Source organism: Salvelinus fontinalis, chromosome 21 (assembly GCF_029448725.1).
Source record: "Salvelinus fontinalis isolate EN_2023a chromosome 21, ASM2944872v1, whole genome shotgun sequence".
In the NCBI taxonomy this organism is placed as follows: Eukaryota; Metazoa; Chordata; class Actinopteri; order Salmoniformes; family Salmonidae; genus Salvelinus; species Salvelinus fontinalis.
In genome coordinates this window covers 41,529,033-41,646,363 of record NC_074685.1, presented here as the reverse complement: position 1 = coordinate 41,646,363, position 117,331 = coordinate 41,529,033, and the positions used below count along the sequence as shown (strand labels likewise).

Below are 117,331 nucleotides of genomic sequence, written 5' to 3'. Positions count from 1 at the left end.
ATACTAACCGCACTAACTGTACTATTTGTGATGTAAATTGAGTATGTAGTTTTCTTATTGTTCATAGTGTAACGACCCTGGGTTTATAAGCGCGGAAATCGACTCTGCCGCACGAGCATGCTTTTGCGGCACCGTCGATAGCGCGCCGGACCTCGGGCTAGAAGGTCGAGGGTTCGAGACCTGCTCCCTGCTTGTTTCATTACAATTGTATGGATATAGTTAGTATGCCAGAAGTTCCAGGATGTCGTACTAAATTCGCTAAAATATTAAATATACGGGGCCTCCCGGGTGGCGCAGTGGTCTAGAGCACTGCAGCGCAGTGCTAGCTGCGCCACCAGAGTCTCTGGGTTCGCGCCCAGGCTCTGTCGCAGCCGGCCGCGACCGGGAGGTCCATGGGACGATGCACAATTGGCTTAGCGTCGTCCGGGTTAGGGAGGGTTTGGCCGGTAGGGATATCCTTGTCTCATCGCGCTCCAGCGACTCCTGTGGCGGGCCGGGCGCAGTGCGCGCTAACCGAGGGGGACGGGTGCACGGTGTTTCCTCCGACACATTGGTGCGGCTGGCTTCCGGGTTGGAGGCGCGCTGTGTTAAGAAGCAGTGTGGCTTGGTTGGGTTGTGCTTCGGAGGACGCATGGCTTTCGACCTTCGTCTCAAGATAGTAATTACTAGCGATTGGATACCACGAAAATTGGGGAGAAAAGGGGATACATTTTTTTTTTTAATAAATAAATATATATATATAAAAGAATATTAAATATACAAGCAGTGGACACTATTTCTGTGCTTTTATGGCCCATAATACAATTCTTCCAGAAATGGGCGTGGCTTCACTCCTTTTTGAGATTTCAAGAAAATGGCGGAAAATATGTCGCCGCAGTCCGACGAGAGCGGATACAATTACATTGCTTTAACTAATTATGACAAATGTTAAGAAAATGTTGAGCAATGTAATAAAGTAATGACTGTTCAAATAAGTAACACGTTATGTTGGCTGACAATTTGTTAGCTACACTATCCTTACAAATCGCAGCATAGCATTACAGCAGTAATGTACCGGTATGTTAGTTAGCTAACGTTAGTTGGCTACTATTACAGCGAACTTGCCAGTATATTAACTATATGTCATTCGTAACTTAGCCGTTTTGCGTTCTCAATGGTCATTCAACACCAGGCATTGAATATGGCCGTGTCAGTAAACGTCGGCAAAAAAGCATAATTAAATTGTTAAAATGGTCAGAGTGAGGTTCTCTCCTTTGTGTCTGGATGTAGCTAGCCAGTTATCTTGGGTGCTTGACTGCGGTTGAAGTCAGAACGCTCTGATAAACCCTACTCCTCGGCCAGGAGGGCGGCATATCGGCCGGGACCGAACATTGAGATGTTATGGACGCAGACCCATTCTAATTTTGTTGACCGCGCTGACGCGGGAGTGAAGTTCTAGCAAATGTATCTGACAAGAGAGTTACAATTGGATAGACCGAAGTAATGAAACTGGGGCATATTTGCAGAAAGTCAGTAATGGTGACAAACCTGTTCGATGTAACTTTATTTCAGGTTTAATGACAATATCCAGCAGTTTCTGTAGACGGTCGTTCTCCTCCTTTGTACGGACAAATTCTTCCTGGTACTGTGCTATCGTTTGTTCAACTACCTCGAATATCTCGGACCCCTTTTCCCCCCCAATCTTTGCCTAAAATGACATACCCAAATCTAACTGCCTGTAGTTCAGGACCTGAAGCAAGGATATGCATATTCATGATACCATTTGAAAGGAAACACTTTGAAGTTTGTGGAAATGTGAAATTAATGTAGGAGAATATAACCCATTAGATCTGGTAAAAGATAATACAAACAACAAAAAACATGCGTTTTCTTTATCATCTTTGAAATGGAAGAGAAAGGCCATAATATAATATTGCAGTTTAGGCAAAATTTAGATTTGCCACTAGATGGCAGCAGTGTGTGCAAAGTTTCAGATTGATCCAGTGAAGATGGATACTACACAGTATTTTGTATCAGGTCTGCCCAAATGTGCCAAATTGGTCAATTGATACATTTTCAAGTACATAGCTATAGAGAACATACAAAAATTATATGGTAATACAACATTTAAGTTTAAACACTCCCAGGAATATCATACATGATGGATCATTAGCTTATACACTAACTTTCACACATCTAGATGGCCGGGCGGGGTGGGTGTGGAGCCAGAGACAGCAGGGGTTCAAACTGTAGAATCCAGTTCTTACATTTGAATATAAAAATAGATTTTATCAAACAAAACTATGCTACATTTTATCTCTGGGACCCTCAGGATGACAAATCAGAGCAAGATTACTGAATGTAAGTACATTATTTACCTTCATAGGTGAATGTATCAAACCAGTTGCCGTGATAAAAGTTTGCTGTTGTGCACTCTCCTCAAACAAGAGCATGGTATTTTTTCACTGTAATAGCTACTGCAAATTGGACAGTGCAGTTAGATTAACAAGAATTTAAGCTTTCTGCCCATATAAGACATGTCTATGTCCTGGAACGTTTGCTATTACTTACAACGTCATTCTAGTCACATTAGCGCACATTAGCATCAACCGTCCCGGTATAGGGACACCGATCCCGTAGAGGTTTTTAAGCTGGTTTCTAGTGACATTTATTTGGACATATTCATAACAAATGAGCTAATGAGGCGTGATTTCCCTGGCATAGAAAATGTGCTCTATTGTCAGGACATTCAAAGAAGTTAGCCATCACATCTAGCACAATCTTTTCAAACTGAAGCTGGAAAGATTGCAAACTAGCTGCACTTCCTTTCGTTTTACCTTTTTTCAATTGACATTTCTTTGTATATATCCATAAAAATGATGCCAGCTGATTCATGATGTCGACCGGCTGAGAAACGCTGCCTGCCTGCCTTGTCCCGACACGTTCATTACTACGGGACAGCAGGAGATCGAATTTGAATATTGAAACAATGTTGCAAATGTCAGAGACAGACAAGGTTTATACAAATCTCCGCTGTTGAAAACTAAATGTTTGTGTAACAGTATAGCTTCCGTCCCTCTCCTCGCCCAAACCTGGGCTCGAACCAGGGACCCTCTGCACACATCAACAACTGACACCCACAAAGCATTGTTACCCATCGTGCCACAAAAGCCGCGGCCCCTGCAAGGGGAACAACTACTTCAAGGTCTCAGAGCAAGTGACGTCACCGATTGAAACGCTATTAGCGCGCACCACCGCTAACTAGCTAGCCATTTCACATCGGTTACATTAGTCTAAAAGAAATGTGAGAATGTCAAGATGCTTTTTATAGTGGAGATCAAGTTTATAAAGTGCCTGGCTGGGTTGATGAGACAGTGGATTGCGCAATCAGATGGAACAGAGTAAATTTGGCATTTTAACGTCATAGTTTTAGCTGGTGATAATTTGTGGAATAGACACCGGCTGGAATGTTTTAACAAATCAGCATTCAGGATTAGACCCACCCGTTGTATAATTAAGCAATAAGGCACGAGGGTGTGTGGTATATGGCCAATATACCACGGCTAAGGGCTGTTCTTGGCACGACGCAACGCGAGGTGCCTTATTGCTACTTTAAACTGGTTACCAACCTAATTAGAGCAGTAAAAATAAATGCTTTGTCATACCCGTGGTATACGGTCTGATATACCACGGCTGTCAGCCAATCAGCATTCAGGGCTCGAACCACCCATTATAAACTGGGTTAGAGCCCTTAATGCTGATTGGCTGACAGCCGTGGTATATCAGACCGTATACCATGGGTATGGAAAAACGTGTATTTTTACTGCTCTAATTACGTTGGTAACCAGTTTATAACAGCAATAAGGTGTTTGTGTTATATTGCCAATACACCACGGCTAAGGGCTGTGTCCAGGCATTCCGCGATGCGTCACGCCAAGAACAGCCTTTAGCCGAGGTATATTGGCCATATACCACACCCCCCCGTGCCTTATTGCTTAATTATCTTTGGAAAAATGTGTCAAAAAGGTATTTTACGTATGTCTTTAGTATTTTACAGATCGAAAAATGGAAAAAAGTATTTATCCACAATCTTCTCTGGACAAGTCTGGTCCAGGGGCCTCATTTATGTTGCGAACACACAAAATATGCCCCAAACATGCATGGACCAGTTTTCTCGCAGTTGGCATTCATGAAAACTTTACTTTGACGTGAGAATGTGCTTATCCTAGCGCAAACTTTAGACCATGCGTGTGCACAGTTTCTAGTGGTTGAAGTCTTGCATTGCATGAAGGCAAAAGTAGTCTAGTAGTAGCCTTGTGCAAATGGGGAATATATACTGAACAAAAATCTAAAACGCAAAGATTTTACTGAGTTGCAGTTCATAAGGAAATCAGTCAATTTAAATAAATTAGTCTGTATCTGTTGTGACCACCATTTGCCTCATGCAGTGTGACATCTTCTTCGCATAGAGTTGATCAGGCTGTTGATTGTGGCCTGTGGAATGTTGTCCCACTCCTTGTCAATGGCTGTGCAAAATTGCTGGATATTGGCGAGAACTGGAACACGCTGTCATACACATCAATCCAGAGCATCCCAAACAATTTTGCTCTGCCCTATGGGGCTCCCAATCACGGCCGGTTGTGATACAGCCTGGAATCAAACCAGAGTCTGTAGTGACGCCTCTAGCACTGAGATGCAGTGCCTTAGACCACTGCGCCACTCGAGAGCCCAAACATGAGGTGATGGCAGCGGATGAATGGCACGACAATGGGCCTCAGGATCTTGCCACGTTATCTCTGTTCATTCAAATTGCCATCGATAAAATGGAATTGTGTTCATTGTCCGTAGGTTATGACTGCCCATACCATAACCCCATTGCCACCATGGAACATTCTGTTTGCAATGACATCAGCAAACCGCTTGCCCACACAACGCCATAAACACTGTCTGCCATCTGCCCAGTACAGGTGAAACCGGGATTCATCTGTGAAGAGCACATTTCTCCAGCGTGCCAGCCACCATAGAAGGTGAGCATTTGCTCACTGAAGTCGGTGCTTCTTGAAAATGTCTGTGATCTTTTATTTCAGCTCATGAAACACAGGACCAACACTTTACTTGTTGCATTTATATTTTTGTTCAGTATAGAAATAGGCAATTTCCTATTATTTATTTAATTTCCATGATCATTGCAGAATAAAATCCTCACCTTTTCTGACTGTGATGGTTTCATAGGACACTCGCGAAATAGCTTATATGCCTACAACAAGTTAGGATAGGCTAGCATTCGTCCCATCTAATTTAATTGGACCGATTTCACAGTAGTAAATAGATAAGCTATTTCAAGCAACCTATTTTGCCCTATGCGATTTAATCTGAAGTGCAATTTAACGGTGGAACATACGGTTCACCCTTTTCCATTGACGTTTGTAGGCTACGTCTGAATACTGTAATGTCCAATTTCTTGCGCAGACAATATTTCATTTATAAACATAATACATATCATAACCAGTGCAGAATAAATTCCTCACACTTTTCTGGCCATGATAACTTCATGTTCCCGAAGTAGCCATTCAACAAATTACCATGCGCATCTCTCATTTAATTGGGCCTATTAGATAGGATATTATAATTTCAAGTTAACACGGCGCGCGGTTTATAAAATGCAGGTGAACAGACAGTTGATATTTTGCATTGGAGTGTGTAGGCTACCACTGTAAGTATACATACTGTGGTTTATTTTTTGTTTCAGAATTCGTGGGCAGTGCAGAATAATTAGGTTCCAGAAAAGGTGAATGCAAAACATAATTGCATTCAATCTGTTTACTGGTCCACAAAAATTTGCAATTGTTTTTGTCTTTCAGAAACGGTCAGATAGGCCTACAGCAAATGTCACTGCAAAATATAAATAAAGATTCTGCCAACATCTCCAAAGACATTTGATCAATTGTCTTGGCCTAATTCCAACACCTCCAAAGTATAAAGCGAATAAGGGTGTTATTGTCACCATAAAAGGTTTATGATGGGCTAGTTCGCGGGCGCACGTATTACTATAGGTCAGATTTATAGCGCGAAACATGCGTATGTAGGGCTATGGCACGCGCCAAGTTTATACATATCAATATTTTTGTGGATGTGCAGTTTTTTCAGAAATGCGCATGCAGATATATATGTGTTCAAATTTTGCAACGGTTATAAATGAGGTCCCTGGAGTGTCTTAACAAAATTAAACCAAAATATTTAGGCAGACTTCATCCAGTGTCCAGAAAAATTGATTTGTGCTATACCACACATGTGCATATCAATCAAATGTATTTATAAAGCCCTTTTTACATCAGCCAATGTCACAAAGTGCTATACAGAAACCCAGCCTAAAACCCCAAACAGCAAGCAATACAGATGTAGAAGCACGGTGGCTCGGAAAAACACCCTAGAAAGGCAGGCACATAGGAAGAAACCAAATAATAACAATCACAGTGGTTGAAGAGGGTGCAACAGGTCAGCACCTCAGGAGTAAATGTCAGTTGGCTTTTCATAGTCGAGCATTCAGAGGTCGAGACAGCAGGTGCGGTAGAGAGAGTCGAAAACAGCAGGTCTGGGACAAGGTAGCACATCCGGTGAACAGGTCAGGGTTCCATAGCCGCAGGCAGAACAGTTGAAACTGGAGCAGCAGCACAGCCAGGTGGACTGGGGACAGCAAGGAGACATTAGGCCAGGTAGTCCTGAGGCATGGTCCCAGGGCTCAGCTCCTCCGGGAGGGGAGGGAGAGAGAATTAGAGGGAGCATACTTAAAATCACACAGGACACCGGATAAGACAGGAGAAATACTCCAGACATAAGATTGACCCTAGCCCCCCGACACAAACTATTGCAGCATAAATACTGGAGGCTGAGACAGTAGGGGTCGGGAGACATTGTGGCCTCGTCCGATGATCCCCCAGGACAGGGCGAACCAGGCAGAATATAAACCCATCCACTTTGTCAAAGCACAGTCAGTCCCCACACCATTAGGGGATATCTTCAAACCACCAACGTACTACCCTGAGACAAGGCTGAGTATAGCCCACAAAGATTCAACTTCACAACCCTGGGCCAGACTACACTCAATCATAGGACCTACTGAAGAGATGAGTCTTCAATAAAGACTTAAAGGTTGAGACTGAGTCTGCGTCTCTCACATGGATAGGCAGACCGTTCCATAAAAATTAAGCTAGGAGAAAGCCCTGCCTCCAGCTGTTTGCTTAGAAATTATAGGGACAATAAGGAGGCCTGCGTCTTGTGACCGTGACGTACGTGTAGGTATGTACGGCAGGACCAAATCAGAGAGATAGGTAGGATCAAGCCCATGTAACGCTCTGTAGGTTAGCAGTAAAACCTTGAACTCGGCCCTAACCTTTACAGGAAGCCAGTGTAGAGAGGCTAGTCAAGATTCTAGCAGCCGTGTTTAGCACTAACTGAAGTTTATTTTGTGCTTTATCCGGGTACCCAGAAAGTAGAGCATTGCAGTAGTCTAATCTATAAGTGACAAAAAAAGTTAGATTTTTCAATGTCACGAAGATGGAAAAAAGCTGTTCTTGAAATATGTTCGTCAAAAGAGAGATCAGGGTCCAGAGTAATGTCGAGATCCTTCACAGTTTTATTTGAGAACAGAAGATCTCTTTGTTTCTTGGGACATAGAACGAGCATCTCTGTTTTGTCCGAGTTTAAAAGTAAAACATTTGCCGCCATCCACTTATGTATGAAACACAGGCTTCCAGGGAGGGCAATTTTGAGGCTTCACCATGTTTCATTGAAATGTACAGCTGTGTATCGTCTGAATAGCAGTGTACCCTAGAGTCAGGTGTGTTAGCTGAGGCAAAAGTATGTCAGCAATCAGGCCGCAGAGGACTGGAGTTTCCCATCCGTGAACCAGTGCATGGTGCTGTGGTTCTCAAACCTCTCATCTGTGACCTCCAGATATTTCACAACTTTGTTGTAGCCCTGAACTAGCTCACCTTATTCACCTCATGTAACGCTTGATGATTATGCTGCGTTCATAACCAAGTGTGAATTTACCACACTTCTCCCACATCTAACGTCACCTACTAACGAAATGACCTCGACAACAGCATATTTAGCAGTTAAATGTAACAAAACATTGTTTTTATAAATAATCTGTTAATTTATTGTTCGAACACTATAATTTGTTAACAAGCATGATAGCTGTACTTTTAGTTTATGGTTTATGCTGCTTGTTGGCCATTTAGCCAATCTGCATTTCTCAACGAGGTGAAAGCAGGTGAATGCATCAACTGGTATTTACGACTTCACAACTGGTAAATTCCCACCTCCCACTTGGTTACAAACGCAGCATTAGTTGACAAGTTGAATCAGGTATGCTAACTCAAATACATGGATCGGCTGGGGGAGGTTTGAGAACCGCTGGATAGAGGATGATCTTTATCAAGTTGTCATAGCCCCCCAGCAGTCTGTCAACTCAGTCAAGTGCCTATTTCCAAATTGATCTCCCTTTTCCCTTGTGGATATTGGATAATAACCAAGATAGTAAATATCCAGTCCCCCTTTCCCATGCTGGCTTCTTGGAATTGTAGGCATATTGCTCTTCAGTGCAGGGGTTGAATTTAGACGGGCAAAAGTCTCTTCATGAGCCATTCGAATATGTTAGATGTGGGCCTCCTGAGTGGCGCAGCGGTTTAAGGCACCGCATCACAGAGCTAGAAGCATTACTACAGACCCGGGTTCATTTCCGGGCGGTGTCACAACTGGCCATGGCCGGGAATCCCATAGGATGGCACACAATTAGTCCAGCGTCGTTCGGGTTAGGGAAGGGTTTGGCCGGTGGGGCTCATCGTGCCATAGCGACTCCTTGTGGCGGGCCAGGTGCCTGCCGGCTGACCCCCGTCGCCAGTTGAATGGTGTTTCCTCCGATACATTGGTGTGGGTGGCTTCTGGGTTAAGCTGGCGGGTGTTAAGAAGCGCGGTTAGGCGGGTCATGTTTCGGAGGATGTCAACTGACGACCGGGGTCAGCAATGAATTGCAGCGATGAGACGATTGAAATTGGGAGGGATAAAAAATATATTTTTTGCTGGTATATTCAGAGCCTCCGGAAAGTATTCAGACCCCTTGACCCTTTTCCAAATGTTGTTACATTACAGCCTTAATCAGTTACAGGATTCAATAAAAAAAACAATCCGTAGCAATCTATATTCAGAGCCTCCGGAAAGTATTCAGACACACTTTGCCCATTATGGCAAAGTGAAAACAGGTTCGTACATTTTTGCTAATGTATTAACAATAAAAAACAGAACCTTATTCACATAAGTATTCAGACCCTTTGCTATGAGACTGAATTGAGCTCAGGTGCGTCTTGTTTCCATTGATCATCCTTGAGATGTTTCTACAACTTGATTGTAGTCCACCTGTGGTAAATACAATATATTGGACATGATTTGGAAAGGCACACAACTGTCTATATAAGGTCCCACAGTTGACAGTGCATGTCAGAGCAAACACCAAACCATGAGGTCAAAGGAATTGTCCATAGAGCTTCGAGACAGGATTGTGTCAAGGCACAGCTCTGGGGAAGGGTACCAAAAAATGTCTCCAGCATTGAAGGTCCCCAAGAGCACAGTGGCCTCCATCATTCTTAAATGGAAGAAGTTTGGAACCAAGGCTTTTCCTAGAGCTGGCTGCCCGGCCAAACTGATCAATCAGGGGAGAAGAGTCTTGGTCAGGGAGGTGACCAAGAACCTGATGGTCACTCTGACAGAGCTCTAGAGTTCCTCTGTGGAGATGGGAGAACCTTCCAGAAGGACAACCATCTCTGCAGAACTTCACCAATCAGGCTTTTATGGTAGAGTCACCAGACAGAAGCCCCTCCTCAGTAAAAGGCACATCACAGGCCGCTTGGAGTTTGTCAAAAGGCACCTAGACTCTCAGACCATCAGAAACAAGATTCTCCGGTCTGATGAAACCAAGATTGAACTCTTTGGCCTGAATTCCAAGCAGCTGGAGGAAACCTGGCACCATTCCTACAGTGAAGCATGGTGGTGGCAGCATCATGCTGTGGGGATGTTTTTCAGCGGCAGGGACTGAGAGACAAGTCAGGATCAAGGGAAAGATGAAAGGAGCAAAGTACAGAGAGATCCTTGATGAAAACCTGCTCCAGAGCACCTTCCAACAGCACAATGACCCTAAGCACACAGCCAAGACATTTCAGGAGTGGCTTCAGGACAAGTCTCTGAATGTCCTTGAGTGGCCCAGCCAGAGCCCGGACTTGAACCCGATCGAGCATCTCTGGAGAGACCTGAAAATAGCTGTGCAGCAACGCTCCCCATCCAACCTGACAGAGCTTGAGAGGATCAGCAGAGAAGAATGGGAGAACCAAATACAGGTGTGCCAAGCTTATAAAATCATACCCAAGAAGACTCAAGGCTGTAATCACTACCAAAGGTGCTTCAACAAAGTACCGAGTAAAGGGTCGGAATATTTATGTAAATGTGATATTTCTATTTTTTTAATCTTTAAATTAGCAAACATTTCTAAAAACCTGTTTCGCTTTGTCATTATGGGGTATTGTGTGTAGATTGAGGGAATAAAACAATTTCATCCATTTTTTAATAAGGCTGTAACCTAACAAAATGTGGAAAAAGTCAAGAGGTCTCAATTCTTTCCGAAGGCATTGTAGGTAGCTTATTAAGTTGTGCATGAAACATTACAAATATGACTGTATTCATTGAATCATGAAACACATGCTCATGACAGACGAGAAAGAATAGACCAGGTAGAAACTCTTCTGAATGTAAACAGACATTTATTCTGTGATACCTTCTAGAAAATTACAACCTCTAGGCGCTAAGTACAAAAATGTATAACATACAGTGGGTACATTTTTAGACCACAAGAACAATACGTGTAGAACTATAAATGAAAAAGTAATGTGCAGATTTCAACACCAACACCCAGAATCAGATGGGTCCATGCATGCAGGATTTTTTCTGAGCTATCAGATTATGCCTAATGATGGGTACTGGGCAGTGACTCCTGTTGCTCAGAAATCTACTAACTGATCTCTGTTTGACATGTGGGCTTCTTACAATGTTCCGCTAGTTAAAAAACAAATTCAGTCTCATCTTATTCAACCAAGAGCAGTATACTGAGGCATATCTCCTCACAGATTGTATCTACAATGTCTCTCTCAGTCCTCAATGATGCGGTTTTCCCCCACAAAGCAATTTCATTTATTCCCACTGATGCCTTCATTAGGACTCCTTTGTAGTGAAGCATTTGCCACAACCATAACACCTACACGGTTTTTACTTTTAGTATGGCACTTTTTGTGGGCCTTTAAATTACTTGCTGATGTAAAGCCTTTTTTGCATAAAGGACATATAAGGTTTCTCTCCTGTGTGAGTCCTTGTGTGAACTGTCAGACCAGAATGACTACTAAAACATTTATCACAAAGACTGCAATTATATGGTTTTTCACCTGTATGGGTCCTCATGTGCACTTTAAGATGAGGGCCATTGCTAAAAGACCTGCCACATACACTACAGCTATGCGGTTTCTCCCCTGTGTGAATCCTCATATGCATACCCATATGGGCACTGAGTAAATCCGTTGCCACAGTCAGGACAGTGATACGGTTTCTCCCCTGTGTGACATCTGATGTGTTTTTTCAGATTAGATTTACAGCTGACACATTTCTCACAATCACGGCACTGATAAGGTTCCTCACCTGTGTGGGTCCTGATGTGTACTTTCAGATTAGCTGCACTGTTGGAATATTTACCACAAAAGGGGCATGGAAGTAGATTCCGTCTATGGCACCTCATATGCATTTTCAGTTTACTACTCATAGTAAAACATTAACTACAAACATCACAAGAAAACCTAGCGTCAATATGAGTTTGGAGGTGATCTTGCATACTCTCCGTGGAATCAACTTTTTTTCACACACACCACTATCGTCTGCGTCCTTCGCATGCATTTTCATATGACAAACTAGAGAACCCATGGAGTTAGCTACAGAACAGTCTAGATTAACTGTAGCGAGGGTCTGGGAGTCACTGGTTGGTTCTAATAATCTGTAGTCCTCTCCATCAGATTCTGTGATCTGTTCATTTGAGGAGCTGGGAAAATGTGAGTTCCAACTTGAAACCTGACCATAGTGACTTTTCACAAAGGCAGAAGAGAATATGAACTCTTCCTCCAGCCATTGAAGCTGCTCTTCCACTTGACTGGTCCTGAGTTCTTCCTGTTCCTCTTTTACCTCCTGCCCCAGATTGGGGCTCCATTCCTTCTCACAGTGTTGCTGCTCAGGGGGAACCTCTTCCTTAGAGACAATGAGCTGCTGGATGTCTGGAGAGAAGAAAAAAAGAGGATGAACCCACAAATGCTCGATTTAGGCCTAGGCCTGTACTAGCCCAATGATGGACCAAAGGAGCCTACCTAACCTTACTCCGTATAGTCTTATGATTATTTGGATCCCCATTATCTTTTGCAGAAGCATCAGCAAGTCTTCCTGGGGTCCACAAAACATCCCTTCATATTACATCAAAATCAATTTACAAGGCCTCCGGAGTGGCACAGCGGTCTAAGGCATTGCATCGCCGTGCTAGAGGCGCCACTACAGATCCGGGTTTGATCCCGGGCTGTGTTGCAGCCGTCCGTGACCGTGAGACCCATGAGGGGTCGCACAATTGGCCCAGCGTTGTCCGGGTTAGGGGAGGGTTTGGCCGGCTGGGATGTCATTGTCCCATGCACTCTAGCGACTCCGTGTGGCGGCCGGGCGCATGCACGCTGACTTCAGTCGCCAGCTGTACAGTGTTCCCTCCGACACATTGGTGCAGCTGGCTTCCGGGTTAAGCGGGCAGTGTGTCAAGAAGCAGTGCGGCTTGGCGGGGTTGTGTTTTTGAGGACGCACCTTCACTTCTCCCGAGTCCGTACGGGAGTTGTAGCGATGGGACAAGACTGTAACTACCGATTGGATATCACAAAAAAAGGGGTTAACATTACAAAGAAAAAATATATGCACTTACTGTACACTGTTTAACAACACATTTGTGGCGTCCTTCTTCCGTTTACACACAGATGATCAGACACAGATAGCTAATTAGCAGAACGTTGACTGTCTTCCACCTGTTTTCCGTAAACAAGCATTGTCACATGGGAATATGGCCGGGTGGGAAATCTAATCCTAAAAGGTGTGTAGTAATTTAACCGTGATTTATTTTTTTAAATTCACGCTGATATGAAATATACTGTACATTCCTTATGTTTTCACAACTGTACCGCAAGCAATGTGTGTTAATGTTTAGAGCAAGTGTCGAGGCTCTTAACAAAACTCCCCCGGCCATAAGATACTATCACAGAGTTTCTAAACATACAGTGGTGCTTAAAGGATGTCACCCTGCTTGCTTAGCGGGTACCACTTCCTCCCTATTCGGCACATACCTGGCTTGACCACTGGACCTCTGCTTCACAGAGTACCACATACTCCCTCAAGCGTCTCTACCGGTCGTGCCACTCAAAAGCTAGCCATTGAGTACATTTCACACATCGTCATGTGCTACATTCACCCTTCAAATGTAATAAACAGCGATCCCACCGTTGAGCTGAGCGCAACTATCATCCCGGGTCACGACACCACTGTACTGTCCACCAAACACACTGTGCTGTCTTTGATACTATCGCCAATAGGCGCTAAGGGTAGTTAGGGCTTGTACTATAAAATTCCTCTTTAGCAAGGAATTAGGCTATATAACAGTTTATAGACATTGATCTGGGCCCGGTTTCCCAAAGGCATTTTAAGGATAAATGTATCGTTAGAACCATTGGTCTGTTGCGCTGGGACAGGTTTCCCAAAGGCATCTTAAGGCTAAATTCATCGTTAGAACCCTATCAATTTGCCTATAAACTGGTGTAATTCCTTTCTAGAGGAATTTTCGAGTGGCGCTTTCAGGAAAACAGGATTATTGACAGAAAATGACAGTTAAAGCGACAAACCTGCTCGGTGTACCTTAATTTCAGGTTGAATTACGATATCCAACCGTTTCTGTAGACGGTCGTTCTCCTCCTTTGTACGGGAACATTCTTCCTGGTACTGTGCTATCGTTTGTTCAACTGCCCCGAATATCTCCTCAGCAGCCGCTGTTAATCGCTGGTTGAGAAACACTCTGAACAACTGTATTTTAGACATGTTCAGGGAATGCAAATTTAGTTTGCTAGTTACCTGAATTACGAGCTTGCTAGCACTGAGCTATATATGAACGGACCCTGGTTGCTAGCACTGGAACAAAAAAAACAGCGTCTCGTTAAGCAACACTAAAAAGGCGAATCGCAACCAATTGACAGGTGCATACACCGCCGCCTACTGTACTGGAATGTGAGGCCGGTCATGCCATATCTATACTGCTATATTCTCTTAACTAACCTTAATCCCGAAAAACCTCACTACTCCCGTCACCCCCACGTAAAATACAGCCCACTTCCCATTCACTTCCGGGTCACGGAATTTAAGGCATTTTCTGAGTAGAGCGTTGTAGGAATTGTGTTGTGAATGCATAGTTTATGCACTAGTCAAGATACACAAGTATAGTTTTGTAGTGTTCAGTAGGAAAACAGTAGTAATCAGGTAAGTACAGTATTTTTACTACTTGATGTTGGTAGTAAATAAGTAGTCAAAACACTACAGCTTTACTACACAGGCTTATCAGTAGTAATCAGGTAGTTTTTACTACTTGTTTGCAGTGGTGTAAAGTACTTAAGTAAAAATACTTTAAAGTAAGTCGTTTTTTGGGGTAATTGTACTTTACTATTTATATTTTTGACAACTTGTACTTTTACTTCACTACATTCCTAAAGAAAATAATGTACTTTTTATTCTATACATTTTCAAATCAAATTTTATTTGTCACACACATGGTTAGAACCCTTTTCCCTGACACCCAAAAGTACTCATTAAATGGACCCTTTATTGTCCATCACGACTGGTCTGCGGACGTAATCGCCCGATGTGGTCTCAACAGGCTATTCCGTTACGATGTCGCCGAAGAACTATCTGCTAGCCCCAGCCCTCTAGCTTTCTGAATGCCGTGTCCACCACTCTCCTAGCGTAGTAGTGACTACCGAACGGCCCCTGACTTACCTATTGCTGTTCATTGGACCCTTTGATCACTCGGCTACACAGCTGATGCCCCCTGGACTGTTTCAATAACACGGTACATCATTTTGTTTATCTGTTGGCCCCAGCCTCGAACTCAGGCCCTGTATGTACCTAACTGACCCGCTCTTCATCGCCATTTACCCGTTGTTGTCTTAGCTCTCCCGATCAACACCTGTGATTGCTTCTCAACTGGCCTATCTGGTTAAATAAAGGTGAAATAAAACAATTTAAATAAAAACATGTTTAACGCTTAGCAGGACAGGGAAATGGTCCAATTCACACACTTGTCAAGAGAACATCCCTGGTCATCCTTACTGTTGATCTGGTGGACTAAAGACACAAGCGTCGTTTTTAAATTATGTTGGAGTGTTGGAGTGTGCGCCTATCTATCCGTAAAAAAAAATGGTGCTGTCTGGTTTGCTTAAGGAATTTGCAATGATTTATACTTTTACTTTTGATGCTTAAGTATACTTTAACAATTACATTTATTTTTGATACTTAAGTATATTTAAAACCAAATAGTTTTTGACTTTTACTCAAGTAGTATATTACTAGGTGACTTTCAGTTTTACTTGAGTAAAAGTACAGGTACCTTCATAGAAATGACTCAAGTATGACAATTGGGTACTTTTTCCACCACTGCTTGTTTGTATAGTGCATAAGTACAGGCAGACTACATTACATTACAGGCAGACTACACCAGCTTTTCAGCTCGTGGCTGCACTTCCTGTGTTTGTGAACACAGAAGAAGACAACAGGAGTAGGGTTGAATGGTGGGAACCCGGGGCCTGTTGCACAAAACTAGGATAAGGGATTAAGCCAGGATATCTTGGTGATCCTGGCTCAATTGATCCGTAATCCGGTTGCACTAAAGATGGATAGGGGGCAGGAGGATATGTTATGGTATAAATTACCATGGAGATTTATTCTGTGGAGCTAGCCTGCTCCAGACCAGGCTAAATTCCAGGATCTATTTAATCTCATCCCTAATGTCAGTCAGCAGTCACCACAAATGGAAACCAATAGTTATTTCACTGCTCACTATACATTGTTATCACATAACTAGACCCACTGTCATTATTTAAACGTTTGTGATCAATAATTTCAATGATTTTGGATAATAATTTTTAGATGATGTTGCTATCATTAGATAATTTACAGTTTCCCATAGACTATAAGGCTATATATAAAATGATAGAATATTAGGGCCACAGAGGGGAAAAAAACACAAGTAATAATATTGTAACCAGTTGTTTTAAAGGAGGACAGTTAAAATGACAGATGTGGGGCATTTCGTGAAATTGTACTTCAGTATGGTTTCATAAACAAAGACATGCTGATGTGCCAGAATATTAAGTATCACATTGTCATAAGTATCAAAACTGTAAAAACAATGTAGTTTTTCTGCAGAAAGAACCAGCCTCATAAATGTATGACTTTATCCTTTTTCTTCAGTGTGGCCCTAGTACTCTGTCATATAAACAAATACACATTCCATATGAATATAAAAACACAATGTGTAACATTATGTTCCTTTATTGAATAAGGACAAAACAAAGCAGGTAAACCGTCAGCTCCTTTCGAAACTGAAGTCACAGTGACTCTACAAGATGGAAAGCACAGAATCCAAGCATATTATACAAAATGATACATACACATTCAAAGGTCTGTATATAACACACCCTGCATGTCTGCACACTAAAATAAATGCAGGACAAATCCATACACATCAACTGAACAGACAAATGAATGGATGCCACAATGATGCCAAAATGATGCCAAAATGAATTTTGCCACAACATTGCTGATCACACAGTCAGCATTGCAGACCATCTGAAATCATAAGATGAGGAATATTACACCAATCAATGCACATCACTGGCAATGCAGAGTGTTCGTCAATGGACAATATCAAAAAGTTATGTTCACCTGAACATTAATGCTGTGAAAGGATTTCCTATTCACAAAATCGGCCTCATGGGCACCTGAGGGGGCTTTTATCCTTATGTGTGTGCAGTCCACTGCACCAATGACATTGGGGAAACCTGTCACACAAAGTAATGAGTATCCTACTATGTGTTAACAGTTGTCCTGTAATTTGTAGATCCTCTTACCTGCAATCCTATAGAACTCCTCTTTGATGTCACAGAGTCTTCTGTGGCCAGGGAAGGAGATGAAGACATCTGCTAATGCTTTGATAGCCAGACACACACTCCTTATTGTGCGGCAAATTGTGGCCTTGTTCAGCTGTTCTGCATCCCCCACTGAGTACAGGAAGGCTCCACTAGCAAAAAAGCGCAAGGCCACACAAACCATTTGCTCCACACTCAGTGCATGGCTCCGTGCAGTGCGGTGCTTAATCCTGGGACCCAGTAGTCTGCATAGATACCTGATGCCATCTGCAGAAAACCTGTATCTTTCATTTAGATGGTCATCAGGGAAGGCCAGTGGGTCCAACCGGTCCCTGAAGACCCTTTCTCGCCTGAAGGCTCTCCTCAGCACAAGTGCTTCTTCATCCACCACATCTCGCACGAATGGGCATGCCATTGTCAGAGCAGAAAGGAACACACAATTTTGGGCCTTCATGTAGGCTAGTGGCCACACCTGGTGCTGGGGGGGTGGGCAAAAGAGGGCGATGCCTTATAACGATGACTTGGTTGTACTGATTGCTGGGAAAATAAAAAAAACCTTAGAAAGATGCCACCGTCCTGTGTGCTCACAATAAGAGCTCATATGTCATGGCTCACTTGACTTTACGAGAATATACCTAATTTTTATTTTGAGCTGTGTCATCTTCTTGGAGCTGGGGGAGGAAAGAAAAATAATGATTAATACATTTGTGTTACAGTTAGCATACAGTGTACATTGAAGGCATATCTCACCTCCCTCTCAAGTTTTTTTATTTCAAGGTCCAGTTTCCTAATTGTCCTCTTTTTTATTTCGGACTCCAGTGCAAGATTTTCCATCTTTTTCTTCTTGTACTGAATGTCTATGTCTGCCAGTTCTATTTGGTGCCGGAGGTGGTTGCCATACAACTTTCTGATAGCTTGTGAGCTCTGTGAACACAATACAATTAGCGCAGCTGGAATTTGGCAGGATGTGGTGTCATTTTATTAATACGCACTATGTTGCCAGGCTGGTTTTCCCACTGTATAGCATCTGGGTCCTGTAAAAGAAATTAGATTTTTTGATTTTGATGAGGACTCCTCACCATTGTAGAGTAAATAGTACTTTCACAGTCTTAACATGATACCTCATGCCTTCTGGAATCCAGAGAGATGGTCTCCTCCTCATCATCGTCTCCATCATGTGCTGTTGCTGCTGCACTGGGGCCTTCACCCTATCACATTTAATCGGATTCATATTGAAGCTAGTAGACAAGACATGCCAGGCCTACAGTATGCCTTTGATGGAGTACTCACTGGATCAGCATCGTCTGGTGCTTGTGCTGGTGGCTCTAACAGGAACACAGTGCTGCCAGACACTGCAAGGCAATAGGTAAATCAAAGTCAGACAGTCCAAATTGATTCAATATGAATGTGGTTGTATCCCATGTAGAGATGGAAGGACATACCTTGAATGAAGCGGGTGGCATCTTGGGAGGAACCTATGCTCGTCTCTTTCCCCCCAGGGATCCCCTCTAAGACGGGCCTGCCTTTATTTAGCTCCAAGGCCATGTCCTCTGCTGGGGTAAGGTCAGCCTTTGGTGACCCACCACCCGTGCCTTGTCTGTGGGTATTCTTTTTCACTGCTAAAACAGTACAGACAATGTGTGAGCAGGCACCTTCTGGGTACAATATATGCTTGTGCTTTGTTAAATATTAGTCAGGGACCATACCATTCTGCAGAATGTTCTTGTATTTGATTTTGACCTGCTGCCATGTCCGTTTTGGCCCGTTCGTGTTTAATCTACACACACACACACACACACACACACACACATTTAATGGAGTCACACTGCAAAAAATTACTTGGTATTTTTGTCTTGTTTTCAGTAAAAATATCAAAAAATTTATCATAGCTTTATACAGTGTGATGGAGTTACTTTACACAATTTCACTCATATCTGCAGTGCATTTCAATTAAAAATTTAACCGTTTCATAATTACAGTACAACTGCATTTTTGGAGATGTGAATTAAATATTTGAATTGTAATTGTGATGTTTCAGCGGAGCGGTGACTGTGTAATTGTGCACTACTTACGCATTCAGGCGGTCTGCAATACTTTGCCACGCTTTTTCTCTTTGCTTTATCACTGTGGCGGTGTTGCCTTTCTTCTTAATTATATCTTTTACCTCCTCGTATGCCTCCATGAGGATTTGTGCTTCCGACGGGGAAAAGTACGCGGCTCTAGTTGCCATGGTAAATCAGTTAATCTGTGATCTGTGGCGGGGTCTATTTGAGTGAGCCGTGAGCGCGCACCTATCCAGGATTGGTTTCACCTGGTTTAATGAATCCGTGTCTGCTCATCCTGGCTTGGTCTTTGTGCAACCAATTAAGCCTGGACGCACATGTTTTGGCTTCATTGAGCTCAGCTGAGTCATTTATCCCGGATGTCTTAATTCTACTTTTGTGCAACAGGCCCCCGGTTACCGAGATTGACACGGGATTTAGCACCCAAAACAACTCCCTTTTCCCGGGGATAAATAACTGCGAGAAACTGGTAAATTATAATAAATAATTTATGTGAACAGCATGGCATGAATTGGAACTATTAAATGATATGCAATGTCTAAATCTGGCTTCTCTACAGCCTCTGCATGATGAATCAAACGGTGGGGGCAGACAGCACATTGCATTATAAAGTGTAGTTCACAATGCATATAGACGTAGGCCTACATTTGCTGCAGTATAGCCTAAGCTACAGTAATATAAAGACCGAATGCGCGTCTCATTTACCCATCTCCATCTGGCTTTCAAGGGGGTCAACTTGTTTATTCATTTAAAGATAATAATTTTTTACATTGCAGCTGCAAAGTTTTAAAACGCCTATCACTCAAATATTGTTGCTTTAAATCAGTGGACATGCGAGCACTCTCACAGTCTCTCTCTCTCTCTCCAACTCCCTTGAAATTGCATCCAAAATACGATTGCGTAATGCGCAAGAGACAGAGGCTATAAGTTAAACGCTTATTATGTATAACCCGTCATTAATTAGCTAAATGTAAGGCTAATACTGCATTGAATGCATTTCCTGAAAAGGGTAGGCTAGGACATCTATATACAGTGCATTCGGAAAGTATTCAGACCCCTTGACTTGTTCCACATTTATTTTACATTGCAGCCTTATTCTAAAACGTATTAAATCGTTTTTTCCCCTCATCAATCTACACACAATACCCAATAGTGACAAAGCAAAAACAGTTTTTTGAAATTTTTGCAAATTTATTTTAAAATTAACAGATATCACATTTGCACAAGTATTCAGACCCTTTACTCAGTACTTGTTGAAGCACCTTCGGCAGCAATTACAGCCTCGAGTCTTCTTGACCTAGTTTTGTCCCATGGAATAAATGTTGTAGATCTTAATGTTTTTCCTCATAATCCTGGACTATCGGACCACCATTTTATTACGTTTGCAATCGCAACAAATAATCTGCTCAGACCCCAACCAAGGAGCATCAAAAGTCGTGCTATAAATTCTCAGACAACACAAAGATTCCTTGATGCCCTTCCAGACTCCTTCTGCCTACCCGAGGACAAAAATCAGTTAACCACCTAACTGAGGAACTCAATTTAACCTTGCGCAATACCCTAGATGCAGTTGCACCCCTAAAACCTAAAAACATTTGTCATAAGAAACTAGCTGCCTGGTATACAGAAAATACCCGAGCTCTGAAGCAAGCTTCCAGAAAATTGGAACGGAAATGGCTCCACACCAAACTGGAAGTCTTCCGACTAGCTTGGAAAGACAGTACCGTGCAGTATCGAAGAGCCCTCACTGCTGCTCGATCATCCTACTTTTCCAACTTAATTGAGGAAAATAAGAACAATTAAAAAATTATTTTTGATACTGTCGCAAATCTAACTAAAAAGCAGCATTCCCCAAGTGAGGATGGCTTTCACTTCAGCAGTAATAAATTCATGAACTTCTTTGAGGAAAAGATCATGATCATTAGAAAGCAAATTACGGACTCCTCTTTAAATCTGCGTATTCCTCCAAAGCTCAGCTGTCCTGAGTCTGCACAACTCTGCCAGGACCTAGGATCAAGAGAGACACTTAAGTGTTTTAGTACTATATCTCTTGACACAATGATGAAAATAATCATGGCCTCTAAACCTTCAAGCTGCATACTGGACCCTATTCCAACTAAACTACTTAAAGAGCTGCTTCATGTGCTTGGCCCTCCTATGTTGAACATAATAAACGGCTCTCTATCCACCGGATGTGTACCAAACTCACTAAAAGTGGCAGTAATAAAGCCTCTCTTGAAAAAGCCAAACCTTGACCCAGAAAATATAAAAAACTATCGGCCTATATCGAATCTTCCATTCCTCTCAAAAAAAAATGAAAAAAATGAAAAAGCAACTCACTGCCTTCCTGAAGACAAACAATGTATACGAAATGCTTCAGTCTGGTTTTAGACCCCATCATAGCACTGAGACTGCACTTGTGAAGGTAGTAAATTACCTTTTAATGGCGTCATACCGAGGCTCTGCATCTGTCCTCGTGCTCCTAGACCTTAGTGCTGCCTTTGATACCATCGATCACCACATTCTTTTGGAGAGATTGGAAACCCAAATTGGTCTACACGGACAAGTTCTGGCCTGGTTTAGAGCTTATCTGTCGGAAAGATATCAGTTTGTCTCTGTGAATGGTTTGTCCTCTGACAAATCAACTGTACATTTCGGTGTTCCTCAAGGTTCCGTTTTAGGACCACTATTGTTTTCACTATATATTTTACCTCTTGGGGATGTCATTCGAAAACATAATGTTAACTTTCACTGCTATGCGGATGACACACAGCTGTACATTTCAATGAAACATGGTGAAGCCCCAAAATTGCCCTCATTAGAAGCCTGTGTTTAAGACATAAGGAAGTGGATGGCTGAAAACGTTCTACTTTTAAACTCGGACAAAACAGAGATGCTTGTTCTAGGTCCCAAGAAACAAAAAGATCTTCTGTTGAATCTGACAATTAATCTTGATGGTTGTAGTCGTCTCAAATAAAACTGTGAAGGACCTTGGCGTTACTCTGGACCCTGATCTCTCTTTTGACGAACATATCAAGACTGTTTCAAGGACAGCTTTTTCCCATCTACGTAACAGTGCAAAAATCTGAAACTTTCTGTCCAAAAATGATGCAGAAAAATTAATCCATGCTTTTGTTACTTCTAGGTTAGACTACTGCAATGCTCTACTTTCAGGCTACCCGGATAAAGCACAAAATAAACTTCAGTTAGTGCTAAATACGGCTGCTAGAATCCTGACTAGAACCCCAAAATTTGATCATATTACTCCAGTGCTAGCCTCCCTACACTAGCTTCCTGTTAAGGCAAGGGCTGATTTCAAGGTTTTACTGCTAACCTACAAAGCATTACATGGGCTTGCTCCTACCTATCTTTCCGATTTGGTCCCAATTTGGTCCTACACATACACTACGGTCACAAGACGCAGGCCTCCTAATTTGTCCCTAGAATTTCTAAGCAAAGCTGGAGGCAGGGCTTTCTCCTATAGATCTCAATTTTTATGGAATGGTCTGCCTACCCATGTGAGAGACGCAGACTCGGTCTCAACCTTTAAGTCTTTACTGAAGACTCATCTCTTCAGTGGGTCATATGATTGAGTGTAGTCTGGCCCAGGAGTGTGAAGGTGAACGGAAAGGCTCTGGAGCAACGAACCGTCCTTGCTGTTTCTGCCTGGCCGGTTCCCCTCTCTCCACTGAGATTCTCTGCCTCTAACCCTATTACAGGGGCTGAGTCACTGGCTTACTGGTGCTCTGTCATGCCGTCCCTAGGAGGGGTGCGTCACTTGAGTGGGTTGAGTCACTGACGTGATCTTCCTGTCTGGGTTGGCGCCCCCCCCCCCCTTGGGTTGTGGCGCGGCGGAGATCTTTGTGGGCTATACTCGGCCTTGTCTCAAGATGGTAAGTTGGTGGTTGAAGATATCCCTCTAGTGGTGTGGGGGCTGTGCTTTGGCAAAGTGGTTGGGGTTATTTCCTTCCTGTTTGGCCCTGTCCGGGGGTATCATCGGATGGGGCCACAGTGTATCTTGACCCCTCCTGTCTCAGCCTCCAGTATTTATGCTGCAGTAGTTTGTGTCGCGGAGCTAGGGTCAGTTTGTTATATCTGGAGTACTTCTCCTGTCTTATCCGGTGTCCTGTGTGAATTTAAGTATGCTCTCTCTAATTCTCTCTTTCTCTCTTTCTTTCTCTCGGAGGACCTGAGCCCTAGGACCATGCCTCAGGACTACCTGGCCTGATGACTCCTTGCTGTCCCCAGTCCACCTGGCCGTGCTGCTGCTCCAGTTTCAACTGTTCTGCCTGCGGCTATGGAACCCTGACCTGTTCACCGGACGTGCTACATGTCCCAGACCTGCTGTTTTCAACTCTCTAGAGACCGCAAGAGCGGTAGAGATACTCTTAATGATCGGCTATGAAAAGCCAACACGTACCTTGTTTAATATCCTCTATATAACTGTCTGCTCCCCAATTTGTTCCCTGTGTCAGCATTAATGTCTTTATGTGTTCATGTCCAGATGCTGTCCTGTCCTGTTCCTATTAAATGTTCACTCCCTGTACCTGCTTATCGTCTCTACCAGCGTCGATCCTTACAGAATGCTGACAGCACGAAAAGAAGCATCAGGGAGTTTTTGTTTTTGTTTTGGTTGGTGACATCGGGTCCAGGTGTGCTTCAGCTAGCTCTACGGGCTTCCACGCTTTAGCTGGCTCAAGAGGTCTTCTTGCCTCGGTGGGCTCATCAGGCGCCCACCCCACGTCATGCTTCAGCCGGCCCATCAAGCTCCGACGCCTCAGCCGGCTCGTCGGGCTTTCACACCTGTGCCGGTTCGTCAGGCTCCCACGCCTCAGCGGGATCGTCAGGCTTTCACACCTGTGCCGGTTCATCAGGCTCCCACGCCTCACCCGGCTCGTCGGGCTTCTACGCCCCCAGCCGGCTTGTCCAGCGCCCTTGCCTCAGCCGGCCCACCAGGCTCGCCTAGGTGGGATGCCGGGTGGTGCCCCTAGAGGGGGGGGTACTGTCACGCCTGCTCCCGCTCTCCCTCTCTGGCGCTCGAGGCGCCAGGCTGCCCTTCATTATGCACACCTGTCACCATCATTATGCGCAGCTGCGCAATATTGGACTCACCTGGACTCCATTACCTTGTTGATTACCCCCTCTATAACTGTCTGCTCCCCCGTTTGTTCCCTGTGTCAGCATTAATGTTGTTATTTGTTCATGTCCAGACGCTGTCCTGTCCTGTTCCATGTTCGTTGCTATTAAATGTTCACTCCGTGTACCTGCTTCTCGTCTCTACCAGTGTCAATCCTTACAGTAGGCCGCATGTGCTGCACCAGAATCGCATGTTCTCTTCTGTTTTATCATGGTTTGAACGAATTCCAGTCCATATAGTACAATACAGTATAGTAATACAGTTTAAACTCCAAAAATGTGCCTACTGGAGCTAGTTTCATTTATTTACCCAATAAAGCATATAGCTAGCTACATCTATGGGCTTTTCTGTTTTGCGTAATGTGCAGTAGCCTATGAATGAATCATATATGTATTGGACAATAATTTGAGCTTTTTTGGGCTTGGGCTCATTAAATGTTGATAATGTAGGGCTCATAAAATGTATACTGTATAATATATGACTCATCAGGCTCAGGTAGCATCAGGTTTGAATTTTCATGCTGATCAGAGCTTTAAATCAAATCCAGACATACAGTAAGTCATAATTATGTTTGTTTAATTTGGAATAAGCTTTTATTTTAATATTTACCACTGTAGCAGTACAACAAACTATCATGGTCCAAACACACATCCTCAGATCCTCAAAAAGTTCTACAGCTGCACCATCGATAGCATCCTTACCGGTTACATCACTGTCTGGTCTGGCAACTGCTTGGCATCCGACCGTAAGGTGCTACAGAGGTTAGTGCGTACAGCCCAGTACATCCCTGGGGCCAAGCTTCCTGCCATCCAGGACCTATATACTAGGTGGTGTCAGAGGAAGACCCCCAAAAAAAGACTCCAGTCACCCATCATAGACTTTTCTCTCTGCTATCACACGGCAAGCGGTACCGGAGCGCTAAGTCTGGGTCCAAAAGGCTCCTTATCAGCTTCTACCCCAAAGCCATAAGACTGCTGAACAATTAATCAAATGACCACCCGGACTATTTTCATTGACCCCCCCCTTTGTTTTTACGCTGCTGCTACTTGCTGTTTATTATCTATGCATAGTCACTTTACCCCTACCTACACGTACAAATTACCTCAACTAACCTGTATCCCCGCACATTGACTCAGTACCGGTACCCCCTGTATATAGCCTCATTAATGTTATTTTATTGTGTTACTTTATCAATTTTCTTTTATTTAGTAAATATTTTCTTAAAACTGCATTTCACATTAAGGTCTACACCTGTTGTATTCAGCGCATGTGACAAATACAATTTGATTTGAATTGCATTTTAAATAAATAGGAGAATGGTTCAATTAGCATAATTGAAAGACCCCCTCCCAAAGTTTTACTATGTTGCATTTAGGTAACTCGTAACATTCAGGGGGTCTGTTACATCCCTGGTCCCCCGTAATTCACACTCTGATCCAAATCGAGTGATGATGATTGGAGGACAATATTTGCGGGCTCTGTTAATTTAGGGCTACCTGCTTCATCATGGGCTACCTTTATGACATCACAAATAGGTTTTTATGGAGGCACACAGGAGAGGCTACTTTGATCCCTCATCAGTCGTCACTGTCTTGCATCCTTTATTAGGCTAATAAATTAGTCATAATAAGTCAAACTAGTAGGAACTCAAGATGCTAGAGTCATGAATAAATACACAATAAATAAGCTAAACAGTTCATATGCCTATTTCTTATTGCAGTTTTACAGTGACTTTGACATCACAGACAAAAGCTTTGTCTACATATATTCGAGGTTACATCATAGCTTTCTCTTCTGTATCTTCTTCCTCACACAAAGCCAAGGGTTTTACCTAGCCGTCTGCAGCGCGGCAAAAAGTTATTTGAAAAAGTTTTGATTGAGATTGTTTACTAGAAAAAATATTATGAAAACAGTCAGATCCACAATTTTATATAAAAAACGCTTACATGTCGGGTTATGTCGAATTATATGACTTAATTTTAATTAAAGAGATCAGTAAATGAGTAGGGTAGCAGGTAGCCTAGCGGTTAGAGCACTGGGCCCTTGAGCAAACCACTTGCTCCAGGGTTGCTGTGTAACGGTGTTCCTCCCCCTCTTCATGCGAAGAGGAGGAGTAGTGATTCGACCAACATGCAGCGGGTTGTGAATACATAATGATACTTTATTAACAAGACGAAACTAAACACACGAAGAACACTTGATAATTTTACAAAACAACAAAAAGAAATAGACAGACCTAAACGAGAGTACTTACATAAAACACGAAGCACGTAGGAACAGGTACAGACTATACCAAACGAACGAACAAACGCTACAGTCCCGTGTGGTGCGCAGACACAGACACGGACGACAATCACCCACAAACAAACAGTGAGAACACCCTACCTTAATATGACTCTCAATTAGAGGAAAACGCAAAACACCTGCCTCTAATTAAGAGCCATACCAGGCAACCCAAAACCAACATAGAAACAGAAAACATAGACTGCCCACCCAAAACTCACGCCCTGACCATCACACACATACAAAACAACAGAAAACAGGTCAGGAACGTGACATGCTGTTGTTAATGGCAGACCCTGGCCATTAAAGGCTCCCAAGTGGCGCAGCGGTCTAAGGCATTACATCTCAGTGCTAGAGGCGTCACACACAACCGGCCGTGACCGGGAGTCTCATAGGGCGGCGCACAATTGACCCAGCGTCGTTCGGGTTAGGGAAGGTTTTGGCCGGGGTAGGCTGACATTGTAAAATAAGAATTTGTTCTTCATACCTCTTGAAGCTAGGGGGCAGAATTTTTATGTTTGGAAAAAATAACGTTCCCAATGTAAGCTGCCTATTTCTCAGGCCCAGATGCTAGAATATGCATATAATTGACCGATTAGGATAGAAAACACTCTAAAGTTTCCAAAATTGTCAAAAATATTGTCTGTGAGTATAACAGAACTGATTTTGCAGGCGAAAACCTGAGGAAATCCAACCCGGAAGTGCCTCTTATTTTGAAAAATCCCTGTTCCATTGCCTGCCGTTCCTCCATTTAAAGGGATATCAACCAGATTCCTTTTCCAATGACTTCCACAGGGTGTGAACAGTCTTTAGACATAGTTTCAAGCTTTTATTCTGAAAAACTAGCGAGATTTATCAAAACGCGTCAGTGGATAGCTGAATGTTCTTCGATTAGTTAATGTGCGCGAAAGTTGTAGCTTGACATTTTCTTTATCTCTTTTATTGAATAGTTTACCGTCCGGTTGAAATATTATTTATTATTTATGTTAAAAACAACCTGAGGATTGATTATTAAAACGTTTGACATGTTTCTACGAACTTTACGGATACTATTTGGAATTTTCATCTGCCCTTCATGACCGCTCGAGCCTGTTGATTTCTAAACATAACGCACCAACCAAATGGAGGTTTTTGGTATAAAAAAGGAACATTTATTGTGTAACTGGGAGTCTCGTGAGTGCAAACATCCGAAGATCATCAAAGGTAAGCGATTAATTTTATTGCTTTTCTGACTTTCGTGACCAATCTACATTGCTGCTAGCTGTTCGTAATGTTTTGTCTAGTGATCGATAAACTCACAAACGCTTGGATTGCTTTCGCTGTAAAGCGTATTTTCAAAATCTGACACGATAGGTGGATTAACAACAAGCTAAGCTGTGTTTTGGTTTATTGCACTTGTGATTTCATGAAAATAAATATATTTTGTAATTTTTTTTAAATTTGGCGCTCTGCAATTCAGCAGCTGTTTACGAAAATGATCCCGTTACAAGGATCTGTGCGCCAAGAGGTTGTTCTTAACTGACTTGCCTAGTTAAAAAAAGGTTAAATAAATAAATGATCCCACTCTCTGAGGGTGTATCACGGAGAGTTGGGATATGCAAATAACACATTTCCAATTAGTAAGTAATTACATTTCAGAGATCTCAAGTTCTACTATTTAACCACTAGGCGACAACATGTCTCTACCTGACACAGAGACCTGAGCTCCCAGCCATCCAAGACATTCATGCCAGGTGGTGTCTGAGAAAGGCCTGAAAAGGACTCCAGCCACCTGAGCCATGGACTGTTCCCTCTGCTCCCGTCCAGCAGGTGGTACTGGAGCATAGGGTTGAGGACCAACAGGCTCCAAAAGAGCTTATTTTCTCAGGCCATAAGACTGTTTAATAGCATAAAACTTGAATAGCTGACTACCCCTGCCCTCTCTCTCTTCCACAGACTATCCACACTGACTACCTGCACGGACTCTATGCCCATCCTCAGGTCTCTACCACTTAGCCACATACACCTACACTGACACTCTTCACATTCACGTATACACACATACCAATATACACACACTCATGCACCCATGCTCACACACTCCCCACTGACACCTCACACATACACTCACACTCAATCATTACCATGCACGTACCACATATGCTGCTGCCATAATTGCTTGATTGATTATAGGGATTCATATTACCATCCGATGCTGCTACATTGTTTGTCACGATTATTATTATCCTTCAGTATTTATCCTGCTACCAGCCACTTTAACCTTTTACTGCAGTGAGCTAAATCAGGGTCACACAAAGTGTTTATTGGTAGTCTTCAACAAATCTACCTTGAAACAAAAGTATACACCTCACACATGGTTATGGGCTTAAATAAAGAAGATATCTGTACCATGTCAGATATGGAGTTGAAATGTATTACATTTTGAGTTTGCATCCCAATATTACACTTTATATACATCACAAAAGTCTGAAATATAACAAAAATGTTTGATGTAGAAACACCAGATTTTCTCCAGTTAAAACAAAATAAAGTTCTATTAAATATGAAATTATGAAAAAAAATGAATAACATTCCACCCATCAGGCCACTAAGTCATTTGACTGCAGGAAAGGGCTACCCCTTGTTTACACATACATTCCCTACCTCAGTCACTCCAGTACCCCTGCACATTGTAACAATGGTATTGGCACTGCACTCACCTGTATACAGTATACCTTAACTGCACTCAACTGTATACAGCATACTTTAACTGCACTCACCTGTATACAGTATAATTTAACTGCATTCTCCTGTATACAGTATACCTTAACTGCATTCTCCTGTATAGTATACCTTAACTCCTTTCACCTGTATATAGTATACTTTAACTCCAGTCACCTGTATATAGTATACTTTAACTCCATTCACCTGTATATAGTATACTTTAACTCCATTCACCTGTATATAGTATACTTTAACTCCATTTACCTGTATATAGTATACTTTAACTGCACTTACCTGTATATAGTATACTTTAACTGCATTCTCCTGTTTCTTTTCTTTTTTTTCTCCTCTAGCAGTTCACGTGTTTTATTTCACATCTATATTTCTAATCTATTATTGTGCATTGTTGGGAAAGAGCTCATAAGTTAAGCATTTCACTGTACGGTGTTACACCTGCTGTATCCTGTGCATGTGACATTAAAATTTTAAACTAAAACTGAGTGGCGACACTCACTGATAATTCAGATGCTTTCCTCAATTGTCTTAGATCAGGCTGCATGTAACTGGTTTAAAAATCACTAGATAGAACTCAATGTGTATCTACTGATGGTATTAAATCAGGTTTCCTGGATATTATGAAAGGTGTCCCGCAGGGGTTGATTCTGGGTCCTGTACTTTTTACTGTTTACATAGGCTAGGCTACTGGGGTGGCAGGTAGCCTAGTGGTTAGAGCGTTGCTGGATCGAATCCCCGAGCTGACAAGGTACAAATCTGTCGTTCTGCCCTTGAACAAGGCAGTTAACCCACTGTTCCCCGGTAGGCCGTCATTGTAAATAAGAATTTGTTCTTAACTGACTTGCCTAGTTAAATTAAAAAATAATAAAAAATAACAATATCGACTTGTTTGTAAAATGTTGTAACTTGCTGGTATGCCGATGATACTGTTGTGTATGCTATTGACCCCACAGTTGACCAGGCTCTATCTGAACTTATATTACAGAAAAACTTTTTTGACCTGAAATTAGTATAGAATGCAGGTAAAATGAAGTATGTTTTTTGCGCTCTAGAGCGCATAAAAATAACTCTGATTTAAGCATATGTACTTTGGACGGTGTCCATATTGATCAAGTTCCTAGGCAACAATTTTAGTACTCATCACTGCATTCTCTACCAGAAAGTTGGTTGGCTCGCTTTGACGTCACGTAGGTTGATAGATTGCTATGTTTTCATTCATAAAGCCCTTTTACAAAAAGTCTCACTGTACCAAACATCAAAATTTAGACATACAAGTTACCACACCTGGGCTCAGTGAGGTGAACTCTGGAAATTCCTTTGGTCTCTAGTCTACTGAGTTAGGTATATCACCTTTTCTTACACCTTATTTGTGGAACAATGTTGTGGTGTCTCTAAGGCAATTCAGAAAGCTGATTGAGGACCTTATTACTGTTTATGAATATGTTTTGTTTTTTATGATTGCGTTTTTCTTTGTGCTTGCATTTTGTATTTATAGTGAACAAAAATATAACATGCAACGACTTGAAATATTTTACTGAGTTACAGTTAATATAAGGAAATCAGTCAATTCAAATGCCCTAATCTATAGATTTCACATGACTGGGCAGGGGTGCAGCAATGGGTGGGTCTGGGAGGGCATAGGCCCACCCACTTGGCAGCCAACCACTGGATAGCCAAGAATGAGTTTTCCCCACAAAAGGGCTTTATTACAGACAGAAATACTCCTCATCCGCCCCACCTCAGACGATCCCAGTGAAAAAGCCAGATGGGGAGGTCCTGGCCTGGCGTGGTTACACGTGATCTGTGGTTGTGAGGCCGGTTGGATGTACTGCCAAATTCTCTAAAATAACATTTGAGGCAGTTTATGATAGAGAAATAAACATTACATTATCTGAAAACAGCTCTGGTAGACATTACTGCAGTCAGCATGTCAATTGCACTCTCCCTCAAAATTTGAGACATCTGTGTCATTGTGTTGTGTGACAAATCTGCACATTTTTAAGTGGCCTTTTATTGGCCCCAGCACAAAGTGCATCTGTGTAATGGTCATGCTGTTTAGCTTCTTGATAGTCCACACCTGTCAGGTGCATGGATTATCTTGGCAAAGGAGAAATATGAACAAAGGAGTGATATAAACAAATTTGTGCACAACATTTGAGAGAAATAAGCTTTTTGTGTGTATGGAAAATGACTGGGATTTTTAATTTCAGATCATGAAACGTGACCAAATGTTGTCTTTATATTTTTGTTCAGTGTGTATTTTCTGTAATTTGTGTAATTCATGGCTTATCTGTAAAAGAGACCTTGGTCTCAGTATGACTCCCTGATAAAATAAAGGTTAAATAAAACTACCACCCACAGATTTCAAGTGTTGTGTTTACGTCATTGTAATGCTGTGACCTAACAAAGAAATCACCACAGATAAAGGGGAGAGGGCTCTTATTCTTCATTTGTTTAATGTAGGGGGGAAAAATGTGTATATATATATATATATAAGCTATAGAAATGCATGTATTAATGTCTACATTTGTTTTGGCCATGTTTATTATTTTACAGACATCTTAATGCATACTTTTAAATGACATTATGTGAGCTAAACATAAAAATACAAAATAATAAAAACATTTTCCTTAAAATATAATTTTTTAAAGTTATAATGTTACATAAAAATACTTAAATACAGGTAATTTTGTTCTTGAAACATTGAATTGTAATACTGTAGAATTCCATTCATTCCTATGGAGCAGGAGATTCCAAACTTTTTCAATTGGGGTCCCCCTTCTAGCATCCCCCTTCCAACCCCTCGAGCCTGCCCCACAGTTTGGGAACCACTGCTAAGGAGGACTGCTTCTTCTTGGGAGTGCCAATATGGCCAACCGGTGGCTTCAAAGCCTCTCATTGGCCAGTACATTGCATGTGCAATCCAAGGTTTATTGACATGTTCATGTGCTAGTTCTAGGATACTATTTTGTGAAACTGCCAGTTGAGGACTTGTGAGGGGTCTTTCTCAAACTAGACGCTCTAATGTACCTTTTAAAATTATAGACTTGGATTAGCTAACACAATGTGGCATTGGAACACAGGAGTGATGGTTGCTGATAATGGGCCTCTATACACATATGTAGATATTCCAAAAATAATCTGCCGTTTCCAGCTACAATAGTCATTTACAACATTAACAATGTCTACACTGTATTTCTGATCAATTTGATAATATTTTAATGGACCAAAGAATGCTTTTCTTTCATAAACAAGGACATTTCTAAGTGACCCCAAACTTTTGAACGTTAGTGTATATGTAACCGATGTGAAATGGCTAGCTAGTTAGCTGTGGTGCGCACTAATAGCGTTTCAATCGGTGACGTCACTCGCTTTGAGACCTTGAAGTAGTGGTTCCCCTTGCTCTGCAAGGGCCGCGGCCTTTGTGGAGCGATGGGTAACGATGCTTCGTGGGTGATGTGTTGTTGATGTGTGCAGAGGGTCCCTGGTTCATGCCCGGGGCGAGGGGACGGACGTAAGGATAAACTGTTACATATATATATAATTTATAAATCCAAAAATGGATGTAGCAACTACAGATTACCCCTTTAAATCTATTAAAAGTGTGCAAGTCTGAGCATGTGTCTATTAGGCCTATGGATGTTTTTTTTTATCAGCATGAATTAGATTGAGCAATAAAAGCCCCACTTTTATTACATAGACTTTGATCCACACTATGCAGCTGTTGCAAGAGTGCATTTTTCACTGGCTGTCCACTGGTTTCAAAAACAATGATTGATAGGAAGCTTAAACTTCTTTAATTCAACCATTATTGGGTTCAAATAAACATTTAGATTTGTGAACAGCCATCCACAACAACCACATTTTGTAAGGCGCAAATAGCTAAATGAAAGAGCAGCAGTGTTTTTTTAAATGTATTTTTTATTTTTATAATTTTACCTTTATTTAACCAGGTAGGCAAGTTGAGAACAAGTTCTCATTTACAATTGCGACCTGGCCAAGATAAAGCAAAGCAGTTCGACACATACAACAACACAGAGTTACACATGGAATAAAACAAACATACAGTCAATAATACAGTAGAAAAATAAGTCTATATACAATGTGAGCAAATGAGGTGAGATAAGGGAGGTAAAGGCAAAAAAAAGGCTGTGGTGGCAAAGTAAATACAATATAGCAAGTAAAACACTGGAATGGTAGATTTGCAGTTGAAGAATGTGCAAAGTAGAAATAAAAATAACGGGGTGCAAAGGAGCAAAATAAATAAATACAGTAGGGGAAGAGGTAGTTGTTTGGGCTAAATTATAGATGGGCTATGTACAGGTGCAGTAATCTGTGAGCTGCTCTGACAGCTGGTGCTTAAAGCTAGTGAGGGAGATAAGTGTTTCCAGTTTCAGAGATTTTTGTAGTTCGTTCCAGTCATTGGCAGCAGAAAACTGGAAGGAGAGGCGGCCAAAAGAGGAATTGGCTTTGGGGGTGACCAGAGAGATATACCTGCTGGAGCGCGTGCTAAAGGTGGGTGCTCACATCAATGCCTATGTAGATATCAATAATAAGCATCGCCATAGACTACACCACTGGTGTCATCCTTACCTCCAAGCATTTATTCAAATTGGATAATCATTGGATATCGACTGCAGTCGCACCGTTTGAAGACATAGTTTACAAAAGCCTATTCCTACTCTTTTCCCGCGAACCAGTAAACACATTTGGTGTGTCATCATAGTGGTCTCTGACTTGTGGTCAGACTCGCTCAAGTGCAGTGGTGTAAAGTACTTAAGTAAAAATACTCTTAAGTACTACTAAAGCCATTTTTTGGTGTATCTCTACTTTACTTTACTCTTTATATTTTTGACAACCTTAACTTTTACTTCGTTACATTCCTTAAGAAAATAATGTACTTTTTACTCCTTACATTTTCCCTGACACTTAATATAAGACATTTGAAATCATTTATTCTTTACTTTTGATACTTAAGCACATTTAAAACCAACTACTTTTAGACTTTTATTCAAGTAATATTTTACATTTTCTACCACTGCTCAGGTGGAACAAACTTAAATTTGCTTATTTTTTCAATGCTGATTTGAATTTCATTGAAAAAACAGGGAAGTGTCAAATATATTTTTTTCACAAATATCCTTTCCGAATTTAAAAGTCAACCTCGAAGTAATCATCTAGTTTTTCAAAAGTATCTGTAATCTGATTACAATATTTCTGCTGGTAATGTAACGGATTACAGTTATAGTTTTTTGTAATCCCTTACATGTAATCCCCCAACCCTGGTAGTTATACACATGCCACGTTCAACTAGTTAGCAAATCGAACATTTTGGAGTTTCCTAGATCCGACTTGACCTGAATGTGGCACATATAAATCATTGAAAACAACCCGATTAGCGTGCATATAATTAGCTATTCTAGCCCAATGAGGACATTTACAGTAGGCAGTAGTTAGCTAGCATGTGCAGTATAGATACATAAATTACAAATACATTTTTTATAATAAAAACGTGAAATTGGCAGCAGACCATAATATTACAATGTCAATTACCTTATAAAGGCATGATCTGTGCTTTTACACTTTAGATTGATGATCATTTTGTTCAGGTGTAGTTTATGAGGGGTAAATATGAGGAACATTGATTCAAATAAGTTATTATTATTATTGGAGGAAGAAGGCTAGTCCGAAATTGACAATCACCCAAAGACAACTGACACTACAAAGAATCAGTCACAGATGCACAAGTTTCATTAGACCACCAACTCTCCACAAAGGTGGTGGCTACATTTTTTATTTATTTTTATGTTTGGCAAACATTTTATCATCTGTCAAATGCCAGGTTATAGACCATAGAAATACAGTTTTTATATATTTTTTTATCTTATCTTCACAGGACATCGCACCTTGGCGCCGAACTGACGCTTTTAAACATGGCAGTTTGAGCATGCGCTGTGGAGCTTTGTTACTAGCTAGCTACTGTAAAAATGGCGTTAAGCAAAACCTTTGGGCAGAAACCGATTAAATTTCAGTTAGAGCAAGATGGAGACTTTTACATGGTTGGATCAGAGGTATGTATGAGCTGTATGATAACGGGAATATTTAGCTGGCAACACAGCGTACTGGCAGCCAGCATTTTGGCCATCATCAGCCTGTGCCATTGCATTGTTGTGTCTGTTCTGAAAGCTAACGTTAGCAGCTAGCTAGCTAGAGCTCAAACTAGCTAACATCCCGCTTTGCAGAATGAACAATGTCTAGCTAACTAACGTTAGTTCTCTACCACGGTCAATATTGCATGCAGTTAGTGTAGCCTATGAGAATGCTGTGTATTGTAGTAGAAAGCACAAAATCAACTGAGCGCAACATTGACCCATTCAATGGACAAACTCCTTTCTACCAAGCTAACGTTAGGTATTGTTGTGACCGTCTGGAGTTCTGCGCTGGGTGGTTCTCTCCCAACATTGTTCATTTAACAACTACAAACAGCTACTCTCTGCCCATATTATAGTCAAACACTATTGGAAATAGGAATCATAGGCAGAAACAAGATCTAGCTAACTAAAGTAGACAACTGTATACATAGCAACTAACAAGCCTACTCAACTCCACGATGTACAATCGTAAATCGTTGAGTTCCGTCAACTAACTTACGTGCTCAGTTACTACTTGGCTACATGACGTGTAAGGGCTTCGGGTTGTTTCTGGACTGTCTGAGCCCTATACTCTACTAGTAATCACAGAATAGCTGACTCTCTTCCTTGCTCTCAGGTTGGAAACTACCTGCGTATGTTCAGGGGCTCCCTGTATAAAAGGTACCCATCACTCTCGAGGAGGTTAGCCTCAGTAGAGGAGAGGAAGAAAATTGTAGCATCATCGCACGGTGAGTGACACGCTCTTGTCAGAAATAGCTATTTTATTGTTATTCGCACAGACGGCAAGTAACGTTAGCATCATTTTTTTTGTCACGTTTCACAAACAGGTGTAGACTAACTACTCACTTATTTGACATTTTTTAACAATGCAGAGTTAAAGATAAAAAATAGAAATAGTGACACGAGGAATAATTACACGGTAAATAACAATAACGAGTAAAAATAACATGGCTATATACAGGGAGTACCAGTACCGAGTCGATGTGCAGGGGTAGTAGGTCATTTATGTTGCCATGTACATCTAGGTAGGGATAAAGTGTGTATTAACACAACACATGGTTACATAACTTTTAGCCACAAGTGTGACTCTGCTGAAGGCCTCCGAATGTGAAGAGATTTTCGAGGGGAACGATGAGAAGTACAAAGCTGTTTCCATCAGCACAGAACCACCGGCCTACCTCAGGTGATGCCTCCTTGTTATCTGCATTTACATATTTTACATTTTAGTCATTTAGCAGACACTCTTATCCAGAGCAACTGACACTAGTGAGTGGATATATTTTCATACTTTACATACTGCTCCCCCGTTGGAATTGAATCCACAACCCTGGTGTTGCAAGTACCATGCTCTACCAACTGAGCTGGACGGGATGAATTTTTGTATTTATTTAACTAGGCAAGTCAGTTAAGAACAACATATTTACAATGATGGCCTAGGTACAGTGGGTTGTTGTTCAGGGGCAGAATGACAGATTTTTACCTTGTCAGCTCGGGGATTTGATCTAGCAACCTACTGGCCCAACGCTTTAACCACTAGGCTACCTGCCACCCCAATTGCATAAGAGTCCTGCATAACATCTAGTGCATGACAATATTGACTACCAAATCTTGGGAGTATGTATGCAAAATGTGCCTTTTCAAGCTATCTACAGGCACCTTGGCGTGTGAACAAACCGAAATGGGTTTCATTGGTCACAGTATTGCATTTTCAAAAGTCCCTACTTCTCTGTCCATCTCAGGGAGCAGAAGGGGAAGAGGAACAGCCAGTGGGTTCCCACGCTGCCCAACAGCTCCCACCACCTGGATGCTGTTCCCTGCTCCACCACCATCAACCGCAACCGCATGGGCCGCGACAAGAAGAGGACCTTCCCCCTGTGGTGAGGAAAGCCCACCCACATTGGCCAGTGTTTGTGGATGTATTCATTTAAATACAGCCACAAATAAACCTTGATTGCTTGATTGCTTGTGTGCCATTTATATAGGCGTGCCCTTTATTTTTTATAATCTTTACGTTTTTCACATTTTAAAATCACATATATATATATATATATATATATATATATATATATATATATATATACACACTTTACAAAAATACAGTCCAACTTTCACATCAATAAATTTGAGTTCATAATTACGTAACATCATTTTAAGATGTGTCCATTTCTTTTTTTTTAGTTCTGTTTTGATTAAAAAATAGTTAGAACAAAAAGTTGTTTTATAGTCTTAATGCATCTTGTCTTCCAAATTGAGAAACATTGCTGCATTTTTCAGGCCAGGCTAGGCTGACTCTTGTGGAACTGTCTTTCTACTCTTTTTCTCATTGACCACTGCAATGTACTTTCTACATTTCCCTTGTGAAAATAAGCCTTCAGGAAAGTCCCGATATGTCCACACGAGATGATGAATCTCAGATCTGCTTGCTCAACGGCTCTCATCTGTGAATGGATGACTGCATAGCCGTGATCATTATGGGGAACCTTCAGAGTGTGGGAAAATGTAAGGGATGGTTCAGTCGCACTCTATATCAACCTCCTGCTCTCAAGCTATTTGGGGTTCAGGAGATGCAGTCTGAGACAGAGGTCATCTAGGGTCACTGGGACTCCTCTGGTTTTTACATTCCGTAGAGTTGCTCATTCATCATCAGCTGCTTTTCCGATGGTCTTCCAGAAAGCAACCACTATCTCCTGTCCTGACATGACCGTCTATGAAAACATCCCTCCCTCTCTCCCCTTTCCCACAGCCCACTTGTCTAGATCACACAAGCATTTCATTGTGTGACTGGAACTTATCAAAACACATCTGTTTATACAGGGGCGCTTTTTGCTGACCTTGAAAGATGGAGGCTTTTAAGTGCCGTTGCCATGTTTTCAACAGGCAGGGTCTCTGACCGTAGTTCTTGTTTTCATGTTGGAATTGCAAGGCAGCCATCTTTGTTTAGTTGCTGTTTGCGTTTGTAACTACGGTTTAGATAATAAATAGAGATACATACTCAATTATGTTAGGGTCTTGTTTATCTGATGGTAGAAAAGTTAGTTTTGTAATAGGACATCCTTAACTTGTGAAATGTAGGCCTGAATAACAAAATTATTTGAACAAACAAAGAGTGATGCAAACTAGGTGAATAAACAGTGATGACTTTTCACCTTGTATAGCCTAAGTTGCTAAGGCAACAGGGTGGGATAATAAACAACACTTGTTTACTTCGGAGGTCTACCACTTCTGTGGGTTTTGAATCATTTTTAAAAGAATGTAGACCTAGTATCACTTTCCCAGCTAGGTTGTCAACAGTTGACACAGTCTCCAAAAGGCCTATACAATGCTAGAAATCACATCTTTTTTTTTTCAAGGCCTTGAAAACACAACGTAAGCATGTCTGGCTCAAAGCATTGTTCCTTTTGCTGTGGTTTTGGTGAGACCCATCTTGTGGCTTCTCCCCTTTCTCTGGCACAGATGTGATCTGTTTAACAGTGCATGTTGTGCACTCTGAATGTTAGTGTTGATGGACATCTAGACTGGTAAATACCCTACAAATCAGTAGAGCAGACAGATCCCTGAATCTTTCAGTCCACCCAATTTGGCAGGACAATAGAATTTGCCATTGTTGAATTAAGCAATAAGGCACGAGGGTGTAAGGCACGAGGGTGTATGACCAATATACCATGGCTAAGGGCTGTTCTTACGCATGACGCAAAGCGGCGTGCCTGGACACAGCCGTGGTATATTGGCCATATACCACAAACCTCTGAGGTGCCTTATTAATATTATAATCTGGTTACCAACGTAATTAGAGCAGTAAAAATACATGTTTTGTCATACTCGTGGTATACGGTCTGATATACCACGGCTGTCAGCCAAACAGAATTCAGGGCTTGAACCACTCAGTTTATAATTTTATTAGGATCCACATTTGCAGAAGTCATGAAGTCTGCTAATATTCCTGGGGTCCAACACAGAACTTAAAAGACTTCTCTAGAATGCGTAGACTACTACCCTGGCCAATTCTTTGTGTGGAGCCAACTCTTCTATTTTTGTCATGCCATACATATGGTTAACATGACAAATGAACAAACACAGAAAGGAGTTGGCTAATGTTCAAACAGACTAGACCACCAGGCTAGTAGAATGCTGACAGAGAGACAAAGAATTCCCATGTGATAAGCATCAATTCATCATTCCCAATGGTGTATCAAATATGGCCACCGGTGTACAATGACGTTGATTGGATTCATCTTTTGCTAGCAATGACCTGCTGGAAGTGAGTAAAGGCTAAATTGGCGGTAGATTTTAGAGCCTGCTATTCACGATAAATGTCTTTAATGGGGTCTCCAATGACTGTTGAATGCCAACAAATGTCGTACTATCGTTTCGTAGATTGTAGTTTAATCTAACACCTTGTCTTTTTCCCTCTACAAAGCTTTGACGACCACGACCCGGCGGTGATCCACGAGAACGCGTCTCAGGCCGAGGTGCTGGTTCCCATCCGTCTGGACATGGAGATTGATGGGCAGAAGCTCAGAGATGCGTTCACCTGGAACATGAACGGTACTGCTCCACTCTCCATCTGCCGGGAGGAAGACTGCTTTAGAGCAACAAAGTCTAGTTAAGGGTGTTATTCTGAAAACAACCTAAAAGGCTGTAGAATCGTTGCCTGTGACAGAACCGGCCTCAAAAGAAAGCAACACTTTGCTTTATCTTGGCCAGGTCGCAGTTGCAAATGAGAACTTGTTCTCAACTAGCCTACCTGGTTAAATAAAGATAAAATAAAATAAAAACACTGAATGCATCTCATTAATCTAAAGTGGCTTACGATAGAAATGGGAGAAAGACGTTAATGAGAGAAGCGTTACTTGACATACAGACTAGATCTATGAGAGAATCTAGTACGTACTGGTATTCAAGAAAGAGAGGAAGTTCCTGAGAATGGATTAAAAGGGAAACATGTAGCTCTCGTAGTCAATAAATTGTATATTGACAACGAAATGATTCGAGACACAAAGGCTATTCTAAAAATTACACCGTTCTCAGAGGAGTCGAATAATGGAACACCAAATACTAGCCATGGTAGGGATTGTAATAATTTTAAAGAATTGATAGAAAAGCAATTACAATTAAGTAATTGTTAAATAAACTACAACTACACTATACCATTCAAGATGGGGAATGTAGTAAAATAATTATTGAACTTTCTATTTATAGTATTTTATAAATGGATAAGACGAATTGGAACACAAGTACTCAACATGGTGGAGATAAGCATAGCAAACAAAATACATAAGACACAGTATGTGTGGATGGAAGGTGTGGTGTGTGTTTTTGTGTTTGGAAAAGTGTGGCATTAAGTGAGTAAGAAAGGAAACGGTTGTGTATCCCAGAACCAATGTATGTCTGTGAGCAGGGGTTGCGAGAGAGAACTTTACATTTTGTGCAGATGAGGGATATACATTTTTAAATAAATTATACATCTATACATCTATTTATTTTCCTATCATGATGGAACGGTCCCCAAGCCTATACCCTAGACACCCACCTGAGAGACTCATCACTAAAGAGAAGTCTATCTGTTTTATGGGCTTACTGTAAGTTGCCTATATGCAGCCAAAACAGAAAGAGGAATGTGGACAGAGACATAATAGAGGTAGCACAGCCCCCTCAAGATTCTGAGTCTGCCTGGCAGGGTTGGTCCTACAAAGCCAGAGCCCCCTGATGGACGAGCATAATATACAAGGAAATTCTCAAAGCTGCTAATAAGAACCTTGATGACCTTGTCCCTAGCCAGTGGGTATTCCACCCAGGTAGTGGCAGTGCTGGCAGCACTAGCTGCAGTAACCCATGGGGAGGGGGTCACACTCGGACAATCAGAGAGGGAGCAAATTATTGTGGCCCTGGCGGTACAAAATAATCAAAAGGTCTGACTGCTCAGAGATACTTGGGAAAATGGCCACAACGGGTGGGGGGTGTATGTGTGTGTGTGTCAGGTGAAGGGGGTGTATCTGATGTCCATCACCTAGGACTTGACATTGGTTAATCAAATCTCCCCATTCTTGCCAATTTTGCTCAATCTTGCTTGCATGCTTTCTCAAACAGCTGTAACTGTATATGCATTCGTAAATCAAGTCCTTTCTTGAGTTGGGCTCTGGGATGTAACAACTGTTGAGCATCTGAGCTTATGGTTGATTGTGGGGAAAAGGGGTTGTGTGTGTATCCCACATCTGTTGCTACGGGGTAAGGATTTTAGTGACAATATAGGATGAATCACAATAATTGTTTGCTAAAATAATTGCTTGACAAAAATGTAATGCAATGGTTATAGGTAACAATACTTTGCGTGAACTGTCGATATTATTACGCATATTAATTGTTAATGATGGAAAATAAGATATGCAAGATTTTTGAATATATGTATATACACTACTGTTCAAAAGTTTGGGGTCACTTAGAAATGTCCTTGTTTTTTTAAAGAAAAGTACATTTTATCCATTAAAATAACATAAAATTGATCAGAAATACAGTGTAGAGATTGTTAATGTTGTAAATGACTATTGTAGTTGGAAACAGCTGGTTTTTAATGGAATATCTATCTACATAGGCCCATTATCAGCAACCGTCAGTCCTGTGTTCCAATGGCACTTTGTGTTAGCTAATCCAAGTTGATCATTTTAAAAGGCTAATTGATCATTAGAAAACCCCTTTGCAATTATGTTAGCACAGCTAAAAACTGTTGTGCTGATTTTAAAGAAGCAATAATACTGCCCTTTAGACTAGTTGAGTATCTGGAGCATCAGCATTTGGGTTCGATTACAGGCTTAAAATGGCCAGAAACAAAGAACTACTTCTGAAACTCGTCAGTCTATTCTTGTTCTGAGAAATGAAGGCTATTCCATGTGAGAAATTGCCAAGAAACTGAGGATCTCGTACTACTCCCTTCACAGAACAGCGCAAACTGGCTCTAACCAGAATAGAAAGAGGAGTGAGAGGCCGCGGTGCACAACTGAGCAAGAGGACAAGTACATTAGTGTCTAATTTGAGAAACAGATGCCTCACAAGTCCTCAACTGGCAGCTTCATTAAATAGTACCCGCAAAACACCAGTCTCAACATCAACAGTGAAGAGGTGACTGGCCTTCTATGCAGAGTTGCAAAGAAAAAGCCATATCTCGGACTGGCCAATAAAAAGATTAAGATGGGCAAAAGAACAGACACTGGACAGAGGAACTCTGCCTAGAACACCAGCATCCCTGAGTCGCCTATTCACTGTTGACGTTGAGACAATAACATTGATGGAAGCTGAAATATTAAAGCTGGGGCTTCCTTCCTATCCTTGTGAACCCTTTGTTTTATGTACACTGATCTGAAGATGCATGAACATACACATAGGAAGCCTCTTCATAGAGTATTGAGATTCACACCTGCACTCTCCAAATGTAGATGAGGAAGCCTCTTTAGACTATTGAGACTCACCCCTTCAGAGTATTGAGACTCACCCCTTCATTCTTCCACCTTCCTCTCCCGCTCCTCCAGAGAAGCTGATGACCCCGGAGATGTTTGCAGAGATCCTGTGTGACGACCTGGACCTGAACCCACTGGCCTTCGTCCCGGCCATTGCCTCAGCCATTCGCCAGCAGATAGAGTCCTACCCCACAGACAGCATCCTGGACGAGCAAACTGACCAGAGGGTCATCATCAAGGTGGGTACACACACACAAGGGACTTTATAAAATCAGTTGTATATTTTTTTTACATTTACATTTACATTTAAGTCATTTAGCAGACGCTCTTATCCAGAGCGACTTACAAGTACATACATTCATACTTTTTTTTGCCTGATTCTGTTTTTTTTCCTCCAGATTTTCACTCTCAAAATCACACAAGTTTGTTTTAGTCCACAACAGTGCTTAAACCACTTCACAAGACCACTTTTGATGTCTAGGAAAAATATGATATAGTTTACATTTTGGGTTTAGTTACCCTTTAATGCCAGTGCCACCAGCCAGAGACCGTTGTTTGGTTAGCAGTGTTTCTGTAGCGTTCATGTAATTGCAGAGTTTGGGAAAACAAATTTGCACTGGATTTATGCAAATAATCATGATATCACTCTTCGAGCCCGAACGATGGAATATTTTTTTTTTTTTAAATCACAGATTTTAGGGAAGCTGATACGGATTTTATGGCAGCAAAAGTCACGATTAGTGACTATCTGCCGTTTAAAAAATAAATGTTAAAAATGAGAGGTGGAGAAAAGCATTAAACATTTTTTACACATTGTGCTCCAAAGGATTAACAGATACTCTGATTTCTTAACTAAATATTTTAATTACAATTTATTTTAGAACATTTTATTTGTGGTTTACAGGATATCCACCTCTAAATACGATAGTGAAACATGTTTTGTTTACCTTCTTAGGTACAACTTAAAGATGTGTATCTATGGCAGTGGATAAGAAGTATGCAAAAGTGTTTGTTCTAAACCACCACAAGGGGTGGCTGGATGAATTAATTAAAATTTGTCTCAAGTCAATCTGAAACTGCACTGTTCACAAATAAGCATTGAAATGCAGTAACATGCCATTCGTAACTAGGTGTCAGCATTTGTCTTGAGTAGATTTACTAGTGTTTACAACAGTCAAAAGTAACACACTTTATGGCAACCTAGCAGTGAGAGTACGTTAGATCAAGCGCAAGCTAGCTGTTCATTATGACAGTGTTTCCTTACAGAAACCATATGTACATTACACCGTAATTCAATACAAAAGCTATTGGCTATAGAGTTAAACTGCAAATGTCATGCACTGATGACTGAAAACGTTTATGCAGGCAAATGCTTGCCGTACTGGTTTTACTCACGCATTCTAATTTAGCTAGCTCACTAATGTTAGCTACTTATCTCATCATGAATGCAAGCACATGGCCTGAATTATAGCTCTGCACCAACTGTCTTGCTTTTTGCAGATTTGTGAAAACAAACTAAATAATCACACCAGCTAACGTAATACCAGCTAACGTAATACCAGCTAACGTAATACCAGCTAACGTAATACCAGCTAACGTAATAGGCCCAGACAGTAACAGTGTTCTTTTTGTATCAAGGACGATTGTTCACTTTGGCACCAGTCCAGTGTTAGCACATAAGGGAGATAGCACATAGCAACCATTTCGAATCCCACCGTACCTTCTCCGCTATGCAATCTGGTTTCAGAGCTGGTCATGGGTCTACCTCAGCCACACTCAAGATCCTAAACGATATCATAAACGCCATCGATAAGAGACATTACGGTGCAGCTGTATTCATCGACCTGGCCAAGGCTTTCGACTCTGTCAATCACTACATTCTTATTGGCAGACTCAACAGCCTTGGTTTCTCAAATGATTGCCTCGCCTGGTTCACCAACTACTTCTCCGATAGAGTTCTCAGCTCACTGGTCACCAAAGCAGCAACCACCCGTAGCACGCGCTCCAGCAGGTATATCTCACTGGTCTCCCCCAAAGCCAATTCCTCCTTTGGCCGCCATTCCTTCCAGTTCTATGCTGCTAATGACTGGAACGAACTGCAATAATCACTGAAGCTGGAGACTCATATCTCCCTCACTAGCTTTAAGCACCTGCTGTCTGAGCAGCTCACAGATCACTGCAACTGTAAATAGCCCTTCCAACTACCTCATCCCCATACTGTATTTATTTATCTTGCTCCTTGGCACCCCAGTATCTCTACTTACACATCTACCATTCCAGTGTTTAATTGCTATATTGTAATTACTTTGCCACCATGGCCTATTTATTGCCTTACCTCCCTTATCTTACATCATTTGCACTCGCTGTATATAGACTTTTATTTTTTTCTACTGTATGTTTGTTTATTCCATGTGTAACTGTGTTCTATGTGTCGAACTGCTGTGCTTTATCTTGGCCAGGTTGCAGTTGTAAATGAGAACTTGTTCTCAACTAGCCTACCTAGTTAAATAAAGGTAAAATAAAAAGTCGCACAGGTTGCTAGCTAGCTAAGCTAACTACCTTGCTGGCTAGGTAGTTCCTCCACAGAGGGACTCGAACTCTGTCAGTCACCATTGTGTTCTTGGTCACCTTCTTGACCAAGGCCCTTCCTCCCCAATTGCTCAGTTTGGCTGGGCAGCCAGCTCTAGGAGGAGTCTTGGTGGTTCCAAACTTATTCAATTTAAGAATGATGGAGGCCACTGTGTTCTTGGGGACCATCAGTGCTGCATATCTGTGCCTCGTCACGATCCTGTCTCGGAGATCTACAGACAATTCCTTTGACCTCGTGGGTTGTTTTTTGTTCTGACATGCACTGTCAACGGTGGGACCTTTTATATAGACAGGTGTGTACCTTTCCAAATCATGAATGTGTACATTTCAACAACAAAAAAACTTTTTGCTTTGTCATTATGGAGTATGACAAAGTTATGTGTAGATTGAGGGGGAAAATGTATTTAATCCATTTTAGAATAAGGCTGTAATGTAAAAAGTCAAGGGGTCTGAATACTTTCCAAATGCATTGTAGGTGCTTCAGAGAGCTGTCAGTCAAGGCATACATTTCTGTCAAAATAAGCTCCCCGCCCACTCGGCCTCTTTTCAACCTTCCTGGTAGCCATGAGCGAGAAATAACTGTTCAGGACCTTTAACTAAGCGAATATGATGAGGACAGGGCTGCTTGCTTGGTGAAGTGTACTTTTGATTATTTACTTATTCAAATATGCTGTCTGTGGCATGCTACTCACCGTCAAACCACCATGTCTACTCTCTTTCACTTTGTGACCTAGGACTGAATGATGTTCAATGAGCAGCTTGTTGAGTGCCCTCTTCAGGCAACCTTTGGAATATAAAAATGTTTAACACAAATGAGCAGACGTATTTGTTTGTCCTATGAATATAATATCAACACTTTTATCTGTGGAATAAAGGCCTATATAAATATTTATGCGGAAGGCTAATATTGGCCGTTAATCGATTTACCAGTCGGGCTCTAATCATTCTGCAAGGTAGGCATAGGCTGCTTTGTAGTGAAAAAAATGATTGACAAGGTTTTTGGTAAAGCCTTTCCATCTACCTGCAAACGGTTATCATTAGCATTATCGCTAACGGCTGCACAGACATACGAGCACCACAAAACACACACAGATGGGCATTCCTGTGCACTTTCAGAAAGTTACAGGAAAATACATATCTTATTCATTTTGTTCATGTCTTATGATTAATTTTGGCAAATGTAATGACTTTTGTAAGTTTACTATTTAGTTCAATTTTTTTTGAATGTTCCGTTTTAATGTCTGAATTTCCTTGATTCTGTCTGCGTTTTCCGCAACGTGGATTTTATAGGGACACACACACACTTCACTGCTGCAAAGGTCAAAGACTATCTCAATAGTAAATTCCAGTGTCTGCATCTGGCCCACGTGCTGCCAGTTTGAGACCCCTCTTTGTCACATCACTCGGATACAATACTCTATCTCTTAAACTGTTTTTTTTTTGTGTGTGTGTGTGTGCGCCTCAGCTGAATATCCACGTGGGGAATATCTCCTTGGTGGACCAGTTTGAGTGGGACATGTCGGAGAGGGAGAACTCTCCGGAGACTTTTGCCCTCAAGCTGTGCTCCGAGCTGGGCCTGGGAGGAGAGTTTGTCACCACCATCGCCTACAGCATCCGTGGCCAGCTCAGCTGGCACCAGAGGACGTACGCCTTCAGGTAACACACATACACAGGACACCCTCCCAGACAAGAACCTTCACACACTCATGCTCGTTCAGACATATTCATGTCCTATGCGTTGCCTGGAGTACTGATGGAATTGAAAGTTGAAGTGGTAGAAATACCCGTCAATTCTGCTTGCAGTGTCTTTGTCGCAACACCCACACACATTTTTCAGCCAACAACACAGCATTCCACAGAGTCTCATTCTGTCCTATAGAATACATGTCTTAAATACTCAAGATGTGTGGTTGCCTGCAACAATGGAACGTTACTGGAATAAGGCCAGAACGCATTTAGTTCACCTAATGTTACTATGTTCTGTGTTATTTTAAGATGAACTGTATCTCACAGTGACATGGACTGGGGTCAGGTTAAGGTGTTTGTGTGTGGAGGGTTTAACAGTTGGCTGCTTACCTGTGACTCAAAGTGGATTTAGATTTCAAACACATAGACTGCTGCGTCCTGTTTACATCACTGAGTACACAAACACACACACACACACATCCATTATTTACATCACTGAGTACACAAACACACACACACACATCCATTATTTACAAGCACGAGTACCATGTGTTTTCCCACCAAAACAAAAACCTTGCTACCCCCTCATCTGTTCAAGTAGTACTCTCCAGCCATTTGAACCCTGAAACAGTTCCTTTTAGTGTGTAATGGCATTCGTTTTACAAATTGAAATATCTTAACGTTGTATAGGTTTTCCCCCTGCCAGTGACAGACATACAGACCTTTTGTTTGTGTATGTGCTCCTCCCCACTCTGCCTTGCATGGTTTGTCTCATCCCATCAGCTTGGCTCAGTTCATTTCGGACTTTTGGATCATTTGGGACCTGCTTATCAATCAGTGTTGGGCTCAATTCCATTTCACTAATGGTGATTTCATGAAATGGAAAAAGCACATTTAACAAATTGAGAAATGGCAGATTTTTTATTGGTATTAGTAAACGACTTACATTCAATTGGTTTTGAGCCCAACCCTGATGCCAATGCTTTTTGAGTCATTTCAAGCCATTGATTGTGTGTAAATGGGAAATGAGGAGTTTAGCTAACATCGTCATCATCATGGCTTTTTTTTGTTTTGCATTGCAAATTAATTCTCTTTTCTACTCTCTCCCCCCACTTGTCTGTCCCTTATAGGTCTGATTTCAGGTCAATATGCTTTTGAATTACTTGACCTACCCCCCCTCTTCCCCCAAGCTTAACCCTCTACCACCCACCCACGTTCTCTTGACACGGTCTGCCCTGGGAAGCTGAGTACATTTACACTTTATATCTCTTTCTCTCTCTCGTCTGTTTCCTTAACTTTGCAGGACACGCCCCCCCAAAGTATGGAAACTCTAACTGTTTATGAAGAGTAAAACCTATGAAGTTGTTTGAGGTATTCTGTTTCTGCCAAGTCAGGGAAAACTGTAGTTATCACTGTTGGTTTGTCTACAAACTGCAGTCCGCACATAGAATGGAAAGGATAGTCAAGTACTGTGTGGCTTATTGTCACTACATAGGGAGAGGTTCAGAAATCCAGGAAGTATCTGACAAAACGGTTCCACTGGTGCCTTCCTATCTATTGTCCTAGTTCTTAATTTGTCAAACTGAAATGTAATGTGTTATTTTGGAATCCCTTTTACCAGGTGGAATAATAATGTTTTGTAGGCATTTTGACTAGAGGTACGTAAAATGCTGTAGTGGTCCGAGCAGCTTTTGATTGATGGCTGCTTTATGACTGTTTCAATGCATTGGTTAAGTGTGCTTTACTTTTCTACTTTTACATGGCATCTTGGGTGTGAAAAAAATACATGGTAGAAATAAGTTCCAATAAGTCACATTTTTGTCCCTTTGTATGAAGGGTATGTCTATTCCTCATCAAAATGGGACTAACCCACAAGAGCGACAAAGTTTTTTAACTTTTTTTTTCTCCCCAAGATGCCTCTTATTTGCGCTTCCACTTCTTCAACACACCATGACTGCAGCATGTCCCATCCTGGGCGCTCTCTTCCTCGTTTGTGTCTTTGATTTCCTGTCGCTCTGATGTCATTTCCTGCAGTGAGAATCCCCTGCCTACAGTGGAAATCGCCATCCGCAACACAGGCGACGCTGACACATGGTGCCCCCTGCTGGAGACCCTGACAGACGCAGAGATGGAGAAGAAGATCAGGGACCAGGACAGGAACACCAGGTAATAGAGAGAGATGGCCTGCCATTCAAAACCTGACAGGAATGCCAGCTAATAGAGAGAGAGATGGCCTGCCATTCAAAACCTGACAGGAATGCCAGCTAATAGAGAGAGAGATGGCCTGCCATTCAAAACCTGACAGGAATGCCAGGTAATAGAGAGAGAGATGGCCTGCCATTCAAAACCTGACAGGAATGCCAGCTAATAGAGAGAGAGATGGCCTGCCATTCAAAACCTGGGTTCTTTCTCAATTCATCTTTCCTTTCGATTCCTCGCATCCTCTACTTGTCTACTTCTCAAAACCCATTGGAGAAGAAGGTTCAAGGGGGGAGACCTTGGACCTTCTACGGTTGAGAAGGTGGGAAGATGGGAGGACTCACAGAAAGACATTGACATAGAGCCTTCCTCTACGACTAGCGCCCTCCTCGTCTCTGTCCACTGCTGTAGAAGGGCTTAAAGCAATCCTACGCTCAAGTTTCCTTTTTTGTTCATTAGTTCAAATAGTTGTGTATGTCATCAATGAGGTTTTCAAGATAGAACACGCATCATCATGAGTTTTTGCTCTGTACTGTTCTGTAACTTGAAAACTTGACTGCTGACATGCACCATTTTTGGGGGGATTGTATTCATGAACAAAATACTAAAATATGTTTTTTGTGTGTAGTATTCCTTTTAGTGGACGAAGGAGCATTGTAGTGGAACTTATTAGAACCCACCCTGTCCTCTAGGAAGAGATCATTAAAGAAAGTGGGCTGCCCAAACATTAGAGAGACAGACCAGTAAACTGGAAGGTTGAGGAAGAGACCACGAGATGGTTTTGCCTCAAAATCAGACACATTGCTTTTGGTCTGCACCAGTCAGACAATTTGAAAACTGATCTGGGCAAAACCAGTTTCTAATTTGGAGTAGGGCATCTGGTCAGCGGTATGACAGCCCCTGTCCTACGTCATCAGATTCCTCATTTAAGAATCTTCTCTATTCATCCACCCGATCTGCCATCGGCCACATAATAACCTATTCCATGTCTTTTCCTTTCAGACGAATGAGACGACTTGCCAACACTGCCCCTGCCTGGTAGAGAGAAGCAGCAGTAAGCTACTACACAGCCTCTGGTCAACAAACGGTCAACCCCAATAGGCCCTCTGAGAGAGACACACACAAACTCAACAATAGACATTCCACTGGTTCCTTACAGCCCCCATAATGTTAACTAACTCTATGCTTGGCTGTCATGTCCTCTGGACACTGATCCAGGACCATTGTCACATACCTAACTCCATTAATTACAAGAATTACATTTGATCCAGGAACAGAGACTTTTGTTGAAGGAGCCTTTCTATTCCATTTCTATTGCTGAATCCCAATCCAAGCCCCTGTAGTGGTTCAAGCCGCTACTCATCTCTGATGAGACGAGGTGGTAAATGAAAGGTGCCATGGGTAGAGTGTATGGATCCGTATGAAATGTAGCTTTTGTTGTTTCTACGGACTCACCATCTAAGTGAGCTCAAACTGTAATACTGCTTTGGTGCACTCGTATCCCTCTTGATGGACGATGCAGATGGACGACTGACTGACATGTCCGTTTTAATAGAAACTGTTACACTCGAGCAGACTCAACTCTTGCAAATAATGTAAACTTATGTATTGTGCTTTCTTTTTGTAAAGGTGCTGATACTTTTAGTCAACGTTTTTGTTTTGTTTCCTTTTTTAATAAAATACCATAGAGACTTCATTACACGTCTAGTTTGTTGCTCTACAATCTTCAACAGTGGGCTATTATTCATTGTCACTGTGAGGTACTTAAAGTAGATTTGCTTCAGTCTGTGTGTCTTTACGGCCAGCGAGTCGATTCTGTTTCTCTTCAGTTCACTCAAGCTCTTCCTTGTGACCTAATCTCCCATACTGAAGTGCTGAATCTGCATGGTTTCTTGGTTAAACATACTTTTAACTCTGGTTCAGTTTAATCAGCTTAAATGGGGACTAATCTCTACACTCACACTTTTAACATTTAAGATATTGTGTTCTCAGGGTAGGATTTTCCAGTGTGACCCTTTGAAATTCAAGATGGCATATCTTTTATATGGTCCAGCAATTGGAGATTGTTCACATGAAACTGAAAAGATTAACGAAAAACCACAATCCTTTGGCAACCGATCCCATACAAACTGGTATGTGAATTAATATGAATAACGAAGACGCATCTTTCTGTAACTGGCATTAAAAGCCTCGTAACACGGCCAAAAAACATTTCTGCTCAGAGTAGTTGAAAGTGGGGTCTTTCCTTTGTCTTGTATCCCCTATGGGTCCTCCTAATCTAGGCCATGGAGTTCCCCTACTGACTTCATACCCCACAGACAGGATGGCTCTTATTGGAACCATCATTCAGCATCTGGGGGCTCAGATTCCTACTGTATGCTTGATTGGTTGAAGCAGACCACAAAAGGATGACAGATCCATGACTAATGCAAAACAGAAAGAAAACCCCATCAAACTCATAGGAAGTAATCTGAATCTGGTTTGGGGAAAGTGGTTACATCGCTAGTTCTGAAAACCATCTGTTTCACTCAAAACATTGAAAATAGATTAAAATTGACACTCGTTTTTTGGAACCAAATACATTGTGGTAATTAATACCATAATGAATAAAAATCTCAACCGCAAATGTAAAGCACATATTGACATGAATGCAGCTACAAGCAGCTACGTTGGTCATGGCATAACAATTTAGTGAGCACCATGAGAACTGTGAGAAATAAATGTTTTGGAATGATTGAAACAACATCCATTGAAATAAATGTTAACTTGAAAGGCCTCCCTATTCCCCAAAGTATCCCCCCCCCATCTAATTTCCACCTTTGTTCACATAATGCAACACTGTTGTATCAGTCACTCTGTGAAACTGTAACTGTACATAGCTGAACTTTTAGGAACTTGGCAACGTCGTCTTGCCGCCTGAATAATGCATGTATAAAATAGCAGAGGTTAGGGGTCATGTGTATGTGTCTGAGCCAGTACAGGCTTGCTTCATCCTCGGGCTGCGTTTCTCCTGCTCGACATGCAGATATGATTCTCTCTCTTCTCTTCAGTGTCACCATAAGGACAAGTGCAGGATACTAGCAATAACTCGGGTTCACTTCTAAAGGCGTATCTCCTTGTGATGCTCCACAGTGACCGTCACAGAGAGGGATGAGGGTTGAAGGGGACACTGTGAAGGTGAAGTATTGTGGTTTACGTTGTTTCAGTGCCTTATTGTCTTTCCACATTCCTTTCTGGAGACATTCCTAATGAAAGGATCTGGACTGCATTGTGAAATTCTGTATAAACAGATCTACACTGAGTATACAAAACATTGGGACCACCTTCTCTTTCCATGACATAGACTGAGCACGTGAATCCATGTGAACGCTATGATCCCTTATTGATGTCACCTGTTAAATCCACTTCAATCAGTGTGGAGGAGACGGGTTAAAGAAGGATTTTAAAGCATTGAGATATGGATTGTGTATGTGTGCCATTCAGAGGGTGAATGGGCAAAACAAAAGATTTAAGTGCCTTTGAACGGGGTACAGCAGTAGGTACCAGGCGCACCAATTTGAGTGTCAAGAACTGCAGCGCTGCTGGGGTTTTCACATTCAACAGTTTCCCGTGTGTATCAAAAATGGTCCACCACACAAAGGACATCTAGCCAACTTGACACAACTGTGGTCAGCATCCCTGTGGAATGCTTTTGACACCTTGTAGTCCATGCCCCGACGAATGTAGGCTGTTCTGAGGGCCAAATCAAACTTTATTTGTCACATGTGCCGAATACAACAAGTCTACACTTTACTGTGAAATGCTTACTTACAAGCCCTTAACCCAACAGTGCAGTTCAAGAAGAGTTAAGGAAATATTTACCTAGTAGACTAAAATAAAAAGTAATTATAAAAAGTAACACAATAAGAATAACAATAACGAGGCTATATACAGGGGGCACTGGTACCAAGTCAGTGTGTGGGGGTACAGGTTAGTCGAGGTAATTTGTACATGTAGGTAGGGTTGAAGTGACTATGCATAGATAATAAACGGAGAGTACCAGCAGTGTACAAAAGGGAGGGGGTGTCAATGTATATTGTCCAGTGGCAATTTTATTAATTGTTCAGCAGTCTAATGGCTTGGGGGTAGAAGCTGTTGAGGAGCCTTTTGGTCCTAGACTTGGCATTCCGGTACCGCTTTCCGTGCGGTAGCAGAGAAAACCGTCTATAAACAGTATGGGTGACGAGTCTCTGACAATTTTATGGGCCTTCCTCTGACACCGCCTAGTTTATGGGTCCTGGATGTCAGGAAGCTTGGCCCCAGTGATGTACTGGGCCATACGCATTACCCTCTCTAATGCCTTACGGTCAGATGCCGAGCAGTTGCCAGACCAGACGGTGATGCAACCGGTCAGAATGCTCTTGATGGTGCAGCTGTAGAACCTTTTGAGGATCTGGGGACCCGTGCCAAATCCTTTCAGTCTCATGAGGGGGAAAAGGTTTTGTCGTGCCCTCTTCATGACTGTCTTGGTATGTTTGGACCAAAGGGGGGGTGCAACTGAATATTAGGAAAGTGCTCCTAATGCTTTGTATACTCAGTGCATATCAGAAATCTGTAGAAACCTAGTTTTGTGCTTTATCATTTTTTGCCTTAGAATGTGATGCAATATAATGTACAGTGTGGACTCAAATGATTGTTTGAACTGTCCAAAACCAACACCAAACCTCCTCCCGTTCCCTCCCCATCTGACCAATCAGTTATCCACCTCAGTGCATTGTTGTATTCATATCCAAATCTTACAAGGGGCATTTGGCAATCCTTGTAAGCCCTTGCAGTCACCACCTAATGAGAGCTCAGCCACTATAAACATATTGAGGAAAAGACATTGAAGTTTAAGGAAAGTGAAAAGAGTGAAGGAATGGCTTGTATTGAGAGCATCTGCTTGTTCTCCTGCTGCCCACATCAAAAGAGGGATATTTACTGTAAGGCACATATGGATAATAAAAGAAAGGAAGCTTCAATTAATTTCTGGTTTCTGTCAGGTTCTGTCCACCACTTTTCCATAGTGTGTATGTGTGAGTTAGGCTAATCATTTCAACTACCGTTTATCATCTTTTCAAGCCCACTCTGTTTTGTTTACGGCAGAAGGTTTTAGTTAACAGGGAAGAATACTGGCAGCATACAGGTTTACAGTTATTCAACTCAGCCTCGCTCTGCGATGGCTGCAAAGTTTAAGTAATAGTCTCTTTTTTTGGACTTCCTGCAGCTTTCACTATGCCAAGTGACATCATCCCACACAAGGATCATAGGGATTTAGGGGAGAGTGGGGTAAATTCAGCCAAAAGGTTCAGTTGAGTCAGCCTTGTTTCTAGAAAACCATTTGACCAAACATTTAGGAAGATGTCATCATTTCAAGGAGTCTGAAGGAAAAACTACATGGAAAAAGTGGGAAGCAAGTTAGGTTAAAAAAAAAGGTCAAATGAGTGTTTTAGAGGTTTCATGATGCATGTATCTAAACCAAAGTAGATCATTTTAAGAGTGTTCTATACATAATTTGGGGTCTCTATAAGCTTCAATATGAGGTCCTAAACTTGCATGAAAATGCCTCCTTGTAGCTGTGTGAGCTAATATAGTCAAAATGTTTGCCTTGGGGTAAATTGGGCCAATGGTTGAGCCAATTGGAGTGTTTTCTTCCCAGTCCTTTAGCAAGGCATTATTACTGGGATATGAAGTAACAACATGGCCTATGTTTAAATTGTTAAAAAGACAAAAAAAACTATTGTGTTGAGTTTTGTTTGGGAAATAAAGATAATTGTATCTCTCAAAGTTGATTATTAGCAGAAATATCCAATCAAAACAGAGCCGTTGACACGTAACACGTAACCCCAGGGCTCTGTTCTAGGCCCTCTCCTATTCTCGCTATACACCAAGTCACTTGGCTGTGTCATATCCTCACATGGTCTCTCCTATCATTGCTATGCAGACGACACACAATTAATCTTCTCCTTTCCCCCCTCTGATAACCAGGTGGTGAATCGCATCTCTGCATGTCTGGCAGACATATCAGTGTGGATGACGGATCACCACCTCAAGCTGAACCTCGGCAAGACGGAGCTGCTCTTCCTCCCGGGGAAGGACTGCCCGTTCCATGATCTCGCCATCACGGTTGACAAATCCATTGTGTCCTCCTCCCAGAGTGCTAAGAACCTTGGCTTGATCCTGGACAACACCCTGTCGTTCTCAACTAACATCAAGGCGGTGACCCGTTCCTGTAGGTTCATGCTCTACAACATTCGCAGAGTACGACCCTGCCTCACGCAGGAAGCGGCGCAGGTCCTAATCCAGGCACTTGTCATCTCCCGTCTGGATTACTGCAACTCGCTGTTGGCTGGGCTCCCTGCCTGTGCCATTAAACCCCTACAACTCATCCAGAACGCCGCAGCCCATCTGGTGTTCAACTTTCCCAAGTTCTCTCACGTCACCCCGCTCCTCCGCTCTCTCCACTGGCTTCCAGTTGAAGCTCGCATCCGCTACAAGACCATGGTGCTTGCCTACGGAGCTGTGAGGGGAACGGCACCTCCGTACCTTCAGGCTCTGATCAGGCCCTACACCCAAACAAGGGCACTGCGTTCATCCACCTCTGGCCTGCTCGCCTCCCTACCTCTGAGGAAGTACAGTTCCCGCTCAGCCCAGTCAAAACTGTTCGCTGCTCTGGCACCCCAATGGTGGAACAAACTCCCTCACGACGCCAGGTCAGCGGAGTCAATCACCACCTTCCGGAGACACCTGAAACCCCACCTCTTTAAGGAATACCTAGGATAGGATAAAGTAATCCTTCTAACCCCCCCCCCCCCTAAAAGATTTAGATGCACTATTGTAAAGTGGTTGTTCCACTGGATATCATAAGGTGAATGCACCAATTTGTAAGTCGCTCTGGATAAGAGCGTCTGCTAAATGACTTAAATGTAATGTAATGTAACAAATTGGTGGCGTTGGGGGCCAGAGATGACATAGTTGTGGAATGTGGTCCGCAGGGGAGGAGCACGGAACAGCCGGGTTCCATTTCAACACTGTGAGGAGGATAGATTGGTACCAGACCTGCTTTGGCACTTAGAGGATGAAGCCTTTGGGCCCCCAGCTCATAAACAAAAACATGAGCGCAGTCCGCATTAGTCCAGAACACTCCTTACATTGTCTGTACTTGAATGTCATGCAGCTGATGCAATCCACATGTATTATTTTGCAATGATTAATAACATTACTGATACAGCACTATACGAGACTGACATGTTAGCATTTTGTGGCACGGAATTTATGTTTTTCACAAAACACGGCATGTTACTGTATGCAAGTGAAACATTTCATTCACAAAACAACATTTCATTTCATTTAAACCAAGAGGCTTTTTATTGGTACCAAAGAATTTATACTAAATGATTTACATAGTAAATATATATTTCGGTTAAAAAAACTATTCTACGAAAGAGAAATGGTCAGGTTGTTAGGCGGGATACATGGTAAAAAAAAACAGTGTTTGCGAGACATAATTCTACAGACAATGCTCTGACACCAAAACTACCAGTGCAAGCTTTATGAAATAGTTATCTTGCAGTCAATGACATCACAATATATCAAAAAGAGTGAGGAAATGGTATCAGTGGCCTGCACTGATACATTGAAGCATCAATGACTAGCAATTGAGGCTAGCTGCATGACAAATGGTTCCACGCTACAACATGAATAAGGTTTACAGCACCATCTTGGAAGGAGCAGTTTGTAAAAGAACTGAAGGATGTTTTACCTGATGAGGTATCACCGTGACAACTTTGGATATGCAATGCTTGGCTTTCACCACTGTAAAATCATCACATCAATAAAGGGACGTTATACTCCCAAATCAAACTTTGTCAGATCTTTTCAGACCAAAAAAAACAAGTCTAATGTCAAGATGAATCTACACTCCTCCAGCAATATGCATCAACACCATTAATTTTGGATAGTGGCATATGGCTGGATCTACAAAACAGATGGCCTACTTTTGAGGTATAAAACGTCTATCAAACATTGATTTTGGAGTGAAATATCCCTATAACTGTTAAAGATAAAGCCCTCTATTTGAGGTACATCTTTACCTTCATTGTTGAGTCAGTTTTAGCAGCTGTGTGTGAAATAGAAAGCTCAGTGAGGCCGGAGAGAAAATGTGTGTCCCTCTCAAATAGGTTTACACTGCTACCTGATGGGTTTTGTCTAAACAATGGCAGAAAAGAAAGCAGGACTGCACAGATAAATACTTGAGACTCATCTGTGGGTAAAATATTTTTGACAACACATAAACAGCAATAAATAAGAATCAAGGATAAACATCAAGCAACAAAAAAAACGATTCAGAGGGTATAGTTTGTTAAATGTACTTTTTCCTGAGAAGAGTATCATTGGCTGTCGATGGAAAGGGCGATGAGCACCAATAAGAAACATGGAACTATCACCTCACTTTTCTAGTGCACCGGTTGTAGTTTTTAAAAGGGACATATCTAAAATGTTCAACTTCATATTCATCATCTCCAGCACCATCCTAACATCAACATACTGTATGTGAAAATGGTGGTTTTCTATGTTTTGTATTAAAAAAAGAAAAATAAGTGTTTCCAATCACTCAATTAGTAGACAATTAGTAGGCAATGCCTACTCATAATTGGTTAAAAGTCATATGACGCACACCGATGATGTCATGTGACACACTTAAGCTTCCTCTATCTTTTTTAATACAAAACATAGAAACGTGCCATTTTCACATATGTTGATGTTGGGGTTGGTGCTGGAGACGATGAATATGGGGCAGATTTTTTTTTACATTTCCCTTCATAGAGAAAAGTACTGAGAGTATTGAAATAATACTGTAACTACACTGTTCCTACGGATTTGAAAAGATGAACCTATGTAAAATGTTACTTTTAAATGCCACTGTTAAATAGTATGTACCAGAGGCTAAAGACGGTTACAAAAGGTATTGTTCTGAAAAAATAAAAACATATAGCATACCACAACTTATTATTTGATGCAGAGGTAAGCATTCGTCTTGAGAAAAAGCTGCCTATTGATTAAAATTGAGTTATGATTATCGTGAACAAAAGTATTGAAGTTACTTATCTTGAATGAAAATGTCCATTTACAAATACCAGTTGCGTACATTGTTCTTCTGTTAGCTGGCCGTTCGCTCTTTAACGTATCTCTCAAACAGTGTGCATCGATTTCAAACCAGCTATTATCATATTGTGGATGATGATGAAACTAAATGTACTCAATTCACCCTTTGAATTATGACCTCAATTTCTATTGGTCTTCAGACTGCCCCGGACCTCAGACTGGGGTCATAATGAAGGTTTCAACCAATAGCATCAAGTCCTGACCTCCAGTAGACCAAAATCAACAGTCATCCTGTTTATGTTACACAATGATGTAATTGTATCAGTCTAAAGTCCCAGTGGAACAACATTAGTCATAAGAGCAAAAAAATAAAGATGGCCCTGATATTCCATTCACCTCTTGGGGCGATATGGACTCTTCCTGGCTTTATCGATAAAAGGAAGCGGGGCAGCCAAAGAAGTCCATGCCGATATAGCGGGGGTATCCTTCCAGAACCTTCACCTCCACGGGGTCAAACTTCCAATACTGTCTCCCACTCAGGAAATGAGCAAAGCCTATTAGGAAGTTAGGAGGTCAACAATTAGCTCAATGCAATTAAATGGAATTACCATGGGTTTACATGCACGCACACACACAAACTGTCAGAAACACACAATACTCAGAGATATCCACATGCTTGCTATCAATAAAACTGGGAACACAACACGACATAATGGATCCTGTCCAAATACATTTAGCCTTTGACTATTTTTGTATATCTCTGACTCTCACCATATCGGTCCTGGAAAGCTGCGTCAATATCCTTGGGGATGCCCCTCCAGTCCTGCATGCTACGCGGGTGTGCTGTGTCCACTCGGTTCTCCAGGGGGCTGAAGCGCCAGTAGGTGCCCGACTTGAAGAGGTAGGTCTTCTGGGCCTTGTCCTCGCCCCACATGAGGGCTGCTTGGATGTCCGACACTTGAAGGCCCAGCCGACGCACTGAGTCCGGCCCCGTGATCCTCCTCTCCGCGTCAAACACCCAGTAACTGTCGCCTGTTGACGATGTCACACGTCTTTTTAGACACAGATCTGGGATTAGCCTAGTCAGTCCTAATGTTAACTATTAGGGGGATGAAATAATATAAGAAAGGGAAAGGAGGATACCTAGTCAGTTGTACAACTGAATGCCTTCAACTGAAAAGTGGCTTCCGCATTTAACCCAACCCCTCTGAATCAGAGCCTGTATCAGCTGTCAGGGACGACATCTGTGCTAAGTAGACGGTGGGTCACATAAACCAGAGGCTCAGGCTGAAACATGTACCTGGTGAATGGACCTAGTACTGCTGTTTCCTCTCTCCCTACTACTGCTGTTTCCTCTCCCTCCCTACTACTGCTGCTGTATCCTCACTCTACCTACTACTGCTGTTTCCTCTCTCTCCCTACTGCTGCTGTTTCCTCTCCCTACTGCTGCTGTTTCCTCTCCCTACTGCTGCTGTTTCCTCTCTCTCCCTACTGCTGCTGTTTCCTCTCTCTCCCTACTGCTGCTGTTTCCTCTCTCCCTACTGCTGCTGTTTCCTCTCTCTCCCTACTGCTGCTGTTTCCTCTCTCCCTACTGCTGCTGTTTCCTCTCTCCCTACTGCTGCTGTTTCCTCTCTCCCTACTATTGCTGTTTCCTCTCTCTCCCTACTACTGCTGTTTCCTCTCTCCCTACTACTGCTGTTTCCTCTCCCTCCCTACTGCTGCTGTTTCCTCTCCCTCCCTACTGCTGCTGTTTCCTCTCCCTCACTACTGCTGCTGTTTCCTCTCCCTCCCTACTGCTGCTGTTTCCTCTCCCTCCCTACTACTGCTGTTTCCTCTCTCTCCGTACTACTGCTGTTTCCTCTCTCTCCCTACTGCTGCTGTTTCCTCTCTCCCTACTGCTGCTGTTTCCTCTCTCCCTACTACTGCTGTTTCCTCTCCCTCCCTACTGCTGCTGTTTCCTCTCCCTCCCTACTGCTGCTGTTTCCTCTCCCTCCCTACTGCTGCTGTTTCCTCTCCCTCCCTACTACTGCTGTTTCCTCTCCCTCCCTACTACTGATGTTTCCTCTCCCTCCCTACTGCTGCTGTTTCCTCTCCCTCCCTACTGCTGCTGTTTCCTCTCCCTCCCTACTACTGCTGTTTCCTCTCCCTCCATACTACTGCTGTTTCCTCTCCCTCCCTACTGCTGCTGTTTCCTCTCCCTTCCTACTGCTGCTGTTTCCTCTCCCTCCCTACTACTGCTGTTTCCTCTCTCTCCTTACTGCTGCTGTTTTCTCTCCCTTCTACTGCTGCTGCTGCTGTGCTTATAGGAGCTTCTGCTAACTGCTGGGCCTAATTGGCCCACCCAAACACTGGCTGAGCCCTGGTGGGAGGTGGAGAGTTTAGACGCCAATAAAACAACACACATCCACAGACACACACACACAGAGACACATACACGCACATACGCCTTTGCACACAGGCACACGCAGACAATCGTATATATATACATATTTATATATATATATATATATATATATATATATATATATATATATAAATACACACACACACACACACACACACACACACACACACACACACACACACACACACACACACACACACACACACACACACACACACACTATACACCCTTGCAAGACTAGACCATGTTTCTGCCATCTGTCATCACTATGATCAACGCTGTTAAAATAAACAAAACCAGAGCAGAGTCGTTAAGCCGTGGATTGTTTGTGTGAAGCAACTAATATCACTTTACATTTACCCCTCTGGTGATCTGCTGTCAAATACTTTCTTTTTAGAAGTTTGACCAAACCTGACTTCACAGGAGGTTGGTGGCACCTTAATTGGGGAGAAGGGGCTCGTGGTAATGACTGTAGCGGAATCAGTGGAATGGTATCAAATACAGTGGGGAGAACAAGTATTTGATACACTGCCGATTTTGCAGGTTTTCCTACTTACAAAGCATGTAGAGGTCTGTAATTTTTATCATAGGTACACTTCAACTGTGAGAGACGGAATCTAAAACAAAAATCCAGAAAACATTGTATGATTTTTAAGTAATTAATTTGCATGACAATTATTTGATACATCAGAAAAGCAGAACTTAATATTTGGTATAGAAACCTTTGTTTGCAATTACAGAGATCATACGTTTCCTCTAGTTCTTGACCAGGTTTGCACACACTGCAGCAGGGATTTTGGCCCACTCCTCCATACAGACCTTCTCCAGATCCTTCAGCTTTCGGGGCTGTCGCTGGGCAATACGGACTTTCAGCTCCCTCCAAAGATTTTCAATTGGGTTCAGGTCTGGAGACTGGCTAGGCCACTCCAGGACCTTGAGATGCTTCTTCCAGAGCCACTCCTTAGTTGCCCTGGCTGTGTGTTTCGGGTCGTTGTCATGCTGGAAGACCCAGCCACTACCCATCTTCAATGCTCTTACTGAGGGAAGGAGGTTGTTGGCCAAGATCTCGCAATACATGGCCCCATCCATCCTCCCCTCAATACGGTACAGTCGTCCTGTCCCCTTTGCAGAAAAGCATCCCCAAAGAATGATGTTTCCACCTCCATGCTTCACGGTTGGGATGGTGTTCTTGGGGTTGTACTCATCCTTCTTTTTCCTCCAAACACGGCGAGTGGAGTTTAGACCAAAAAGCTCTATTTTTGTCTCATCAGACCACATGACCTTCTCCCATTCCTGCTCTGGATCATCCAGATGGTCATTGGCAAACTTCAGACGGGCCTGGACATGCGCTGGCTTGAGCAGGGGGACCTTGCGTGCGCTGCAGGATTTTATTCCATGACGGCGTAGTGTGTTACTAATGGTTTTCTTTGAGACTGTGGTCCCAGCTCTCTTCAGGTCATTGACCAGGTTCTGCCGTGTAGTTCTGGGCTGATCCCTTACCTTCCTCATGATCATTGATGCTCCACGAGGTGAGATCTTGCATGGAGCCCCAGACCGAGGATGATTGACCGTCATCTTGAACTTCTTCCATTTTCTAATAATTGCGCCAACAACAGTTGTTGCCTTCTCACCAAGCTGCTTGCCTATTGTCCTGTAGCCCATCCCAGCCTTGTGCAGGTCTACAATTTTATCCCTGATGTCCTTACACAGCTCTCTGGTCTTGCCCATTGTGGAGAGGTTGGAGTCTGTTTGATTGAGTGTGCGGACAGGTGTCTTTTATACAGGTAACGAGTTCAAACAGGTGCAGTTAATACAGGTAATGAGTAGAGAACTCTCTTCTTAAAGAAAAACTAACAGGTCTGTGAGAGCTGGAATTCTTACTTGTTGGTAGGTGATCAAATACTTATGTCATGCAATAAAAGGCAAATTAATTACTTAAAAGTCATACAATGTGATTTTCTGGATTTTTGTTTTAGATTCCGTCTCTCACAGTTGAAGTGTACCTATGATAAAAATTACAGACCTCTACATGCTTTGTAAGTAGGAAAACCTGCAAAATCGGCAGTGTATCAAATACTTGTTCTCCCCACTGTATATCAAACACATGGTTTCCAGGTGTATGATGCCATTCCATTTGCTCTGTTCTGGCCATTATTATGAGCTGTCTTCCCCTCAGAAGCCTCCTGTGTCTGACTTTCAGAAAAATGTCTGTCTCAAAACGAAACACTTATGGTCCCACTCGGAACTGCTACCAACATGCGAGAGTCTGGTACTGCGCTCTAAGGTCCCGACTCTGAACCACACGTACGCCCTGGCGACAGGGGTTTGACTCTCACCTTGGGCCTCTCCTGTCTGTTTTGAACTGTCCGGTCATAAAAATAGCTAATTTAAAAACAATTAGACACACTGCCCTACGATGAGCTACTTCTGTACTCCTTACCACGCCTGCCAAATATCAGAGCTCAAAATCAACTGCTACCAGCAGAGCAGTGGATCCCATAGAAATACACATTAGAATGGGTAAAACCCCAGACTATGGCAGGTATTCTATTTCTATGGTGGAACTGAATTTAGCTGAATTTACCTTGGAAGAACCAGCTGTTTCCAGTCTTGTCTTCGTAGGCCGCATCGATGTTGTCGGGGATCCCCCTCCAGTGGCGTGTTGCTAGCGCCGGGTACCCCGCCTGCAGTTGGCCATCACGGATACGCCACACGTAGCGGGACTTGAAGAAGAACATCTCCCCTCTGATCATGGACACGGCATCAAAGTTAGTCCTGCAGGGGTCCGGCTGTGGCCAAGTCATGGAGAAAGAGACAGAGTGAGCACAGGTTATGTCATGCAAAATCAAAATGGCGGAAGCTCAACTCAGCCTGGAAACTTTCTTCAATCTCAACAAATTGAGTCACTGAAACGAGCATTGCGTGTCAATCTACTAATATTCCAGTTGTTACCTATTTGCTCCCAACAATGGATGTGTTCACTGATAAGTTGAACTTCTATTAATGTCTTGTCATATTCAGTCCTCACCACAGTGGTTTCGATCTCATTGGTCTCTGTGATGACGGGCGGGGCTTTTCGCAGCGGACCATACAGGTATTGGATGCCCTGCTTGTCATCGTCGCTCAGCTCCAGGGGATAGGAGAAGCTGTAGAAGGGGGACATGACGGCTCCGTCGACCAGGGAGTGCTGGAGGCCGAGGACGTGGCCAAACTCATGGGCCGCCACCTGCAGGAGATCCGTGCCTGCAGGACCACCATGGGACAATGGTCAGTGACATTGAAACAGAGGGCATCAACCATACTTGCCTGAGCAAGATTTAGGCAGTATCTCTAGCAATGTTTGTTCAGTATCTTCACTTATAAACTACTACCTAGAGACCAGTGGCGGTCAGTGCCGTTTAAGATGAGAGAATTATTTTAATGAGATGGCCTATTACAGCATATTGGATGACTCTCATTCTTATTCCATTCACCCAGCTCAATGTAACATCGATATGTTTAGGCTACTACATGATATTCACATTTTCCCTGTACCCATCATGAGATTGGTACAATCTAGCCTATGAATGGAAGTTTACAGCGTAGGTGCACAGGTTGAGAGAATGTTGAGTAATCAAGGTGACAGACATTGGCACATTCAAAATCGCCTTGCACACTCTTGCCTGAATTTAGCTGATCTAGGGTGTAATCATTAGTCCAACAGTTGCAAATATGAGTTTCTATTGGACAAATTCAGGTACGTTTATCCCCGCTTCGTTCCATTTGCTTCCGTTTAAGAAATGTTTTTCCTCGATAGAATCGGTATCTATACATACACCCCTGATCACACACAAACACATTCACGTTCATAGCAGCCACATAAAAACATCATGATCTCTTTGCTCGTTGTATATATAATTATTTATCACTACTATCTACGGGTTCTCCTCCTCTCACCTTTTCCCTTCCCGTGTAGACCAGTGCACAACACATCAGCTATCTGTGACCAGGCGAAAAACCTTTCCAAACCAAACCTTCATATCATGACCGCTAAACGCGACATACAGCCTACATCGTTGTCACGCCATAGTCAACATAGCTACTAGAACTAATGCATTAGTAAAGCCGCTACAATCATAAATTAATAAAACCAAAATCTTACCTTAACTTGGAAGAGTTCCAGTGTTGGATAGCCATAGCCAGCTAGCAAACATAGCATCCCTCTCTGTTTGATCTGGGTTTTTGAATAGGCTAAACTAGCTAGCTGCATTTGCTAGCTAAGTGAAAGTTAAAAAAAAAAATACAACCAAATATATCTAGCTCTCTCTCTCGCTCTCTTGCTTCTCTTTAGTTTTGGAATAAATTTGTTAAAAACTGTTAAACTACTGTCTTTCTTGCTCTCTGAGTCAACTACTCACCACATTTTATTCACTGCAGTGCTAGCTAGCAATAGCTTTCAGTACTAGATTTATTCTCTTATCTTTGATTGGGTGGACAACATGTCAGTTCATGCTGCAAGAGCTCGGATAGGTTGGAGGACATCCTCTGGAAGTTGTCATAATTACTGTGTAAGTCTATGGAAAGGGGTGAGAACCATGAGCCTCCTAGGTTTTGTATTGAAATCGATGTACCTAGAGGAGGACAGAAGCTGTCCTCTGGCTAAACCATGGTGATACCCTACAGACTGCTGCTGAGGCTACTGTACACCTTTATTGCAAAACAGTGCATTTTAATCAATTATTTTGTGACGTGAACATTTTTAGTATAGTTTTATCTTTTTTAATGTTTCACTATTTTTATTTTTATGAAATTCACTCTGGAGGTCGGTCCTCCCCTTCCTCCTGCGAGGAGCCTCCACTGATATAGACCGGTAAATTAAATAGGTTATTTCTGCTATTCACTCACCCATGCTGTTTCCCACTGTCCAACTCTCATCATAGTCAAAGTGGATGTCGCCTGCCCGGTGAGTTCTGGGGAAAAAAGCATGGGCCAGAATGCCTCCAGGACCATCGAAAGGCAGGTTGTCACCATGCCAGTACCTACACAACAAACACAGAGGCACAAGGAAGGGTGGTCAGACATTTTATTTTAGACAAAGTTCACCACTTCATTAGTCACTTTAGGGCATTAGATTCAGCTGCGGGCAAATTTTCTTCTTAAGCGGATGGTCGGAGGGCCTGGGAACTTAATTACAAATAATTTGTAGACTGCAATTTGACTGCAAGAATCCCAAACAGATCATTTCAAACCTTGCTTAGATTTGTATACGATCACGTCTCTCTATTATGCGTGGGAATACTTGGGAATAGAAAACTTGGAGCTGATTTCCTGGTGTTTTTACAGTCTTTTATGTCCAACTATGAAAATGTTATACCGAACAAAAATATAAACGCAACATGTTGGTGTTGGTCCCATGTTTCATGAGCTAAAATAAAAGATCCCAGAAATGTTCCATATGTACAAAAATCTTATTTCTCTCAAATTTTGTGCTAGTGAGCATTTCTCCTTTGCCAAGATAACCCATCCACCTGAAAGGTGTGGCATATCAAGAAGCTGATTAAACAGCATGATCATTACACAGGTACACCTTGTGCTAGGGACAATAAAAGGCCACACTAAAATGTTCAGTTTTGTCACACAAAATGTGCAGTTTTGTTACACAGATGTCTCAAGTGTTGAGGGAGTGTGCAATTGGCATGCTGACTGCAGGAATGTCCACCAGAGTTGTTGCCAAATAATTAAATGTTAATTTCTCTACCATAAGCCGCCTCCAACGTTGTTTTAGAGAATTTGGCAGTACGTCCAACCGGTCTCACAACCGCAGACCACGTGTAACCACACCAGCCTCCACATCCAGCTTCTTCACCTGCGGGATCGTCTGAGACCAGCCTCCCGGACAGCTGATGAAACTGAGATGTATTTCTGTCTGTAATTAAGCCCTTTTATCGGGAAAACCTCAGTCTGATTGGCTGGACCTAGCTCCCCAATGGGTGAGCCTGGCTCCCAACTGTTTGGGCTTCCTGCCCAGTCATATGAAATTTATAGATTCGTGCCTAATGAATTTATTTCAATTGACTGATTTCCTTATTTGAAATGTAAATCAGTAAAATTGTTGAAATTGTTGCATGTTGCGTTTATATTTTTGCTCAGTATAAAAAAATATATATATACATTTTCTTTGCTCAGAAAACTTGGGGGGCCAAGTAAAACCAACCGTGGGCCGGCAGTTTGGGAACCCTGCTTTATGGGCTCCTTACAAATCTGATTCCCATATGTTTGTTATTATGTTTGTACTGTTGCTTATATACAAGGGATGTATCCATGTATCCATTTCAACATTAATGAAGATGCATTCAAAGGGGAAATTGACATTTGATCCTTTCCTTTCTGCTCAGATATTCAAGTAGGCTCCATGGACCTTCTGTACAGTAAATAATCAAAGTAATGCTGTCATTGCAGACAGTAAAAAATCTGGGTCTATAACAAATCTTGCGGCTCCATAACCCTCTCGATGTCGAGATCCCACCTAGTACAGTAACTGAACATCATGTCATTACTGAGGCATCTTTTTGATGTATGGTACAATGTCCTAAACTATGCCATTGCTCAGACCCATCGCACTGTGGGGGCATTGAGTTACGGCTCATACCACAGCGATTAAACCCAATTAATGTTGCCAGCCTGCATAGTGATGTAACTAACGACTGGGTCAAATGATGAGAAAGTATGAATTAACTTATAAAAAAGACAAAAAAATTGTAATATCTACGAAAACATGTTATTTCTTCCGGGAAATATGTGCTTTAGGATTTTTTTATTTTACAACTGTGGTATAACCAGGATAAACGCCTCTGTTCTGTACATTACCTTGGAAAAATGAACTCCGCAGCGGGACGAGACAGAACGTCAGTGTTAATCTCTACTTACAAAGGCAAAGGTCTCGAGGGCGGATACAGTATCGTCTGAGAGAAGAAACATGTAAATAGGTCTGGTGTGTAGGTGGATGCTCTAAAGCTGCAGTCATTTACAACAAGGGAATGTGATGCTGTTGTGCTCGTGCCAACACGAGAAATCCATTGAGAGTTGAAAAAATGTGCCCTGAGGCTTTTCATTCAAATAAACCGTAGCTAACAAGTCCTGCTTTGTAACATTCAAGTGCATTCAGGATGGAGAGGGGGGGAACGATTCGCCCATGAGCATGGCTTATTATAGACATGGGTGAGAGATGGGCAGGGTTGGGGTCAATTCAACTCAGTTTAACTGAGTTGGTGAGTTCAGGTTCCAAATTAGAAAATGTAATTCAGGAATTACATTTCTTTGAAGATAAATGGACATTCACAAATTCATGCACACCTGCATCACATTTTTAGATTTGATTGAGTAAATGAAAATTGCCCTCAAGTTTGGTGATTGGACCGAGATAACTGAACACTAGTGTTGGCCTGTGAAAAATGCTACACCTGTACTAGCTGTAACACCACTCCCTTATTTCCCACCTCTTCCCCTAACAGATAACAAGTCATGAACATAGCTGTATGAATGTCCAACAGCAAAGCTGATTATCTGTACAACCATCAACGCTAATCCCTCAACTTCTCTTTTGAAAAGGTCCTTTTGTTTTTGTCTGATAAAATGAGAGCTTCACATCTCTAAGTCAACAAGATGAACCTGATAAGAAGCACAAGACAGATGAAATAGGATGTCCTGGGTGTTAGCATTAGTAATATTTATAGTAAAGGTAGAGTGTTTCACAGATAAACACAGACATATTGAGTGAGTCAGGAAAGTGATACAAGACATACAAATAGTTTTGATGATGTGCACCAGCACACAATATGACCAGTAATGCTGTTATATTGAAAGTACATTTAAAAACTGTAATAGAAATCAATAACACATTTTCCAGTGCATGACTGGAATTTCAATAGATTTTCTGAAATAGGTGAGCTGAAATAGAGTTCATCCCAAGCTTGCCTCAGGTTCTCAGAGTGTTCTGCGCCACAGGAAATGCAGATGAGCTTTGTGATTTACATAAATTCACTGAAAACCCACACTAACACACAGTTATATTTACAGTATTGCAATTTTCATGTAGCCTAATTTTGGCCAGCTAATAGTCTAACCATCGACCAAGCCACATTATGGACTAAACTAAACACTAAAATTGTCACGCCTGCTCCCGCTCTCCCTCTCTGGCGCGCCAGGCTGCCCTTCATTACGCACACCTGTCACCATCATTACGCGCAGCAGCGCTCATTGAACTCACCTGGACTCCTTCCCTTTGTTGATTGCCCTGTCTATAACTGTCTGCGCCCTCGTTTGTTCCATGTGTCTGCATTAATGTCATTATGTGTTCATGTCCAGATGCTGTCATGTCCTGTTTCATGTCCATTGTTAATTAAATGTTCACTCCCTGTACCTGCTTCTCGTCTATCAGCGTTGATCTATTTTGTTACGACAATACTGGTAAAATTAAGATCCTACACCTGTAGTATGATGATTACCTGGTAAAGTCGATGATGATGTCAGCTCTCCCACTGCTGACCTCAGTGAACTTCAAGGGTGTGACTTCACTCCACACACGCAGAGCCTCCTGCAAGATGTGACGGACTTTCTCATTACTCAACTGCCAGGGGAAGCGCATGATCCTGTGAGACACACACACACACACACGTCAGAAACCACCAGCGTGATCGCCATCTGTGTTCTACCCATAATCCTCTTTTGCGAGGGGCAGAGTGAGTGCCACCCTTCTCTAGTTGCTTCATGGGCCACAGGGTGACCTTGGTCTAGGATAATCTGGTTGTTGTGAGAAAGAAGCCTCTCTAAAGTGGGTGCAAGGCCCAGTCTGATGCCACCCAGCTTGACTGGTGGGTTGAAGCTGTCAAACGTCCCACATCAACAAAAGGATCTGGTATAATATGTTGCTGAATGGGTTGTATGGATTAACTGTCTGCACAATGCCAGATCACCATGATGGCATGGTTCAATCATACAGATGTAGAATCTTAATTTGAACCAGTTTGCTACAGAAGGTAAATAATCCTACAGCAACAGGAAATGTGAATTATTATGTGAATTATAAATTATGAACGTTTATGTAGGGGTTGACACATTTTTTGTTTTTGGCAAATCAAGTCTGAGATTTTCAAGTGGAAACCACAAGTCAAATACACTACAAGTTGCATTTTCTGCAGTGCAGGAAAATTCTCAGCGACAAAAGAGTGATCAACTTAAGTATACAGCAACATGAACAAAGACTATGATAGGTGCTTGCTTGCATACTGACCTAACTAACCAACCAACACTCTTTATGCAGAATCATTAAAAAAATTATACCTATCCTCAAAAAGTTTGACAGCTGCCATCTTGACTTGCTGCATCACCGTCTGTTATGGCAACTGCTTGACGTCCGACCGCAAGGCGGATGCAAAGGGTGGTGCGGACAGCCCAGTACATCACTGGGGCCGAGCTCCATGCCATCCAGAACCTCTATACCAGGCGGTGTCAGTGGAAGCACGGAAAATTGTCAAAGACCCCAGCCACCCAAGCCATAGACCCGTTCATTCTGCTACCGCACGGTAAGCGGTACCGTAGTGCCAAGTCTGAGACCAAAAGGCTCCTGAACAGCTTCTACCCCCAAGCCATAAGACAGCTGAACAGTTGTGAACAGGACTATTTGCATTGACCTAGTTTTGCATTGACCTAGCTTTGCACTGACCCTCTTGCACTGATTCTATGCACACTCACTGGACTCTACCCACACACTCGCTGGACTCTACCCACACACTCGCTGGACTCTACCCACACACTCGCTGGACTCTACCCACACACTCGCTGGACTCTACCCACACACTCGCTGGACTCTACCCACACACTCGCTGGACTCTACCCACACACTCGCTGGACTCTACCCACACACTCGCTGGACTCTACCCACACACTCGCTGGACTCTACCCACACACTCGCTGGACTCTACCCACACACTCACTGGACTCTACCCACACACTCACACATACTTAAGAATTTGTTCTTAACTGACTTGCCTAGTTAAATCAAAGTTTTAAAAACGTTTTTTTTTTTTACTTACACTCCAACACAAACACACACACATGCTCACACACACACACACATGCATGCATATTAACGCCACACACACATTTTTACACTCTTCAAATACGTACAATGATGCTACTCTGTTTATTAACTATCCTGATTGCCTTGTCACTTTTACTCCTACCTACATATACATATTAGCTCAACTACCTCGTACCCCTGCACATTGACTCGGTACTCCTTGTACATAGCCTCGTTATTGTTATCTATTGTCTTCCTATTTTCTATTTTTATTTGCACATTTTCGTACTTTTTAACTCTGCATTGTTGGGAAAGGGCTCGTAAGTAAGCATTTCACGGTAAAGGCTACACCTGTTGTATTTGGATTCATACTTGTATTTGGATTCATACTTCAGTTGTTCAAGGCATAGGTAATGTGCAGTACATAGAAACATAACTTCAACTTGTTCACAGTTGTTGTGGATTACCATGCAGCAAGGCTGAATTCTGAGTTGACAGAGGTTGTGTGTGCGTCCGTCCAACCAGTAGGACCTGCATTATTATGACAGGCGTTGACAGACAGAAAGGGCAGCGCTTGTTATTACCAGGCGACACCCCATGGAGGACATTTAAACAACCGTGACATGTTCAGTCTCAATGTCCGTCTCATGTTTCATATTATGGGTTTCTCAGTGGGCGCCAGTACAATCCTTCCCCCCCTGCTTTCTGTTGCAATCCGTTACCCCCCTGCTTTCTGTTGCAATCCGTTACCCCCCTGCTTCTGTTGCAATCCGTTACCCCCCTGCCCTGCATACATTTCCCTGGATACCAGCCATGGCGGCTATCACTTTTATTCTTCATTTTAGATGTCATAATGAATGGGCGGGGGTTGCAGAAATGGATTGCGCCTCATTGTGTGGAGGCCCTACATACATGCCCAGACAGGAGAGGCCAGCCTTGTGCTGTTGCTGTATTACCCTACTCTACTTCAATAACCTCCCTAACCCTGCCACGGTGATGCATGCCGGGGCCCGATTCTAACCACAGCCCCCGACGCCTGCAGCAGACACCCATTAAACCTGTGCCCTGGGAGTTCAGTTCCAGAATGTGGAACAGTCACTGTGTTGCTAATGCTACGGCCCGTTATTATTAGTCATCACAGAGGAGACAGCAAAACGCTGGCCTTGTAATGACCCCCCTCACCATAGCCACTCTGGGAAAAGAGGAGTGGAACCAGAGCGAGGACAACAGTGCTGATTGCTGGCTCGCGGGCCAAAAGAGGCAGGTCCAGCTCTGTGCTGTTGTGTGTCTCCTGAGGTAAAAATGTGATGAGCCAGCAGAGTACAGTACACACCCCTACAGTACTGTACAATCGTACAATTATTTGTTCCTTTCTTGAAAAGCTGTGTGCGCAGAAATTATTTTGTGTGAGAGGGAGTGCAGGGCACAGGAGGTTCAGTGCCTGTTGACAATCAGCAAAATGACAATGAAGCTATACTTAGGGACACTGAGTAAGTGGCTACCTCAAAGGGATCACGAGTAATGATGACTTATGATGCAATATATTGGTGTTTGTTTGGGGAAGGGTGGTTGATCATACACAGCATTTTTACGCTTGATCAATACATATGGCATTTTTCACATGAAAACATAAGCTCACTATTCATACAACATAATATAACAATTCTCCGCCATTAAAGGAAAGATCCACACAAAAACTATATTTCTGTATTTTTTTCATTAGTCCACTGTTAAAGACATGTACTTTGGCAACTAAAAAAAATATTTTTTAAACATCCTGCTTTGGGATGGATGTGTCAATGTGTAGTTCATACATACATAATCTATGAGCAGAATTACTGCTTTACCTCAATTAGCCACAAAATCCATAGTTTGAAAGCAACTGTTTTCTTGAAGATGTGTCGCGCCATGTTTCCTACATTTTTATCTCCACATGGGTCAGCACCCTAGCAATTCGAATTTTAGCCAATGAGCTTCAGCCCCTCACATTTGAGGGACAGCTAGCAAGAGGCCTGCCCAGCGTTATCCAATGAAGTTGCAGGGCGGGCCCAACGGCATAGTGGACACAGCAGAGAGAGAGAGAGAGAGAGATGACGTGGCGCACATATCTGCACATATGTGACTGAGGCAATTTTTGGGCTCATGAGTGCTACTTTCAGAACTGCTGGCTAAAAATTATCCAAAAGTACCGGAGCATCTCTTTAATACAGTCCCAAAATGTTTAGCATGTCAGCAGATCGAAAAAGCCTTGGCCTCATGCATGTCAACATCAGAAGCCTCCTCCCTAAGTTTGCCTTACTCACCGCTTTAGCACACTCTGCCAGCCCTGATGTCCTCGCCGTGTCCGAATCCTGGCTTAGGAAGGCCACCAAAAATTCTGAGATTTCCATACCCAACTATAACACTTTCCGTCAAGATAAAACTGCCAAAGGGGGAGGAGTTGCAATCTACTGCAGAGATAGCCTGCAAAGTTCTGTCATACTTTCCAGGTCTATGCCCAAACAGTTCGAACTTCTAATTTTAAAAATTAATCTCTCCAGAAATAAGTCTCTCACTGTTGCCGCCTGCTACCGACCCCCCTCAGCTCCCAGCTGTGCCCTGGACACCATCTGTGAATTGATCGCTCCCCATCTAGCTTCAGAGTTTGTTCTGTTAGGTGACCTAAACTGGGATATGCTTAACACCCCGGCAGTCCTACAATCTAAGCTTGATGCCCTCAATCTCACACAAATCATCAAGGAACCCACCAGGTACAACCCTAAATCCATAAACATGGGCACCCTAATAAACATTATCCTGACCAACTTGCCCTCCAAATACACCTCTGCTGTCTTCAATCAAGATCTCAGCGATCACTGCCTCATTGCCTGTATCCGCCACGGGTCCGCGGCCAAACGACCACCCCTCATCACTGTCAAACGCCCCCTAAAACACTTCTGCGAGCAGGCCTTTCTAATCGACCTGGCCCGGGTACCCTGGAAGGATATTGACCTCATCCCGTCAGTTGAGGACGCCTGGTCATTCTTTAAAAGTTACTTCCTCACCATATTAGACAAGCATGCTCCGTTCAAAAAATGCAGAACCAAGAACAGATATAGCCCTTGGTTCACTCCAGACCTGACTGCCCTCGACCAGCACAAAAACATCCTGTGGCGAACTGCAATAGCATCGAAGAGCCCCCGCGATATGCAACTGTTCAGGGAAGTCAGGAAACAATACACGCAGTCAGTCAGGAAAGCAAAGGCCAGCTTTTTCAAGCAGAAATTTGCATCCTGTAGCTCTAACTACAAAAAGTTCTGGGATACTGTAAAGTCCATGGAAAACAAGAGCACCTCCTCCCAGCTGCCCACTTCACTGAGGCTAGGTAACACGGTCACCACTGATAAGTCCATGATAATCGAAAACTTCAAAAAACATTTCTCAATGGCTGGCCATGCCTTCCTCCTGGCGACTCCAACCTTGGCCAACAGCCCCTCCCCCCCCGCTGCTACTCGCCCAAGCCTCCCCAGCTTCTCCTTTACCCATATCCAGATAGCAGATGTTCTGAAAGAGCTGGAAAACCTGGACCCATACAAATCAGCTGGGCTTGACAATCTGGACCCCCTATTTCTGAAACTGTCCGCCGCCATTGTCGCACCCCCTATTACCAGCCTGTTCAACCTCTCCTTCGTATCATCTGAGATCCCCAAGGATTGGAAAGCTGCCGCGGTCATCCCCCTCTTCAAAGGGGGAGACACCCTGGACCCAAACTGTTACAGACCTATATCCATCCTGCCCTGCCTATCTAAGGTCTTCGAAAGCCAAGTCAACAAACAGATCACTGACCATCTCGAATCCCACCGTACCTTCTCCGCTGTGCAATCCGGTTTCCGAGCCGGTCACGGGTGCACCTCAGCCACGCTCAAGGTACTAAACGATGTCATAACCGCCATCGATAAAAGACATTACTGTGCAGCCGTCTTCATCGACCTGGCCAAGGCTTTCGACTGTCAATCACCATATTCTTATCGGCAGACTCAGTAGCCTCGGTTTTTCTAATGACTGCCTTGCCTGGTTCACCAACTACTTTGCAGACAGAGTTCAGTGTGTCAAATCGGAGGGCATGTTGTCCGGTCCTCTGGCAGTCTCTATGGGGGTACCACAGGGTTCAATTCTCGGGCCGACTCTTTTCTCTGTATACATCAATGATGTTGCTCTTGCTGCGGGCGATTCCCTGATCCACCTCTATGCAGACGACACCATTCTGTACACCTCCGGCCCTTCCTTGGACACTGTGCTATCTAACCTCCAAACGAGCTTCAATGCCATACAACACTCCTTCCGTGGCCTCCAACTGCTCTTAAACGCTAGTAAAACCAAATGCATGCTTTTCAACCGTTCGCTGCCTGCACCCGCACGCCCGACTAGCATCACCACCCTGGACGGTTCCGACCTAGAATATGTGGACATCTATAAGTACCTAGGTGTCTGGCTAGACTGCAAACTCTCCTTCCAGACTCATATCAAACATCTCCAATCCAAAATCAAATCTAGAGTCGGCTTTCTATTCCGCAACAAAGCCTCCTTCACTCACGCCGCCAAAACTTACCCTAGTAAAACTGACTATCCTACCGATCCTCGACTTCGGCGATGTCATCTACAAAATAGCTTCCAATACTCTACTCAGCAAACTGGATGCAGTCTATCACAGTGCCATCCGTTTTGTTACTAAAGCACCTTATACGACCCACCACTGCGACCTGTATGCCCTAGTCGGCTGGCCCTCGCTACATGTTCGTCGTCAGACCCACTGGCTCCAGGTCATCTACAAGGCTATGCTAGGTAAAGTGCCGCCTTATCTCAGTTCACTGGTCACGATGGCTACACCCACCCGTAGCACGCGCTCCAGCAGGTGTATCTCACTGATCATCCCTAAAGCCAAAACCTCATTTGGACGCCTTTCCTTCCAGTTCTCTGCTGCCTGCGACTGGAACGAATTGCAAAAATCTCTGAAGTTGGAGACTTTTATCTCCCTCAACAACTTTAAAAATCTGCTATCCGAGCAGCTAACCGATCGCTGCAGCTGTACATAGTCCATCTGTAAACTACCCACCCAATTTACCTACCTCACCCCCCATACTGCTTTTATCTATTTACTTTTCTGCTCTTTTGCACACCAGTATCTCTTCTTGCACATGATCATCTGATGATTTATCACTCCAGTGTTAATCTGCTAAATTGTAATTACTCGATTTATTGCCTACCTCATGCCTTTTGCACACATTGTATATAGATTCTCTTTTTTCTACCATGTTATTGACTTGTTTATTGTTTACTCCATGTGTAACTCTGTGTTGTTGTCTGTTCACACTGCTATGCTTTATCTTGGCCAGGTCGCAGTTGCAAATGAGAACTTGTTCTCAACTAGCCTACCTGGTTAAATAAAGGTGAAATAAAAATAAAATAAATAAAAGTCAAGTTTTAAAGATATTAGACTTTCAAGAAGCAAAGTGTCACTTCCCACAGGCATCATCATGATGTGGCAAGTGACACTTTGCTTCTTGAAAATCCTATATCTTGAAATGTTTTGGAACTGTATTAACAGTGGACTAATTTAAAAAATACGAGTGACACTTACTGTCGTGCTGAAAAAGAAATTGCTTTCTGTAACAAAGACTCAGTGTTGCTCTTCTGATAACACTCCTCTGGAAGTAACTATTAGCTTGACCTTTCCCCTCTACAGCCCCCTTCCTGCTGAGCTGTATGTGGAGACACCAGGAAGCATGTGGACTGCTCTGCTGTAACATGCTTGAGTGCTCTGACACTGTCTTGTAAATGGCTGTGTTTTTTCAGGTCGCGACCCCCTCTGACTCCAAATGACAGAGGGGGTGGGTGGCAAATGTCCGGTGTGGCCCGTCTTTTGACTTTAATGGAAGAGGCGAGGCAGTCCAAACACAGGGAGGAGTGCAGATGACCCCGAGGGCATGAGGTCACCGAGTCAATCAAAAGGTGCTTCAAAGGCAAAGAAAAGTAGTGCCTCCTAGTTTTCTGCCATGTCTGGTTTCAAATTCTATCAAAAACATGAACGCAGCCAAACACTGAATACACATCTACATAGACTGGGCATACTATCCTTTATAACAAAGTAAATGATCATTCACTGAAATGTGTCTCTTTACAAGTTTTGGCTTCAGTGTAAAGGCTCCTCTCTCCTCTCAGTAGCTGTAACCTGGGTGGCCTAACCCAAATGATTCTTGATTTTGAGCATATAAAATAAGCTGAGGTGCTGGGTTGGGGACCAGCGTGATACATATGATGTACACATTACCCACCTTTCATTCAGAACAATGTAGTGGCCTTTGCCAGCCAGTAAGCGGCCTTTGCCAGCCAGTAAGCGGCCTTTGCCAGCCAGTAGCGGCCTTTGCCAGCCAGTAGCGGCCTTTGTCAGCCAGTAGCGGCCTTTGTCAGCCAGTAGCGGCCTTTCTTTGCCAGCCAGTGTACTGTAGAAGTGAACCAGTCTACCGTGACAGGGGTTGCATTTGTGTCTCTGTCCTTCCTGGCTAAACTACAGATATCAGTGATAACCTCTTGAATTTGCACGCCATGTATAAAAATTCCAGAGCAAACTCAGGAAAAGCAGATCCCAGTGAAAAAGCAATGCATGGATATGTCTAGAGCAGTGGTTCCCAAACTGGGGTACGCCAAATAAAAATGTGATTTACATACAAAATACAAATAAAAACAAATGTATAATCCCACACCCCTTCAAAACATTCAACCTCCAGGTGCGTACCCCCTCTAGCACCAGGGTCAGCGCACTCTCAAATGTTGTTTTTGCCGTCATTGTAAGCCTGCCACACACTATGCGATACATTTATTAAACATAAGAATGAGTGTGAGTTTGTCGTCACAACCCGGCTCATGGGAAGTGATGAAGAGCTCTTATAGGACCAGGGCAGAAAATATAACAATAATCAATCATTTTTCTCTTTATTTAGCCATCTTACATATAAAACCTTATTTGTTCATCAACAATTGTGAATAACTCACCACAGGTTAATGAGAAGGATGTGCTTGAAAGGATGCACATAACTCTGCAATGTTGGGTTGTATTGGAGAGAGTCTCAGTCTTAAATCATTTTCCACACACAGTCTGTGCCTGTATTTAGCTTTCATGCTAGTGAGGGCAGAGAATCCACTCTCACATAGGTACGTGGTTGCAAAGGGCATCAGTGTCTTAACAGTGCGATTTGCCAAGGCAAGAAAATCTGAGCGCAGCCCAATCCAGAAATCTGGCAGTGGCTTCTGATTAAATTACATTTTCACAGAACCGCTTGTTGCAATTTCGATGAGGCTCTCTTGTTCAGATATCGGTAAGTGGACTGGAGGCAGGGCATGAAAGGGATAACGAATCCAGTTGTTTGTGTGATCCGTTTCGGAAAGTACCTGCGTAATTGCGCACCCAGCTCACACAGGTGCTTCGCTATATCACATTTGACATTGTCCGTAAGCTTGATTTCATTTGCACACAAAAAATCATACAATGATGGAAAGACCTGTGTGACAGAAAAGACAGAAAAGAGCTCCAACTTCTTAATCATAGCCTCAATTTTGTCCCGCACATTGAATATAGTTGCAGAGAGTCCCTGTAATCCTAGATTCAGATCATTCAGGCAAGAAAAAACATCTCCCAGATAGGCCAGTCGTGTGAGAAACTCGTCATCATGCAAGCGGTCAGACAAGTGCAAATGATGGTCAGTAAAGAAAACTTCAAGCTTGTCTCTCAATTTAAAATATCATATCAATACTTTGCCCCTTTATAACCAGTGCACTTCTGTATGTTATAAAATTGTTACATGGTCGCTGTATATCATTGTATAATGCAGAAAATACATGAGAGTTCAGGGGCCTTGCTTAAACAAAGTTAACCATTTTCACTGTAGTGTCCAAAACATCTCTCAAGCTGTCAGGCATTCCCTTGGCAGCAAGAGCTTCTCGGTGGATGCTGCAGTGTACCCAAGTGGCGTTGGGAGAAACTGCTTGCACGTGCGTTACCACTCCACTAAGTCTCCCTGTCATAGCTTTTACGCCATCAGTACAGACACCAACACATCTTGACCACCAAAGTCCATTTGATGTCACAAACCTGTCCAGTACTTTAAAAATATCCTCTCATGTTGCCCTGGTTTCCAGTAGTTTGCAGAAGAGGATGTCTTCCTTAATTGACCCCCCATAAACGTAACGGACATATACCAGGATCTGTGTCAAGCCCGCCACGTCAGTTGACTCATCCAGCTGTAATGCATATAACTCACTGGCTTGTATGCAAAGCAGTAATTGTTTCAAAACATCTTCTGCCATGTCACTGATGCGCCGTGAAACAGCGAAACGCCGTGTTGTTTGATGAAGTCATTGTCTGTATAGTTTTTTGGGCCTTTTCCCCAAACATTGTCCCAGCCATATCCGCGGCAGTAAGAAGAATTAAGTCCTCCACAATAGTATGGGGCTTGCCTGTCCTAGCCACTCGGTAGCTCACCATATAAGACGCTTCTAGCCCCTTCTTATGAATGGTATCTGTTGCTTTTGTACATGTCTTACTACTCAAAAGTCGTCTTTATTCTCGCTCAAAAAACTCCTGTGACTTATTTTTCAAATTGTCATGTTTCGCTTCTAAATGTCCGCGCAAGAGTGAAAGTTTCCCGCGAGAGAGTAACAGTTAATGTGATTGAATGTTAATTATTTGACTAGGCTACCTAGGCTACCTGTATTTGACATTGTGTTGTTATTTCGCTGAACACTAGATGGTTTAATTACATTTTTGGCAGTGAAACGAGGCTACTCAGGCGAGAAAAAAACCTCACCCAAATGTATAGCCCCGTTGGAAAATATTAATGGACTGTTTGAAAATGTGAAGATATTTTTAGAATTTTTCCCCCCTAAAATACTATTATTATTATTATTATTTTTTAATGTGAATCACATTTTTATTTGGCGTACCCCAGTTTGGGAATACCTGGTCTAGATCGACCAGAGAAGAATAACCTTACTTGTAGGTGAGGTCAGTCTTGTCCCAGCGCCCCCCAAAGACAACGAAGCGCTTCCGCCGCTGCTTTCCTCCAAAGGTGCCCCCCTTCTGCATGTGGTAGTCCGAGTTGCCACTTTGCTTCTGAGTAGGATAGTCTGGAACACCACAGCGAGGCCGATTCCAGATCGACTCTGTGCCATTCCATGGCAACACAGTCTCTGGATAGACACCTCCCGACAGGTGCAATGGTTCCTTCAGAGTGTCCTGAGTATGATCAAATCTTGTCGTCTTCTTCAGGCCATATGGGTGAGTCTTCTGAGGCCATCCCTGTGAAAAGAGGTATGTGCAACTAAGTACCATTCAAAGAATGCAAATTAAGCTATTGTTTTGACAAAATCACATACATCTAGGCTACAAACAAAATTACATTAAACTAAATCAAATGGATAATGGAATTAATGTTTTTAGATAGCTGCATGGCAAGACATTGTCATCACAGTAAATGGCAGCATGGTACATTACTGTAACGTTCTAATAGAGAACCTCAGGAGGAGCTGGGCTTCCGGGACAGATAAATCTCCAAGGCATTATTAGTCAATTTCCTCCAGAGAATTTAGAGGGAATTAGTCTGTCAATTGAATGGGTGGAGAGATGATTGGGTGGAGGACAGGGAGGGGTCGGAGGAAGGGGGGACGGCTGAACCCTCTCACCACTTTATCCTTGCTCTATCTTTGGCTTCGCTTTATTACAGTTTACTGGTTTCCTAAAAAGCAGCTGTGAAGGCTTGGAAACTTTTCCTTCTCTGGCTTTTTTCTATGGGGGGAGGGGGTGACAGTTGTAGAGGTGAAATAGGGTGAATTGTAGTTTCTTTCTTGTTTTAAAGGTCTTAAAAATGCTTCCGCGTCCGACAGCCCAAGGGTACCTTTTAAAAGCTGTAATTTGTGAACAAGCTATTTTTAAATGGCCATTAAAAGTCTAACATGAGAGGCTTTGATGCAGTGGTGCATTTTCACAAAGGCTTGAAAGACTTGGATGTTGTGATCAGGAACTAGTACACACTACCTTCCTTGCTAAAACTCATCATTCCAAACCTTGCAGATGGACATTAAGATATTTCCCATTTATGTCTATCAGTTGTACGATCTAACATAATAAGTAACCAGGTACACTTCTGCTTTTCAGCCTTTGAATGAGGAAGCCTTCCCTCCTATCTCCAAGTTATTCTGTAAATTCTGTAACCATTCAATTTTATCTCATGTCTATCTTTAAAAAAAATGTTTGATCACAATGTCACTAACCTTGATGTATGGAAGAAACCCCAATTTGGTTAGTAAGTAGCTTAGGCAGCCGATAGTGGGCGCTAAATTTACGCTATCGTCTAGGATTTATGTGCCCAACTGGTAATACACTCGTGTCCCATGTAGGCTGGCTCGTACATAAAGCACCCACCGTTCAGGCTGAAAAGGCATAATTTCCCTCCTTATCTAGCTTTAATGGCGGGCAGTTGGGGGGAAAAAAATGGGAAAATAAAATACAGTTTTCCACCACCACTAGTTTTCCACCACTTAGGATGTTGCACACTGTATTCAGCCAAGGGATTTAGGCAATTGATCTTATGTCATCGTGATGACTATAAACATTTATACTAACATCCCCAATCTGAGGTAAAAAGGATGTGTCATTTATGGGGTGAAAATGCTAACTTGTGTAAGGTAGTTACACAAACTGTCCACATTAAGGAAATTTGCTCAATATAAAATAATTGAATATGGCTAAATAATTCAACATGTTAATTTGAGATAATAGTTTGAGTGGGCAACATATACTATTGCAATGACATATATTTCTCACTTATTTAACCATTTAGAGAGTAAAAATAAGTTCTCAAACACAATTTAACCAGGCACTGTAGACTAGAGCCTCCATAGTATCGGTGCAGCAGCCTGAACATTTGACACTCCTACTCTAATATCAAAGTGCTGATACTGTGTTGAAGAAGGTTGCAAGACAAAGCAACATCAAAAATATTCAAGGGCAGGTGCTCACTTTTCATCCAATATTTCAAAAATAAACAACATAATACCTATTTAATAGATCGCCTATATATCTTTTGCTTGCCACTCAACGTGACAAGACAGTTAGTTCAGATCTTTTGGGGTTCAGCTGATGCAATGAACTGTAGCCAAAAAAGTCTCTATGCAGAATGCAGGTTGACGTTTATTGTCATGAGTCTTGTCCTGGTGGCAGAACTGAGTGATTTCCCCTTCGATAGGCCAGGTGTAAAGTCAAAATTGACTATATTGTAAAAATGTATGAAAACAAAAATGAGCTTTTTGGTCTTAATTTAAGGTTCGGGTTAGGAATTAGGGTTAGCAGTGTGGTTAAGGTTAGGTTTAAAATCATATTTTATGATATTGTGGCTGTGCCAGCTAGTGACCACTCTGCAGAGCTGCCTTCAGAACAGGATTCATGATGAAAAAATGCTAACTACGGTGAGAACAACCACTCACCAGCAGAGCCAAAATAGCGTCTTTGTGAGACTTGGCCAAATCTAATGAGAAGAAAACAGCCCTCCAGCATGTTGTCAGCTATTCAGTGTGCTCATAACAACCACACGCAGATGAATTAATTACTCATAACTCAGGACCATCAAGAGCTTTGAAATATTTTTGGTCCAATGGGAGTTACAAGTTCCATGCTTATTAGAAACAGGTGACATTGGACCAGATGTCATCCTTATGTGAGGGATGCATGTGTTTGATTTTCTTAGTTGGGTGTGAGTTTCAAAGAAAGGCCCAATATTTCATTGTTCAGATTTGCAGACAATAGGCTACATTTACAGGCCTCAACTGACTAAAACACTAGAGAACAACATAGTACTTGTGCAAGAGAGAAAGCCAAACTCCAGGTCTGCCCCATAAAAACTGAGGACTGCCCCATTCTATGTGATGCATTGTATGCCACTGGGACCGCTGGCAGATTTACACCAGATGTATTTATCACCTGATAGCAATGTTTTGGTCTGTGATAGCCTGAGATATGATAACTTTTTGGAGACATCACCCAACTATAGCCTATTGACTTCTATCCTTACTTTACTTTCCTTCACTTAACATTAATAATACCACATTTGTAGCCAAGTCCCAACTTTGAACCGCAGCCGAGAAGGCTTTTACTGTGACCAACCAATAGGTCCCAACCCTCCATTTGGAAAACACTGCCTTAGTTTATTCTGAACCTCTAATGGAAAATATTTCACATATTCAGGGAGATATACTTTTACACAAACATTTTAGATTTGAATTAAGGTATTTTTGTGATTTTATACTAAACCGAATGAATTGATTTGTAGCCTGTGGTAACTTTTTGTTGTAGTAGGATGGTGGTCACTGGTCAGTGATCTGTTCTTGCATCATCATGTCTAGACTCAACACTTGACATAATCCTAAATGGCTCCACATTTTTCCCCATTGATGATTTGTATGCACATGTATTTCTTACATGAATTGAGTTGAGATGGAATAAAGCCCACCCCTAGGCAACATCACATCATACTGCACACAGATTGGTTGATGAAATCAGCTGAACTGGCATCAACAGTAGTCCAATAGAACTGACTAAGTGACTGGTTTTAGTCAAGCATGTGGTGGTGGATGTTGGGTTGCATTTCAACAACGGGCTTGAAGATCCAATGAGGTCGAACAACACAGAACCGCAGTCTGTCAGATGGAAACTGGGGGAAAACCCAGTAAAAGAGAGCTGACATGTCCCTACAGGACAGTTCTGGATAGCTGTGTCTTGCTCACCTTGGCAAACCCCAGCTAACGGTGAAACACGACAACAAAATGTGCCCGCCTACAGACCATGGCTCTGGGGGGGTAATCTCCCTGGTGGCGTCTGTTGCTATAAAAGAGGCTTTTGTCTATGTCATTCATTCCCTAAAAACCGCCACCTTACCCACCCCCAATCCCTCCCTCATACCCTGAACACACAGCTGTAGTGAGGGAAGCAGGTGTTAGAAAATTCCCTCTCACCCTTATCATAGACAACATCTGGATGTCTGTCTGGTGTACAACAAAGGAGTTTGTCATGAATGTGACCTTATGATGCTGTTACCATACCAATCTGAAAACAATTGGTCTTCAATTGAAACTAGAGACCGACCGATAGTTTTTTGGGGTCCGATACTTATTATGATTTTATGGGGGACAAACCTTACCGATACCGATATATCTGCCGTTATACAACAACAAAAAACAAAAAAACGTTATGTTGATTTCTTACATTGTGACAATAATGACATCATGAGAATGGTTGCAAGTGTTCAGATCAGCATGAGATTCCTTTTTTTCATCCCATTTATTGAATATCGGCTATCGCTGGAATTATCGGACGATATATCGGTCGGGCTCCAATTGAAATTTAAAGATTGCTTTACTGTAGATTAGAACCAAGGGGTGAAAGTAAAGTGGTACGATCTGGTACGGCAAATAAATCGTGGGGGTACGCCGTACCAGTCAGAGGCATGAAAAATTTGCAAATGGACTTGAAAACGGGTGGTATAGCCTACGATCCAAAATGCGACGTGGTTTCGAGAAAAACAGACATTCTGCCAAGGCAGCGATGAGTGGCCGACACTGAGACCCGCGAGGACAGCAGTGGACGCATAAATGCTAGCCTAATGACAATCGCCAATGCCATGACACGTTTTGGTGTTTTGAATAACAGATGTCTCTTTCCATTCACCACTGTTTGGAGGCTGGTAATATGTTGAGAGTGGATGAACGTGTGCAGGTAGCCTAGTAAAGGAGCCCTTTGACGTGATTGTTTGATAATCAGATGAAAACATCGTGACTGCCTGTGTTTATGGCACAATACATTTTAAAAGTGAAATGACAAATCTTTACGACTAGGCCCACAGAGAAGCTATTGAATTAATATCGATTATATATGTAATTTTATGATTAGGTCCATAAAAATGTTTGGCGCAAGCGTTTGCACATTTAGAAGGTTGGGTACCGGGAAAACATTTATTCTACTTTCACCCCTGATTAGAAGGTAGCCTCTCTTCCTTAGAAGAAAGTATAGGGGAAAACTGCGTCATCCAACCAAGACGGTTACAGGCTTCTGCTGAGGTACTCAGACTTTTCAATGCACCCGTTGTGGCTTCCATCTAAATTCACGCCTGAAACAGGAAAAAGGCGCAACATTTACTTTCCTCCTACATACTGAGCACATACTGCACACAGTATATATACAGTGCCTTTGGAAAGTATTCAGACCCCTTGACTTTTTCCACATTTTGTTACATTACAGCCTTATTCTAAAATGGATTAAAAATATAAAAAAATCCCCAGCAATCTACACAAAATACCCCATAATGCCAACGTGGAAACAGGTTTTTAGAAATTTGTACTAATTTATTAAAATTTAAAAAACACACACATACCTTATTTACATAAGAATTCAGACCTTTTGCTATGAGACTCGAAATTGAGCTCAGGTGCATCCTGTTTCCATTGATCATACTTGAGATGTTTCTACAACTTGATTGGAGTCCACCTGTGGTAAATTCAATTGATTGGACATGATTTGGAAAGGCACACACCTGTCTATATCAGGTCCCACAGTTGACAGAATGTCAGAGAAAAAAAACAACCCACGTGGTCAAAGGAATTATCTGTAGAGCTCCGAGACAGGATCGTGGCGAGGCACAGATCTGGGGAAGGGTACCAAAAAAATGTCTGCAGCATTGAAGGTCCCCAAGGACACCATGGCCTCCATCATTCGTAAATGGAATAAGTTTGGAACCACCAAGACTCTTCCCAGAGCTGGCCGCCCAGCCAAACGGAGCAATCAGGGGAGAAGTGTCTTGGTCAGGGAGGTGACCAAGAACCCGATGGGCACTCTGACAGAGCTCTAGAGTTCCTCTGTGGAGATGGGAGAACCATTCAGAAGGACAACAATCTCTGCAGCACTCCACCAATCAGGCCTTTATGGTAGAGTGGCCAGAAGGAAGCCACTCCTCAATAAAAGGCACATGATAGCCCGCTTTGAGTTTGACAAAAGGCACCTAAAGACTCTCAAACCATGAGAAACAAGATCATCTGGTCTGATGAAACCAATATTGAACTCTGTGGCCTGAATGCTAAGCGGCACGTTTCGAGGAAACCTGGCACCATCCCTACGGTGAAGCATGGTGGTGGCATCATGCTGTGGGGGTGTTTTTCAGCAGCATGGACTGGGAGACAAGTCAGGATCGAGGGAAAGATGAACAGAGCAAAGAGAGTTCCTTGATGAATACCTGTCTCCAGAGCGCTTAGGACCTCAGACTTGGGCGTAGGTTCACCTTCCAACAGGACAGCGACCAAAGCACACAGCCAAGACATTTCAGGAGTGGCTTCAGGACAAGTCTCTGAATGTCCTTGAGTGGCCCAGCTAGAGCCCGGACTTGAACCTGATCAAACATCTCTGGAGAGACATGAAAATAGCTGTGCAGCAACACTCCCTATCCAACCTGACAGAGCTTGAGAGGATCTGCAGAGAAGAATGGGAGAAACTCTCCAAATACCGGTGTGACAAGCTTATAGCGTCATACCCAAGAAGACTCGAGACTGTAAGATTAAGGCTGTAACGTAACAAAATGTGGAAAAAGTCAAGGTGTCTGAATACTTTTCCGAATGCACTGTATGAGCACTATCCTCACTAACTCAGACACCCTTTGGTAGATAACAAGTAGGCCATAAAGATAAAGAATGTGCACGATGGAGGAAATCCATCGAGAATAAATATTTATACACAACGAGCCCCAGAGACCTGCATTCTGCACGCCTTGAGAGGTTGTACACACAAACTAAGTGATTACACTGAGTGAAGAAATGGTTTAGCAGGAAGAGGATGAGGATTTAATATGATGGGAAATGAGAGAAAGAATGAGGAATTGACAGTGATGTATCTAAGTTGCTTTGTTAGCGAAGAATGAATTGGTTGCAACACCAAAGACCACTGCTAAGGAAAAGTATTTTGATGGCAGGTCTCGCTTGGGGTGAAGAGATTCCTCAAATCGTCAAATCAATGTTTCCCAGTTAGAGATTGGGTTCCTGCTCACTAGTCTGTGTGTCTCAAAGGAAACAATGAAAGAACTCAAAACAAAAAGGTTTCAAAACTACTTCTGCAGTGTAAATTCATCTCATGAATGAACGTTCCAACAACTTTAGGGAATATTTGAAGAGCTCTCTGGTGAACTCACAGTTCTGTTTATGTTGCCACACTACGTCAGACTACTCCAACAGACCCATTTTGGAACCTTGACTTAAGTACTTATCCTGGTTCCAATGGCTTGAATTGTAAAATACATGTAAGTATCTCACGAAGTCTCTCAAGCTTTACGGTTCAGTCTCTGAAAAATGATGGGATACGAATGTAGACTTGCCAAGTTCCAGTATAGCACCTTTTGAGTTTAAATTACAGTATCTACACAAGCATCTACATGTTCAGATACCACTAGATAATTCTCAGTAGCATTTCTTTCAAAGCGGAGCTGCCAGCGTTGCTTTCAACCATACTTCTTTCTCAATTGACAGGTTTTTAAGGAGCGTCGGCATGCTCCCCTTTAGTCATATGTCTGTGACTGCCCTCTGACCGTTAATCTATGCTTTGCCATGGTAACCTTTGTCTATTTATCATTCAGTCAAAATCAGCAAAGTTATTTGAAAAGAAAGTACCCACTCTGTTTGTAGACTATAACATACACTACATGACCAAAAGTTTGTGGACACCTGTTTGTCAAACATATCATTCCAAAATCATGGGCATTAATATGGAGTTGGTCCCCCCTTTGCTGCTATAACAGCTTACACTCTTCTGGGAAGGCTTTCCACTAGATGTTGGAACATTGCTGAGGGAACTTGCTTCCATTCAGCCACAAGAGCATTAGTGAGGTTGTGCCCCGATGTTGGGCGATTAGGCCTGGCTCGCAGTCGGCTTTCCAATTCATCCCAAAGGTGTTCGATGGGGTTGAGGTCAGGGCTCTGTACAGGCCAGTCATGTTCTTTTACACTGATCTCAACAAACCATTTCTGTAAGCTGAAAACAGGAAAGGGCCTTTCCCAAACTGTTGCCACGAAGTTGGAAGTACAGAATCGTCTAGAATTGAATTGTATTCTGAAGCGTTAAGATTTACCTTCACTGGACTAAGAGGCCTAGCCCAACCATGAAAAACAGCCCCAGACCATTATTCCTCCTCCACCAAACTTTACAGTTGGCACTATGCATTCGAGCAGGTAGCGTTCTCCTGGCATCCGTCAAACCCAGATTTGTCCGTCGGACTGCCAGATGGTGAAGCATAATTCATCACTCCAGAGAACCCGTTTCCACTGCTCCAGAGTCCAAGGGCGGCGAGCTTTACACCACTCCAGCCGACGCTTGGCAATGCACATGGTGATCTTAGGCATGTGTGTGGCTGCTCGGCCATGGAAACACATTTCATGAAGCTCCCAACAAACAATTCTGGTGCTAGGGCCTCCCGAGTGGCACAGTGTTCTAAGGCATTGCATCACAGTGCTTGAGGTTTCACTACAGACCTGGGTTTGATCCCAGGCTGTGTCACAACCAGCTGTGATCGGGAGTCCCGTAGGGCAGTGCACAAATTGCCCAGTGTCATCTGGGGGGGGCTTTTTTCCAGTCAAAAGTTTGGACACACCTACTCATTCAATGTTTTTTCTTTATCTTCACCATTTTCTACATTGTAGAATAATAGTGAAGACATCAAAACTATGAAATAACACATATGGAATCATGTAGTAACCAAAAAAGAGTTAAACAAATCAAAATATATTTATATTTTAGATACTTCAAAGTAGCCACCATTTGCCTTGATGACAGCTTTGCCCACTCTTGGCATTCTCTCAACTAGCTTCACCTGGAATAGTTTTCCAACAGTCTTGAAGGAGTTCCCACATACGCTGAGCACTTGTTGGCTGCTTTTCGTTCACTCTGTGGTCCAACTATTCCCAAACCATCTCAATTTGGTTGAGGTCGGGTTATTGTAGAAGCCTGGTCATCTGATGCAGCACTCCATCACTCTCCGTATTGATCAAATGGCCCTTACACAGCCTGGAGGTGTGTTGGGTCATTGTCCTGTTGAAAAACAAATGATAGTCCCACTAAGCTAAAACCAGATGGGATGGCGTATCGCTGCGGAATGCTGTGGTAGCCATGCTGGTTAAGTGTGTCTTGAGTTCTAAATAAATCACTGAGTGTCACCAGCAAAGCAACCCCACACCATCGCAACTCCTCCTCCATGCTTCACGGTGGGAACCACACATGCAGAGATTATCTGTTAACCTACTCTACATCTCACAAAGACACGGCGGTTGGAACCAAAAATCCCAAATTTGGACTCATCAGACCAAAGAACAGATTTCTACCGATCTAATGTCCATTACTCATGTTTCTTGGCCCAAGCAAGTCTCTTCTTCTTATTGGTGTCATTTAGTAGTGGTTTCTTTGCAGCAATTTGACCATGAAGGCCTGATTTACAAACTGACTTGTTGGAAAGGCACCATTCTACTGCCAATGTTTTTCTGTGGAGATTGCATGGCTGTGTGCTTGATTTTATACACGTGTCAGCAACGGGTGTGGCTTAAATAGCCAAATCCACTAGGAGTGTTCCCATACACTATAAATACAAAAGTATGTGCATGGTATACATGGAAAACTTGAACGCAAATCTCGCTTTATATTTGGTGGTCATATTTGCATGAAAACAACTGTATCCCTACCGACTATATTATTGACAGTCACTTTGATTCCAAACAACTGCACTCTCAGATGCTTTTGGGGGTGCCTTTTTTGGCAGCACAAAGGGAAGTTGTGATAGAGAAGAACGCACAATGGAAAACCCGACGGAGGTGAGCCGGCTCTCTCAGCGCAGCAGCTATCTTGTTCTTTCCCTTTTCCCTGTGTCAGCAGACATAGGGGTTTGTTATCCTGCACCAGATGCCAGATGACTTGCCTCAGCCTGCATAATCTCCCTCTCTCGCACTTTGTCAACAGCAGGGAACAAATTGACTGCATGCACCACTGACACACACTATCTAGGGCGGCAGGTAGCCTAGTGGTTAGAGCATTAGGCAAGTAACCAAAAGGTCACTCGTTTGAATACCCGAGCTGTCAATGTGAAGAATTTGCTGATGTGTCCTTGAGCAAGTCACTTAAACCTAGTTTTCTCCAGTGGCACCGTACTACTATGGCTGATCCTGTAAAACAACACATTTCACGGCACCTATCCAGTGTATGGATACTTTTACTTGAGTTCGGACCCTAGTACATAAGTATTTTTCACCTGAATGGTCTGAAGCATTCCAAACCCCTCCCACACTCTTTCAATGTAAACAAATCCGAGTCCTTATGTTAGCTCTCTCTCAGCAAAGAGCCACTTGATGCTGTCGTCAACTGTGCAGAGCCCAGCGCCAACCTGAAATGTGTATCCAGGAGGCAAGCGTTGTGTGTAGGGCTTCTCCTTTGTCATGTCTGTCCACCAATTGGAAAGATTGAGGGCTGTCAAGGTCTTACAAATCATAGAGAAAGTAGGTTGCATCCTAAGTATTCATACAATTGTCAAGTATACTCCCTCTCCGGCCTCTAGGTCATCAGGCTGCTGATTATCCCACGCACCTGCGCCTCATGACACTCACCTGGACTCCATCACCTCCTTGATTATCTTCCCTATATCTGTCACTCCCCTTGGTTCTTTCCTCGGGTGTTATTGACTCTGTTTTCATGTCGGTGCGTTGGTTGTGTTTCGTGTTCATTGTTTCTTTTATTTCTTAGAATAATCACTCCCTGAGCTTGCTTCCCGACTCTCAGTGCACTCATTACAACAATGGCATACAAGCTCTGTCAACATTCCACTCTGGTCACCTTCAGTCTCCCACACACACATAGGCACACACACCTTTTAGAGAAACTACACGTTCTCCTGAATATCTAAATCTAGCGGTAATGGGGTGGCCATTAAGAGCGTTGGCCAGTAATTAAAATGTCACTGGTTTGAATCCCTGAACCGACTAGGTGAATGTGATGTGCCCTTGAGCAAGGCACTTAATCTGATTTTAAGGCACTTCATCTGATCCTAATTGCTCCTGTAAATTGCTCTGGATAAGAGCGTATGCTAAATAACTTAGATGTAAACTAAACCTAAATTGAAACCCATGTTTCAAGAGAGCATGGGCTTAACATATTAGGGTATTTCAGCACCAGTTGATTGACATGAAGCCAATAATAAAAAAACTGATCATGCATACAGTGCCTAAAGAAAGTATTCACACCCCTTGACTTTTTCCACATTTTGTTGTGTTAAGCCTGCATTTAAAATGTATTAAATGTAGATGTTTTTTGTCACTGGCATACACACAATATCCCATAATGTAAAAGTGTAATGATGTTTTTCAAACATTTGAAAAATTAATTAAAAATTAAAAGCTGAAATGTCTTGAGCCAGGGCTCCCGAGTGGTGCAGATGTCTAAGGCACTGCATCTCAGTGCTAGAGGTGTCATTACAGACCCTGGTTCAATCCTGTGCTGTATCACAACCAGATTTGATTGGGACTTCCATAGGGCAGCGCACAATTGGCCCAGCGTCGTTAAGGTTTGGCCTCCATTGTAAATAAGAATTTGTTCTTAACTGACTTGCCTAGTTAAATAAAGATTTTTTAAATGTAAAAGTATTCCACCCCTTTGTTATGGCAAGCCAAAATAAGTTCACAAGTCACATAATGAGTTGCATGGACTCTGTGTGCAATAATAGTGTTTAACATGATTTTTGAATGACTGCCTCATCTCTGTACCCCATACATACAATTATTTGTAAGGTCCCTAAGTTGAGCAGTGAATTTCCAACAAAGATCCAGTTACAAAGACCAGGGAGGTATTCCAATGCCTCGCAAAGAAGGGCACGTATTGGTAGATGGGAAAAAATGAAAAACACAGACATTGAATATCCCTTTGAGCATGGTGAAGTTATTAATTTCACTTTGGATTGTGTATAAAGGTGTCCTTCCTAACTCTGTTGCCGGAGAGGAAGGAAACCGCTCGATATTTCACCAATGGTGACTTTATGTAACGTGTGCGCTGGGAGTTGGGAAGCAAGTTCAGGGAGTGAGTGTTTTAATAAATAAACGTAACATAATACAGAACAAGAAAACACAAACAACGCACAGACATAACAATGATGCCTGGGGAAGGAACCAAAGGGAGTGACATATAGGGCAGGTAATCAAGGAGGTGATGGAGTCCAGGTGAGTGTCATAATGTGCTGATTCACATAAGAATGGTGACAGGTGTGCGCCATAACGAGCAGCCTGGTGACCTAGAGGCCGAAGAGGGAGCACACGTGAAACTTTAAAACAGTTACATCGTTTAATGGCTGTGATAGGAGAAAACTGAGGATGGATCAACAACATGGTAGTTACTCAACAATACTAACCTAACTGACAAAGTGAAAAGAAGGAAGCCTGTATAGAATAAAAATATTCCAAAACATGCATCCTGTTTGCAGCAAGGCATTAAAGTAATACTGGAAAAAATGTGGCAAAGCAATTCCCTTTTTGTCCTGAACACAAAGTGTTATGTTTGGGTCAAATCCAATACAACACATTACTGAGTACCACTCTCCATATTTTCAAGCACAGTGGTGGCTGCATCATGTTATGGGTATGCTTGTTATCGTTCAGGACTGGGAGTTTTTCGGGATAATTTTTTTTTACAGAATGAAGCTAAGCACAGGCAAAATCCTAGAGGAAAACCTAGTTCAGTCTGCTTTCCACCAGACACAGGGAGATTAATTCAACTTTCAGCAGGACAATAACCTAAAACACAAGGCCAAGACAGTGAATGTTTCTGAGTGGCCAAGTTACAGTTTGACTTAAATCTACTTCAAAACTTATGGCAAGCAGTGGCGACCCGTCATTTGAGCCCCACACTTTGAGTTATTTTTTTTTATACAAAATCAAAAATGGGGGGGGGCTTCCCTGTTTTGCTTGTAATTTTAGCATTAATATGTGTCACATATTAGTTTGCAAACAATGTAAAAAAAACGTAATTGAGTTGATAAAGCCGCATACAAACATGGTGTCTTGTTTACTTTCTTGAGTAAGGCAACTCCAAAATGCAGGTGTTTCAGCCTAGCTCAGTGATTTCTGTGGTGGTGGGGCTAGCCAGCAGAAAATACAGAGTGTTGCGCCTGTTTGGCTCTGCTTTCTGTCATGATTGGCTCAGTTTTCTGTCACTCATGGGACAGTACTCATTCCCAATTCTAAGGTTAGAGCTCGAAAAATGTTGCCCCTTGGGTTCTGCCATAGAGTTATATTAGAAGTGCCTATCCAAGAAGGCTCAAGGTCATTGGCCACAGAATGACATCAAAACACGTTATATGTACAGTAGCTTTGATTGGATTGATCATGTCAACATCATACTTTCAACATCTTAGCTAGCAAGCTAGCAGTCCTCACCATGAATCAAGTCGACAATCAAATCCTTTTCATAAGAATAGAAATTAGAGATAAAACGTCTTGGTGCTAATAGGGCCATTGGACATAAACATTATACAAGTTGGAAATCGCAAATCCAACAATGAGTGATTTGGGAAGGAATCAGTGGCTAACAGTGAGTTCAAGACAACTGGGAACTCGGGAAAACGAGCTAAGACCGGGAAAATACGTATTGAACGGTCACTCAACTCAGAATTGTAAATCCGGCATTTCTCTTTGATTACAAAATTTTCCCAAGATGGACCGCCTCGCCACTTTCCTGTTCAAGCACATCACAACAACGTGATTCCAAAAATGGATATGCTGCTTCATAAATGATGTAGGATGCCAGATAGTATTACTTTCTTAACTACAGTATACACATCTAAGTGTATATTGTGTAGTAAACTGTTAGTAGCTCATGTGCCTCACCCTAATAATTTGGTCTATTTTCACCAACGCGGTATTGTAAACACATCGTTCGTGGCCGGTGTCTGCTTGTTTGCCTATAAACTGTTTTAGAGAAATGTAATCATCGAATATTCTAATAGATTTCATTGTCTGTTTATGTGTAAGAACGACCCATGTTCTGAATTATGTCGCTGTACGTTTAAAAAGTGCTGAACAAATAGTTATATTGACTAACTGTTACGTCCGTCGTCTCTCGCTCATTAATGTCATCATCGAAATTACCGATTGCCTCTTATCCGCTTGTCGTCCCCGTATACCATAGTTTGTACATCTCAATTGTCATTAGAAACCACATTAAGCAAGTAAGCCATATCAGCTATGTTTTTTTTAAAGGCAGTAAATGAGGCTGAATGAACTGTAGCAGTGGTAAGGTGTTGGGACTGCTGTTGGGACTCTGCTGTTGGGACAACTTTATGTAGGCCCTAACTGTTTGTGGGCACCGTTTGTCACCGTTATAGTGCAACTAATGTTATTGTTTAGTCATCGAATATTGCTATGGCTTTGCTGGCACCCATCCCACATTTTTTTGTTTGCCCCACGAAGATTTACATGCTAAAATAGCCACTGATGGCAAGACCTGTAAATGGTTGCCTAGCAATGATCAACAACCAATTTAACAGAGCTTGAATAATTTTGAAAATAATAATGCGCAAATGTTGCACAATCCAGATGTGGAAAGCTCTTAGAAACGTAAAAACTCACCGCTGTAATCGCTGCCAAAGGTGCTTCTACAAAGTATTGACTCAGGGGTGTGAATACTTATGTCAGTGAGATGTTTCTGTATGTCATTCTCAATAAATGTGCAAACATTTCTAAAACATGTTTTCACTTTTTCATTTCGAACTCAGGCTGTAACACTACAAAATGTAGAACAAGTCAAGGGGTATGAATACTTTCTGCAGGCACTCTACCTGTAAATTGTTGCGGAACAAAGTTACTGATTTAGTACAAACACTCTTCCACAAGTAAACGGTGCTCATTGTGTGCACAGACATAATTTCAACGTCTAGTTTTGATTTACATTATGAAGTTAAAAGTTTGGTCAAAAAATTACCTTGTGCAAATCCAAATCAGTTTTCCACATCAACGTCATCACATAGCATTTTTGTTGTTGAAATTACATGGAAACAACGTTGATTCAACCATTTCCCCCCCAGTGGATAGACTACTCTTTCTTTCTTCTGATCTCTCTCTCTCTCGCTTTCTCTCTCAAAAGGATAACACACGCACACACACACACACACACACACACACACACAGTGAGTCTGGACCCACATACTCCATAACTTCGACTCATAAAACGCGCTTGCTCTGTAAATTGTAAAATAATTCCACATCATCTGCATTTATATCGTCACTCACCGCCGCGGCTTTGTACCTGTTGCTGGCTCTCCCCTCCGGTACTGGCAGAGAATGAATGCAGAGCAAGAGGTGCAACGCAAAGATGCTACAGAAAAACCAAAGAGACGGCATCATCTTTTGATTCGGAGCGGACTCGCAGTTTGACCGCGCTTGAGCACACCTTGGGTATAGAGAGGGCGGAGGATGTGCGCGGGATGAAGTGGAGTCAGTGAATGACGGAGATGTGTCTCGCAGGGGGATTTTATACTCGCTTATTTCTTTGTTCTCTTTCTTCAAATTACACTTTTTATGGGCCTCAGTGGCAAGCCAAGTACACAAGCGCTCACGTGATTTAACCCGTTTCCCGCTGCATCAATGCCCATGTGCAAGAAGCCTTGCCTTGTAAACCTTTTCAGAACTCTGACCTGAAAGATCCTAGGGTTAGGGGTATAGGCATAAACTAGGGGTATAGGCATAAACTCATTAATGTGGTCTTTAGGCGCAGAGTAAACCCTTAGGGTTTGATAGGTTGGTCACATATGTAATTCATAACATGTTTATTCATCTTAAATTATAGGCTACTTTGATTGAGATTTGTTTTAATAACACAGGATGGTTACATGCAAAGTGACTTTTTCTGTTTTTGTGGTAGCCTATTAAGTATTTTGTAACAAGATTAATGTTGATGCAGACTATCTTTGCCCAACCATGGGTGCAGGTGTTGACACTTTTCAGGAAACTTTAGTGGAACTGGAAACATTAGTGAATGGTTCAATAAGGGTTATCCACAAATCTGCCCAGAGGACAGATCTGCCCTTCAACAAAATGTACACCTAAAAAACACCAAATAGCATTCCACTGAACCATCAACCAAGGTATTGTGGCATTTCTGTGTTTCCCGATCTTAGCTATAACTTTACTAGCTTAAATAACAAACGGACAGAGAGGGAAATACAGTTAATGCCAACAGGTGTTTTAATGTTACACTGCACAGGGTAAAGGGAAAGTGCACAAAGCAACAAACCCAGCCTGAACTAGCTAGCCATAAATCACAGTACAGCGGGAGGTATCTCCCCAGAGAGATAATCACAAGAGAGAGATAGTTATATCCCCACAAACCTATTTTGAACATCTCCCCCTACACACACACACACTCTTATATTACCATGACAACCCCATAAACAATTTTCATGACTGATGCTGCCAGCTTGCACACCTTACCCGCTGAGGGTCACTACAGTATCATGAAAAGTTTCTAAAAGTAAAAGAACCAGCATCAAGTTTTTCAGTGACAGTCAGACTCATGTCAATCCAATCTGCCCCATTAAACTATGAGGTTTAGCGTTACAATCGAGAATTTGGTATTAACCCCCTATAAATAAAATTATATCAATTTCCCTCTTCAGAACCCCAGCTAAATCACTAATCAAACGCTGTTTCTTTGTATATCATTTTAACAAAGGATCTTGTGTAATTATGCAGCATGCGTCTGGATGCAGACTTAAAGTGGAGGGGGTGAGGGGGACCAAATACAAGCCAAGATACACACTTCTAATTGATCTCATATTGCTCTTGGCAGTGGGTATCACTAAACTGTTCAAGACAATGTTCAATATCCAATAGAATCTTTGTGCTGAGAGGATATCTTTGCTGGAAACAAAGGCTAATTGAAACTGAACTGTATTGTAACTGCCACATTCCCTCCGTGCTGTACGAAAGAGGCTTAATACAGTCCTCCTAACGTCCCCAGGGGCCCAAGCCCTGTCCAATGGAGGTGAGCTAGCAAGCAAAACCCCTGGGGAACAATAAGACTACAAAAAGACTACACATTGTTTACAATGTTCTTCTGCTCATGTCAAGACTAGGTCAGCTGTGTCCTCTTCTTCTCTTGGTCTTGATGGACTCCGGCTCACCAAGGGTCTTTAGTGATTAACCCTAACCCCCCCACCTCTCTCTCTGTCTGGCTGGTGAACCCTGACCACAGACCAGTCACACCACAAACCAGACATGGGCCTCCCCGTCGAGCTCATCAATCAATCTCCCCCTGTGATTGTATGAACTTGAGATGTCCGTTAATGGAGAAGACAACTCTTTTCTTCTCTAACAAACAGGCCACTGGGTTAAGAGTTTATTACCTGGTCTTTATGGTTCGAGGCCGGTTCAGTTATTAGCTGCAATCCGTCATGTCCCTAAGGAGGCTGAAGCAATTTGGCTTGGCCTCTGAGGCTCACAAACATCTTTAGATGCACCATTGAGGGCATCCTGTCGGGCTGTATATACTCCGGCTCTCCGCCTGGTACGGCAATTGCACCGTCCACACAGCTCTCCAGAGGGTGGCTCGGTCAGCCCAGCACAGTTCCTGCCCTCCAGGATTTTTAAAATGTATTTTATTTATTTAACCTTTATTTAACTAGGCAAGTCAGTTAAGAACAAATTCTTATTTACAATGACGGCCTACCCAAACCAAACCCAGACGACGCAGAGCCAATTGCGCGCCACCCTATAGTACTCCCAGTCACAGCCGGATGTGATGCAGCCTGGATTCGAACCAGGTACTGTAGTGACACCTCTTGCACTGAGATGCAGTGCCTTAGACAGGCTGCGCCATTCAGGAGCCCACAGGCATCTACAGCACCCGGTGTCACAGGAAGGCCAAGAAGATCATCAAGGACCTCAGCCACCCGAGCCACAGCCTGTTCACCCCGCTGCCATCTAGAAGGTGGAGACAGTACAGGTGCATCAAAGCTGGGGGGTGGGGACACTTGTGGGGGTCGTAGATCAAAACGGAGAACACCATTGTGTTCGTGAGAATCTCCCCTTTCTACAGTGGGGTCAAATTAGTTTGTTCAGATACTACAGACGTTTTCGTGAGAAGACCGATTTTCGGGATGTCTCATGGTCTGACTAACACCGCTATAGCTCTGCCACCTTTCACCACAGATGAGGAAGTGCGACATAGGCGGATGCAGTGGATTGAGACGATATCTCAGATATCTCTAGCTTAAACTGACGGATGTTGATGGGGATTTTTTAAATTATGTTACTTAGATTGACACACCAGTGCATCACTCAACATTTTTTTAAACAGTCACCACTATCCGGCCTCCAGTACCCTGCCCTGAACCCTAGTCACTGTTACTACCCGGCTACCACCCGGTACTCTACCCTGCACTTTAGAAACTGCTGCCCTATGTACATAGTCATTGAACACTGGTCACTTTAACCATGTTTACATACTGTTTCAACCATTTCATATGTATATACTGTATTCTAGTCAAGGCTCATTCTATATAACTACTGCTGTACACACCTTTTCTATTCATATACTGTCCATAATGTCTATACACACCATCATATACTTATACATTATATTCCGGACTCTGACATTGCTCTTTCTTTCTTTCTTTCTTTTATTTATTATGTGTGTATTGTGTTTTTATTTGTATTTATTTTTGATTGCTAGGTATTAATTACTGCACTGTTGGAGCTACAAAAAAAAGCATTTCGCTGCACCTGCGATAACATCTGCAAATCTGTGTACTCGACCAATAAACTTTGATTTGATTTGTTAAAACCTTGAAGTGGATCCACACTTTAGAGTGGTGTGGCAGTAAGGGGGCTAAAGGCTAGAAGGGCGGTATAGTGAACCTTGTCACTGTGCTCCTCCTTGTCTGTGTCTCCCCAGAAGCCTTTTCCTTCCACCATCACCTCGCTACTGATATGTTATCATTGCAAGCCCGCACCACCTCTTGGTTGCAGAGTAAATGCAACTGATGGTCCAGTGGCAACTCAGACGACTCTGTCCTCTTAAATTCCCCCTCACCCATCTGGAAATGGATGCCCTAGTAACTGAGACCCAGTTAAAATCGCACCCCTGAGTCACCCTGGCCTGTGGTTAATTAATGGTTTTCCTGGCCTTTATTGTCAGGTGCAGATTCGGGTTGATCAGCCAAGCCAGTTTGTCATCCTTAACCCCCCCACACACAACTCTCTCCCCTGACCCCAATCCCATGGATCGGGCTGCTGGACCTGGGAATGTATTGGGGCTGATAGCCACAACAAAGCCAGACGGACAGGCAAGCTGCCCCGCAACACCCCTCCCCCATAAGGACCCACTTATGGTCAATTATGGGCCCAAATGGATGGTAGAGCAAAGAGGCATGCTGTCCGGCTTAATCGCTGGCAGATTTTCCTAAAAATACATAAAAACTCCCCTTTCCTTTTTTTTCAGAGAACACACTAAAGTTGAGTCATCTCAAATTACCGGTTGACTCGATAACCAGTTTAAAAGGAGAAAAAACAAAAGTGTTTTATATTTTCTTGGGGAACCAGGTGTGTGTCCAGCAGGGGTGGAGGGGGTTGGTAAATACTGGACCCCCAAACTCTTTGGATGTTTGGATAGGTAACCTCACAGTAGATTGTGGTAAGTTTGGTTCAAGGTTCCTCTTCCTCTGTCAGAACTGTGTATAATCCATCAATATACCATAAAACCTTTAGTTGGGAGTTTGTTTTGTTTTGTCCCATAGAAACGTTAACTACGAAAAGGCTCAGTTCATCCTCTTGAAAGAAGCCTTAAAGAGAGCAGAGGAGGAAAGCCATCCTCTTTTGACTGATGCAGTCGCTAAGTTCAAGCAGAGCCATAGATAAATAGTGAGGTCATTGTAGTTCCATCAAAAATCACCATGATACACAATCATATTGTTATGTACATTAGATTCCGTGCTACGCCATGCTGCTCAACTGCCATCTACTCATTTTTAAATCAATTGTGTGATTCACCCGCACCTGGCTTTGGCTGCACTTGACTCGAATAATAGCCAGCCGGTCATTAGAGCAATGTTCAAGCACCGATTAAGCCCAATCAAGACCTCACAAAGCAATGCCTCGTCCAGAGATAGTTCAACAGTGAAGAACAGGCTAACGAGTTAGAATGGGGGGGGAAACCAGGTCAAGGTGGCTAGTGGACCAACCTCAATGGCCTTTCTATAGTCGTCAGACATCCATAAACTTCTTCCAGCGGGCTCGGTGTTGTTCATCAGAGGATCTTAAAGCTGACCACATGTTAATCACACCTCTCCAAGCCAGCCCTATGTCCACTTCAGTGTCCATTGATCATCAACAGTGGATTGGACATCCCTCTGCTTGCTTTCCTTCTCACCTGGATGTCATTTTACTGCCAATTAACTCTGTTTGTGTTTCCCAAAGAGGATTGGCAAAACAAAGACAGCACAAAAAGGTTCCCAAAAGATGTAAAGGTTTCCTATTCATGTCATGTCATATCGTTGAATCTCAATTGGCATGATATTGCAAAATAGACCTATATTATCGCTGATACAGATGTTCCTATTGTCTTCCTCCTGCTGTTGCTATCTTGTTGCACCACACACAGACACACACACACCAGGTCACATAGGTAGGTAGGTAAAGAGCCTGTAGGGATGGGTTTCCCCTGAATGACTCAATAGTGACAAACAGTGAAAAACTATTAATAGCTGCCGTCCAGTTCCAAAGGCACAGTTTACTGAGATAATGGTCCCCTACAGACCAGGCTGTGGCTCAAGTTTCCTAATGCCTGGGTTAAGTTACAAGGTCATAAAACCAAAGGTTGCCTTCTGAAGGGTTTCTTCAGCCCAGTTTCATGAATACGGCTGATGGTGTTGGTTGACAAATTGTTTCAAACAGAGCACATATTGTTATAATTTAAATATGTGGTTGTTATTACAGTAATAATCCTTTGGATGAGAGTATACTTGATGAGTGGTTTTCTGAAATGCAAACCAACCGATTTTTCAGTTTTCAGTTATCTGAGACTTATTTTCATTCAGATCATGCAAGTAATTAAATCAATCAATCAAATGTATTTATGAAGCCCTTTTTACATCAGCAGATGCCACAAAGTGCTATACAGAAACCCAGCCTAAAACCCCCAACAGCAAGCAATGCAGATGTAGAAGCACAGGGGCTAGGAAAAACTCCCTAGAAAGGCAGGAACGTGGTTGTAGGGGGTGCAACAGGTCAGTACCTCAGGAGTAAATGTCAGTTGGCTTTTCATAGCCGAGCATTCAGAGGTCGAGACAGCAGTTGCGGTAGAGAGGAGGAGAAGGTAGAAAACAGCAGGCCCGGGACAAGGTAGCACGTCCGGCTAACAGGTCAGGGTTCCCTAGAGCAGCAACACGACCAGGTGGACTGGGGATAGCCAGGAGTCATTATGCCAGGTAGTCCTGAGGGAGAGAGAAAGAATTAGAGGGAACATACTTAAATTCACACAGGACACCTGTGTCAATTCCCTTTGTGCAGGTAAACACAGTTATAATTCTACCTACACAATTACAGAGAGACAGAGAGAGGAAGAGAGGAGGGGATACAACTGTTAGAACGATAGTAGGACCAATTGCACCAAATCCAATAAGACATGAGGCTTTTGCTTTTAAAATGATTGATCTGATACCCAAAGCTGAGGATTTGAGAATCTTTTCCATCTGGTCTCCTTTTGGACATCTTTCTGTTGGGCTACCCCAGAGGGAATGTTCAGAAAAAGTGCCAACGCATGCATGTAATAGAAGTTCAAGTGATTCACAAATGTCATATCCTACAGACACATAAATGCTTATAAATTGGTCCCATGGCGCTGTGGAATCCATTTTGTTTTACACAGTTGAAGTGAGACAAGTGTGGTATAATTCCCATACCCTATCTCAGAAACAACTTTGTTTTATATTTGTTATTATGTTGCACTGTTTATTCAACATTTATTAGTCTCTGGAATAAAATACATTTTTCAAGAGACCTATTGATTACTATGGATTCATGTGGTACTCTTGTAAATTGCACCTGTGATCTTAGACGTTACCCTCAGGTAGCCTTGTAGGCAAAAGTTGATCTATTCAGTGTTACTGTCATCAAATGAGACCTTTCATGAACTGACTTTAGTGGCTATGAGTCAAATATGGTATTTCAGACACTTTACAACTAACCTGCAAATCTCTGTTCGTAATAGGATAATAATAATAATGCCACAGCTTGCCATCTGCATTTCATTCATTTGACGGTTTATGTATTTCATTGGGGTCAATATTCTCAAATTAAGTCATAAAAAACGGAGATAATGGAGGCAAGGGTATGATAAAGTAATTATGATTCAGACAGTCTTCAAAGACATGAATTTCCCTTATTCAAACCCCTCTGGTCCTTTTCCCTTATACTGTCTTAATTCAGCGTAGCACCTTTAAACTATTTATCAACCTTTATTCAACCTTTATTCAAGGGAAGCCTATGTGTCATCTCAACTTTGGTGCAGCAATAGGGGATCCAGTTACAGAAGAGACTGTTTATCTGAAGGGGTTCGGTGGGTGATACGGGCCTCGGAGCCTGTTGCTTGACATGGGGATTAGCCTAGGTTGGTGAAATTCTATTATTTATCTGAAGATTGAGCCTGTAACTGTCTGCCAAAGAAATTAGCAGAAAACACAAACATAAAACTTTGCAAAGAAATAACTTCAGACCTATAAATTGTTCCTGTTCCGAAGTAATTATAAATGGAGGTAAACAGGTCAAGAGAAAAGGTGGAGGTTTACAATGAAAACTGTGATGGAGGACATTGGGCAAAATGCTACCAAAACAGCTACCTGAAGCCGTCATTTCACATATAGCTTTTTAATCCGTCAGGAGCCTGTGAAGAAATAACAAGGCTGTAACTTCCACATCCAACCGGGAGCAAGAACCTCTCTAGGTTATTGTGTTAATGTGATGCTGCTTATAAAACGCCAACAAAGGACCCATGCATTCTTCCCATTCTTTTGTTGGTGTTTCTGTTTTGCAGTAAGTGTGTGTGTGTGTGTGTCCACCAGGTATCCACCCACAAGTGTTGTACTTTGCACAGGAGGTTGGTGGCACCTTAATTGGGGAGGATGGGCTCATGGTAATGGCTGGAGCAGAATCAGTGGAATGGTATCAAATACATTAAAAAAACACATGGTTTCCATTTACTCCGTTCCAGACATTATTATGAGCCGTCCTCCCCTCAGCAGCCTCCACTATCGCTTTGAGATGAGTAGGGAGAGGTTTTCCACTACCATTAAGCCAAATCAGGACACCTTTCATTGAGGTGTTGCTTTGAGAGTGAGTTGGTTCTCCCTGCCTTGCACAGAGCATGTGGGTTTTTTCTTTGTGCCAATGTCAGCCCTTTTTAATGACATGGGGTCTCTCTCTCAAATTCAAGCCAGACCAAAAGAGAGTGGTCCCGCCACAGACGCCGCTCCAACCAGCCCCCAGAGGCTCAGTAAAACAGGGAATGGGCTCCAACATGAAAGTTCGCCCCTGAGGATCTAATCACCCCCCTGGCCCCACTCCCCTTCCCCAGTCAGCCTGTGTGCCGCTGACCACAAGAAAGGACCTGGGGGCTGAGACAAGGGGATGTGGGGTCGGGGTACAGATTGGGGGTGCAGCTGGCTCGCTCAGCTGGAGAGGTAGCGGTCCATGGCAAAAAATAGGATTGTGAATTTGGCATGATTATTTTATTGCACTGTGATCATGAAAAGATGTTGCCCAGGCAAGCAGCCCCACTGGCACATACAGTACAGTGCACATACAGTACAGTACACATACAGTACAGTACACATACAGTACAGTACACATACAGTACAGTGCACATACAGTACAGTACACATACTTTTCCAGGAGGGATGTCACAGTATGGCCTTAAGCACCTTCTGTTGTTTAGTGCTTCAGTGAATACAATGCAGTTCCTGTCCACCGAGGAGGGAGTGGGGAATACAATATGCTTAGTGAAGTCTTTTATGGTCCACTGAAGCTCATCAATCACGTGCTACAGTAGGCTAACTGTTGTCTTCATCTCTCAGTGTTTTGGTATTTCCCCATTTGCCCTTCATGGGGGAATCTTTGAGGTTTACTCATATGGAGAGTCAACACATCAAAAGTCCCTCAGTTATTTATAACCAGAATTGCTCTCTCTCTTTTGTACCAGGTGGTCTCATGGCCAGGAGTTGGTCACCACCGGCTGGTCTAACTGAAAGAGATGGCTTATGGGCCTTTTGACTAGTTTATTAGCCTGTAAGCCTTTGTGAGTCATTCTCTGTGGGGAGGCACTGTGGTCATGTGAAGGGAATGGGATTATTATCTAATGATAACATATCACTTGTGAAACTCAGCACCTGTGATATAGTTGCTGGTTTAAGCAAACTTATCAACATCAGCATTTGATATCGCACACAACGGGATGTTTTGGGTCACACTCCATATAGCATCACTGGGTCTTGGTTCAACACACTTGTGATCTTGGCGTTTGGTTAAAGCTACAGTCTGGGATTTGCGATATATACCAAAACAAGTGCGATGTGGGGACTCCAGTTTGTTGTTTCTCTAATCGCTGACTGTAGCTTTAATGCTGTAGCCCAGCTGCAAGTCATTGAGATGAGTAAGCACGTCAACCTGATAAGAGATGTAACAGTCTCACATAAATGCTCTGGATCACCAATCCCATCCCAAACCTCAGAAAACTAAAAGTGGGTGAATCATACTAATTTCCTCCTCGATTAAACACCACAAGCAATGCCACACACTGAGAAGAAATTAACTAGTCCAGTTATAGGCTACATAACCACAGAGTAACTTTGGACACTAGTTCTAAATAAAGACCTTGTGCTGTGTACAGATGTAGGATCTTAATATGATCACCCTATTGCAGGAGAACATTCTTGTAATGCAGGAAATGTAAAATGTGTAGTATATTTGAGGTTTAAAAAGGCCTCTGAAGTTTCTAATTTCCACTTTGAAATTTCAGACTTGATTTTCCCTTACGAGAAAAGGTATCAACCCCTACAAATATGTCCATGCATTATAATCCACATAATAATTCAAATGTTCTGATCGGATTATTTTCTTGCTGTAGCAAACAGGCACAAATGAAGATCCTATGTCTGTACAGTCTGGTATTTGGGATGCATACCAAAACAAGTGCATGGTGGGGACTCCAGTTTGTTGTTTTTCTAATCACAGACTATAGCTTTAATGCTGTAGCCCAGCTGCAAGTCATTGAGATGAGTAAGCACGTCTACCTGATAAGAGATGTAACAGCCTCAAATAAATTCCCTGAATCACCAATCCACTTAGCCTTGCAAAGCCGACTGATCCCGTGAGCTTACATTAAATGCTGCACGGATATATCTGTGCTGCTAGTTCTAAATTAATGCAGAAATGGACAGGCCATGTCTTCAGCCATTGTTTTCACAGACCTTGTGCTGTGTATTGACTTGGAATTGAAGAAAAGTGCCTGGCTTACTATCAGTATCAATATTAAATCTCTAAGAGCCTTGGGGGTATTGTGTAACTGTAGTGGTGCTCACAAACAGGACACAAGTGGCAAATGAATAGGGCAAACCAAAAACACATCAAACAATGGTTCTGTCTGCTTGTGCGTTTTTCCTGCAGCCCACAGGTTCAATTTGCTTACGATACCTGACTGATGTTTAATTAATGTGTCCCCTATGGCGATGACTCTCTCCAGGCATTCACCACCACCTCAGAGGCTTAAATTGCAAGAATGTATGGAAAAAATATTTACAAGCCATCCATGCTTAAGATGAAGCCTTAATGGAACGCTTTGTTTTCATCACTCTTTGTGTTTATACTGAACCATACTTTCTACCTTCTCCTAATACAATATGTGCTTAGTGTAGTTATTTTTCTGTCTGGCCAAGATTGCAGTACAGCACACTATAAACATCGCATTCATTATGGGTTTCTATAAACAAAACAAGTGCTTAATTTAGATGGATTAAACTATTTTGACTCATCACATATGCTGCTGCTACTGTGTATTATACAGTATATCCTGCTGCCTAGTCACATAACCCCTACCTATATGCACATATCTACCTCAATTACTTCTTACCTTTGCACTTCTAATCGGTACTGGTACCCTGTCTACATAGCGACGGTATCGTTACTCTTTGTCTATTTATTCCTCGTGTTATTTTTTTATTTTTTTTATTCGTTCTGCATTGTTGGGAAGGGCCGTAAGTAAGCGTTTCATTGTCAGTCTACACTTGTTGTTTACGAATCATGTGACAAATACAATTTGATTTGATATGCTTCAATAAGAGTTTTACAGAACACACATATTACAAATAAATGATAATTAACAACTTGGGAGTTATTATATTACAGAACCTTGAAATGGCATATTCTTTCGTTTAATCACAATTTGATAAATTGCTGAGGGTTGACTTATTTTCCGCTAGACTTTCAGCGTCATCATGTGGCCATCAAAGGTAATACATCAGCGAATGACCGATTGAAGATTTTCCTATTTGACTACAGTAAAGTGAGTACGGTTACATGCGCACAATAATGCGATTATTGTGGATAGTCAGATTAATATAATAGTTCAATTAAAACGTTTACATGCTTGGCAAGAATAACGATTTCCCTAATAATCCTGTTTACATGGACACATCTGAAATCAGGCAACCTGATGCCACGCTGATAAATGCAGAAAATCGCCAATCAAAATAGACGTTCTACCACAGCGACCATGTTATTTTTGTGAAGCATATTTTATTCTGATTTCGGACATATAAAGTTTATATGTGAAAACGACTTCTAAAACGCATACAACCACTTGTTATGAAGCTTATTATAGCTCAATGTTCAGAACTCGCGTTAATAAGGATCCGCCCCTTTTTTCCTTTTTCTACTAAAATGGCATACCCACATTTTAACTGCCTGTAGCTCAGGACCTGAAGCAAGGAGATGCATATTCTTGATACCATTTGAAAGGAAACACTTTGACGTTTGTGGAAATGTGACATGAATGTAGGAGAATATAACACACAACTTTGAAATGCAAGAGAAAGGCCATAATGTATTATTCCAGCCCAGGCGCAATTTAGATTCTGACCATTAGATGGCGGCAGTGTATGTGCAGTGTTTTAGACTGATCCAATGAACCATTGCATTTATGTTATAATTTTTGTATCAAGACTGCCCAAATGTGCCTAATTGGTTTATGAATAACTTTCTAAATTCATAACTGTGCACTCCTCAAACAATAGCATGGTATTATTTCACTGTAATATCTACTGTAAATTGGACAGTGCAGTTAGATTAAAAATAATTTAAGCTTTCTGCCAATATCAGATATGTCTATGTCCTAGGAAATCTTCTTGTTACTTACAATCTTATGCTAATCGCATTAGCCTACGTTAGCTCAACTGTACCGCGGGGGACCCACCGATCCTGTTAAAGAGGGAGGCTCGCTTGGCTGGTGCTAGCACATGCGCAGATCAAATACACTGCTGGAACGCCGATTAAGGTGTTTATATGTCCTAATTATTAGAAAGATTGTTCAGAAAACCATGTGTTTAATGGATGTATGCTTACTTTGATGTTGCCCGTATGTAACGGATGTGAAATGGCTAGCTAGTTAGCGGGTACGCGCTAGTAGCATTTCAATCAGTTACGTCACTTGCTCTGAGACTTTAAGTAGGGTTGCCCCTTGCTCTGCAAGGGCCGCGGCTTTTGTGGAGCGATGGGTAACAACGCATCGTGGGTGTCAGTTGTTGATGTGTGCAGAGGGTCCCTGGTTCGCGCCCGGGTCGGGGCGAGGGGACGACGTAAAGTTATACTGTTACATTGATGCTGTTGACCCGGATCACTGGTTGCTGCGGAAAAGGAGGAGGTTGAAAGGGGGGTGAGTGTAACGGATGTGAAATGGCTAGCTAGTTAGCGGGTACGCACTAGTAGCATTTCAATCAGTTACGTCACTTGCTCTGAGACTTTAAGTAGGGTTGCCCCTTGCTCTGCAAGGGCCGCGGCTTTTGTGGAGCGATGGGTAACAACGCATCGTGGGTGTCAGTTGTTGATGTGTGCAGAGGGTCCCTGGTTCGCGCCCGGGTCGGGGCGAGGGGATGGTTTAAAGTTATACTGTTACACGTACACCGATTAAAATGAGCAGAGTAAAGTGGTTACATGACTATTGTATAATCTGCCTACTGCCATAATCAGTTTAATATCAAATTATTAGTGTGCATGTGGTTCTGATGAAAATGTATGTGTAGCTAGATACTTTGTTGACCAGTCAGTATAACTGCAGTATACTGCGTCCATAAGAACACTGTTTGTGTTACTGCAGTAGTTTTACAGTGTACTGTAATTAGAATGCAGTTCAACTGCAGTTATTCTGCAGTTCAACTGCAGTTATTCTGCAGTTACTGTGTACAAAATACTATAGTCGACTGCAGTTACTGCACTTTTACTGTAGTTTCAAAACTGCATTTTTTGTAAGGGATTGCCTAGTTCAACAGAGATTTGGGGACACTGGAACGTCACTGAAAGCTTGTCATGCTTGACTAATCTTATTATGCAGTCAGAGAAACGTCTAGAAAGTGTTCATAATCTGTTTACCTGTTCTCTACAACTGTTGTCAGAGTTTTAGAATTAAGAATTAACAAAGTACCTATTTTGTTTGTAACGTGATAAAAAAACAAACATCGTTGTACTAAACTCCAGGAAATCGGTCATCACATTTTAAAGTTATTTTTACTTATACCTACTCGTATACATACGCATGCGCTCCAGACAATCCACACAAGGTCACTGGCACGTGTGCATGCTGTCATCAAGACCTAATCACGTTACAACAGCCTTTGGAAGAAGACTCTTTATATAAACGACGACAAGTTTACCCTGGCAGAAACAGCTTGAAGTGGTAAAGAACATCTGCATCAAAAATGGCAAGAGGAAGTCGCAGTGCCAGTCGTTCTTCGGCACCAGCCAGGTAATGTGTTTTCAACGATTATGCAACCGATTCAGATGACGGTTTAATTACAAAGTTACAGCCTCGTTTGCGTAGCATTTTACTGGTTATTGTAGTATATACCTATTGTAATTGGATGACACACAACTGTTTTAGAAATACAGCCTAAATCTACTGCCAAATCACTTTTACACTTCTCCTAATAGCAGAGGTTCTGTCATTTTTCAGTTATTGACCCCAAGGGCACTGGGTAGGTCAACATTTCCTAGTGACGTTTGCACAAGCCAAATACCAAGTTATGCCATTCAACTTCAATAAATGTTTCTTATTGTCATTCAGAAGATATTTTGCCTGTATTCATCCTAGATTATGGTAATCTATTTGGGTTTATATGATTAGAGCTCAGCTGCTTACTAATGTATCAGGTGATGTGCAGGGATGCCTGATGCAACAAAATAGCAATTGTAATCAGTGCAAGTGAAGTCAGAGCGATGATGTTGCATCAGTCTGACCCCCCCCCCCTCCCCCTATAGTTATGTAGCTGTTCTGTTTTTAGAGGCCATGTTGGCTTCATTGTGTTTTTAAAAAATATTTCCAGCTCAGCTCCGACCTATCATCCCCCGGCCCCAGTCGCTCCAGCCCCGTCAGCCCTGGCTGTTCCTGCCGCACCCCAAGGACCTGGCCTAATGGCCCAGATGGCCACCACCGCGGCCGGGGTGGCAGTGGGCTCTGCCATGGGCCATGTCATGGGCAGTGCCATCACCGGCGCCTTCAGTGGTGGCAGCCCTGAGACAGCCAGACCCGCCGCCAGCACATACCAGGTGAGCAGGTCAGGGGGCTGTTGAGAAACTGTGAACGGAAATAGGCAGTGTTACAATACTCCTAAATGTCTTTCTATTCTTCAGAAACATTGACAGGGGATAGAACTAGATTAGTTTTCACCGTAGGCTATTGCTTTCACCAAAGCAATGGACTAGAAGGAAGTTTTGGTCTATTCAGGTTGGGACATTGTACTGGTGAAGTCTTCCCAAATTCTTACCTACATTCAATTTGTTTGACAAAAAGGTATGTTGTCTGGAAAGAACAACAGCCAAAAATAAGATGTACTGTTTCTGTCTGTTCTGACAGTACTACATTTGGTATGGCCGTTGGACAGCAGAGGATGTCTCTAAGAGGCATTACTGACTTTGGCAGCCATGGTGAAGATAAGCTACTGCCCTAAGTGATTTGACCCTTCAGCTTTCAAATTGTATTTTAAAATTTAACCTAACAGCGTTGTTGGACATTCAGTATTGTGTGGTTGAAGAACTGAAAGAACTCTCTAAAGTGTGCAAAAAACAGATGGAGAGATCTTGGGTATTTAAAAATGTGACGTCGCAGTTTGATATGTTGCAGTTTGATTTCTTGATAGCATTTCTGAAAATAGAACTAGACCTGTCCTAGAAAGCTGAAGAAAGGAGTTTGGGCTAAGTGAGCTCATGCTAGCTACATTTACATTTCAGTAATTTAGCAGACGCTCTTATCCAGACTGACTTACAGGAGCAATTGGGGTTAAGTGCCTTGCTCAAGTGCACAGACAGATTCACCTATTCGGTTCTGGGATTCGAAGCAGCAACCTTTCAGTTACTGGCCTAACGCTCTTAGCTTCCCGGCTGCCTGCCGCCCAAGAAGAGTCACATTAGACTCCTTGATGTCAGACATTGAGTCTAGATGAAAAAAGAGCGTCATCTGGCGCTGACAGTGTTACAATATCTATGCCTAATAGTTGCAAACAATGAAGGATCTATTGTTTTAAAGGAAGCATGGGATGTCTTGAAAAGTGACATGACTCCAAAAAGTGGTTGTTGAATTGATTCTATGTTATAGTTTATAAATTTGACTGCGCTAAGTATTAAATCATGTCAACCTGCCCTTGCGGTTTTGGATGCTGAATATCATGTAGGACTAGCCATAGCAAAGGAAGGCTCTAGATACACAAGCAACATTTTTAAGCTAGCTTGTCAATACTGTCCTATGAAATCTATGCAGAATCAGTTTAAAGGTGAACTATGCAGAAATTATTTTACATGAAAGAATATAGCTTGGAACCAGTCACTCTTCAGTAAACAAGCACTTTTATAGCTTCAACAGTGTTTAATATGTTAATTTTTCGATCCAACAATTGCACTTCTTCTATATCATAGATATAAAGAGCAGGTGGAAATCTTGCGTAATGTACCTGAGATGGCATGGAGATTTAGATAATGTCTGTCACACTGTAGTCAAATCAGTGCTTGTTAATGGTAATGCAGATGTCTACAGTACCTTTGACAGGTGACTTATTAAGTGTGTGTCCGTGCCATTACAGGAGGCCCCTCGACCTGCCTCATCCCAGCCGGGCCCATGCATGTTTGAGGTGCGACAGTTCCTGGACTGCGCCACCACTCAGGCTGACCTCAGCTTGTGTGAGGGCTTCAACGAGGCGCTCAAACAGTGCAAGGGCTCACACGGTAAGGCTCTCCTTAATGATTGGTAGCTAGGAATTATGAACACCCAATTGTATCACAGAACACTTGGTTAAACAAATGACTTAGAATAAATAGAACATGCAAGTCTACTCAATTTCTGCTCAAAGGAGTGATCTACAATTCTGTGGTATAACCATAAGATACAGTATTTGTCAGATCTAGAAGATCAGAAGTTAAGACTTGTCTTTGTGTATTTTCAACACAAGACATTAGAGGTCGACCGATTAATCGGAATGGCCGATTAATTAGGGCAATCGGAAATCAGTATTTTTGCACGTCTTTTAATTATTATTTTTTTTTTTACATCTTTATTTATCCTTTATTTAACTAGGCAAGTCAATCAAGAACACATTCTTATTTTCAATGACGGCCTAGGAACGGTGGGTTAACTGCCTTGTTCAGGGGCAGAATGACAGATTTTTACCTTGTCAGCTCGGGGATTCAATCTTGCAACCTTACAGTTAACTAGTCCAGCGCTCTAACCACCTGATTACATTGCACTCCATGAGGAGACTGCCTGTTACGCGAATGCAGTAAGAAGCCAAGGTAAGTTGCTAGCTAGCATTAAACTTATCTTATAAGTTTATCAATCATTATAATCAATCAATCATAATCACTAGTTAACTACACATGGTTGATGATATTACTAGTTTATATAGCGTGTCCTAAGTTGCATATAATCGATGCGGTCCGTATTCGCGAAAAAGGACTGTCGTTGCTCCAATGTGTACCTAACCATAAACATCAATGCCTTTCTTCAAATCAATACACAAGTATATATTTTTAAACCTGCATATTTAGTTAATATTGCCTGCTAACATGACTCGTTGCGAACTGTGAAGACTATTTCTTCCTAACAAAGACAGTCAACTTCGCCAAACGGGGGATGATTTAACAAAAGCGCATTTGCGATAAAAGCATAATCGTTGCACGACTGTACCTAACCATAAACATCTATACATTACTTAAAATCAATACACAGAAGTATATATTTTTAAACCTGCATATTTAGTTAAAAGAAATCCAGGTTAGCAGGCAATATTAACCAGGTGAAATTGTCACTTTTCTTGTGTTCATTGCACGCAGAATCAGGGTATATGCAACAGTTTGGGCCGCCTAATTTGTCAGAATTTTACGTAATTATGACATAACATTGAAGGTTGTGCAATGTAACAGGAATATTTAGACTTAGAGGTGCCACCCGTAAAATAAAATACGGAACGGTTCCGTATTTCACTGAAAGAATAAACGTCTTGTTTTCGAGATGTTCGTTTCCGGATTCGACCATATTAATGACCTAAGGCTCGTATTTCTGTGTGTTATTATGTTATAATTAAGTCTGTGATTTGATAGAGCAGTCTGAGTGGTGGTAGGCACCAGCAGGCTCGTAAGCATTCATTCAAACAGCACTTTGCGTTTTGCCAGCAGCTCTTCACTGTGCTTCAAGCATTGAGCTGTTTATGACTTCAAGCCTATCAACTCCCGAGATTAGGCTGGTGTAACCGATTTGAAATGGCTAGCTAGTTAGCGGGGTGCTTGTTAATAGTGTTTCAAACGTCACTCGCTCTGAGACTTGGAGTGGTTGTTCCCCTTGCTCTGCATGGGTAACGCTGCTTCGAGGGTGGCTGTTGTCGATGTGTTCCTGGTTCGAGCCCAGGTAGGGGCAAGGAGAGGGACGGAAGCTATACTGTTACACTGGCAATACTAAAGTGCCTATAAGAACATCCAATAGTCAAAGGTATATGAAATACAAATTGTATAGAGAGAAATAGTCCTATAATTCCTATAACAACTACAACCTAAAACTTCTTACCTGGGAATATTGAAGACTCATGTTAAAAGGAACCACCAGCTTTCATATGTTCTCATGTTCTGAGCAAGGAACTTAAACGTTAGCTTTTTTTACATGGCACATATTGCACTTTTACTTTCTTCTCCAACACTTTTTTTGCATTATTTAAACCAAATTGAACATGTTTGATTATTTATTTGAGGCTAAATTGATTTTATTGATGTATTATATTAAGTTAAAATAAGTGTTCATTCAGTATTGTTGTAATTGTCATTATTACAAATGTGTGAAATTTAAATCGGCCGATTTAATCGGTATCGGCTTTTTTTGGTCCTCCAATAATCGGTATCGGCGTTGAAAAATCATAATCGGTCGACCTCTGCAAGACATGGATGTGCTTGCTTTGTTCAGTGTCTTGCGTGTGCTTGTTTTATTAAATTTTTTAATCAACTTAGTATGTATCCTTTTCTGAGCCCTAACTGTTTTGGAATATGATTTGCAGATTGTTATTTTACAAATGAATTGACCTTGTCTTTGGTTGTTTTTCCTTCAGGTGTGACATCACTGGTTTGAGCGAGAATGTTGTGAGTCAAAACAAGACACCATGTTTGGATAAATACCTACTGTAGACAGATGAGCCACTCGGTCATGAAATAAACTCTATTCAACTAACTCTCCACTATTACAAGAAAGAAATGATGTTTGTTGACATGTAAGGAAATGTGTGCTGTTTGATTATTTTGGTAATGTATATGATATTGTGAAATAAAGAGCTGCTGTTTACTTTCTGCTGGAGGCCTGTTTAGTCTTTCACTTTTTTAAAGTAAGGATGGAAATTTGTATTTTGGTCTGGAGTCCAAAATGGAGATTTTTGGTTCCAACCGCCATGTCTTTGTGAGATGCGGTGTGGGTGAACGGATGATGTCTGCATGTGTATTTCCCACCGTAAAGCATGGAGGAGGAGGTGTGATGGTGCTTTGCTGGTGACAGTCTGTGAGTTATTTAGAATTCAAGGCACACTTAACCAGCATGTCTACCACAGCATTCTGCAGCGATAAACCTTACCATCTACCATACTATCATTTGTTTTTCAACAGGACAATGACCAAACACACCTCCAGGCTGTGTAGAGGATATTTTACTACGAAGGAGAGTGATAGAGTGCTGCATCAGACGACCTGGCCTCCACAATCCCCCGACCTCAACCAAATTGAGATGGTTTGGGATGAGTTGGACCGCAGAGTGAAGGAAAAGCAGCCAACAAGTGCTCAGCATATGTGGGAACTCCTTCAAGACTGTAGGAAAAGTATTCCAGGTGAAGCTGGTTGAGAGAATGCCAAGAGTGTGCAAAGCTGTCATCAAGGCAAAGGGTGGCTATTTGAAGAATCTCAAATATAAAATATATTTTGATTTGCTAAACACTTTTTTGGTTACTACATGATTCCATATGTGTTATTTCATAGCTTTGATGTCTTCACTATTATTCTACAATGTAGAAAATAGTACAAATAAAGAAAAACCCTTGAATAGGTAAGTGTTCTAAAACTTTTGACCTGTAGTGTATGTGTTATGGCTTTTAACCTCAGCTCTGAATCCACGATATGGCAAATCTAATAGAACTGAAAGGGTTTTCTTTAATGGAAGATTCTCAAATGTCAAACATGTAACATGTGGTGTACCGCAGGGCAGCTCTCTAGGCCCTCTACTCTTTTCTATTTTTACCAATGACCTGCCTTAAACAAAGCATGTGTGTTCATGTATGCTGATGATTCAACCATATATGCATCAGAAACCACAGCTAATGAAGTCACTGAACCCTTAATAAAAAGTTGAAGTCTGTTTTGGAATGGGTGGCCAGTAATAAACTGGTTCTGAACGTCTCTAAAACTAAGAACATTGTATTTGGTACAAATCATTCGCTAAATTCTAGACCTCAGCTTAATCTGGTAATGAATGGTGTGGCTGTTGAACAAGCTGAGGAGACTAAATTACCTTAGATTGTAAACTGAATTGGTCAAAACATATATATTCAATGATTGAAAAGATGGGGAGAGGTCTGTCCGTAATAGAGATGTCCTGCTTTTTTGACACCACACTTCAAAAAGCAAGTTCTGTGGTTTCTAGTTTTGTCTAATCTTGATTATTGTCCAGTCGTGTGGTCCAGTGCTGCAAGGAAAGACCTAGTTAAGCTACAGCTGGCCGAGAACAGAGCGGCACGTCTTGCTCTTCATTCAGAGGGCTGATATAAATCAAATCAAATTTTATTGGTCACATACACATGGTTAGCAGATGTTATTGCGAGAGTAGCAAAATGCTTTTGGTTCTAGATCCGACAGTGCAGCAGTATCTAACAGGTAATAGCTAACAATTCCACAACAAAATCTAATATCTAACAAATTCCACAACAAAACCTAATACACACAATCTAGTAAAGGAATGGGATGAGAATATATAAGTATAAAATATGGATGAGCAGTGACAGAGCGGCTAAGATGCAATAGATAGTAAAGAATAGATAGTGAAGGATACAGTATATACATATGAGATGAGTAATGCGAGATATGTAAACATTCTTAAAGTGGCATTATTAAAGTGACTAGTGTTCCATTTATTAAAGTGGCAGATGATATCAAGTCTATAGGTAGACAGCCGCCTCTCTGTGCTAGTGGTGGCTGTTTAACAATCTGATGGCCATGAGATAGAAGCTGTTTTTCAATCTCTGTCCCAGCTTTGATGCACCTGTACTGGCCTCGCCTTCTGGATGGAAGCGGGGTGAACAGGTAGTGGCTCGGGTGGTTATTGTCCTTGATTATCTTTTTTTCCTTCCTGTGACCGAGTGTTGTAGGTGTCCTGGAGGGCAGGTAGTTTGCCCCCGGTAATGCATTGTGCAGACCGCACCACCCTCTGGAGTGCCCTGCGGTTGTGGGCAGTGCAGTTGCCGTACCAGGCGGTGATACAGCCCGACAGGATGCTCTCAATTGTGCACCTGTAAAAGTTAGTGAGGGTTTTTGGTGACAAGCCACATTTTTTCAGCCTCCTGCGGTGGACCATTTTAGTTTGTCGCTGATATATACACAGAGGAACTTTCCACCTTCTCCACTGCTGTCCCGTCAATGTGGATAGGGGGGTGCACCCTTTGCTGTTTCCTGAAGACCATGATCATCTATTTTGTTTTGCTGACATTAAGTGAGAGGTTATTTTCCTGACACAACACTGACGGCACTCACCTCCCTGTTCTCGTCGTTGTTGGTAATCAAGCCTACCACTGTAGTGTCGTCTGCAAACTTGATGACTGAGTTGGAGGCGTGCATGGCCACGCAGTTGTGGGTGAACAGGGACTACAGGAGAGGGCTGAGAACGCACCCTTGTGGGGCCCCAGTGTTGAGGATCAGCGGAGTGGAGATGTTGTTACCTACCTTCACCACCTGGGGGCGGCCCGTCAGGAAGTCCAGGACCCATTTGCACAGGGCAGGGTCGAGACCCAGGGTGGGGTCGTGTCTCAAGCTTAATGATGAGTTTGGAGGGTACTATGGTGTTAAATGCTGAGCTGTAGTCAATGAACAACATTCTTACATAGGTATTCCTCTTGTCCAGATGGGATAGGGCAGCGTGCAGTGTGATGGCAATTGCATTGTCTGTGGACCTATTGGGGCGATAAGCAAATTAGAGTGGGTCTAGGGTGACAGGTAGGGTGGAGGTGATATGATCCTAGACTAGTCTCTCAAAGCACTTCATGATGACAGAAGTGAGTGCTACGGGGCGGTAGTCATTTAGTTCG

The 117,331-nt window shown here is 42.4% G+C and overlaps 5 protein-coding genes across 7 annotated transcripts; 2 read left to right on the top strand and 3 right to left on the bottom strand.

Annotated features, from left to right (window-relative positions):
- Positions 1-10,770: 10,770 nt before the first annotated feature.
- Positions 10,771-14,479, bottom strand: LOC129818922 (uncharacterized). The gene is made up of 2 exons (XM_055875278.1): positions 13,986-14,479; positions 10,771-12,338 (listed from the first exon to the last, which is right to left on the bottom strand). Exons 1-2 carry the CDS (start codon positions 14,176-14,178, stop codon positions 11,833-11,835), a joined length of 699 nt encoding a protein of 232 aa, XP_055731253.1. The 5' UTR covers positions 14,179-14,479; the 3' UTR covers positions 10,771-11,832.
- Positions 14,480-17,291: 2,812 nt separating this feature from the next.
- LOC129818921 (uncharacterized) lies at positions 17,292-20,829 on the bottom strand. Of its 2 annotated transcripts, XM_055875275.1 has the most exons (8): positions 18,983-20,829; positions 18,719-18,895; positions 18,567-18,628; positions 18,398-18,484; positions 18,269-18,310; positions 18,027-18,200; positions 17,912-17,947; positions 17,292-17,813 (listed from the first exon to the last, which is right to left on the bottom strand). In XM_055875275.1, the coding sequence occupies exons 1-7, from the start codon at positions 19,161-19,163 to the stop codon at positions 17,912-17,914; spliced, it is 759 nt and encodes a 252-aa protein (XP_055731250.1). In that variant the 5' UTR covers positions 19,164-20,829; the 3' UTR covers positions 17,292-17,813. The 2 variants fall into 2 exon arrangements, with proteins under 2 accessions (XP_055731250.1, XP_055731252.1); XM_055875277.1 differs by lacking the exon at positions 18,983-20,829 and having other exon boundaries at positions 17,912-18,200; positions 18,719-18,963.
- Positions 20,830-35,409: 14,580 nt separating this feature from the next.
- On the top strand, positions 35,410-51,247 carry LOC129818919 (SWI/SNF-related matrix-associated actin-dependent regulator of chromatin subfamily B member 1-A). 2 transcript variants are annotated; one of them, XM_055875271.1, is made up of 9 exons: positions 35,411-35,548; positions 36,246-36,357; positions 36,704-36,812; positions 37,369-37,506; positions 40,047-40,174; positions 43,150-43,316; positions 47,132-47,322; positions 49,387-49,518; positions 50,554-51,247. In XM_055875271.1, the coding sequence occupies exons 1-9, from the start codon at positions 35,465-35,467 to the stop codon at positions 50,591-50,593; spliced, it is 1,101 nt and encodes a 366-aa protein (XP_055731246.1). In that variant the 5' UTR covers positions 35,411-35,464; the 3' UTR covers positions 50,594-51,247. The 2 variants fall into 2 exon arrangements, with proteins under 2 accessions (XP_055731247.1, XP_055731246.1); XM_055875272.1 differs by lacking the exon at positions 50,554-51,247 and having other exon boundaries at positions 35,410-35,548; positions 48,483-49,482.
- Positions 51,248-56,945: 5,698 nt separating this feature from the next.
- mmp11b (matrix metallopeptidase 11b) lies at positions 56,946-95,761 on the bottom strand. Its single transcript, XM_055875270.1, has 8 exons — positions 95,502-95,761; positions 80,162-80,466; positions 69,562-69,705; positions 65,963-66,096; positions 64,107-64,321; positions 63,663-63,867; positions 59,446-59,706; positions 56,946-59,228 (listed from the first exon to the last, which is right to left on the bottom strand). The coding sequence occupies exons 1-8, from the start codon at positions 95,613-95,615 to the stop codon at positions 59,101-59,103; spliced, it is 1,506 nt and encodes a 501-aa protein (XP_055731245.1). The 5' UTR covers positions 95,616-95,761; the 3' UTR covers positions 56,946-59,100.
- Positions 95,762-109,063: 13,302 nt separating this feature from the next.
- LOC129818915 (coiled-coil-helix-coiled-coil-helix domain-containing protein 10, mitochondrial-like) lies at positions 109,064-114,341 on the top strand. The gene is made up of 4 exons (XM_055875266.1): positions 109,064-109,275; positions 109,853-110,075; positions 111,602-111,743; positions 114,107-114,341. Exons 1-4 carry the CDS (start codon positions 109,229-109,231, stop codon positions 114,124-114,126), a joined length of 432 nt encoding a protein of 143 aa, XP_055731241.1. The 5' UTR covers positions 109,064-109,228; the 3' UTR covers positions 114,127-114,341.
- The last annotated feature ends 2,990 nt before the right edge of the window (positions 114,342-117,331 follow it).

Coding starts and splice junctions, on each gene's coding strand:
- LOC129818922 (XM_055875278.1), bottom strand. CDS start 14,178: ATGTCTAAAATACAGTTGTTCAGAGTGTTTCTCAACCAGCGATTAACA. Junction 12,339..13,985: donor AATTAAGGTACACCGAGCAG/GTTTGTCGCTTT, acceptor TCTTCTCTCCAG/ACATCCAGCAGCTCATTGTC.
- LOC129818921 (XM_055875275.1), bottom strand. CDS start 19,163: ATGATAAATTTTTTGATATTTTTACTGAAAACAAGACAAAAATACCAA. Junction 18,629..18,718: donor TGCCACCCGCTTCATTCAAG/GTATGTCCTTCC, acceptor ATTGCCTTGCAG/TGTCTGGCAGCACTGTGTTC. Junction 18,485..18,566: donor CACCAGACGATGCTGATCCA/GTGAGTACTCCA, acceptor TAAATGTGATAG/GGTGAAGGCCCCAGTGCAGC.
- LOC129818919 (XM_055875271.1), top strand. CDS start 35,465: ATGGCGTTAAGCAAAACCTTTGGGCAGAAACCGATTAAATTTCAGTTA. Junction 40,175..43,149: donor GTTCACCTGGAACATGAACG/GTACTGCTCCAC, acceptor CCGCTCCTCCAG/AGAAGCTGATGACCCCGGAG. Junction 43,317..47,131: donor ACCAGAGGGTCATCATCAAG/GTGGGTACACAC, acceptor TGTGCGCCTCAG/CTGAATATCCACGTGGGGAA.
- mmp11b (XM_055875270.1), bottom strand. CDS start 95,615: ATGATGCCGTCTCTTTGGTTTTTCTGTAGCATCTTTGCGTTGCACCTC. Junction 66,097..69,561: donor ATCATCATCGACTTTACCAG/GTAATCATCATA, acceptor TTTGTTGTGTAG/GTACTGGCATGGTGACAACC. Junction 63,868..64,106: donor ATGAGATCGAAACCACTGTG/GTGAGGACTGAA, acceptor ACTTGGCCACAG/CCGGACCCCTGCAGGACTAA.
- LOC129818915 (XM_055875266.1), top strand. CDS start 109,229: ATGGCAAGAGGAAGTCGCAGTGCCAGTCGTTCTTCGGCACCAGCCAG. Junction 109,276..109,852: donor CGTTCTTCGGCACCAGCCAG/GTAATGTGTTTT, acceptor AAATATTTCCAG/CTCAGCTCCGACCTATCATC. Junction 110,076..111,601: donor CCGCCGCCAGCACATACCAG/GTGAGCAGGTCA, acceptor GTGCCATTACAG/GAGGCCCCTCGACCTGCCTC.